The sequence below is a fragment of the Lissotriton vulgaris genome, chromosome 7 (assembly GCF_964263255.1).
Source record: "Lissotriton vulgaris chromosome 7, aLisVul1.2, whole genome shotgun sequence".
NCBI classification, from domain to species: Eukaryota; Metazoa; Chordata; class Amphibia; order Caudata; family Salamandridae; genus Lissotriton; species Lissotriton vulgaris.
In genome coordinates this window covers 1556279987-1556424165 of record NC_141695.1, presented here as the reverse complement: position 1 = coordinate 1556424165, position 144179 = coordinate 1556279987, and the positions used below count along the sequence as shown (strand labels likewise).

The 144179-nt window shown below is 43.2% G+C and overlaps 1 protein-coding gene across 1 annotated transcript; it reads right to left on the bottom strand.

Moving 5' to 3' along the window:
* Window positions 1–61518: 61518 nt before the first annotated feature.
* Window positions 61519–118001, bottom strand: ZFP64 (ZFP64 zinc finger protein). The gene is made up of 6 exons (XM_086932448.1): window positions 117511–118001; window positions 110250–110489; window positions 99197–99358; window positions 94910–94972; window positions 82157–82408; window positions 61519–63059 (listed from the first exon to the last, which is right to left on the bottom strand). Exons 1-6 carry the CDS (start codon window positions 117542–117544, stop codon window positions 61786–61788), a joined length of 2025 nt encoding a protein of 674 aa, XP_086788574.1. The 5' UTR covers window positions 117545–118001; the 3' UTR covers window positions 61519–61785.
* Window positions 118002–144179: the final 26178 nt, after the last annotated feature.

Sequence of the window (144179 nt, the reverse complement as noted above, 5' to 3'; positions counted from 1 at the left end):
GGATCATCTGACAAATCTCAGGTCTCAGTTCAGACACAAACCGGTACACAAAATGTCCCATACCTTTGTCACCAATATTCTTGAATCCACTATACTGTTTGAATACCTGTAATAAACATTCATAATAGGTTTGTACAGTCTCATTTATTTCTTGGGTGGTTCCATCTATCTTTATCCAATCTGTTTCTTTTGGGGGAATTTTCCCTTTCAAGAAAGGGATCACTTGGTGATATTTCTTCATCACTTCATCTGATGGGGCTCCTGTTTTCTCATCTCTCTGGTACTCATCACTAGGCCAATCAACTGTGATTTTACATTCTTTCCATAAATCTGCAGGTACTACTATGTCAAACAGACCATTCAAATCCTTCAACAAAACTTTAGAAACCTTCACAAACCTTTCAACCTGTCTATACCATTCAACTGGCTTCTCTCATAATTTTGGGAAATCAGTTGTAAATGATAAAATATCTTGCCTGGTCCATGGAATATGTACATAACCTCCTCCTGGTACCTCTCTCACCGGACACAATCTTTCTGCCCTTTTAGGTTCTTTTGATAAATATTCTGATGTGGTCCTGTTTGCCTGCGCTTCCTCCTTTTTCTTTGTCCACCTTGTTTTCCACCTGTCTAATTCTCTCAATTTCTGTAAAATGTTCAGTAATTCTTTCATCTGTAGTTTTCTTCCTGACATATTCATATTTTCTAAATCTTTGTCGGAAAATTCTGCTCTGTAGGGTTTCTGTAATACTTTTGATCTTTCTATTTCAATTCCCATTTCTGAAGCAAGTTCTGTCAATTTTTCATGACATATTTTTACATTTCTGGTTATGCTTCTACATATGAACAACAATTCTTCTTCACTGTATGTATTTAGCCTGTCTATTCCCACATTTTAAGCTATAATTTCTTCCAATTCTATCTTTAATTTATATATATCCAAAATCTTTGGCTGTGAGTTTGGTTTGTCCATTCCCTGTGCCCATCTTTCTAATTCTTCTGGCGACCCTATTGTGGCACTTTTAGTTCCAGTAGTGGTTTCCATTAGTATATCTTTTGAACAACTAGGGGTAACTCTTATTGGGGTTTCATTTATCTGCTCTCTTATTGGCAAATCCATTAGTGATATTACTGATTCAGATTCACTAGCTTGATCTTCAATTATTATGTTCTCCTTTCTAGGTACTGTATTAGGAATGGCCATAACTGGTGGATTTTGACAATTTCCTATATTCCCATACAACAGGACTACTGGACCTATAGTTACTGGTATAGACATTTGGGGTTTATGGGTATTGCTCAAATCGTTATTGTAGGGTGTGGCAAAACATTCACATTATAGTTTTTGACCTTTGATTGAGGAATTACCGCAATAAATCAAGTTTGCAACTCATTTCCACAGTTTTTCCCTTCAGTCTGGACACTTTTCCCCTATCCACGTTTTTCTTGGTGAAATAGGATAATCAAAATCACCTTAAATTAAGGCTTTTTCCACAAAACTTGTAATCATATTTGGACTGGAAATTTCCATTGGCATTGAATGAAAGGGACTTGGCAATATAGTTTTTTTTTCACGAATAGGTGTATATGGTTGTTTTGATTTAAGTATCTGTGATCTAAATTTGTTTGTTCTATAATAATTGTGTGTACACTGTGAACCTTTGTTTGGAGAAAATATATATATCAGTTACGCACACAGCACAGAAAAGTGTGCACACAGACACTGCATTGCAGCACAGCAATTAGAAATATTAGAGGGAATATTGCTTATGACGATCATGGAAATACCCCTGCGAGGGGTAAGAAACTATACCTTCTCTCATAGGGGATTTCCATGTATAGCCATAAGCATTGAATAGAGTAGCAAGCCCATCCCTTCTGAAGTAGTGGAGTCAACAGAAACCATAAGATAGAGAATTAGCAAGGCAAAAAGATTTCTGAGGGACGCTTGTCCTACATGACCATCTGCTCTAGCATATGTGTCAAAGGCAGTAGCGCCTAGTGAATGTGTGGATTGATCTCCATGTAGCCGCTTTGCAGATGTCTGCCAAGAGGATATTTCCCATCAAAGCTGTAGTGGCTGCCTTGCCTCTAGTAGAGTGTGCTTTGGATTTACCAATAAGAGATAAGTTAGCTAGCTGATAACAGCATAGCATGCAAGAGACAAACCACCTGGAGGCTGACTGCTTGAAGGTAGCCAGACCTGTGCGAACTGGACCATAATTGATAAACAGCTGTAGCAATTTGAAAATAGATTTGATTTTATCCAGGTAGAAGTTGAACACTCTCTTTACATCAAGCAAGTGGAGGACTCCCTCCACTGGAGAAGATGGGGTTTGAAAGAAAGTGGGTAAATAGATAGTCTGATTTACGTGAAAATCCAAGACCACCTTAGGTAGGAACCTGGGATGTGTACGCAACACTACTTTGAAACAGAGGAAAACTGGGTATGGATCAGGAACACAAAGGCCCTGTATCTCACTAACTCTACGTGCTGATGTTATAGCCACAGGGTAGGCAGTTTTCCAAGTGAGATGTTGAAGTGATGCCTTATGAATAGGCTCATAGACAGAAGCATGAGGCGAGAAAGCACTACATTCAGTTCCCTTGGTGGACAGGGATGTCTAAAGGGAGATAAAAACCTTCTTTAACCCTTCCAGGAAATCTTTAATAACTGGAATTCTAAAGAAATAGGTTTGTGAAGAACTTTTCCTATATTCTGTGAGAGCAGACAAGTGGACTTTGATGGAAGAGAACTGGAGGCCAGATTTAATAAGATGTAATGAATATATGGGAGAATGACATCATCCTGGCAAGATGAGGGATCGATCTGCCTGGAAGAGCACCAAATGCAAAATCTCCTCCATTTAAAAGCATATGCTCTACTTCCTTTAGGATGTCCAAATAATCCTGAGGTAGGTTCAGATGGCCATACTGCACTATCTTAGAAGCCATGCTGCCAAACTGAACGACACAAGGTTGGGGTGTAATAGTGGACCTCTGAACTTCCTAAGAAGGTTTGGATTGCATGGCAGGCTGAGATGTGGACAGAGCGACTGGAGAAACATGTCCGGAAACTACAGCTGCCTCGGCCACTCAGTCAGTCAGTCTAAGGCAACATTTATTTATACCATAGTCTTTAATCAGCAGTAAAACAATGATTATAAATACCCAAAATCATTACAATTCCATCAATAGTTCCATAAAAAAAGGTAACCTATAGGCAGAAAATAAACGATACAAATATCCTAACAATGAGTGACAAAAGAACATACTTTCTTACTGTAAACATTATCAGCACAGCCCCACTGAGCTAAGTAAAAGTTAAAAGTTATTTTAAAATGTTGTGTTAACAAGTGCATTTTAATAAAATTTACCCTTTAAAATCGCTAACAACAGTTAAATTTTTCCATAAAAAACTTTTTACGGCCTTCATATAACTTCCAATAGTGATTGCAACCTCACGATTAGACATATCTGTTAATAACTCTACAGCATGGGCCCGTAGCACAGTACTGTGCTTTAAAAAAAATCGGACGTAAAAATAATTTATGCTGGGCTAAAACTAGTACACAGTCTACTAATATGTGCAAAATGTCACATTTTGTTCCCAGCATACATTTACAATTTCCATCGGGCTGTATCATTTCTGCTTTTATTTTCTTGTTTGCCATCCAAAGATTTATGCCAATTCGCAGTCTTAAAATTTCACATCTGAGCCAATGATTGGGTAGTGTGTCCAGGTATGGGTACCAGGCATCATTCAACCAGGAATCTGTCATGAATTGTACCAATTTTTTCTTACTCAAGTACTCTACAACTACCCCCCTAGACAATTACTGCCCTTGGGATTTGAGTGTACTCTTAGTACATTCTACTTGCAGGGATTTTTGACAGATTCTCACATTTAAGTTCTCGTCAACCATGTGCAATTTCTTTCTAGTCTCCTTGGCCCATTTTAGACTACAAAGCTGGATCTCATTTCTGCACCATTGTGAGACCTTCTGTACCACCCCGGGATCCTGTTTTTTCCAGAACCTTAACAAAGTCACTTGAACCTATATACTCCATGATGTTGTTCCTAGCTCAATTCGAATAGCCTGGATCATTGCTTAGCCAGGTAACGACAGTAGAGGTTTTAAACACTTCCCTTCCTCCAGGTCCCAGTCACTTTCACCACTTAGGTAAAGGACCTCTGCACCATACAGTACTTGGGGGGGGGGGGGGGGGGGTATCATTGCACTATAAGCCTTTAACAGCGGCCTGTGGGACATGTCTCCGTAGTCCAGGTTACATTTTTTCAGCCCACATACTGATATAAAGGCCTTTGCTTTCTGGACTTCTAAGTGTGTGTGCCACTTTAGAGTACTATCAAACCAGACCCTAAGGTATCTGTACTCTCTCATAATTTCTAATTTTAAAGGACCGAAGACCCAGCTAAATCGGGGGTCTCTTTTCCCAAAGCATTAACTTTTGTTTTATCCAGATTTGCTGTTAAAAACTTTGCCACACAGTACTCTTTGAAGGCATTTAACTTCCTTTGGAGGTCTAGCTCGGTCTGATAAAAAAATTACCAGATTTTCTGCATACAATAGACACGACAATTGTTTACCATTCATTTTCGGGCTGGCACTTCTATCGACTTCTAAGGCCAAGGGCACATCTGCTAGAAATATGGCAAAAAGTAAGGGGGGACAACACACAGTCCTGTCAAAGACTGTTCTCAATAGCTATTTTTTGTGTCAAGGACCCTACCGTATCATTTATGAACTGCGCCCAGTTCCCTCAATGTAGTTCTTGAATTATAGCCAACAAGCCTTCCGAAATGTTATATTTTCTTAAAGTCTCCCAGAGGCATTTATGATCCACTAAATTGAACACTGCAAGGAAGACCACAAACCAGCAGTATAGCTTCCCTCTTTGCTCAATTGACTTCCGTGCCACTGCCCATAGGGTAAGCAATGGTAGACAGCAGTGGTAGACAGTGGAGTGGCCTTCCTTGAAGCCCCAGTTTTCTACCGGCACAATGGACTGCTGCTCCACCCAATCCTTTAGTCAGTCTAATATTATTTTTGCAAAGACTTTTTCCCCAATGTCCAGAAGTTTGATTAATCTATAATTGTTTGGGGCTTTCATGTCGCCTGTGTTGTGCACATTTTTAATTACTGCTCCCTTCCAGTTCCTAGGGATTCTTCTCAAATCTAAAATGGCTAAATACATGTGTGACAGAAATTCAGCTCACCAATCTAACTGAGACTTTAATATAATAGCTGGGAGGTTATCGGGTCCTGCTGCTTTGGTTAGCTTTAGCTTGTTTATGGTGTTCTTCTCATTTACTACTGAGAATACTATTTTTAAATCTTCCACTAGCCCACTCCTATGCAGCAATTCTCCTACTTCAGGTGCACTACATGTGCCATACAGTTCCTTCAAATATTCCTCCCATATGGACCTCTTCTACCACGCAGTTCATGGCCCCAACAGGTTGTTCTGCTGCTGCCTGTATCAGCTTCCAGAACTGCCGTATATATTTTGTTTCAATGGTTTCCAACAGGTTTTCCCAACACTTTTCTTTATAAACTCTTTTCAAACCTCTTATTAACATTTTGTATTCCCTTCTCAGTTTTTTGTTTTATAAATCTACCCAGGTCATATTTAACCCTGAGGATTCATGCTTCTCTCCTTATCTCCTTCTTCTTCTTTAAACATTCTTCAGAAAACCACTTTGCTTGCTTTGCCGGAATTTTATGATAGTTTTTAGCCCGAGTTTTCTTATTTTTTAATTCAACTCGAAGGCATTGCACTACCTGTTCTATTTTTCTCTCAGACCAGTCCAGATTCTGCCCTCTGACACTTCCCAAGTCTAACTTCTGTTGTAATTTTGGCAACTTTGCTATATATTCGTCGGTTAATCCAGCTGTCACCCGCCTGGAGTACTCAACTTGTTGTGGAATTACTGTGTCTCGTGGACTCGCATTCACCCTTAGGACCTCAATCTGCAAGGGATTATGATCGCTGCCTTCCCTTTGAAATACTCTGAAACCCTTTGTTAGTGCAAAGTTCCAAGCAAAAGTAAAAGCATAGTCTATTGGGCAATTTTGTGTACCTATTTTAAATGTTATCTTAGCCGGGCAATCATTTTTCTGTCCTTCCATTCAGACAGAATAGGCCCTTTGTCCCCAAATACTTTCCTAAGTTTATACCTTGCCTTGGGGGAACACAAACAGGGAAGTTAGCCATCCTTATATCATTAGCTTCCAATATTTCCATAAACCAAGGGTCTACCTTATTAGGATCTAATTTATGGTTGAAACCACCCATTTTTAAAAACATAACAGTGCAGTACTTTTCAATTAAGGTATCCATATCTTCTTTAAAATGCCCCCCCCCTATTCCCCAGGGCATCCCCATTGCATATAAACATTTATAAGGACCATGTTTTCATATTTTTTTTTCTGTGACCAGCAGGGATATCCTACATACAAGAAACCATTTCCATTGTGTGCTTTGGGGCATCACATCCTTGACAACTCTAGTAGATAAAAGGGTCTTAATCCCGCCTTCTGGGCATCCAAACCTTTTTTTCTTTGCGGGTCTGTGGAGTTGAACAAGCCATCAACTGATGGGGTTTTGTCGCATAGCCAAGTTTCCTGAAGACATATAATCTCAGCACTCTGAGCTAGTTATTTTATACTTTCTTATTTTACCGATCCTCCGAGCCCATTTATGTTCCAAGATACAATCTTAAGGCTATGTAATAACCCATTATCATATTCCACTCCATTTAGACAATCATCTTCCCCATTGTACCACTGGGAGGGGCGTGCAAGGATGCTTCCTTGGCTCCAATTCCCCCATAGTTTACAAAAATCTGAATCATTGACTACTATATTAATATCTCTATTATCCTCCCCTTCTTCCTCTAGCAGCCTCACCTGCCTCTTACCTAATCATGCATGACACTTCAGGAACCCTGCACCTGATTGACTACCCCGCTCTAATTCTCTATCTGGGATTATCCTTATCCCTTCCTTCAGTACCTTATGCTCAGATTTCCAAATTGCTGCCTTTACCAGATCAGAGTGAACTAACACCTTGGTAATTTCCTTCCCATCAGAGTTAAATCTAAAACCTACCTGACGCAGGTCTTTAGTTCCAATTCCTCTCAAACTTGGACATTTTGAGAATACATTGGAGTTAAGACCTGTTTAGGGGTAAGATCTTCCTTATTCCCCGCCCTTCTCTGATTAAACAGGTTCAAAGTGTAACCACTTATTTCCTACTACCTCCATTTCCACCTTGGAGAGGGGGGGGGATTCACACATACTTGCCATGTCTTCTTTCTGGTGGCTACCATTGGTTTACTCTTATCTTCTATTATTTCCCTAGCGTAAGTTTCTCTTCCAGAATTTTTCCCCTGGGTTAGTGCTTTTGAGCTCACTCTACTAGGTTTCGGAGGAGATTTTAATTGGGCCTCCCTTAATCCCTCTGCTACACCCTTCTTCCTCCCTTTTTTCGCTTCCTTCCTCTCCAGCTTCCCTAGGATTCTTAGTGGGCAGCATCTCTTGGGATACAATTTGTGGAGAGCCCGCTTCATCCGTCCCTCTTTTTATTACCTTTACCTTCCTCTTCTTTTGCATCTTCCTTCCTATTCGTTTCACGTAGTTAATAGGCCTATATCTGGAGTATTTACCCGATCTCTTTTTCAACATTGGACATTTTGAAATATATATATTCTTTGAGTCTTCTGGAATCACTGTGACCCCAGCAGAATCCAGACGCTGCTTGTCGGGGACTGGTCTTATTATAGGTGGCATGTGGCCCCTAATTCCTTGTAGCTCATCCACAATCTTCTGTAGTTGCATTTGTTTGGTTTTTAAAATATAATTATTTAACATTTTGACTTCTAATAACCCTTGTAATGTTCTTTGTAAAAACACCATTATGTCCAACATTGAGGCAGAGGGGCTTGCTGAAATGTCTAGGTCTAGTGTGGTGTTTTGTACAGATCCTTCTGTCATTTCAGTTCTCTGGATGCCGGGCTGCTCTAAGCTCTTATTCAAATTTGGCCTTGTGGCTGTATCTGAAACGTCCCCCCAGCCAATCCCTGGACCCTCAGTGATGTTCACCATCAGATCTGATGCCACCGCTTCTTGATCCTCCGACAAAAAAAAATCAGTGGAGACAAGGACAGCCGAGATTCCATAATAAGCTTGTTGTGGCTTAAGAATGATTGATCTGTCAAAAAAGATGAGCCCAGTGTTTAGGCACAATGTTCAGCTGTATCATTCTCTTTCTGCTGTTCAATCTCTACATCCAGGGGCTTTATTGGTGAACATATCCCTTTAAAGTGCTTGCCCACAAAGTCTTTTATTGACTTGGAGGCTAACGTATCCCTTTATGTTTCCTGTGCAGCTCCCTTAGCTGCGTCCTTATTTGCTCCTCTCGTAGGTACTTTTTTTACCCTTTCTCTAGGGTTTTCCATGCCTTCCACTGCAGCCCTATTTTCCATAGGGGGCTCATTAGGCACAAGCTCATGCTCAATATTCTCTTTACAAGCTTTATTCTTTTTTGGGGCCATCACTGGTAAGCACATGCTTGCAATGTCTTTCTGGGTCTGTTACTGAGCGACAAAGTCCTGTATAAGTCTGCCTAGACCTACCAATAAACGCTTATGATGCCACCACCGTCTTTCCAGGCAGCTTCCCAGTCTTTTTAAGCCCCTACTACTGAATTATTACTGCTAGAACCCTGCTATTCAATTAGCCATATCAGGAGGCGCCAAAACAGTAAGTACCAAACACGAACACTTACCTTTGTTGTGCCGTAAGCTGATTTACCTTGACCTGTGCCGTGCCATTACTGTGCCACCACAATTCCTTCTTTAGGGCTTATACACTGCCACATAAGGACCAGCAACTTCCTTCAATCACAGGTTACTTAATACTTTTACCATAACAGGAATCTAGCGTATGGCCAGGGCGGTGGGATGCTTGTGGCTAAATGGGCAATACCAAATGCCCAATGCCTGGATCCCAAGAGGGCGGAACCTGGGGTCAACACAAATCTGCTGCTCCTTGCTGTCACTCACTATCTCCCGGCCTTCTTCCTAGCTGGGAGCCGGGGGCTGGAGGGCGATACTCCCCCCCCCCCCTCATTCAAGCGTATTCTTCTGTGCTCCAACGGCAGCTGTGCCATGGCCCCCGCAATTCTGGGCTGCCCTTAGGCGTTCCGCAGTTTCTCCGGTATTTTCTTCGGCATCCCGCAGTTCTGCGGTTTCTCCTCCTGCTGGCGTTTCGCGCCAAGTTAGTCAGCTGACTAGCGTGCATGCGAGGCGTGGCAAGGCATGGCAAGCGGCAGCACGGCAACAACGGTCTCGTCAATACGCACAACAGAGACCGGACTCGGCCACTCTGGTTCTCTGTTCTGCATGTACACACATAGATTGTAAATATACATGTTCTTCAGGCAATACACTTATACTATTACTGCATTTGGATAATAGGTACTTCCAGCAATGTTATTTTCTTCCTGGGCATCACTTCTGTGGGTGATTCACAATTTTCTAATTTTTCGGCACCAGGTTCATTATTTTACACTTTGGGCTACAGATTAGATACACGGTAACATTTCAACAGGCATTCCGGTTGGACTTAATAATTTTATCACCATTCTTTTTGTTCTTGCATATGAAATCAGATTTGGAATAGGTCAAATTTACTGTTCAAGATGGCGCTTGAGTTCTGACAGCGTCAGTCCTGTTTCTATGAGCATGTTTGATCACGTGCATTGGGCGCTAGTGAGATTAGAAAGGGAACCGTAATGGAGTTATCTCCACCGCCTATTTTGAAATTGGAAAATGGGAGTGACTCGAGACTGCTTACAATTCTCAAACAGGTGAGCTAGCATACCAGCGGCAACACGCGTATTCGTAACTTTTATTTTAAGGTTTTAGAGATTGTCTAACTGGCTGCATTGGTAATTTTTCAGAATCAAAGGGAGTACACGGTATTGGTGATCTGGAGAAGTCCGCCGGTAACTTAATTCAAGCTCAAGTGATTCTGAATTCACTGAGTGTTTCCAGTTTTGAGGTAATAGCATAGCACGCTCAGTTTATGCCACAGCAGATAGTTCATGAGGGTACGAGGTGTTAATTTTGTGTTTGTTGTTCTGGAATGTTTAGAACGAATACAGCGAGCAGGTTACTGTTTTGAGGACGTGTCCCAGCGTTTCTGGTGCCACGCAAGTTATGTCAGATTCTTTTAACATCGACACTCGAGAGTTTTAGTACAGGGGCACAGGGTACAGGGGCAGTCAATACACCTCCACATTGTTGTTTTGTAGGAGTTTCTGGTCAGCAGTCAGCTGTAAATCACAGCCATTTCTAAACTTCCCTGCTCCAGAGTAAGTCTGATATATTTTTGCGATCACTGGTCTTATTAACTATGATTAAAGGTAATAGAATACCAGTTTTTTAGACTGAAAATTGGCATCATTAACATCTTATAATTGCTCTTTTTTCTTTTCTCTTTCCATGCACAACTAATAGTCAATAACCACAAGGGTGGCCACTATTTTTCACTGGGTAGCTATTTCCATTGCCTCTAGTAAGATGTATATAAGGATCTTCAGTAACACGGCTGTTCACAGACTGTATGCCATTTTGGCAGTTTGACAGTGTATTTACCTAGTATTTGCAATATTTCCAGCATTTTTTTGTTGATTTATGTCTTTTTTCTACAGTGGCCCCTGAAGAAGGGATTTGTTTATAATCCCGAAACGCATTGGGCATGGATATGAACATTTGATCCTCGTATCAACATTGGTTGATGTTTAGCAAAACATTTTTATTCTAAAAATCTTGTTTAATGTTTAAGCAATGATTTCGATTAATGTTTTGGCAATTTTTGAATATCTACAACAAAAATGTCTGCGACTTCAATGACTAATAATAGTTGAAATTCAAGTTCAATTTGAATGATTGAGTACTTTTTTTGAATTCTGAATAAGAAAGTTAATTGTTATACTTCAATTGTCGCTGTGCGCCCGGCACACTGGTGATTGTTTACCAGAAATATTTTCGATAATACAAGGTGTACCCTACCCGAGGAAGGGACCCATTGGTTCCAACCTTTTACTTAGCTGTAACTTCCCTAAATCTCGTATTTAGGGGCACCCCTGAACCTTGCCTCCTAAGACAAGCAACGACCAAGAATAAAAGAAGAAGGACCAAACAGCTGTGTCAAAGCTAAGAAGAGGAGGATGCCCACTGACTTGGCCCCAGCCCTACTTCGAGTCAGCAGAAGCAAAACTCTGGTGTGTCCTGCAGCCAGCAACATCAAAACCCCGAGGACCTGCCCGGCCTTCCAAAGAAAAGACTTTGTCTCCTCTGAACACCGGATTTGTTTACCCTCAGGCTCTAGCTCCAGCCAATTCCACGAGTCTGCACCACTCTGTACCCGACACCCAGCCCGAGTTCGAGTGGCCCAACACCACGAGGAGGTTTCTCCAGCGATTCTGACCCAAGATCTGGTGATCTCTGACCTGCCTCAAATCTTCCAGCAAAGCCTGCAGCCTCTTTCTGGAGGGTCCCACCAACAGGAGCTGGTAAGAGAAACCTGATGACTAAAGACACCCCTGCACCCAACGCCCCATAGCCTTGGGTGGCCCAACCAAAGGTGTCCCAGCACCCCCAGGCATCCCAACCTACCTCTCCAACTGGTGGTCACCTCCAGAAGATCTTCATCCCGAGCATGCAGTCTTTGTTAAAATCGGAGAATCCCCATTGAAATCAACAGGGCATCCGATGTCAAACCAGCACCCTGCACCCAGCCACCCCTGCGGGTGCACTTTTTGTGCTAAACAGGATCCCCTTGCCCTGAGTCTAACACCAGGAGCTTTGCTTCCACAACCCAGTGGCCTACTCGTAAGCAGCCACCAACTGGAGGTCCCCTATCCCCCATTGGATAACATTGGGCCACAGCACTCTGCACCCGGCCGCCCTAGTGCAACTGAGGGTGAATCCTTGACCCTGGGGGAATCCTTGTTCTATCCCTAGAAACTCAACCCCAAAGACAGAGTACTTACCTGGTAACCGTTAACTTTATATCTCTCCATAGGAACCTATTGACTGTTTTTCTCTGAAACATGTTCGAAGTGTGGAGTTGTTTTATATGGAAACCTGAAAAAGTACAACAATGCAGAACTGATTTTACTTACCTTTTCTCTAGGAAATGTCCCAGAGTGATGTCTAGGCCTATCACACTGAGTAGAAAAAGTAACTTAAAAAGTCATTTGTATAGCAATGTCAATACCTTGACTTACCTGTATTTCAAACAACTGCATTTGAACTTGTAAACACTGCATAATATTTTGCAAAGCCTTTTTTTCACTGACCTGTGCCAGGCTTGGCTTGGTTCTAGAAATAAAATACCAACAACATTTTTATACAACCAAAATTGTTCTGAGTTCAGTCTTTGAGTGTGTGACATCATTTGCTGATTGATTGTGTACAGTAAATGCTTAACACTAGCCTCTGATACAGCCTTACTGCTCGCCACACTACCACAAATAGAGAGTACGGTGCTATCTACTTTTACCTCTGCCTACCTTTGGGGTTCCACTAGACTCTGTGCACACTGTATCTCATTTTGGTATAGTATATACAGAGTCGGCTTCCTACAGTAGTGCAACGTCTGGACTGGACGTGGACTTTTGAAAATTGACATGAAGACCCAACCGAAGAAGAAAATCGCAAGTACATTGAAAATGCAACTGTGCTTTTGGGAAGGAGGATTCCTTGATCAACCAGGCGTCCAGATACGGACAGGCAAAGAACCTGCGTTTTCATAGATTCGCTGCCACCACAGCCATGCATTTGGAAAACCTCCTGGGTGCAGACTTTAAACCAAACGGTAAAACCGTGTATTGGTAGAGGATCTGCCACACGACGAATTTGAGGAATTTCCGACGAGATTTTGCGATTGGAATATGGAAATAAGCATTGTGCAGTTCTATAGAGCAAGACCAGTCTCCCTGTTGAATTTGAGGTTATATTTGATGTACCGCCTGCATCCTGAACTTTTCATTACAGATCCATTTGTTTGCGATTTGGAGGTCGAGAATGGGCCTGAGCTCTTGCTTGCACTTCTTCGGCACGAGGAAGTACCTGGAGTAAATACCCTGCCCTCATTGGTTTTGAGGGACAGATTTCACCGCTCTCTTGTGTTGACTTCCTCCTGTAAAAGATTGAGGTGAGACATGGATGACCTTGGTGGAATGGATGGTGGTGGGGCAGTGAATCTGAAACAATAGCCATTTATTACAATATTCAAGACCCAGGCATCTGTCATGCGTTGCCACTCTTCCAGGTAATTTGCAATGCTTCCCTCTACCAGAGAGGATAACGGAAGAGGGGGAAGAAAAGATTCAGGGTTTTGATGCCATAGGTTGTCGGCCCCCTTAGTTAGCTTGCTATGTAGCACGTCCCCTCTTCTGCTTGCACTGAGGCTGGTAGGACCTTTGGTATTGTTGTGATCTCCTACACTGCCATTGAGGGCTTTGAACCTTCCAGAAAGGGAAACAATGCTGGTATGGTCGGAACGAACGGGTGCGTTCCAATTTCTTTAGCCCTACTAATTTCTAAGTATCCATCTCCGTCTTCATCTTCGCCATCGGCATGCGAGCCGAACAGAGTGGAGCCCGAAAAGGTAAGTTCTGAAGACATAGCTGCACATCAGGCTTCAGTGATGTCAGTTGGAGCCATGCATGTCTGCGTAAGGAGACCCCGTGACAGTAACTGTGGGCGGCTAGAATCGAGGAGTCCACCTCCTCACTGATGATCTGATAAGAGATTATGGCTCCCTCCTGGAAGATATTCAGGAAATTCTCCTGGTGTTCTTTTGGAAGCTGATCCACGAAGTGGAGGATGTAATCCCACTAGGCTTGATCGTATCTCCCGACGAGGACTGTGGTGCAGGCCGCTTTCATGGACACATCTGCCGTGTTGCAGACCTTGCAGCCTGACGAGTCCAACCTTTTGCGCTCCTTATCCAGGGGAGAAGTAGCCGATGGAGACGTGGTGTGAGATTTACAAGCAACTAATATAACCAATGAGTCAGGTGGAGGGTCAGTGTGCAGAAAGAGCGGATTTTGCTTCAGAGGACGGCATTTCTTCTGGAGCCTAGAGGGTGCCGACGGTGCTAAGCTGGAGTGAGGAACAATTATATGGCAGGCTCAAGGACACCCGGCTTTAGTTGGAGCAAAGGTCTCGAGGCCGTGAGCTGGTGAAGTGTTACAAAGATTACAGACGTTGATGGAAAGGGAACCACCATATGTATATTCAATTAATCTGCGCCTCGAACCAGAACCTCCTGAAAGGTGTTGATGTCATCAATTGGTGAGGACCAAGGTTGAGGTGAGTCTGACAAGGTAAGAGAGTAGTCCTAAGGTTGAAGAGGATGTATCTCCACGGTGGTGGGAATGCGATCTTGATCTGTGATGAGATCTGTGTTAGGAACAAGAGTGTCGTAATCTAGTAGGAGAACATCCAGGTGAATGGTGACCATGACAAGAGCGATGGCGTGTTCTTGAGTGCGACATCCTAGGAACTGGTGTGATAGGAACCTGCGGCACTGCAGGAGGTGGAATGAATGGTGCCAGTAGAGCAGGTGGCGGCAAAACTAGAGTTTGAGGAACCAGAGGAGGAGTTAGTACTGCCGGAGACACAGGAACTGCCAGGGGGAAAAGATAACTGAAAGGGAAAACAGGGTACTTCTACCAGAAATGGAGACCTGGAGCGAGAATTGGATGAACAGATTATCCTTCCTTTTGTGGGTTTCTGCAGTCTCCTCGATGTTGACCTGTGTGGTCACCTCGTTTTAGACGATCTGTTTCTCGACATCGACCCCTGTTGACGTAGGCTTGCCATCGATTTGGACTGACTTCTCAACGTCAACCACTCTCGTCTACGTTTGGTTCTTGACGCCGACTGCCTACCTCTCGGTGACAGCGAGTCAGAATCCCTCAATGTAAATGCATCTCCAACTCGCTCAAGGTAAACCCTGACAAGAGAGAGGTTCTGGCCCTTACCACTGGATCTAATCCATGGTCTAGTCTCTTTTGGCCACAGGAGCTTGGTACCACTTTGATACCAGTGCCAGCTGTGAAAAGCTTGGTTATCAGGTTAGACACCAACTTAACCATGAACTGTCAGGTATCTGCAGTAGTGGGGATTTGTGTAGGTGAGATAAGACAACTCCAGAAACGTGCATCTCTGCTATCGTTTTCCACCATGTGCACTGTTGTGTCTGCACTAGTACTGTCACGCCTGGATTAGGGCAATGCAGTTTACATAGGGCTTCCTGACAAACTTTTAGGGAAACTTCAGATGGTCTTAAACAACGCAACAAGATTGATTTTCAAAGTACCTGGAAGGATACACGCCACACACTTGCTACAACTACTACATTGGCTCCGTATTAAGCAGAGGGTTAGGTTCAAAGGCCTGTGCATTGCACATAAAGCCCAGTTTGGAGCAGAGCCTCAATACATTGAAGACTGTTTGAAATCTTATGTGCCTGGTCGTCTCCGTTCATCTGAGTCACACGAGCTGGCCTGCCCGCTCTTTAATACAGCCACATTGGGAGGGCATGCCTTCTCAGTTGTGATCCCTCAGCTCTGGAACGAGCCACCAGAGAGTCTACGCGAGGAAGCTAGGCTACTCCCTTTTAGAAACAAAATTAAAACGATCCTGTTTTCCGAGTCATTCGGATAAGTCTCCTCTACTCTCGGTGACCAGTAATTAAGTAAGGAATTCCAGGGGTTAGGGTTAATAGCGCTTAGACACCATTGGTGATTTGGCGTTTTATAAATGCAAATTAATAATAACAATCTCTTGACATCAGTTGGTGGTATGAAACCGGTCTCGACATCGCTGAAGTATTTCTAGATGTCGCGTATTGACGTTTATATGGCGTTGAGCCAGTCAATGATGGCGAGCATGTCAGTGCCGTACATCATCTCGACATCGACTGTCTCGACGTCGACCGGGACCAATAGCGTTTTCTTCCTGAAAAACATCTCTCAGACCTTCTACGACCACTGGAGGCTGAGGCACTGACCTGTTGTGTTGTCTACAACATGCCTCTACACTCTAAAGAGATTTCCAGTGGAAATATTATAACAAATGATACTCTACCTAACAATTTTTTTTGTTTAAACCGCGATGGGAAATTACACAAGATTGTGTAAACTATTGTTGAGGTTCACCTAAACAATCAATGTGCCCAGGTTCTGCATAAGGACTCCCTATTAGTTACAATGTGGTTTTGCAACTAAAAGACCCAAAACCTTACCTTGAAGTGGCCAAGAAACCTTTTTCGCAGAGACACAGCGTGAGAGCAGCAGCTAAAGCAGGACTTTGGATTAGGGGCAGAATTCTAAAAAACCCCACTGGACACCACAAGCAGCTACTCCTCGCGTTTCCCGCTTCCCGGGAAACGCTCGCATTGGGACCAGCGAGTAGTCACTGCCTAATTGACTACATCTCCCATAAGGCAGTGGGGAACCTTGAACATCGCCGGCAATGCCCAGAGCCGACCAGGTGCTTCAAATTAGCACCGGAGGAAGAACTTTTGTGAAACCTTTTTCGCAGAGACACAGCGTGAGAGCCGCAGCTAAAGCAGGACTTTGGATTAGGGGCAGACTTCTAAAAACCCCACTGGACGCCACAAGCAGGTACTCCTCGTGTTCCCGCTTCGCGGGAAACGCTCGCATTGGGACCAGCGAGTAGTCACTGCCTAATTGACTACATCTCCCATAAGGCAGTGGGGGACCTTGAACATCGCCGGCAACGCCCAGAGCCAACCAGGTGCTTCAAATTAGCACCGGAAACGCGCATCGCGGGACGACCCGGGCAAAGGGCGGGCCCTCAGAGACTGAAGGAGACTGGGCTGGGCCCCCTCCATTTCATCGACCATACTGTGGTTAAGACGTTTCGGCCGTATGATGTAGTAAGCTGTGGGTGCTATTATTAATTTGCCAGGTTGTTTGAAAAGTTAGTGGCCTGTATCGTTTGGTGGGCCACAGTAGTGTGTTAGATTAAGCCCCACTAGTGACTGATGATGTAGTCTCCCACTAAGGACAAGCAGTTACCAATAGGAGGAGCCAATCGGAATAGGCTGGATAATTTTATATTTAGGGTTGCCACCGGTACAGATAAGGAAATCGCTCTTTCTGAGCGACGGGCGGAGAGACGATGCTCCATTGAATTCATTAAAATTAAGCAATCGTCTTTAGGTTCGCCAAAGTTAATGATCTCACCTATTCACAGTATCCCCTCTGTAAATGGGGACTGTGAGGCATCCCTAAACGAAATTATCCCATTACTCTTGCAAGAAAGAACTCTCACACTAGTTGCAGTCAGTGATCTGACTTTAAATGAATCAGTTTTTAACGGTAATATAACCCCAGAAGCAGAAGTTTTGCCCGACACTCCGCTGCCACGAGTGGATTTAACCAAAAAAGTAAAGGGATCATCTAAAACCCCCAGAGTCCAAGGTCCACCGCCTAAAAGAAGAAAAAAGAGGGAGGACTCTCCACATAAAAATAAGGCTACTGGCAAAAACGGTGGGCCCATCAAAAGACCCACACTCAGTGTATCCACACCATCTAAAATGGTTAACCCAACACCTACAACCCGACAAATGACCTATCTAGCATCAATTAATGGGCAATATAGAACATTTAATAAGATCGTTAACAATGCCATTGGTGGAGAGATTGAAAGGATTAATCCACCAACTCGAGAAGCTAGAAAAGGACATTGGGGAAATCAAAGTGGCAATTAAGGATTTATCCAAATCAGAATTAGAGCCCCAAACCCCCTGTCGTGCTTTCATTCCCTACTGACCAGAATGGAACAAAAACTACTAATTTGCCCAAACCAAAACCCCGCAAAATATTACCCATCAACACACCAGTGATAAATAGCAATAATAACGTTAAGAAGATACAGGAAGGATTACCATCAGACAAACTTGGAAATGCCACAAAATTGAATCCTGTCGGAAATGCCCTTAAATCTATAGACCAAGAAAAATCTTAGGACACTCCCAGCCAAAAGGCTTAGAGTAGAACTGCCCCGGAAGCGGCTCCGTATGTAGCTGTCCTCACTGGGGTGCCAGTCTTAGCGGATGGTTGTGGAGAAGATCAACGTGGGCTAAAAAACAAAGTCATACATTGGCTGAGGCAGAATTGCCCACTACCACCACAAATAAATGGGGCAATTCTTAACGTTAGGCGTCTCCCCTGGTTGGGTCAAAGAACTAAGGACTTAACGGGTGACATTGTTATAGTAAATTTTCAAGACGACAGAGTGGTCAGATACATTGTAAATGGGTTCCCACAATATGTTGGTAACTCAATTACGGTACGTGATCTGACCTACTTCTACCCCAGAGGAATAGTAGCTCCGGTACCTAATCGCAGGCCCTTGGTCTATCAACAGAGCAACTATACAGGTCCGTCACCTTGTTTTCAGAATTCTGGCTTTGGGCCTACATTTCAAATGCAGGAAGGTAATTCCAGACCCCTCTTTTACCATCAAGCTGATTACTCCTTGTCCACTTTTAATCCCTTTGCTGCATTAGCAGGCATGGATGGAGTCGATTGACTTTGCTTGGGGGGTATAGATGGTAATGAAGTCGTTGGACTACACAAAGTTCGCTCTCTACTTGTAGAGCCAACCAAGACTAGCTTTGCACAAGTCTCTTCCCCAAAGCATACTCGGTCCCAGGACAAATTGATTAAGAACGCGATTGAAGATGAGGGGCAACCAGTTCAAGCACAAGCTTCAAGCAGGGGAGGTAAAAGGGGGGAGGTAGCCGATGAGGTAGTCAGAATTGTGTCCTGGAATATAGCGGGTCTGGCTGCCAAAATTAATAACAAAGAATGGCGCCAGTACATAAGTACATAAGTACATAAGCAAATTCTCTATAATCTGCTTACAGGAAACTTGGGCAGTTGACAATAGCCTACTACATATCCAAGGGTACAAATGTTTTTTTGTCCCGGCAAGGAAATCTAGATCAGGTAGGGCTATGGGTGGGTTATCAGTTTATGTGGACCTGAACCTCCCTGGCACATGGTCGGCCTCAAATTGTACCTCACATGATATCCAACAGGTGCGGCTCAAGTGTAAAGGACTTAATCTGACAATGTTCAAGGTTTACAATAATGTGGCAGGGGGGGATGTAATGCACTGATAAAAGAACTGGAGCACAGACTGCGTCAGGATTCTACTTATGAAGCCAGGAACCTTGCCCAAAACAGTTTGGTCATGGGGGATGATTTTTTTTGTGTTCAAAGGTTTTTTATTAGGAGCTGCAAGAGATACAACAGTACAAGAAGACCAGTTCAAGAAACGTACGTACAGTGCTATAATGAAATCATAAAAAAGGAATTATAAAATTTGCTACTAGTATCGTAAATTGCATTCTGTAAAACAGGCAAGTCCAGATAAAACAAATAAGTCCAGAAAAAACAAAGGGTCCACACATATTGTCTAATAGGCAGATGTAGACGAGTTGCGTCCAAAGTTACACGATGACTTGTATAACATGACCATTATCACATGACCTGAGGAGAAAAGAACACCAACACAGAAGAGCAAAGGCATCATGAGCTATGCATTTGTGTAGATCTACCCTGTATACATAGGAAAGATGCACGTGACAGCTATGTAGAAAAACGCTCCGAGTACCATGTGCTCAAATTCATGGAGGTTTGAATGCGTCAAAGTGGTCATCTAGTGAGGACCAGAGTTTCCTGAGTGGCGGCCTCCATGAGGTAGAAGTTAAGGATATGTTGTCCGCACCTCTTAAGTGGGAGACCCAATTTAGCCAGTGGGGAAAGGAAGCTTTGTTCGTGCTTTTCCAGTTATTAAGTATGATTTTGACCCCAGCCGTCAGTAGCAGGTTCAGTAGGGCTTTGTCATCATCATTGAGTGTGACGGCTTTGGCAAAACCTAGAACAAGCGTTGAAAATTCCCTTGGTAAGGTGATATGGAGCACTGTGTTTATGAAACCAAAGATCCTGTCCCAATAGGAGGTAACACAGGGGCATTTCTCGATAGACAATCCAAGTGTGCCTTCCACCCCTCCCGCTCACACGAAGCCCTCCTTCATTTATGTGACAGGTATCACCTGAAAGACTCATGGCGCCTACAACACCCGGACGGTAGGGATTACACATTTTATTCTGCTCCACACAACTCCTATTCACGTATCGACTTAATTTTGATCTCAAGCCCCTTCACGCATCTTATAGAAGAGACGGATATAGCCCCCAAGTTAGTCTCTGATCACGCATGTATCCGCATCAAACTGGCTGGTTCCAGACCGATCATCCCACCGAAGAGATGGCGCTTTAATGAGGAGACACTCTCAGACCCCACAAACAAATTACTAATATCGAACGCTATTGAGGAATACCTTTCCCTAAACGACACCCCCGACACCTCACCTAGCACCCTGTGGGATGCGCTGAAAGCCACAATACGAGGGGTCATCCTCACCATTAGGGCCAAGACAAACAAGGCACTTAATAAGGAACTTGAGTCTCTGGAACGCCAGAATGGCACTCTAGAAGCTCAGCACAAATCCAACCCGCTTGACTCATGTGTTTTAGATACGCTAACCAAGAAAAAATACGAATACAACACCATCACCAGTAAACGGGCGGGGGTTTGGATTAATCGCTTTAAGGCCCTGAAACTATGCGAAGGCAACAGAGCCGGGAAACTGTTGGCCTCCTACCTCAAACACAAACAGAAATTGTCTACCATATCGTCCATTAAAAACTCATGCAACGTCACACACACTAAACAGTCAAACATCCTTGACACCTTCAAGACATTCTATGAAGATCTATACAAAAATGACAAGGTATTAGACGAACCCACCTGCAAGGACTACCTCAATTCACTCCGCCTTCCAAAACTTTCCGAAGCTGACAGTGCTCATCTGGGCTCCCAAATCTCTAGTTCAGAAATCAAAGCAGCAATCAACACCCTGAAGAATAATAAGGCCCCAGGCCCAGACGGCTTCACTGCACCCTTCTATAAGGCCTTTGCAGACCAAATTAACCCTCCGCTCCTTAAGCTTTATAACTCTACTGCAGCCTGTGGCGGAGTTTCCCCTTCAATGAGTGAGGCCACAATTATAGTATTACCCAAAGAAGGGAAGGACCCACTACTCACTAAAAATTATCGTCCAATATCCCTGATAAATATAGATTGTAAGATATATGCTAAAATATTGGCGACCAGACTAAATTCCATCCTTCACAAATTAATTAGCCCCTCGCAGGTTGGCTTCCTAAAAAACCGGATGTCTAACGACAACACTAGATTATTGTGTCATATTCTAGAAAAGGCAAAATCCACTTCTGTACCAATGGTGGTGATAACCTTAGATGCAGAAAAGGCCTTTGACAAGGTCTCGTGGTCTTTTCTACGCCAGTGCATGCACTCATTCAACCTTGGCGACCCCTTTATCAAGATGGTGATGGCCCTCTACTCTGCCCCTTCTGCCAGGATAGCTATAAACGGCACCCTCTCGGATCCCTTCCGTCTGTACCAGGGGACCAGACAGGGTTGCCCTCTATCACCAGCTCTCTTTCTATTAGCCCTTGAACCACTCCTTACAGATATAAAAAATAACAGGGACATTGAGGGTATCTCCTTTGGGAACTCACGCATCAAATTAGCAGCATATGCGGACGACATCCTGATAGCGACCGAAAACCCTGCCAACTCCATTGCCGCGCTAATGTCCTCAATAGATAAATACTCCTCCCTCTCCGGGTACAAATTAAACAGAGATAAGTCCGAAGTAAAACCTCTTAATATCCACACTTCGAGAGAAGTGCTGGGCAATTCGGGCCTATTCTGGCAAACAGGAGTGATTAAATATTTGGGGATTGAGTTCACTGAGGAGCTTTTGAGTACCCTTAAACATAACGAGAACAAAACCCTAGACAAAATCAAAAGTCTGTTGGACGGATGATCACCCCGCTTCATCACCTGGTGGGGCCGTGTTGAAACTATAAAAATGATGATATCCCCCCTGGTTAACTACCTTGTCACAATGCTCCCACTCTTCCTTTCCAATGTATTCCACACCAAATTGGACAAAGTCATCTTGGCTTTTCTCTGGCAGGGCAAAAAAGCCAGAATCAGTTTGAAAAAACTTCGACTAGATAAGAAATTAGGAGTGGTCATGGGGGATTTTAACTGTCACCTGTGCCCAGCCCTTTTCCCAATAGAGGAAACATGGTCACGATGCCCAGAGGATAATGGAGCCCACTTTGAGCACTCAGTAGAAGGTGATGCTTTAACAAAATTTTTGCAGAGCCAGGACTTGCTTCACACCATGCATATGGTGCATATACCGCAGGATGAGATCTTGCCACCCACTTTTAAGGGCAGAGGATGCTCATCATATATTGACTTTATTCTCGCCTCAAGGGCTTTTAAAAATAGAATTTCCAGGGTTGGGATTGATTGGAACCCGTTCAGCGATCACAACCCTTTGTACTAGATATATCCTATCGGGCCGTTCCCAATGGGAAAAAGCCCGTAGCAGTAATTGAGAGGGTGACTAATCAGGGCAGACGCCTTAGGTGGTCTAAGATTGATGGAGAAAGGTTTTATAGATCATTGATGGAAAAGGGGAAACCAGCTTTTGAGGTGTGTTTAGATGTGACAATAGAAGGGCAGCAGTTACTCATTGCATTCAAACATATTGCGGAATTAGTAGATGGTTTGTTAAAGACTAGCGCCCCGATAAAAGGGACTGATAGTCAGCCGCGGTGGTTTGACCGAGACTGCTCTAAAGCCCTGAGGGAGCTCAAAGATAGCATTAACAAAAGGCCAAGGGATGTCATACGAGTTGCCTCCTGTAGAAAAAAAATATAAGAGCGAGCTGAGCAGGAGGAAAAAGGCATTACAAGCAGAAGGGTGGGCGGACCTAAGGGAGGCGGGGGAAAAGAGGGACATGATAGAATTTTGGAGGATTATTAATAGACCCACCTTCCAGGATAACACTGCCCCCAAATTAGGTACAAACATCACGCCTGATATGTGGATCACTCATTACAGGGGTCTATATAACCACGAAACGGGCATACAGTATGAACGAGGGAATGTAGACCAAGGCCAGCCTGAGTGTTTTTTTATTAAAGGAAATCAAGGTCAGGATTGAGGGGCTGTCTAAAAACAAAGCCCCAGTCCTAGATGGAATCCCGCCTGATTTGTTCCTAAATTCTGTGGAATTATGGGCCCCTATAATGACAAGAGTCATCAATACTGCAATCCGCTGTGGCTTACCGCCCTCCTGGTCAACAGCTATTATTGTCCCTATTTTCAAAAAGGGTAGCAGGGACGACCCTCAATGCTATCGCCCCATCTCCCTGATAGATGTATCCGCTAAAATTTTGGGAAGGGGGATTCTAAACCGGTTGTCTGAGTGGACAGAAGCAAATAATATCATCTCAGGCACGCAGTACAGGTTTAGGACGGGTCACTCCACGAGTGACCAATGCTTGAACCTCTATATGTTAGCAGCCAAATATACTAAGGCCAGTGATGAATCCCTTTATATGGGGTTCATGGATCTGGCAGCTGCTTTCGATCATGTAAATAGGGGCAAGCTCTGGGATATGATGACCAGCATGGGGATAGAGGCTGGCCTCATTAACATCTTAAGAGAACTTCATAGCAATACCTCAGCGCAAGTCAGGTACAATACGGAGGGAGGATGCACTGACTCATTCCACTGCAGAAGCGGGGTACGCCAAGGCTGCATTTTGGTGCCTTTTTTGTCCTACCTCTACATTAACAATCTGGAGCAGCATCTCTTACAACTGGGATCCGATTGTCCACGAGTAGGGACGCGTCATGTTCCTGTGTTACTTTATGCAGATGACGCGGTCCTACTTGGACGCACACCAAGGAGTTTACAGATTTTAATTGATGTTTTTGTATCTTTTATGGGCTCACTAGATCTTTCTATTAATTTGGGTAAATCCTATATTTTATCCGCTGGCAATAAACCTTGCAACAAATGTACCTTCACGATAGGGAGGCACAAGCTAGAGAAGGTTAAATCATTCTCGTATCTGGGATTACTATTCGACGGGTTACTAAAATTTAACTACCTGGTGGAGGAACGTTGCCGTAAAATGAATGTTACCAACGGGGCAATTGCAGGTTATGGCCGAAGGCTGGGGAGGTGGTGCCCTGAACAAGTGATGAACTTGTATAACTCAATGTGTTGCTCTAAAGTCACGTATGGGGCAGAGGTGTGGGGCTTTGCAAATATTTACTAACTGCAGCGGGAGGAGAACAAATATCTACGGTCCATCCTGAAAGCCCCACAAAGTCTAGCTGCTTCAATTGCACACAGGGAGTTAGGGATACCCTACCTTGACGATTTGGTGAAGGTTAGGCCAATCCTAGCTTGGCTTAAAATCTGGGTAAACCCAGAGGCGAGCTTAAGCAGGGAAATAATGAAGGACTGCTTGGGCAGAGAAAAATGGTTGCGAATCCCGTGGCTCAGCTATGTTAAGTCTGTATTGGAAACTCTGGGCCTTGGGAATCTCTTTGCCGATCCAACAGTGATTATTCCTCAGCATAAGACGACTGTTAAAAAAGTGTTTGGCATACAAAACCACACAGAGAATAGAGATTGAAAGGGCTAAAACCACGGTGTGTGCATATAACCTTGTTAAGACCACAGAAGGAATGGAACCTTATCTATATTTGATACATAATGCTCAGGAAAGGTTTTTAATGAACCGTTTTAGGCTCAATTTTTTATCACATTTATAGGGATCACCATTAGGGTATTCACTTACATTATGGCAGAAGGGAACCTGCGGCTGCGACAATAGGTCTCCGCAGGATTCCCTTCATTTTGTACTGCTATGTCCATTTTATTCTGAACCTAGGCGTAGATTCTTGGTAGACATCCTAAAAAAATCTAATATAAAATGTGCTCAAGAGGCCCTGATCTTTTTACAACAGGCGACTGACCCCCTTACACTGTGCTGCATTATTAATTGTATTAAAGTAGCGGTTCAATTAAGGGCAACTAGAGGGGGGGGAATGTGAGATTTCTTTGACTGTTTTTAAAGGTTTATAATGTGTTTTTTAACCTATTGTGACTTTGATGTTCTTATATTGGGATTCATGTTAATTTAATGGCTTTTCTTTTAAAAATGAATTGAGTGTATATTGTATGTCTGTACTTTTATGGTGATTTTTAATCATCGAATAAAGAATCCTGACTAAGAAAAGTGGCCATCAAGTACATTTTACTGATGTTACTACTGTTGAAAACTCCATATTTATCTGTAACATATTATTATTAGATAGTGTTGACTTATAAGAAATGCGTTACTTACCTGTAACAGCAGTTATCCAGTATTGGTGTCTTTCATAGATTCACATGCCTGAATCATTCCCCGTCGTCGAGACGGGAGCCTCCGGTAAATAAAAAAGTAATGTCCATAGACATACATAGAGAAAAAGGGTCTAAGGGCCTCCCCTTAGTAGCCTTTCCTTGTCCTTATGTAAAAAGGACCAAACTCTCACAGTCAGCCAATCAGCTCCGACCTCCCTCTAGAACCTTCCTGGGAGGAGCCTCAGTCCCTCAGATTTTCGTACGCACCCAGCTAGGTTGGAGTAATATAGTCCGAGAGGGAAGTGAGTCCTTCCAGGGGAGGCGGGAGGGTTGCATGTGAATCTATGAAAGACACCAATACTGGATAACTGCTGTTACAGGTAAGTAACGCATTTCTTATCCAGTATTAGGGGTGTCTTTCATTGATTCACATGCCTGAATCAGAATAGCTAGCAATCATAGTAGCACATTTGTAAAGTAGAGTTGCTCTGCCGTCATGTTAGATAATGCATGTAATATCATACAACAAGGAGACAGCATAGATAGAACATCATCAGAGCAAGAATGTGCATACCTGGAAGGCGGGATGTAGGAAGGCTCACCACACTGAAAGAGATGGCGAAGCACCGCCTGGCCCACTGCCGCATCCTTCTGGAGTTCGATATCCAGGCAGTAGTGTCTTGAGAAAGTATGCGGTGACTTCCAGGTCGCCGCTCTGCAGATGTCCAGGATCGGCACTCCAGCAAACAGTGCCGCTGACGTGGACATTGCCCTGGTGGAATGAGCAGTAACATGATCATTCAAAGGCCGGCCGGCCTTGTCGTGGCAGAATGATATCGCAGAGGAGATCCATCTGGAGATGCTTTGCTTCGTGAGAGGCAGGCCCATTCGTGGTCTGCTGTATGCCACGAACAGTTGTGAAGATTTCCTGAGAGCCTTAGTCTTGTCCAGGTAGAACTTTAGGCATCTCATAAGGTCCAAAGAATGCAGCGACCTTTCCGCTGCTGTAGAAGGGTTGGCAAAGAAGGACTTAAGGACTATTGGTTCATTGAGATGAAAGTCCGAAGGTACTTTTGGAATGAACTTAGGGTTTGGTCGCAGTATCACCCTGTCATGTCTGAATTGCATATATGGTTCCTGAATGGACAAAGCTTGCAGCTCGCTCACCCTTCTGGCAGATGTTAGAGCGAGCAAGAGCGCCGTCTTCCATGAGATGTGTTTAAGAGATGCCCGATGAATGGGCTCAAACGGGTGACGCATGAGTTGGTTAAGTACCAGATTAAGCTGCCATGTAGGAGGTACTTTCCGAGGCCTCGGAAAGGATCTGTATAGCCCTTTGAGGAATTGCTTGACTAGCCGACTTGACCACAGAGAAGGACCTGTGACATTCCTGGTGAACCTCGATATAGCCACCAGGTGAACCTTGATGGACGCATGCGCCAGTCCCGACTGAGCAAGATGCAGGAGGTATGGTAATATCTGTTCAGGGGTGATGGTGAGGGGCCGTAGGCCCTGGTCGGAATACCAAATGCAGAACCTCTTCTATTTGAGAGTGTAGGTTTTGTTCGTACTGTCCGCCCTTGCTTTGGCTAATACATCCCTGCAGTCTTGTGGGATATTTAGGCCACCGAACTCTCTGTGCTCAGGAGCCAGGCTGATAATTTGAGCAATTGGAGGTTCGGGTGTTGCACTTGCCCGCTGGACATCGTCAGGAGGTTCGGGTGTTGTTTCAGGCAAATCGGTGATCTGATGGAGAGTCGAAGCAGATCCGAGAACCAGTGTTGCCTCGGCCAGAACGGGGCAATTAGGATCAGGGTACATAGCTCCACCTTCATCTTCCTGAGGAGCCGTGGGATCATCTGGAATGGAGGAAAGGCGTATGCAAAGGCGCTGAACGATCCGATGGAAAATGCATTTCCTAGTGACCCTTGTTGGGGATGCCAACTTGCGTAGCTTGGGCATTTGGCGTTCTCCTTGGTGGCAAAGAGGTCGATGTTCGGGACTCCCCATAGAGAAAAGATGTGAGTTAGGGTGCTGTCTGAAAGTTCCCACTCGTGGGAGAGGGAGTTTTGCCTGCTCAGGGCGTCCGCGATGGTATTGTCCTTTCCTGGGACATATTCCGCTTTGAGCGGGATTCCGTGCAGTACTAGCCAGTTCTAGATCTTTTGCGATTCGCGTGAGAGAGAGAGCGAACGCGTTCCCCCCCTGTTTGTCGAGATAGTGCATCGTCGTGGTGTTGTCTGTCCTGACGAGCACCGGGGAGTTCTGGATGCGTGGCAAGAAAGCTTGGAGAGCCAGATACACGGCGCGTAGCTCCAAAAGATTTATGTGGAGCGATGTTTTGTGGGTGTCCCATTTGCCGCTGATCTGAAGGTCCTGGAGAACAGCGCCCCATCCCTCTAGGGAGGCGTCTGTGGTTATCACTAGCGGTGATGCTGGAAGGAGAAACGGTAACCCTACAGTTAGATTCTGGCGACGTTTCCACCATTGCAGAGCTTTGGACATTTTTAGTGTGATCCGAATAATGTCTTCGAAGGAGCCAGTACTTTGAGTCCATTGGCTCGTGAGTGCCTCCTGCAAGGGCCGCATTCTGAGTCTGCAGTGCGGGATGAGGAGTATGCAGGAGGACATCATCCCGAGGAGGGAGGTGTAAGTCCGAACTTTGTGGTGCGTTTTTGCTGCCACGGCCGTGGCTAGGGATAAGATCTTGTCCGTCCTCTCCTTCGAGGGGAAGGCTCTTGCGCACTGTGTCCAATGTGGCCCCAAGGAAAGTAATTTTCGTTGCGGGGACCATGCAGGATTTTTTGAGATTGAGCGTCAATCCCAGTCTCTGAAAGAGATTGGTGCAGGGGTTGGAGGATGTGACTGCATCTCCAGGTGAGGGTGCTTTCACCAGCCAGTCGTCTAGGTAGGGGAAGACTTGGTGGCCCAGTTGACGCAGGAAGGCTGCTACTGGCGCAAGGCATTTCGTGAAAATCCGCGGCGCGGACTTGAGGCCGAATGGCAGGACTTTGAACTGATAGTGACGGCCTGCCACCTCGAATCTCAGGAATTTCCGGTGATTTCTGAGGATGGGGATGTGGTAGTAGGCATCCTGGAGATCTAATGATGTCATGAAATCTCCTTTCTCGAGAATGCCCAGAATTTCTTGAATCGTCACCATCCTGAACGATTGGCTCCGTAGGAAAATGTTCAGCGCCCGGAGATCCAGGATGGGCCTCCACTTGTTCTCTTTTTGCTGTACCAGAAAGAAGTGGGAGTAAAATCCTTTCCCCTTTGAGGATGCCGGTACCCTTTCGATTGCCCCTTTCTGTAGCATTGTCGAAAGTTCCTTGAGAAGCAGGCGCGGGTGTTTGTGCGTCCGTCTGCGTGGAGGGGTATTGGGAGGGATGGAGGTGAATTCGAGAGAATGGCCGAATCGAATAATTTGAAGAACCCACCGGTCCGTGGTGATGTACTGCCAATTGGTGAGGAAATGGGTCAGTTTTCCTCCAATTTGAAAGGATGGAGAGGGTGCGTGGACTGGCTGGAGTAATCGGTCACTGGCGGCCGCCAGCGCCCCTCTTGGTATTTTTTCCTCTGTAGCTAGATCTTCCGAACGAAGATTGGCTGCCTTGTTGCTGTTTGTTTTGGTATTGGCCTTTGTGATTGTATGAAAACGAGGACCTGTTCTGATAGGAGCCTCGATAAGAGGACTGTCCTCTGGACCTGTTGCCCCGAAAGGACTGGTTTCTGGACTGCAGAGTGCCCAGTGCCCTTGCCGTGTCCGTGTCCTTCTTAATGGCCTGCAGTGCCTCGTCGATTTTTTCTCCAAAGGGGTGTTGCCCGTCGAAGGGCATGTCCAGAGCCTTGGATTGTACCTCCTGGCGGAATGATGTCGCTCTCAGCCATCCCTGGCGTCGTAGGACTGCAGCCCCCGCAAGTTGACGGAAGCCTGTCATGGCTGCGTCGATAGCACAGTCAATGAGTTCCGCTGCCGAAGATTGACCTTCCACCAGGAGCAGGAAAACACAAGGAAAGTCCCTGGGCTATGTACTCACTTAGGAACCCTAGTATAGTACGCGTGTACCAAAACGCTATGCCCCAATACTTAAATATGCATTCGTGATTACACCATATTACACCATATTAGTACAAAATTCTAAAGCAGAAATGCGAAAATAAGAACCTTAAATGTTGTTGTTTTGTCATAAAAATGTACAGTTTATTACAATATTCTCAAGGTTAAAAACATTATTATGCACAGATAAAAATTAATAAAATATCACAATTAAATTAAAAACAATGAGTTTCAGGAGTCACAGTTTGTTTTCGTTGTCGACGCTGCGTTTCGGTGAATCTGTGATACCACCTTCATCAGGACAAACAAATTCTATAAAGAAACATTATAATTAAAAGACATCCTTTTTTGTGCATGTAGAGCAGCTAGGGCTCTTTTTATCTTTTCTTTAGACAAGCATTTATTAAGTCATGTTTTAACCTTCTATCTCCAATAAACAACAAACTAAACAACATGGTGCTCAATAGAAATATCATCTACATAGTTAGGTAAAAAAAGGTTCTAAAAAGGTGTATTCATGGGAGCATTTTGGCACAATGGACTATAACTATGGACTCCATAGTACTGTTGGCTAAGCAACACATATAGGGCAGCTTCTGAGTGGGTATGGATATGAAGCGTACCTGTGTTTAAATTCTTCAGATTCCTCTTCTGATCAATTTTGAGGAACTTCTCATGCGTGAATCAGGAGAAAATGGCTTCTTGTTTCTTAATTTACAAGTAACTATTCCTATAAAAGGATATGGTGAACATCAGTACTCAATATGTGTCCGCCAATTTTTATTTTAAGAAGAACTCTCTACAGGCTGGAGTTATTAAATTTCTCTTGTTACCTGTTCGGATTCAGAGCTCTATGATGTGGAGGTTGCCGGAGGGGGGCCACCGATTTTTGAATAAAGGGACCACTGTTGGAATTAAGAAAACAAATAGAATGGGCCTCATCATTCGTTATGTGACCATTTTTAATGTCCTATCTGTTCTGAAGGGGTTACTTTCAAGAGATATAACTCACCAATCATAAGGATTATGAATAGTCCTTCCTTCTTGGATTAAGAATGCGCCACTGGATGCCTTCAATTATATCCAAAGCGTTGGGTAAAATCAATCGCGGCTGTTTTAACATTCAACCTATTTGAGATATGTAATGTATATCATAATTAGCAATAGCATAGATTTCTATTATATGTTTAAAAAGGTTTGGTTGTTAATGCTTTAATGGTATCTAAACCGTGTTACGGGATGTTGGAGGGAGAACAAACTGACCGTAGTAAGTATGATTCCGAGTATTTTAAATCAAGGGGCCTCGAGTAAAAATGCCGCAGTTCGAGTTACAGTTGTCGGCATTCGGAGATTAGATCGGCTGGGTTCGTAGTAAGTATGACTCCGAGTGTTTTAAATCAAGGGGCCTCGAGTAAAGATGCCGCAGTTCGAGTTACAGTTGTCGGCATTCGGAGATTAGATCGGCTGGGTTCGCGCTTACCTTTTGTATTATTGCCGGCCTCCTTGCTCCCCTCACGGTCCTATCAACATCTGCTCGATCGGCCAAAGATAAACAGGGTCGTTCGACTCCTGTTTAAGTAGGATTCAGTTTCCCGGGAAAGCGTCAATTGAATGACGTCACGGATCGTTAACCAATCAAGCCGTGTTTAGACAAGGAACTACAATTGTAGTTTCGCTTATCTGTTGCCGCGTGATGGAAGGTCCTATTGTTACTGTTTTTAATTTCTATTGGTCGGCGGTCACCAAGGACGCTATGGGTTTACTTAGTTACAGTTACGATCCGGGTGATTGACTAGCAGAGTAGCGTCCTAGTCCGCGTTTGTATGTTATTGCAAAATATAATTGCACTAATATCGGAGCGTTGTTATTTAGAATTTGCAGCCGTGATTGAGGTCTGTGGAATGGATTTACTGCAGGATCCTTTCCCAGTCCTCTTTTGAGTTTAGTCCATTATTTACGGAATTAAAACGGGACATGTAAAATTGTTCCCGTTTTTTCCGTTTTAAGGTAATGTCTCCTCCTCTAGTATTTTGGGTGATGGTTTCAAGGCCACACCATTTTAGTTCCTCAATTTTATGATTGGCTGACTGCCAATGTTCAGTCAGCGGGGCTCCTTGTTTTTTACATCGAATAGCAGACTTATGTTCATTTAGTCTAAGTCTAATTTCTCGCGATGTTTCGCCTACATATACTAGTTCACATGGGCATTTGATTAAGTATATTATATTTTTAGATCTACAATTGATGAACGATTTAGTCAGATGTTTGGTTTTGTTGTGCTCAATACAATTGCCTTTGATCACGTGATTGCAGTTGGAGCATTTACTGCAGGGAAATGTACCCACCGGCAGGGGGTTGTTATCTATGGTTCTTTGTAGTTGGGTAGTTTCCCTATATGTCTGGACTAAACTGTTTCTGATAGTTTTATTCCTTCTGAAGGCAATGATGGGTTTGGGTATTGGTGGTTTACTGGGGTTTGTGGTTATTAAATTCCAGTTTCGATTGATAATGTTTTTAATTTTATTGCTGACACCACTGTAGTTAGTTACGAAGACCAGTCTTTTGTCTGTTTCTGAATTGTTGGTCTTCTTCTGGAATAGGTTTTCCCTGTTGAAGTATTTTGCTCTTTTTAATGCTTGGTTTACCATCTTTTTTGGATATCCCCTATCTGTAAGTTTTTTGGATAGAATTCCTGCATGGTATAAGAAATCTTTGTTGTTGGTACAGTTCCGTTTCAATCTCAGGAATTGTCCAAAGGGGATGTTATTTTTCTGACAAGGAGGGTGATTGCTATGATAGTGCAACATTGTGTTTCTATCTGTCTTTTTGGTGAATAACTCTACCTGCAAAGTGCCACTCACGTGTTTGATTAATATGTCCAGGAACTCACATTGTTCTTGGTCCACATGACTAGTGAACTTCAGGTTGCTATCTCCTAGGTTCAGCCAGGTTATAAATTCTTGCAGTAGTTCCGAGGTCCCTGTCCATACAAAGAAAATATCGTCAATGTACCTCGACCACATCGAGATATTCTCAAAAAATGGAGCAGCTACATTGAAAATGTGTTTTTCTTCAAATTGTGATACGTACAAGCAGGCCAGGCTGGGAGCACAGGTGGCTCCCATGCTGGTCCCCTTAGTCTGCCTGTAGAAATCTTTTTCAAAAAGAAAAATGTTGTTTTTTAGGACTATAGTCACACAATCTATGATGAAGGTTTCGTGTGCTGTGGGGTCAAGATGGTCTTGACTTAGTATGGTACTGATAGTCTTTATGGTGTTGTCCTGGGGTATATTAGTATATAGTGCTTCTATATCAAGTGTCACAAGGTACTGAGAGTCAGGATTAAATGGGACATTCTCTATTTTTTTAATGATTGCTGCCGTGTCTCTGATGTATGCCTTTTGTTTGATGACATATGGTTGGAGAAAAATGTCGGCATATTTACTTAATGGTTCAGTGAGCGAACCGATGCTCGACACTATGGGTCCCATGGGTGGGTCTTCAGGGTTCTTATTAACTTTCGGAAGTCCATAAATTGGTCGGTATTGTAGGGTTATCATTGCGTAGGAATCTGTGCTCCTCTTCGCAGACGATGTCTTCTTCTTTTGCAAAATCTAAAAGGTGTCTGATGTGTGTTGCTAGATCCTGCCACTCTTGTCTATTAGATTTGCAATAGTGCTCTGGATTGTTCAGGAGCAATTGCATTTTATCTTTGTAATAAGAAGAGGACATAACCACAATGCCTCCGCCTTTATCGGCCGGTTTAATCATCAGCATATGGTTGTTTTCCAGTTCCTTCAAAGCTTCTTTCTCTTTTTTGTTGAGGTTGTGTTGTACCCAATTTTTTTGGTCTAGTACATCTGAGACACTTTTTGTTACCGCTATTTCGAAGGCTTCTATTTGTTTGTTAACTTGACCTAAATGAGGGGTCCAGGTGGACTTAGGTTTTAGCCCTGACTTATTAGGGTGATTTATCTTTTCTTTACCCTCGAAAAATGACATAAGCCTAATTTTTCTGAAAAATGTTTGGAGGTCCCTTTCTAGATTGTATTTATTAACTGGGGATGAGATCGCAAATCCTAGACCTTTTTCTAGTACCTGGATTTGGATGGGGGAAAGTATAGTGTCAGAGAGGTTGATTATGGGCGCTTTGTCTATATGTCCCATGTTTTCTGACTCCTTGTATAGGGTCTCTGCTGATGTTGAGGCACGTACTTGCCCCTGCCTCTCCCTCTCCCTTTCTGTTGAGTAAAGTTCTGGCGTTGATCTAAAAAAGGAAGTGATGGTTTGGTTGGGCCTTTAAAGGTATCCTGTTCTTTATTGCTATTTCGGGTCTCATTTTGTGCTTCATTCTCACTGTCTGTGCTGGTATAGGAGGTGTCAAAGAATCTAACTTTCTTTTTCTGTTGGAAATTTTGGCCTTGGTTTTGTTGCCAAGGTCTTCGATAGTGAGATGTTTCTCGCGGTCTATCGTAAAAATCCTTTTGTAAATAAGGGTAAGTGATCTCAGGATTGTATTTAGCTACATCATTTTTAAACTTGTTGCTTTTCTTGTTAAAAAGGTAGTCTCTATATCCGTCAACGTCTTTTTGAATTTCTTCCAGTTTTTTGATTGCATCGTCTAGGGCTGAGCTTTCTTTAAGTTTTTTCTCCATTTCTTTGATCTCTTCCCTCTTATTAAAATATCCGCCGCTGTTTCTATAATTAAAAGCATCCAGTCACGGCTGCATCTATTGGCGACGAATGTCCATTTTTCTATAAATTTAGGGTTCCCTATAAATATGCCAGGTTCATTGGTTACCTGTAAACCTTTCGGTATAATTCCGTGTTTACAGTAATCTATCAGGAAGTCGGAATGTAGTTCCGTCCGTATTATTTTTTTCTTACTATTCCATAACTTTCGCCACTCTTCCTCATCTGTGTTGTTGATTTGGACAGATGATATATTTTTTGTAGCTCCATTAATTATTTTATTGAATTGATCTTCGTCATAACTCAAGATTTTCATGCCTTCCATTGTGGCCATTAGTTAGGGTGAGAGAACACACCTCCCCGGTTTACAAACCGTAAGTACAAATGTAAAAAAAGGAAAGGGAGGCCTCCTTTGTGTGGTGATAAAGGACAAGGAGGACTGAGTAGGAAAACACAAGGAAAGTCCCTGGGCTATGTACTCACTTAGGAACCCTAGTATAGTACGCGTGTACCAAAACGCTATGCCCCAATACTTAAATATGCATTCGTGATTACACCATATTACACCATATTAGTACAAAATTCTAAAGCAGAAATGCGAAAATAAGAACCTTAAATGTTGTTGTTTTGTCATAAAAATGTACAGTTTATTACAATATTCTCAAGGTTAAAAACATTATTATGCACAGATAAAAATTAATAAAATATCACAATTAAATTAAAAACAATGAGTTTCAGGAGTCACAGTTTGTTTTCGTTGTCGACGCTGCGTTTCGGTGAATCTGTGATACCACCTTCATCAGGACAAACAAATTCTATAAAGAAACATTATAATTAAAAGACATCCTTTTTGTGCATGTAGAGCAGCTAGGGCTCTTTTTATCTTTTCTTTAGACAAGCATTTATTAAGTCATGTTTTAACCTTCTATCTCCAATAAACAACAAACTAAACAACATGGTGCTCAATAGAAATATCATCTACATAGTTAGGTAAAAAAAGGTTCTAAAAAGGTGTATTCATGGGAGCATTTTGGCACAATGGACTATAACTATGGACTCCATAGTACTGTTGGCTAAGCAACACATATAGGGCAGCTTCTGAGTGGGTATGGATATGAAGCGTACCTGTGTTTAAATTCTTCAGATTCCTCTTCTGATCAATTTTGAGGAACTTCTCATGCGTGAATCAGGAGAAAATGGCTTCTTGTTTCTTAATTTACAAGTAACTATTCCTATAAAAGGATATGGTGAACATCAGTACTCAATATGTGTCCGCCAATTTTTATTTTAAGAAGAACTCTCTACAGGCTGGAGTTATTAAATTTCTCCCCTTGATTTAAAACACTCGGAGTCATACTTACTACGAACCCAGCCGATCTAATCTCCGAATGCCGACAACTGTATCCATACCCACTCAGAAGCTGCCCTATATGTGTTGCTTAGCCAACAGTACTATGGAGTCCATAGTTATAGTTATAGTCCATTGTGCCAAAATGCTCCCATGAATACACCTTTTTAGAACCTTTTTTTACCTAACTATGTAGATGATATTTCTATTGAGCACCATGTTGTTTAGTTTGTTGTTTATTGGAGATAGAAGGTTAAAACATGACTTAATAAATGCTTGTCTAAAGAAAAGATAAAAAGAGCCCTAGCTGCTCTACATGCACAAAAAAGGATGTCTTTTAATTATAATGTTTCTTTATAGAATTTGTTTGTCCTGATGAAGGTGGTATCACAGATTCACCGAAACGCAGCGTCGACAACGAAAACAAACTGTGACTCCTGAAACTCATTGTTTTTAATTTAATTGTGATATTTTATTAATTTTTATCTGTGCATAATAATGTTTTTAACCTTGAGAATATTGTAATAAACTGTACATTTTTATGACAAAACAACAACATTTAAGGTTCTTATTTTCGCATTTCTGCTTTAGAATTTTGTACTAATATGGTGTAATATGGTGTAATCACGAATGCATATTTAAGTATTGGGGCATAGCGTTTTGGTACACGCGTACTATACTAGGGTTCCTAAGTGAGTACATAGCCCAGGGACTTTCCTTGTGTTTTCCTACTCAGTCCTCCTTGTCCCTTATCACCACACAAAGGAGGCCTCCCTTTCCTTTTTTTACTTCCACCAGGAGCGCCTTCACCTCACCCTGGACTGCGTCAGGTAGTTCCTTCACGTAAGGGGCTATGTCCTCCCAGAGTTGGCGATTGTAACGCCCCAGCAAGGCAATGGAGTTGGCCACCTTGATGGACATGGCCGATGTGGATGTGAAACGTTTTCCAATCGTGTCAAGTTTCCTGCCCTCCTTGTCCGGGGGAGCGGACAGTGGTGAGGAAGGGTTGCGGGAGTGTTTCTGGGCCGCCTGCGTCACCACCGAGTCCGGTTTGGGGTGACCATTGAGGCAAGCCGCCGCAGTAAGTGGTGCTCTGTATTTCTTGTCTAGGCGTGGAACCACCGCCGGTACAGAAGCAGGTGTCAGCATTAACTTCTTTCCTTGTTCCCACAAGAATTCTATAATTGGAATAGCCTTTGCGGACTTTTGAGTCTGTTCCTTAAAATCGTGCAAGAAACAGTCCGTTTCTGTTGATTCCACAGCCATATGGAATCTCTTCGCTGCTCTCTCCACAAGCTTATGGAAGCCGGCAATGTCTACAGGCGGGGAGTCCGCTTGACGTGGTTGTGGTGAAGCTGGGGATGATGCTACATATTCATCCTCCTCATCCTGGTCTGAGTGGTCTGAGTGGTCCGAGTGTACCTCCTGGACCTCTCCTTCCTCTAGTTCTTCCTCCTCCTCATCATCGTCCGAAGAGACCACCACCTGAGGCTGGATGTCATGGTGGGTTTGAGGGTGATGCTGAGCTTGTTTTGGTGCGGAGACTGGTACTTGGACTGTAGGTGTCCGATTCCCCTTGTCCTCAGGCGCTTGACCGCCTCTGTCCGCCTCTGTCCGCCTCTGGAAAGCGTTGCTTGTAGTCTTGTACAAGGAATCGTAAGTCATCAACAAGTGTCGCCGGTAAGCATATCATGGGGGTGACTTCCGTGCGGACACTAGTATGGACAGAGTGTTCCTGATAGGTGAAGTCTTCCTGCTCTTCATCAGTGCTTTGGCATTTTATGTTAAGGTCCGAGACCGAAGTAGCGGGGTCCAGATGGTCATCCTCTTCGGATTCTTCACTTTGGAAGATTTCCTGAGGTGGTTGCTTTTCCACCTTGCTCGGAGACGTCGTTTCCGGGGTAATTTGCGGTTTGTTAGGCTTGCCAGACTGCACGGCAGAGCCTGTCGTCGTCGAGGGAACTGTCGACGGCGGCAGCATCAGGGTCGATACCTCTACCAGTTTCGATTTTTTCCATGGTTCCGGCAGCGCCTCCTTCGACGACAAGCTCTCCGTCGACGGTGTCGTCGTCGAGTCGTTCGTCGACGGAGTCTTTGGTGTCGTCGACGAGTCCTTCGTCGACGGGGTCATCGACGACGAGGCTTTCGTCGGCGGAGTCGTCGACGAGGTCCTCGTCGACGGTGGAGTGGGCGAAGGGATCTTGGTCGTCGACGACTGCGGAGTCGTCGTCGACGTCTTCGTCGACGGTGCTTTCGTAGACGACGTCCTCGTCGTCGAGTCTCTCGTCGACACCTTCGTCGTCGATGGTGGGATCCTTTGAAGCGCCTTCGACGACGATGGGCTCGTCAATGAATACGGCGTCGTCGACGGTGTAGTCTTCGTTGTCGACATGGTCTTTGTCGTCGACAACGATTTTAGAAGAATAATAGAAGAAACAGGTCTACCTGAAGATGAGGAGGACGTAGTCGTTGTCGTCGACGCTGAAGGCGACGACGCTGACGTGGTAGACACTGTGGTCGTGACTGAGGTAGTCCTCTGGGCTTGTCTAGAGGACGGAGCAGGCTTCTTAAAGGTTTTATCCTCCTTAGCAGACACTGAAGATGTCGCAGATCTCGCCTCTGAAGACTTTTTGTGGGTCTTGGTAGGAGGAGTGTCTAAGGGCCCAGGGGAAGACTCCCTAGGCCTCTTTTTAGAGACAGCTGAGGTCCTGGAAGCACTGCTCACAGAGGAGTCCAGATGGTCTCTGTCCTTAAGCCTGTCCAGCCAAATAAGAAGGCGGCCTTCTCTATCTCTCACGGTCTTCTTTGGAAAAGACCTACAAATCTTGCATTTGTCTGAGACATGGTCCGGGTAAAGGCAATACAAGCACAGGTCGTGCTGATCATCCACATGGATTCTTTTCTTGCTACAGGAAGAGCAGGCCCTGAACAGGGCTTTCTTCTTCGAGTCAGACATGGAAGAAGCAGTGGAAAAGACACACTTACTGTCCAGACAGTGTAGTGCAGTAGTCCTTGAAGAGTTGAGGGTTTAGAGAACACTTTCCAAGAAAGTTTGATGAATTTTGAGTAATCCTGAGGAGAGCTCAGGCTGGAGACTCCCTAGCACAACGTGCGGTAGAAAATCTGAGGGACTGAGGCTCCTCCCAGGAAGGTTCTAGAGGGAGGTCGGAGCTGATTGGCTGACTGTGAGAGTTTGGTCCTTTTTACATAAGGACAAGGAAAGGCTACTAAGGGGAGGCCCTTAGACCCCTTTTCTCTATGTATGTCTATGGACATTACTTTTTTATTTACCGGAGGCTCCCGTCTCGACGACGGGGAATGATTCAGGCATGTGAATCTATGAAAGACACCCCTAATACTGGATAATATTACTATATTGTTTCCAACACTGTCTGTGCCTCACTGCCTTTACTGATGCTACAACACATGGATGGGTGAGACTGATACATGACACACTATTTACTCAGATACTTCAGTAGGTGTTTTTTTAATCCAATTTTATACATGGTGTATAAACTTCATATTACATAGGTAGTGCACCGAATATAACTGGAAAAGAGACTTTTGCAATACATAACAGAGGGACCGTAGCAAAGGATGGAGGATTCAATGGAGTAGCTAAAACTGTCCCCTTACATCTAATTATTATTACAACCTTACAACAAATGCAAATTTTACGCAGATACTTCAGTAGGTGTTTTTTTATCCAATTTCATACATGGTGTATAAACTTCCTATTACATAGGTAGTGCACCACATATAACTGGAAAAGAGACTTTTGTAATACATAACAGATGGGCACGTAGCAAATGATGGAGGATTCAGTGGAGTAGCTAAAACTGGCCCCTTTCACCTAATTAATATTACAACCTTTCAACAAATGAAAATTCATGTTACAGATTTATAAAATGTGAATTTGCAGATGTAAATGGATTTACTCAAACTTGAAAATATACCTGCGTTGAAAAAATGTAAGGAGACCACACTAAAAGGGCCTTAATGTCCGAAAATCAGGGAGGAGTTTAAAGTGTGTATGAATCAAGAATGAAAGCTCTTATGTTTTAGATGTTTAAAGAACTGCTGCTGAACACAGTTATCCTAACAGGATTTCTTTCTTTTTTCTTCTCTTTCCTTCTAATCTTACTTTGATATTGAGAAATATACAAATTAACGTTGCTAGTCCTCAGAGGGAGTTTGGCAGATAATGAGCACTTGAACATGGTTCTTTAACACTTGAGAAATGATCATAGGCTATACTCGGATCTCAACAGGCACCTTTCACTAGTTCTACTCTTTCTAAATTCTACAGGCCTTCTGTTCGACCCTTGCCAAGGATTACTGTGGTGAAGAATGTTATTTTACTGGGGTGGGAAGAGATGGAGGAAACCACTGCACCGTCAATTTCTACCTAAACTGTATCCTGTGGAGGATGTTGACATGCATCCATCAGTATCTTTCGATTCAATGTCACTGAACTTGAAAGGCAAATGGATGGTGATCACAAAAGACTCTCCCTCGGATGCAGTAGATTTGATGGTGGATGGTTAGCTATGTAAAGTCTACTAGGAACTTACACTGGGAATACGGGAATTATACCTGTTCTGCCTATGCCTCCCAGCGTTTGGTTAGTGACTTGCAGTTCCTGTTGACTGCCTCTTTGGGGGCAGCTATTGTGCAGATCTTCCGGCCAGAATCCATCAGAGTTTCTGGAAAATGCTCATTTGACACTCAGGTAGCCATTGCAATCCCTTCTGGGGTAGTAATTGCTGCCTGACACTTTGTGTGGCCCTACAATTGCAAGGCAGGTCATCAAAAAGCTATAGTTTTAACTCTTCCTTATTTGGCCTTTCTCAGTTTGTCTGAAACTTGACAAGTCATTCAAGTAGAGGATAAACAGCCTTACTACTAAGTTTTTACCATGTTGTACCTTTACCACACATTTTTTCAGCATGAATATTTTCACAAAGTGTATGTTTTTACAACACATGCCTTTAGCACACATTTAAGGCAAGTTGTGGGGGGGGTCTACCTCCACAAATACATTGTGTATTTATATATACTAGCAGCCCGCCCCAGCGTTGCCTCGGGCAGAAAGGGGCTGGGGGCAGTACACCCGCTCCTGCCCCGACCCCCTCCCGCCCCCACTCCTCCAGCCTGTCCCTCTGTGCACACCCGCACCCGCCCCCCTCCCGGCCCGACTCCCTCCCGCCCTGATTTCAATGAGCATTTACTTTACCTGAGCTGCGCTCCTTCCCGCGATCTTCACTTCACCACCGCTCCTCTTCGCCATGACGCGCCCGCGCTCCTCACTTCACTGCAGCTCCATGCTCACTTCACCGCAGCTCTATGTCTCTCCTCCTCGTCATCACGCATGTCGCGGCCATCGCTACGTCACGGCACTACTTTAAGGGCACTACTTTTTTTTTAAAGTTATATTTTTAAATGTATGTTTTTTTTTTCTTTTTTATAGCCTATGTCCATCTGCACACCCTGACAATTTCTACAATGTATCGGGTGTGTGGATTGGCGCTGTGGTTCCAGAGTTTGCCAAAAGGTTTGTGTTCTCTCTTTATAATAGTAGTATAGCTGTGTATATATATATATATATATATATATATATATATATATATATATTCACTGAAAAAACCATAGGTTTGACACATGTTATAGTTAGCTGGAAATTTTACTGATATAAAACCAATGAAATTCCACGTTATAGTTAGTTGGACTCACTATAACTTGCGCGTGCAATGCACTGCTGATGACGTCACATATTACATCACTCATGACATGGTCAGTGACATCACTCATGACATCACTGATGACACCATCCAGTGAATATGTGTCTTTCTGAAAAATAAATATTAGCGAGTAATGTTTAAATATTTAAATATATATATTAGTGTTTCACTTTGTGTATAAGTGGCTACATGTGTTGGTAAGTAGCTACATGCGTATGTATATGGGTTATTAGATGTTTCTCTTAGTATCAGTATGAGTGTCTATATGGTTTGGTGGGGGTATTACTTAGCACATAGATGCATGAGTGACTGACTCTCTGTTTGTATGTGTTTTGAAGACAGCATATGTGCAGGACTGTATGGGTGGATGAGTGTGTATATGTGTTTGTTAGTGAGTGAATGACTGTCTCACTAGTGTCTTTATCAGTAACTACATATGTTTTAATCTAGTATATGTGAATATTGATGTATATAAGTCAGTATATGTGAGAGTAAGAGATTGTAAGAGTTCCTGTTTAAATAAGTATGTGTTTCTATAAGTGATTGTTTAAGAGAATAAATATGTGTAATTTTCAATAGAAGTAAGGTGGAAGTGTGTGTATAACTCTATATTCAAATAAATGGATGTTTAATAGTTTATTTGCACGTGTGAGTATGTGTGTGAGTACCTTTTGGATGACTGTCGGTGTGTAACAGGATATATAGGTGTATCACTTCATTTGATGACTGAGTATATGTATGAGTGACTATATAGAACTGTTGGTGAATGAGTGGATGTGTATATAGATGGTGGAATTACTGAATTGCTTGTTGTAACTGATATGGGTATCTCCATTTTTTTTAAATTTCAGTTTCTATTTTTGAATATGTGTTTCAAGGGTTACATTACAGTGAAAGGAGGTCTGTCACTATGTCACAAGGATGGTGTCATCAGTGATGTCATGAGTGATGTCACTGACCATGTCATGAGTGATGTAATATGTGACGTCATCAGCAGTGCATTGCACGCGCAAGTTATAGTGAGTCCAACTAACTATAACGTGGAATTTCATTGGTTTTATATCAGTAAAATTTCCAGCTAACTATAACATGTGTCAAACCTATGGTTTTTTCAGTGAATTTCATAGGTTTTTTAAATGCTACTTCCTAACTATAACGTGTGTAAAACCTATGGTTTTTTCTGTGAATTTCATTGGTTTTTAAAATGCTAATTCAGAAATATGTCGTGTATGCAACCTATACTTTTGTCAATAAAGTTCTGGCAATATTTTTTTCGAAAACAAGCCGTTTTCTTCACTGTTCAAGTTGCATAGAGACTCCTTGTAAAGCGATACAGAATTCGAAAGTCTGTACCTTGCCTTTTTTTAAACACATTAAAATTTGTCTGTAAATAAAAATAGCCTTACTAAACTTTCGTGCGCGACCCGGTGTGCGCACTTTCGGCAACAGTTGTCAATAAAATGGATATCGCATTTCCAGGCTTTCGTGCGCGACCGAATGCGCGCACCTGCCTATATATTTTGTGAAAACTTTGCAATTTGAACTTATTGAATTTCTTCATACACCCCTCAAAGAACTCATAGTACGTCAAAGAGACTGTACCTAGACTTCTTTTTTATTCTTATGAAACTTTTCAGTAAATGGAGCCGAATGTCTTTTTAAACTTTCGTGCGTTACCGGATGTACACACCTTGGTATTTTTTTTAGAAATATAAAACGTTTCATACTTTAACAATTGTGTGCTTAAATCAAGCTCAGAAGATATACAAAATCAGGATGGTAGTTGGTTCAACCCGGACCGTTTATTAGAGGTAGATCGTCCGACTCCACCGGAGGACACTCCTAATAAAAAGGACATATATATAAAATGCGGACTAGCCGCTGTATCGTGCTAGCAAACTATAACATATAAATCGTTAGAAAAAACAAAAGGAATCGAGCAAAATCAGTAGGCCACTGATGGGATCTCTTTTTGACCTCGCTAAAATAGAAAAATTAGGAACAACCCCTCATGAGAAATATGAAACTAGTGAGAGGAACCGAGCTCGACGCCATGATGGCTGCAAGACAGCTCGGCTCCGCCGCCCACCCCACCCAAAATAACGACAAATATTATACAGATATACAACACACCAGCAAAGTAACAGGGTAAAACGTTTTATTAAATAACTATTTACATGGCAGCCTGCTGTAACATGAAAACAACACTTTCAATTGGTTCTTAATAGTTTCAATTCTGGAATTTACACGCAGCACTCCACCCACTTCCCTCACTATCTTTTCTACTCTCAAGAGAGAACAACGTCCTACATCTTTCGGAAGACTTTGGTGAAATGGCTACCGTATCTCATTCATCTTCCGAATCTGACCAAAATGATCAACTACCTTTAATGAGAAAAAATAAATCTTTCATCTGGCAATTTTTCACTTATCCTGAAGATCAAAAGAAAGTGAATGCACCAAAAGTAACCTGCACGATATGTGACTTGGTTCTCTCAAGAAGAAATCCAGCAAAAAAATATTCCTTTTCCATACATACCATGGTGCGGCATGTCAAACAAGTGCACCCTGTGCAATTTGCAGAGGCAACGACAAGAGCCCTGGCCACGCTATTACCATTAGAGGTGGCCAGCACATCTTCTGATCGACGACCTGTATCTCCATCGAGTGCAGAGATGGACTTCAGATATTTAACTATATATGGTCTATAACCTATGGTTTTTTCAGTGATTTTCTTTGGTTTTTTAATAGCAAATATCAAAAGCTTTTTTCTGGAAAATGACTAAAATTAGGTATACATAAGCGGCGTTCATTTATGTTCACCACAGCCACTGTTAAAAGTAAAGTGAAAGTCGCGAAACAGTGGCCACGCCATCTAGTCCCTTTTAGGCCCCATCATGCACGTAAGTAACAGCCATTTTCTGTGTCATGGCCTCTCTGCCCACTGCCAATAGCCTATGATTGTTCGAAATTGGTTCTCTTTGGGTCATTCTCTGTTCACAAATAAGCACAGAGTCGCAATACTCTGTTTAGTTTTTGCAGATAGTGAAGGATAGGTAGTGCACACTTTTGTCCCCTTTGTAACCCGTCATGCCTATCTCTGCCCCGTTTGTTGGTAGTTGGTTCAACCCGGACCGTTTATTAGAGGTAGATCGTCCGACTCCACCGGAGGACCCCCCTAATAAAAAGGACATATATATAAAATGCGGACTATCCGCTGTATCGTGCTAGCAAACTATAACATATAAATCGTTAGAAAAAACATGAAACTAGTGAGAGGAACCGAGCTCGACGCCATGATGGCTGCAAGACAGCTCGGCTCCGCCGCCCACCCCGCCCAAAATAACGACAAACACTATGCAAATATTATAAATATATACAACACACCAGCAAAGTAACAGGGTAAAACGTTTAATTAAATAACTATTTACATGGCAGCCTGCTGCAACATGAAAACAACACTTCTAATTGCTTCTTAGTAGTTTCAATTCTGAAATTGAACACCCAGTACATCCAGAGGTGATGTCCGACAAGTTGTGTGGGGGGATGCCTTGCTAATGCCGCCACCCCCACCACCTTCTGTAGGAAGGACTCTGGATATGCTTGGTCCCTGAGAGGCTTCGATCTCCCTGCCTTGCACAAATGTCATAAGTTCTGGATGTTGAGTGCCATACTTCAGGGTCCTACAAGTTGTGTGGGGGGATGCCTTGCTAATGCCGCCACCCCCACCACCTTCTGTAGGAAGGACTCTGGATATGCTTGGTCCATGAGAGGCTTCGATGTCCCGGCCTTGCACAAATGTCATAAGTTCTGGATGTTGAGTGCCATACTTCAGGGTCCAAGAAACGCGGACTCGGAGGGTGTGCTTGGCTCCTGCCCCCTCCCCAAGTCTTGTTCCCCTGGTATGGCCTGAGATCGCCCACGACATAGGCGGCCGGCTCCCGGGGTCAGGCGGAACTTGTTGCCTTTTGATGCCTCTTCCATTCTGGACCTTGTCCCACAATCCGTTTGACCTGAAGACACTTCCTGCGGTGCCCTGGTCCGACCATCACATATACCTGCGCCAGGAGAAAGCGTGGGGTGCACTGGAAGGGAGAGGCGGCGCGACGAGCCTCTCCCACCTCACCAGGTGGAGGTTTCTTAGCTACACCCCAGCGCTTCACTCGGCCAGCTGAGTTGCGCCTGCTCCTGCGGCACAGTGCCTCGCTCGGCCAGCTGAATTACGCCTGCTCTTGCTATTACAGCGTCTCACCCGCCATCCGGCTGAATTGCACCCACTCTTCCGATACAGCGACAGGCGGCTGCCACGGAGCTCAGGAAATGGCGGGCGGCTCCACAGACTTGGGCCTGGCCTGCAAGGATGGCTCTGGGCAACCCTGGAACTCGGACGCTTGACTGCTAGGGCATGAGCCCCATTCCCAAAAGCGTCCCCTCAGCCTTGAAGATTCTACAAGAGTCACCGAGGCCCCCGACTCCTGCAGACTTCCGGTGGGGAGCGACTGCCATGATTGCTCGCGGAATGGCCACGACGTAGCCACGAGGTGCTCTCATGCTGACGCCAGCTTCAGTCTGAAACATCCAGAAACACTGTATACTACCAATTCGATCAGTTCCGGTGGAGCCCCAACGACGTATCGCATTGTTGCGTAATCCGTCATATGATGCGCCGCGTTAGCGCACCCGGATGTGCTCCGGTGCGCGAGGCGCGAAGCGCAGCTTCCCGGAAGCAATCCGGGGCGCGGCGCGGAGCGCGTAACGTAAGCATTTACATTTCAGTTGGTTCTCCCTCACAATATTTTCAATGTCACATAAAAGTCACCCATCACCCACTGCCATCTCTGGCTGTTTCCATGGCAACACCTCATTCTGCACCTGGCTGAAGGCACAGGTCAAAAGTTCATATCTCAACGTTCTACAGCAAAGTAACAACACTGTTTTCCCTCCAGAAATACCTGCCTATCCACAGCTCTGTTACATGCCATTTTTTTTCACACCCAATAGTACTTTTAGTTTTACATAACATTAACATGCAACGTAGTCTTCAATCTTCACGTATTAGAATCAACCAATCATTTTTTGTTTTTCAACCACACCAAACCTCATCCATTTTTTTATCCTGACTTTCAGCTTCTAACTGCCATTCCACTTCCAGAACCCATCGGAGTACGAGTGCATCTGCCTTGAAAATGAAGCTTTGGCTTTTAGGACACAGCTATATTCACTGGACTGGAAAATATGCAGCAAGCAGACGAATTTCCAACCTTCATTTACCAAATGTGCAAATAACGTGGATTGGCCAAAGAGGATTGAGATGTCACCAATTAATCCCATTGGTGAAAACTTTTATGCATCTCCCAGAACCACACCTTATAATTGTGCACTGTGGTGGGAACGATCTAGGCACATTGACTGAGGTAGGTCTGGAAATGCTTCTAAAACAATTGATGACACTTTTTCCTCGAACTGCCTTGGTATATTCCAATATATGCTAAAGACAGAAATGGAATTGGTCCAATCAACATTGTGCACAAATTGAGAAAGCAAGGAGACATGTAAATAAATCTGTTTCTGCATTCCTCAGAGATTATAGCATGGGTTCTATTTACCACAACGACTTGCGTTACCACATGCAAGACATCTATAGGAGAGATGGTGTTCATTTCACGGATGAGGGGAACAGAATCTTCCTCTGCAACATCAGGCTCTGCATCGGTACTTACTTATAAATGCAGAAAAAACTCAATTAACACAAGGGCTCTTTTCAGAGCCACCTTATATCAAAGCACTCAAACTTCTGATTTATCTCCATTTTCACACTCTTGTAAATAGGTGTGCGCGACCGAGTGCGCGCACCACGCAACTTTAAAAAAAAAAAATATATATATATATATTTTCGCCTTTAAGGGCCTTACTGCACACCCTGAGAAAACCTACGCAGCAAAACAATCTCTACCTTCTCCCCTTTCCATGTTCCAACGCTTTGAAATCAACAATATATTTACTCGCAATTACAAAATGGCAGTCAACACTTCCTGATTTCCTTCGAATCGAACGTTAACAGACGTCACGCAGCAAAATTCCGCTCGCGCGCGCAGCCGCTTGAGTGCGCGCACCCGTCCGCGCGTATAGATATATAATTGACTTTAACTTTAATTTCCTCAGCAACTACTGAACGGATTTACACCATTCCAAAAAAAGCGTAATCTGCGAGCCGGACTGTAGTTTTGCCAAATTTCTTATAAATCCATTCAGCCGTTCGACCTGTAGCCGAGTCTAAAGGTCCTATGGAAAATAACATGGAGAAAACACGTTTTGGGACCCCCCTTTTATCTCAGCCCCCACTTGACCAATCCCCTCCAAACTTTTAGGAAAGGAGCACAGCGGACCGAGCCATCTTCTTTGAGAAATTCGCTAAGATTCTTCAACCAGGGCCAAAGTTATTCCAAATAGAATGTTGAGGACTTCCTATGGAAACTAGGTCCTAACTATAACTACCTACTGGCGACCGCCAGTAGGTAATATATATATATATATATATATATATATATATATATATATATATATGTGCAAAAAATAAGGAGAGAACTCTGGTTGTTCTCGAGTTTAGGTGGAAAGCAGCTCCGGTTAGAGCACTCTCAACACCAGAGACACTCTAGATCTGCTCACCTCAAATGTCTGTTTTTTATTCAAAGTCTTTAAGCATAGGATTAGCACAGTGTCATTCATGCCGAGATAGAAAAGGAATTAACAGACAGGTTAGGTAACAGGGAAAAGGGGCGCCCAGCTAAGAGTATGGCTAAAAAGTAAAGTTCCAATATGTCTCAAACAATTGCTACTAGGCTGGAAAGGGAGGTTACCTAACTCCCTTAATTATCCTGGACTAAGTCCAAGATATAAACTGTATAAGTATTCCTGCCGAGCAATATAACATCAGTTGCGGTATTTATTAACATCAAATACGATATTTCTCAAAACTCATATAACAAGTGTAAGAGCAAGAGTCCAAAGTCTCATCCAATAGGTAGTCAGACACCCGGGTCTTGTAATGCGATGGTCCGTATTTTTATTCCAAATCTCAAAATTCAATCCAGATTCATAGATTCAATGTTCAAATCAAGGTTCAATCCAGAGTCATAGGTTCAATGTTCAAATCAAATCCAAACTTCCAAGTTAAAAAAACAATCACTGCAGCCGTACCCTCAATCAAGTGACAAATTATAAATAAAAGCAATTTTGTGAAAGTCCCGGTGTCAGATATACAAAAACAACAAAACATTCTGAAATATCGCCAAATTCAAATAGTGATAGTGTATTACCTAAATCACAATAGGGTTTCCATCAGTATCAAATTCCTTCCAGGGGATGTATAACAAGAAAATTAACAGTATCTGGAATGATATAAGGAGGCTCTTAGCTCTGTCACCACAAGCCATCATGTGAAAGTTCTCTCTATTATAAAAACACTACATTTGATAGCCCACCGATACTACTAAGTCTAACTAAAGCATGCTTAGGTTTATGCTATTCTTTCATATATTGAAAGAGCATCAATTACAGAAAGCGCGAGCCGTCATCGCGACACATCATAATTCTCTTACACATCCGTCTTTTAATAAAAAGATATCCAGACATACCAGTGGGTCATTATTATTGTATTCTCTAGGTCAGACTCTATTACCTTTCCACTTCCTTGCTCCCCGCGTTTTTTAAATATTGCAACAACGATTGATGTGTTGCTTGCAGAATCTATAATAGAGAGCCATATGGTTAAACTCTTACTTGCTTGAAAGTGTATTAGCAAGTATCATTCAATGCTAAATTTCCCTTACCTATATCTCAGCACATTAGTGTCATACGATTCACTTCCGTTTTCGTTAATGCCGATTTCTACTCCATATCTTCATTACAGGGTCTAAGATAGAAGAACCAAAGATTCAAGGTCCTTCTATTGAATTATATAACATAAGTTCTGTATATCAAAACGTAAAACCCCCTTACCTGTATCCCGCTTCTAAGGTTCCATGTATCTCGTGTCTGGCTCTCTCGAATATCGGCGTGTACTATGGCCGCCATTTTACTTAAGTACTGTGTCTTTCAGTAAAGTACTTAAACTACTGGTGCTGCGGCATGTAATTTCGCCGCCATCTATGAATGGCTAGTTAATATATAAAGGGGGGGAGGCTAAGGATATTATTATTTACTAAAGAGTCTGTTCTCTGACACGAAATCACAGTCGTGTTAGCGATTGTACGCTTCAAGCTTGTCATTCGTAATTGTAATAATGAAGTAATCCATATAAATGAAGACGGTCGTCTTCTCTCGAATATCGCCGCCATTTTACTTAAGTACTGTGTCTATTCAGTAAAGTACTTAAACCGCTGGTGCTGCGGCAAAAAATTTTGCCGCCATCTTAGAATAGCTAGTTAATGTATGAAAAAGGAGGTAAAGGATATTATTATATAGCGATTGTACGCTTCAAACTTATAATTCGTAATGGTAAAAAAAGGGGGATCCATATAAATAAAGAAGGACGTGTATAAATTATATTCCGTGAATAATCCACACGTAATAGGTTTATCTAATCATCAAAGAAACGAGCATGTGTAAGCTCCAACATATCTATGCAGGGAAAAGCGCCAACTATTAGTGGACTTACTGGAACGTATCCAAATTCATATATGCTTGTCAATTCTACTAAATAGACGGTCATGAAACTATTTCATTAACATGCGGTGACAATGCATCGAGCGTCCCGTATCACTCCTGTGTACTTAACCACTTCACATAATGAGAGAGAGTTGTGGCATTGGCATTCGAATTACCCAAGTATCATCTTGAAGATTATCCAACAATTATAACACAATAATCACATTTTAAAAGGAAAAGCCAAATCACATACAGTTAACTACATCATTAACATGTAAATTTGCGGTGTAACTAATCTCCCAGAAAATACTGTAATTCTGTATCAATGTTGAGCCCATCTTCCACAGCCCGAAGAACCATGATCCATCGTGCCTCTCTTCTTCTCAATTTCAGTAATCTATCTCCTCCACGTCTATCCCCAACCACTTGTTCAATGCCATGGTAAGAAAATTTATGATTCTCAGAATCATGTCTGTTTTGAATAGCAGGTGAGGCTATGGGGTACCTTGTGTCACCATTCTTAAGTGCCCGATAGTGTTCCACCATCCGGTCCTTAAGTCTTCTAACTGTACTCCCAGGATAAATCTTTCCACATAGGCAGGCAATAACATAAATTACCAAGGTGGTTTCACAGTTAATAAAAGAATCAATGTAAAAAGTGCCTGTATCATTGTATTCAAATTTCAAAACCTTTCTTTTTGCCCACCAACATGAACTGCAATTTCCACAGTGGTGGAAGCCTTTGGGGCGGGTTCGCAACCAGTCACTTTGACCCGGATAAGAAATTGGTTTTGGGTAACTTGGGCTTACGATATTGGCAATAGACAATCCCTTCCTAAAAGTAATACTCGGTCTTTCCGTTAAGAAAGATTTCAAATCTTTGTCAGAATATAACATATGCCAGTATTTCTTCATAATACTGTAAAGTTTGTTACTACCAGTACCAAAGTTCGTAATCATTCTGATCTTCTGATTGTTACCCCTTGTATCATTCTTATTCTTAGGCCTAAGTGTAACATCTTGCTTAAGTTTCTGTACTCTGTTAACAGCCTTGTTAACAGTTCTGTTTTCATAGCCTCTGTTCTTAAATCTCATCATGTCCTTAATATTTGCATCAAAGTCAGTGTCTTTAGAGCAGTTTCTTCTTGCTCTGATCATTTCCCCATAGGGGATAGAATTGATTTGGCTTTTGGGATGGCAACTGTCAGCTCGTAGTAGTGCATTACAGCTAGTCTCTTTCCGAAACATAAGGCTGTATAACTTGTTTCCCTCAACAAATAATTCAATATCAAGAAAAGTCAATTTTTCTTTATCATAATGTGTTGTAAATGACATATTCAGATCATTGGTATTAAGAAAATTAAAAAAAGACTCCAATTCTTCTGTAGTACCTCTCCAAAATAGCAAGCAGTTGTCAATGAATCTACCCCAATAATATATGTGGTCTATCCATTGGCTGCCCCTGGGACCCCAAATCCACTCCGCCTCCAGTCTCCCCATAAAGAGGTTTGCGAAGGACGGAGCAAATTTGGATCCCATCGCAGTCCCAGTCCTTTGTTTATACCAGGTAGATTAAAAAAGAAAGTAATTGTTCTCCAAGACCATTCTTGTCATCTCCAGTAACATAGATGTGTGGTCCAAATATTCAGCTGATCTGTTGTTCAGAAAACTCTCTATAGCTGAGATACCTTTTTCATGATCAATATTTGAATATAATGATACTACATCTAGGGTAGCCAAAATCATATCATTGTCCCACACTACATCATTCATTATATTGAGGACATGTTTAGTGTCCTCAATATGTGAGGGTAGGTTTTGTACAAACGGTCTCAGATATGAGTCCACAAATTGAGACAACCTTTCTGTAGGCCCTCCAATGCCCGAAATTATCGGTCTACCCGGTGGTCTATCTCTATCCTTATGTACTTTAGGTAAACAGTACATGCATGGGGCCTTAGGTGATTGGATTTTAAGAAACAGAAACTCGTCATAGTCCAATAGACACTTGTCATACCACTCTTTTAGTCTCGTGTTGATTTTACCTTTAACCATCTCTAAGGGATTAACAGTTACCTTCTCATAATATTTGCTATTCCCCAGTTGAGATAAAACCTCATTATTATAATCAGTACGATTCATAACAACAATGTTGCCACCCTTATCAGCACTGCGTATTATTAGATCTGGGTGGTCGGTCAATTGTCGGAGTGCCTCCCTTTCTTCTATTCTTAAATTGTCTGGGAAGGTTTTCTTGTGATGTCGTTCTTTCTTGATCATATTGTCTATCTCTAAGGTGACAGATTTATAAAAAGCATCAATAACATTGCCAGTGGACAACTGTGGTGTCCATTTTGATTTATCTTTAAACCCACTTCCAGGTGCTGCACCAGGATTAATCTCAAGATCTCTTAATAAAGAATTCATAGTCACTGGATCATCTTCCGATTCAGTAAGGGATAACAACAGTCTTGTATCATGCAAATCTTGGATAGTAATATCAGTGAGTCTAGGTTTATTCGTGATATCCACCCTGACATTGTCTCTAAGAGAAAAAAACTTCTTCAACTTCAACAAACGTACAAACTTATACAAATCAATTTTTGTAACATACCAATCAATATTTTTGGTAGGACAATATCCAAGTCCTTTCTTAAGCACATTACTCATACTCACAGACAATTCAATAGAAGATAGGTTGATCACTTCAATCTCATTAGTTCCTGTATTTATTTCCTCCACGACCTGAGTCTCTCTCTCATCCCTGGGACCACTTCTCCTGCGTCTGCCACGGCTCCCTCTCCTTGTCTTATCGTTTGTGTGTTGCCAAATCTCCCTCCTGTGTCTCGATTTCCTCTTTTGAACCTCTGTACTTCTACTAAAAAATTATTATTATTTGTGGCATCTCCACTCGGGGCATTGGAAGCATCTGTAGTACCTCCATCTGTAGATATGCTACTCGATGAAGTATTGACAACTGAACTAAGGGGTGTCACATTTCTCCTGTTTCCTTGCCCTTTCTGAAAGAGGTAATCAAATTTACGCGCAAAAGTAAACACCCTACCGGCTGTATAATCCTGTTCATCCCTTTTCAGTTTGCGCGCTTTTCTTCTTTTGATATCTGCCTGTAAATTAGTCAGAATCTCGTCTAACATGTTATCATTTTTCATAGTTGCCTCAGGTAGATTCAATTGTTTAATTTCGTCTTCACATGTTTTAATCTCTATTAGGAGTTTCTCAATCTTACGCTCAGCATTATCAATGAGTATCCTTATCAGGTTACATGAACTAGTGGTTAATTCATGCTCCCATTTGTCCAATAAATCAGGCTCTAGATCTTCATATGTTGGTATAATAGTTGATCTCAAACCTCTCGGGATGCGGTTCAAAGTAAGATATTGTTTAAGTGTTACCGCATCCCACCACTTATTAAGTTCTGCTTTCTTCAGCTTTTCTAGTTTAATGAATTTGGCTCTAAGACCTTCCTGTTTTGCTGGTGTAGTTGAGGCTACTGCTACATTAACAGATGAGCCAGTGCTTACATTTTTGAATAAATCCAATGCTTCTTGTTCCCTATTCATTATTATTACTATAGCCACTGGCGGCAGCCCAACCCAAATTACAAATTAACAGACAGGTTAGGTAACAGGGAAAAGGGGCGCACAGCTAAGAGTATGGCTAAAAAGTAAAGTTCCAATATGTCTCAAACAATTGCTACTAGGCTGGAAAGGGAGGTTACCTAACTCCCTTAATTATCCTGGACTAAGTCCAAGATATAAACTGTATAAGTATTCCTGCCGAGCAATCTAACATCAGTTGCGGTATTTATTAACATCAAATACGATATTTCTCAAAACTCATATAACAAGTGTAAGAGCAAGAGTCCAAAGTCTCATCCAATAGGTAGTCAGACACCCGGGTCTTGTAATGCGATGGTCCGTATTTTTATTCCAAATCTCAAAGTTCAATCCAGATTCATAGATTCAATGTTCAAATCAAGGTTCAATCCAGAGTCATAGGTTCAATGTTCAAATCAAATCCAAACTTCCAAGTTCAAAAAACAATCACTGCAGCCGTACCCTCAATCAAGTGACAAATTATAAATAAAAGCAATTTTGTGAAAGTCCCGGTGTCAGATATACAAAAACAACAAAACATTCTGAAATATCGCCAAATTCAAATAGTGATAGTGTATTACCTAAATCACAATAGGGTTTCCATCAGTATCAAATTCCTTTCAGGGGATGTATAACAAGAACATTAACAGTATCTGGAATGATATAAGGAGGCTCTTAGCTCTGTCACCACAAGCCATCATGTGAAAGTTCTCTCTATTATAAAAACACTACATTTGATAGCCCACCAATACTACTAAGTCTAACTAAAGCATGCTTAGGTTTATGCTATTCTTTCATATATTGAAAGAGCATCAATTACAGAAAGCGTGAGCCGTCATCGCGACACATCATAATTCTCTTACACATCCGTCTTTTAATAAAAAGATATCCAGACATACCAGTGGGTCATTATTATTGTATTCTCTAGGTCAGACTCTATTACCTTTCCACTTCCTTGCTCCCCGCGTTTTTTTAAATATTGCAACAACGATTGATGTGTTGCTTGCAGAATCTATAATAGAGAGCCATATGGTTAAACTCTTACTTGCTTGAAAGTGTATTAGCAAGTATCATTCAATGCTAAATTTCCCTTACCTATATCTCAGCACATTAGTGTCATACGATTCACTTCCGTTTTCGTTAATGCCAATTTCTACTCCATATCTTCATTACAGGGTCTAAGATAGAAGAACCAAAGATTCAAGGTCCTTCTATTGAATTATATAACATAAGTTCTGTATATCAAAACGTAAAACCCCCTTACCTGTATCCCGCTTCTAAGGTTCCATGTATCTCGTGTCTGGCTCTCTCGAATATCGGCGTGTACTATGGCCGCCATTTTACTTAAGTACTGTGTCTTTCAGTAAAGTACTTAAACTACTGGTGCTGCGGCATGTAATTTCCCCGCCATCTATGAATGGCTAGTTAATATATAAAGGGGGGGAGGCTAAGGATATTATTATTTACTAAAGAGTCTGTTCTCTGACACGAAATCACAGTCGTGTTAGCGATTGTACGCTTCAAGCTTGTCATTCGTAATTGTAATAATGAAGTAATCCATATAAATGAAGACGGACGTCTTCTCTCGAATATCGCCGCCATTTTACTCAAGTACTGTGTCTATTCAGTAAAGTACTTAAACCGCTGGTGCTGCGGCAAAAAATGTTGCCGCCATCTTAGAATAGCTAGTTAATGTATAAAAAAGGAGGTAAAGGATATTATTATATAGCGATTGTACGCTTCAAACTTCTAATTCGTAATGGTAAAAAAAGGGGGATCCATATAAATAAAGACAGACGTGTATAAATTATATTCCGCGAATAATCCACACGTAATAGGTTTGTGTTCTCTCTTTATAATAGTAGTATAGCTGTGTATATATATATATATATATATATATTATAACAAATTATCCCCGTCAGGGGATCAACGAGTCGCAACACGAACTTGCCTTGCAGATTTTTATTTCGAGCAGAAGCGGCATTTAGACCAACATGTTTCGTTTCCTCTTGAAACTTCTTCTTAGGTATGCCCCTCCAATTCAAGACGCCAGGTCTGCCACAGGTGATTTTCAATGTTTTTACCCGCCTCACTCCGGAGGCTCCGCCCAGTTTGGAATCTTTCCCAGTTCGAAGTGCCTGATATATATATATATATATATATATATATGTGCAAAAAAATAAGGAGAGAACTCTGGGTAGTTCTCGAGTTTAGGTGGAAAGCAGCTCCGGTTAGAGCACTCTCAACACCAGAGACACTCTAGATCTGCTCACCTCAAATGTCTGTTTTTTATTCAAAGTCTTTAAGCATAGGATTAGCACAGTGTCATTCATGCCGAGATAGAAAAGGACAAAGTCTTTTGCCATTTCGACAGCAAAGTCTTTAAGCATAGGACTAGCACAGTGCTGTCCTTGCCGAGCTGTAAAATGACAAAAGCCATTTATCACTCCAAGCACAGTATTACAGCTTTGAATCGGTAAAATACCAACTCAAGCCAACCTGAAATGAGTAAAAGCAACCCCTGACACAGTGTTTCACTCTAATTAGAGCTCTTCAGAGAGGTATAGCTTTGTCCAGACACAAGGCGAGCACCCAGTATAAGTCAAAACAAAACCCTTACAGGCATAGAGTGACGCATAAATTATGCAAAAAAGGAGAGAACTCTGGGTAGTTCTCGAGTTTAGGTGGAAGGCAGCTCCTGTTATATACACACAATGCGTGGTGATGGCATACCATGGCAGGAGAGTGGAGTTCAAGGCCCTTGCCACATGTCACCGTATCTTGAGCGGCAAAGCATCTCTCCCGCTCCAGAGCCTAGTATCCCACTATGAGCCCACACGCAGTCTTCGGACTTCCCAGACTGGGCTGTTAAAAGTCCCTAGAGTATCTAAAGTTCGCATGGGAGGCAGATCTTTTAGATACCTCGCTCCCAAGCGCTGGAATGATCTCCCGTTGGAATTGCGACTTGAACCCTCCGAAATCCTGTTCAGAAAAAAAACTTAAAACTCATCTTTTCAGCAGATAGCCTTTTGCGGGAGGTGGGGGGACAGCCATTCACTTATCACAGCGCGGGGACACGCCAGTGGCGTAACCAGGCGCTTAATAAATGTCCAAATAAATACATTGCAAAAGCATAAGCTTTGAAAAAAGAAATAGCGGGATAAACAAAAGGTGTGTTAAGGCATGCAATGCATTTCCCTGCGTTGCTCCGTCATACAACCAATAATAGGAATCATGCTTTGCCTTTAATTCATGCAAAACAACAATTGATTGTCAGAATGCAGAATAATGTCATACATTCACCCCAGTACAGAGATCTGGATCTGAATCCATTGTTTTTATGCTCACCATGCCATTCCAATTTGAACCTCGCCATATGCAAATCAGTCTTGACCCTGTGCCCAATGGGAACAGTCCAGCCCGAACTGCCAGGCCAGGTCCTCCCTGGACTAGAAACAAGCATCCTCGGACCGGTTTCATGGTTTCACTCAATATCAGCCAGGATAGCTTGACTCCAGTGAAATGGAGAGCACGGGACCCACGTCTGGGCATACCGATCCCACTCAGAGTGACAAATGCAAAAACAACAATTGATGGACAGAATGCACAACAATGTCATACATTCACCCGAGTACAGATATTGGGGTCTAAAACCATAGTTTTTTTGCCCACCTTCGGATCCTTCTGCCAAAATCCATCTTTCTTGATAACCACAGTCTTCATTCATCAGATCTTGTTCCTCAAGTAGAGGGAAGTCTCAGATTATTTCTCGACAATTGGATACCAGGTTTCAACCATCTGTGCCTCAGATGTTCAAGAAGGCTACAAGAATGAGTTCTATGGTTACCTCCAAATGTAGGTCTTGTGTTAACCCCTTGGTCCCGCTCACCATAGAAGCAAGAAACTCTAATGTCAGGAATTCAACCCCTTCCAAATAAGTCATCCCTCCTGTTCTCTGTGGAGTGAGCAAAGGAGTACACAAGATTTTCTGGTTTAAAAAGATGAGGGTTTCTATTTTATTATAGACTTTCCTCTGATCATGAATCCTCCTATCGTACTAAAGAGTCTCGGTCGGCTCTGGGTCAAGAGCATGCCTATCTTTAAGTTCCGTTATGGCCTCCTTATCACAAGTATCTGTGATTCGCTATCCAATCTCTCCACTTGATATTTGAGGTCATTTGGGTGTGTTGAAAGAAGCCCCAGGTGTGTTTTCGAACTTTTGGCTCCAGTGGTGTCTTACTACAAAACAAACGTTGCCAAACATTCATATTTGGACGACTGGCTAAGTGTTGCAATATCAAGACAGCAGTCTTTATGAACATGGAGTCGTTTTGCAAAAAATCCAAAATGCCACCAACACAGGACCTCAAGTTTATCAGTTCTCAATTCCAGACAGAAGTAGGAGTTCTTTCAACCCAGTATTGGACTGGGAAGAAAAGAAAGGGCAGGGCACCAAAATAAAATTGGACCCAGTAGCAAATCGGGAAGCCAAAAATGTGACCCACATTTTCAAATCGGGGCGGATTTGAACTTGTAAAAGCAAGCACAATGTACAGCTGTTTTGCAAACTATAGGGGGGTGCATGCATTTGTGCTAGCTTGAGGCAGTGTTTTTGATATTAGGAAAATAAACATTAAAACCAGCCCATAAAACCACAAAACAGACTAAACAGTAAAAAAAAATGGCCCACACACAGACGTCTCAGACCCTTCCTTCAGGCACTGCCAGATTGTCTTAAGGCCAGTCTGACTCTGTTGCTGCCCCATCATGAACTGAGAATGTAGATTCCATTCATACTCGATAACCTTGTCGGCTCTCTTATCAGCTCCAGCTCGGATTTGGATGAGGATCAAAGTGAAGATGGTAAATGTTTCTACCGTCTTCATAGGCTATGAAATTATTCCACATGCCTGTTTTTGACTTTCCCTCCCTTTCTAGTCATCTCAATGCTTCTTCCTCGTCTCTTGATGTGCCTTCAAGGGCCATCTGGAAGTGATTCCCAATCCACCACCAAATTTGATCAGCCCTAGGGTGGATGCTTCTGTTGTGCCCATACCCTCTTCAGTTTTCTCCACTGGTATCTCCTACAAATGTGTTTGCATGTGTAGAAATTGAACAATTAAGCTTACGGAATCTTGGATTCCTTGAAGTTGTGGCTACTACTGTTCAGATTTCTAGAAGGCAGTCTACCTGTAAGGCCTATATTAGCCAATGAGCCTCTTTCCAGAAATGGCGTATAAGGAAAGGATTAGTCTTCTGGGAATGTGACCCGGTCTTAATGCTTCAGGAAGGGATTGTTTTGGGTTTGTCCTCAACCACTCTAAAGACTGTGAGCAGTCATTAGAGCCTTTGGGAAGTCATGGGATGGGTTACACTCAGTTAAAGCCTTTCTGTCCAATCTTCTTAAGGATTTTCTGCTCGCTCAGTGTCAAGAGAGTTCGGCTCCCTTGGACCTTCCCTCTAATTCTTTCTGGGTTTTAGAGAGCTCCTTTTAAACCACTCTCTGTATACATTTCCCCTTACATTTACAGCTATTAAGACCTTTTTATCTGCTCAATATCACTTCAGCCGGATGGTTAGAAGATGTGGGATCTTTAGACTGTCAGGTTCGCTACCTTTGTATCTTCCCAAAAGGATCATTCTTCGTTTGACTCCCCATTTCCTCCATATGTCACAGGGATGCTTGAATTATTCTTCTGTCGTCTTCTGGTGTTCTATATTAATCCGTCCTCTGAAAGAGATAACCTCTCTCACTGGACGTTTGCAGAGCTGTGCCCATTTACTTGAACAGGTTTTCTTCTTTCTGCCAGTGTAGCAATCCATCAGTGAACTTTGGTCCTGCAAGTAAGGGTGTGGCTCATCCATCCTCAACCGAGACCCTGGATATGTTGCACCAGTTCATGTGCTCACGAATACTCAAGTTACACAAACACATTCAAAGACTTCAAAGACGTTCCACCAGAGGTATAGCAATACTGAGGGTCGCAAGAGAGAGACACACACACACACACACGTCTCATTGCAGGAGAGATGTTCATTTACATAATCTTCCATTGTTTGACGGGGGTGTTCTGTTGAAGTTTCAGAATGATCATTTACTTCTTTACATTCACATAGGGTGTCACACAGTTTGAGTTATCTGCACTTCTGTAATGGACTTTAGTGGGGGCTGTGTCTTAGCTGGAGTATGTCCTCCAATGTAGGGTTAGGGATGAGGAAGAGAAATGAGGAAGTAATATTCTGATTGATTACCAGTAATCCCATTAGTCAGAATATCTCTTCCTTGTCAGTGGGCTTCCTCCCTCTTGGATGCATCTTTCTCATTAGGCTTAGGCAGTTGTAACAAGATGCGAGTTGGGGCATGTGCCTATTTGTGGAGTAGCGTGAGAGGCCATTGTGTGGGGTAGTCGGAGCGGGGGTAGGTCTCTTTTCTTGCTCTTTACATGGGTATTGCTTTAATGATGCCTGTATGGAGTCAAAGCCTCCTCTATGTAAAGCCCGAGACAAGGAAGACAAAATCAAAATAATGAAATTCCAAGTGATAAGTATGAACAGTTCTTAGTCTGGATCAAGCTTGCACAATATAAACTTCAGTAAGGGCATAGCCTACGTGGTCTGACTCTCTCGATTAGAAAGAATAGTAACACGAGTAATGAAAGTTGATTGTTAATTCATATAAATAAAGAAGAGACCATTTTAATAGACCAGGCTCAAATCTTTTTTCTCCAGTGTTAAAGACCACAACTTTTAAAGTCCTATATACTTGTAAACATCGTTCTGCAGTATTTTCTTCAATATGAAAAATCAGTTTTCATAACACATTGGAGCAAATAAAATGCAACTGTTCCAAATGCATCCACAGATTATGATTAAATATAAATATTGTTAGATATTTTTGACACTATCTCCATAGTGACACTAAAATATCTTGTAGTTACTCATTAAGAAGTCCCAGTGGTCGAGTAACGTGCAGATATAACAAAAAGTACACCAAAAGTAAAATCAATAATTTTCAGTAGGTAGAACAGGTTATATTTCAGAACAAAAGACCATGTTTCTTCTCATGCTACAAAGAAGTCAGGTTATCGTGGTTTAGCAATTGAAAGCACAAATGTTCAGGTGCAATATCAATCTACCACCTACAAAAGCCCTACATTAAAAAATGTTGATCAATGAGTGCAACATCCATATTCCGACAATGCCTCAATTTGCTCTTAAAGGTGCTAAATGTGTAACAACGAAAATAAAAATCAGTCTTATCATGGTTCTCACTCATGTCCCGAAATTTTGCCAAATTAAAAAAATATTGTCATAAAATCTAAAAATACATTTACTATTTGTCACACATTTATCCAAGTTTATTTAACTTTACATGGGAAACAGAACATCAGAGCAGTTATTCATAAGGATCTCTAGACAGTTTATTATACAACATATGTACAGGATCATCATCAATATGAAACAGACATTTGAAAAATGTTTTTCTCAGTATTAAAAAAAAACATTATTGCACTTTAATCCTTAATGACTTGTTAATGTATGCACACACTGCCGTATTAAATGCAACACAATCCTATAGAAATGCACCTGGAAATATCAGTAAGTCACATTATTACAGACGACAAGAGATTAAAAAAATGAAATGCATGGAAGAAAAAAAAATGATCACTGGAAAAGTTTCTCAAAACCAGCCAGTTAGGAGTAGCAATTAGCGAGGTTACATTTACATCTTTCGAACACACAATTTACATTAGGAGTATAACACAGCGGTGATTGGGAAACATTTAAAGAAAGGTAAGTTAAGAATGCAGCTTTACAGTCATCCTGTAGGTTGAGCAAGGGTCAGTAAAATTGCTGGAAGCATCGCTGTCTTCCGTGTTTCACCCTATTCTCATGTCTTCCTTTTTGTGGGGGTTATATGTAATCTTGTTTTTAACATGACAGTTGCTTGTTTTTTTCTTTTTTTTTTTTAAAGATAGGCATTTGAGATTTTGTTACTTTAGTATCAGTAGTATAAATATGAACGTTTGTGAATGAGTGTCATGTTTGATATTGTCTTCTTTCCTAGATTAATACTTGACTTCTGGCTCTTCCTGTATTTTAAAATAAAAAATACAAACGCGAAAAAATATACATGAAAAAAATTAAGCCACTTTGGTTTTGTCCGTTTATATTTCATTTGTTTATCTAAAAAAAACACAAGAGACGTTTTAGACTAATCGGGAATGGCGTCTGCTGGATACAGTAAAGCGGAATGTGCCCCAGCAGACTGAACAATAGAATAGGCTTGCTTAGGAACTTCTGAATGAGTAGACGTAGAAAACATTGGTGTGGGTTGCTCTGATGTCGACACAGTAATATGTTCAGCCCCCTCGGTAACAACTGTGACCTCAGTTGTGCCCTTCTGAATAAAAGCATTGAGACCTTCAAAGTCTGAGCTGGTGATGTATGCCTGGCTGGCTGATGGCAGATGGCTGCAGATGGTAGTGCTTGGAATTAGATCCTGATGGACACTGTTGACATCACATTGATCGTGCCTTGTAAGGAGAACAGTCTGCTGACCAAGTGAACTGATTTCGTTGTTGGTTATTACGGAATCAGATGGTGCCATCAAACTGATTTGGCGCAAAACATTGCTCGCCAGGTCTTCATGATCTGGGTTAGTCAAAGTAGGAGAACAATCATTCACTGACATAGTCTGTACGACAGTATTAGTCTGTGGAACCTGATGCCCCACAATAATCATGACTCTACTCTCACTGTAGGAAGCGGGTTGATGAGGTGAGTGCGCAACCTGAAGGTGCTTGACAGCAACAGGAACACTGCTTTGCCCATTATCCATTTGAAGTTGTAAAACTGCCAATTCGTATGTTTTAGGGTCATTATATTCTGTGTGCTGTTTTTTATGGCTGCGCAGCGAATCCTCTCTGACAAAGGATGCCTCGCAGATATCACACCGGAAGGCCTTCTTGGCATCAAGTTTAGCCACTTGCCGGGAGCCACCCTGCTTTGGAACCTCGCCATCTTTTTTTTCCATAGAGGGCTTCTTGGATTTTACTTTGTCGCCGTGGATCTTCTTCATGTGTGTGGTCAGGTTGCTTTGCTGCTTGGTATCAAAGCTGCAAAACTCGCATCTGAAGGGGCGGTCCTTGGAGTGGATTCGCTCATGGACCTTAAGAGCAGCTTTGTTGGAACACGAATAATTGCAGTCCATGCATTTTACAGGCTGTTCAGGCTGGTGTGTTCGCCCATGCTGGCGGAGGCTTGTTTTGTTTCCACACTGGAAATCGCATTCTGGGCACCTGAATGTGTTTGAGGAGTTGTGCATGATCCTTATGTGAGATTTCAGATTTCCCTTCATGGCACAGACAAAATCGCAGAATTCACATTTGAAGGGTTTCTCCCCTGAGTGAACACGCATGTGTCTCTTCAAATCAGAGTTTATTTTGAATTTAGAGCTGCACAATTTACACTGAAAGGGTGCATCACCTGTGAAAACAATATCAATTTATATTAGAGACGCATTAAATCAATATTCATTTCTACATAAGATGAATAAAATACAGCCTTATTAAAACCACTTGAACTACTATCATTATATTCCTATGTGAAACCACTTTAATGTTTATATACAACAAGCATTTGAGAGACTTGCTGAACACTTCCTTCTAAGGCTTATTATTAGGTGTTACAGAAACAAGTGTTGTATTAGGCAACAGGCAAAACAATGTGATGAAGTTACCGTAAGAAAAAGCCAAAATACATATTTATAATAGGAAATTTTGACAAGTCTGACCTAAGGTGAGAAACAAAAGTTTAAATGATGTATTGTAATAGAACTATCAAAGGCAATGGTAATGCTGTAATTACTTACAAGTAATCTTCCAAGCCGCAAGCCTTACATGTATACGACTCAAACTACTCTATACACATAGAACCGAGCTGCCCCCCCCCCCCGACACCAGTAGACCACTTTCTGCATCCAGTATATAAAGGTAAAAGTGCATGCACTGATCCACAAATAGCATAAGGAGCCAGAGTGAGTGGGAATCCTTGTGACTGGTGCTGTATGAAGAGTCGGGCTTATGTGGGGATGTGCTGGCGAGTCAATGCTAGGGAGCTGAGACACCTTTTCTGAAGCCATCACTGCTTTTGCTGTTTCTGCCCCTGTATCCACCTCTTGTGAATCCCCTTGCCTGTCTGGAAATCGTAAAAGGCCTGGTATTGGAGCTGGAAAGTTGGCATTTGACCGGAGATTGAGGAGACCCTCGGAGTGGCCGTTGGTTTGCACCCATGGACTTTGCTGGTCTATTTCCTCCAACAACAGAAATTGCATGTGCTGCTAATAACTTAACTCTCTTATTTTCAGTTTAAACATCTGACAATGAAACAAATGTTACTAATGACCACATGTGTCATATATTCATTTTATTTTGAAGGAGAATTGTTTTGTTTAGATCTCTACAGAAATTAAGATTTTTCAATGCAAAATTTAAGACCTTATGTACAACACCAAAACGATAATTATTCAAAAAATAGACACTTTTTTTTCAAAGTAAAAAATTTTCTACTTTGAAAAAAAAGTGTCTATTTTTTGAATAATTATCGTTTTGGTGTTGTACATAAGGTCTTAAATTTTGCATTGAAAAATCTTAATTTCTGTAGAGATCTAAACATAAAACAATTCTCCTTCAAAATAAAATGAATATATGACACATGTGGTCATTAGTAACATTTGTTTCATTGTCAGATGTTTAAACTGAAAATAAAGAGAGTTAAGTTATTAGCAGCACATGCAATTTCTGTTGTTGGTTAGTAGCTTGTGGCAAGCGGTGCTGTTGGGAGCCCAAACCCAGTAGTCTTTTGTTGAAGGGTCTATTTCCTCCAACATCTCTCCCACTTTGGGTACAAAGAGGTAATCACCATTGAATGGAATGTTGAGGAGGTGTTGTTGGACCACTGGTTTGAACCCAAAGACGTGCATGGCAACGGAGCAGCATGCTAGAGTTTGCCTTATGGGAGGCAGTATCAGCATTGTCAAGCGTACAGCGGGTGATTGAATTGGAGATCATTTGAGTAACTCCTTACCCTCTCTTGTATGCGTCAAGTAGATGATGCTCCACTGCCTCCATCTATTCCACAGCAAACCAACAGAATTTACAATGCATATCCGGCTGGTTTCACTAAACGCCACATGCTTGCTGGTGGCATTGAATCATTTGCTCTCCTTGGCTGGGTGGGGAGTGGCTCCACTTCCATGAACTGAGGCCCACTTGCAGGCTATATGTAACACATAGAATCTGGAGGTGGGGGCACTGCAGTTCTACTCATAGCGTGATCACAATAGCCTGGACAGGGTCATTAAAGTGATCAGGTGCAGGAATGAGCATGTCTTTGAGCATGGGCAGGAATCGGACAGCATGATCTACCTTCGAGAGGAACTCCACCGAAACGTTGTCCTTGCCCTGGAAGAAGAGCATGTCCACTTTATGGTGGCAAGGCCTTTCCTTGATGAAGGAACAATATAATCTGGGGAGATAGCTCCAGATCATCTGTGTGGAGGACATAGTAGTCGTTCCATGGATCGTCTGTCCAGAAGGCTGCTCATAAGAATCTCCCAACCTACATAGGATTCCAGGGTCAGAGAAGGAATGGACTGAACTAACAGAAGACTTAGGTGGAGGTGGGGGGAGGAGTATAGTTGTGGTGGTCGAGGAGGTGGTGGTAAGTAACTGGGTATCACAGGATGGCATGGAGCACTTGTTGCCTTGTACTTGCGTCGCTTCTACACCAGGTGTCCTGGTGCATCAAAGTCAAGCTACAGCTTGGTCGTCAGCCTCCGTTTCTTGGGAAATAGAGGCAGCGTGGTTGATGGCTTACCTGGGGGCAGCTTGGCATGATGAGCTGGTCTCTGGATAGATAAAGCGACACTTTTGACTGCCTTATGTTCTTCAGCCAGTCTCTTTAAGATGGGCACCTTGGCGACCTCTGATCTAGGCAAAAAAAGGCCTGCAGTGGGGGCTTAGCGCTTTTTTTCGTAGGTGCTCTTCACATCGATTTTGGTTTATAATGGGGATGTTTGAGCCCTTTGGGTGCAAAGGATCAATGAATATCAAGGTTCAACAGCCTTTTGTGAGAGCTTGCTTAGCTTCAAAGCAGTTTCTCCCTTCCAACGAGAGCCAGAGAGCAGAGGTGGACTGGAGACTGCTTTTTCTTCCTTTCCAGCTCAGGGCTCGACGTCCAACTTAATTGGGACTGGTCTCGAAAAAAGTGGAGCAGTAGGGCCCAAAAGGCCATGTGAATCATGCCAACTTTGAAGCCTTTGTTGAAAACGTCCAAAATAGATGACAGGAAAAAAACAATCTATGGTGACGTTGATGCGCAACCCATTGAAAACTAAGGGAAGAGTCGCATCACATCCTAGGACCCAAATCTTTGACCAATTGTGAAGGCAGCGCCCAACCAAAGATAATAGGAGCATGCAGAACATGTGCATCTGCAGACATGCTTGAAGCCAACATTAACTTCCATGAAAACTCAGATCCTAGATTTCTAATGCATACTATACTTTAGCTATGCAATTTCTTTCAAATTACCACAGCCATATCTGCCAGTCACAAAGTCTTAAACATTCGTAATCTCAGACGGAAAGTCTTAGGAAATTAGACTGCAGCACCACTGACACATTCTTGCCTCCGGACAAGGGTATTTAACTTCACCATGAGGTCTCATAACCAAGGCCACTGGAATTATGCGATGCTACGGCATTTTTTGCATAATTATGGAGTTGCTGCATTTTCCACATAATCCATCCTCTGCTGCATAATCTGAAAATGTGTGGGTGTTAAACTGGTACCAATACAGTGAAATCCTTTCCCGGACAGTATTACCATGTGTAAAGATGACAAAATAATGAAATACTATCACACAATGTGCTGCATAATTTGCCTATTCTTGACGCATAATCTAGTCAACGCTGCAGTATAATTTAGTGCTCTTCTGCCACATAATCCCAGTTGCCCGTCTATAACCTTCCAAGTCACACTGTACCTTGTAGAACCTTCACTACGCCAGGTAGCAGTAACCTCAAACGTGCGCTCTGTACAAGTTATTAATCATTGTTTTGAAGGCTATCAACTGTTTATCTGACAACTACTTATTTGCAATCCTGGTCAAATATACATTGTTCTTAGTTTGCACTCAACATCTCCCTCAAACTTTGCACAGCAGAATAAAACCCTCTGGCCACAAAAAGACCTCTGGAAGTGGTCTTTGAAGTACAATAATTTAAATTGCTGGGAATCCTCACTGCCAAGACTGCACAACACACACATTCTCTAACAACAAGAAATAAAGTTTAACCTCCAAATTTTCCCTTATGAAGCATGACTCTCCCCTATCTCCTCACTGACTCCTTCTGTAAATACAACATAAGTAAAGGTATCGCATTGTTACGCATAATTTTTGATATCCACACTCATTTCTACATATTAAACCCAAACTGCTTTTAACCGATGACTCGCAAACCCAGTTGCTATGTCCAGTCTCTCTTCTTGAAACACTCCTGCCGCTGTTTTATTAAAAAAAAATTAAAAAGCAAGGACACGGCCTCACCCCTAAAAATCGTGCCTAGCAAGTAGAAACGAAATCGCTATTTCTTTCAAGGAGTCAGTACACAGGACTGTTCGAGAACAGCAATAACTTGTAGAACAATAAGCACTTGTTAGACAATTAACTAGGGCGCCCACTCCACTAAGGTAGCTGGGTAGGAAACAGGACTCTGGTCAGGACGCGTACTGGGATTACTTAAGAATACTTGGGTAATCCAAGCACAGCCCTTCGCCCAGCTTCCTTGTCGCTGTGTTTACATAATAGTTTGCAGTCAACATATGAATCGTTTATTGTAAGATCAACACCTACAAACAAGAAACGTACCAAATCACAGAACAGCAGAATGAAGAAAGGCCACACCAAAGCCATCTGCCCAAAAGGAGACAAAAACATGGTGTGAACCAGAGTGTTCAATGAGAGTACTGGATGATATATAAATAGGACCCTAAATTTAGCACCACCTGCCAGGTCACACTAGACCCCACTAAGACTGGATGTTCAGCCCGCGGTGGAGAGAAGGGTAAAACCCAAAACTGTAAGGAGGAAAAGGCAGAAAGGACCCATGCAGAGAAATGCAGCCAGTGCATTAACACCATGCGCGCTAGCGGAATTCCGCTCGCACGCTGGGATTTGCGAAAACGCACTTTACGTGACGAGCTGGGCTCATCATCAGCGTGCGAGGAGGCTACGCCATGACGAGCCCAGCTCGTCATCAGCGTGGAAGGGGTTAAAGCACCCCACAGATCCAAAAAGCATCTAGGCCGTGCCGCTTAAAATCTTGAAAAGTTCTTGTTATGTGATGGTTTGCATGATTTCACACTGTACTACAGAAAGGAGATAGTAGTGCCACACATCAGCTTCAGGGAAATGGTATATACAGTTGCCCTCAAGGCGACTGACAGCAATGATTTATACCCGTCATGTTTGGCCACAGAACAAATCTGCCGAAACACATAACGTACATGGAGAATGAGTTGCTTCTACTGAGAATCCTCCCTGCAAACACCAGAAGCTCCAACAGAATGAGAAACCGCAGGAAGCAGAAAGAAAACGCTGGAAGTGGAAGCCCCCTTATGCAGTGCTTGAAATGGAGAAATAAAAGTGCAGGTACTCTGTACCAGAGTACCTGCTAGTTTTCTGAGAAGTGCCGGCCCTCTCCCTCTCCGGCCCATCTAAAGCATATAAGGACCTTATGCCATGTTTAGGCCACCCTGGCTGTTGCCAGTACAGTGTGAGGGATTGTGGTGGAGAAGATGTGGGCGGAGAACTAAAATCTGCATCCGAACATTAAAGAGTTCTGCGCGAGCGCCTCTGGCATCTAGAACCCAGGGCAAAATCCTATGTAAAACAGCAGATACCACCAGCATTGCGGAGGCCGCTGATGAAGGGATCCGAGCCTGAGAGCTCGGATGAAAAGCTCACGTGGCAGAAGAACAACCCTTTTAACAACACGTATTCTGACGTCAAAGACAAGGGACAGAATAGACACCTACTATTAGTAGGCTACTAATCAACTAATGTCACTTCCTGCTTCTCTCCCCCTTCATTATCCCTGCAATGCAGGTGTTTGAGCAAAACCAAGCAACCAGATGGTACAATTTATTCAATCCAGGTGTAAATGTAATGTGAACAATTATAAATGGACAAGAGTTGACATACGGCAGCACGAACACGTTTGTGAAGTAGTCTGCATAAGTCCAGCGGAAAAGGGGTAATTCTAAAGGTTAAAATGCAAACAAAAAAAACTAAAAAAGAAACATAAGCAATTGTAAGACCACTTCATAACGCCTATAAAAATCAAAGTAACTTCCTCCGCTGAAATTCAATGGATGCACAAAACCTGCAGGCTAGAACTTGAAACCCTGTAGAAACCCTTTTGTAAATGGTCAACTTTAAGTTCCAACACACAAAAATCCTCGGTTTAAATTCATACATAATTGTATACATTTAATTTTGTACAAAACAATTAAGGATGATAGGATGTAAACGTTTTAATAAGTGCACTGGTATATGCTGTCGCCGCTAGATGTCACTGGCAGACCAGGGAGGAGTTAAAAAGCCAAATAACACGAACAGTTAGCTGCTTCTACAAGGGTATTAAATGATTTCCATGAAACTTCGAGCTAGATCAGGGAATTCAACAATGGTGGGAGGTGAACTTGATATGTAGATGGGATAAAGTAACTTCTTCACAAAAGAGGCGAACATTTACATATTAATGGGAGATTTGGTGTTAGAAGGTGTTCTCGGGCGTTTTAGCAGAGTATCTTCGTTTAAAACATAAAAGTCTGAAGTGGGCTGATGCCGTCAGGTGTTGGGCATTTTAATCTGTACAGACTGCAGTTTAAACCGTCCTGGGCACTCAACGGTGCTGTGCGCTGATAGGTGCTGCTTTTTGTAACACGAAAATAAAACATTCGACAACCCGGCAGTGTTCGCAACAAAACAAAACGTTATATGACCCAGTGGCTCCAACAACATTCATAGATAACTTACTAGTAATCTTAATATTACGAGTCATCCAGGCATCAGCTCTTCCCAGCCAGAACGATGCGAGGAGTCCCAAAGCAAAACCCCGGCCCTCTAACCAATTAAAACATAAAACGCAGGGCACATGTCCTAAACAAGCATTTACAATGCAATGGTTTCGCCTTTGGAAAAGTTAGAGCTATTGGCATTGTAAATGACAAAATTTGTATTTGTGTTGGTTTTGAAAACAGATAAATAAATGGCATTGTCATTTACATTGCCATTAGCTTAATCTCTGCAGTCACTCTGCAGTCCCTCGCACTCCCTCGCACTCCCTAGTCACTCTGCACTCCCTAGCCCTCCCTAGTCACTCTACACTCCCTAGCACTCTGCACTCCCTAGCACTCTGCACTCCCTAGCACTCTGCACTCCCTAGCACTCTGCACTCCCTAGCACTCTACACTCCCTAGCACTCTACACTCCCTAGCACTCTACACTCCCTAGCACTCTACACTCCCTAGCACTCTACACTCCCTAGCACTCTACACTCCCTAGCACTCTACACTCCCTAGCACTCTACACTCCCTAGCACTCCCTAGTCACTCTGCACTCCCTAGTCACTCTGCACTCCCTAGTCACTCTGCACTCCCTAGCCACTCCAACAGGGAATATGAACCTGCAAAGAGGCAACAATCCTGGTTTTTAACACAGTGGAGCCGTGTGACTTGGTGAAATTTGGCAAATACTTAAGCCTGCTACAAGTATAATTTAAGGACATTAATAATACTGATCACTGCTCCAATTAAAATCACCAAAACAGTGAATTTTAACGTTTTATATGGCAGGTTTAATCCACTTGGATAGATCTTTAAAATGTTTTCATTAGCCGCTCTCTGAGCCCATGATTTGAGAACTATCTGCTATATAATTCCCAGTCCGTATGCACTGTTGTGCACACGTAAATTAATTTGCACAGTAATTAGCTGATATTAAGCCACAGGTATTATTCATGATTCCCAAATTCTCATGACATTGATTTAAAATCTGTCCAAAACTGCTATATATTACTTACATTACCTATGCTTGCGATTAAAACAATATGCACATGTACTGTTTGCACAGCTAAGGTATTTTGCATAGCAATTATCTGGTTTCTAGCCATAGGTATGTTCACGATTTTGACATTTTTATGACATTACTTAAATTTGGCATATAAAAGGTAGTTTTGTCTGGTTAACTTAGAATCTATCTGCCCTCGGAGTTATATCTACTTGGCTGAGCTGCAGTGATCTACCCTGACCAGCGCACTGGCCAACTGAGAGAAGCCATTCAACAGTGAAACGCTGCTCGTCAGCCAGACCCTGAAAGTCGCATAACAATGAAGAACTAGGTTACCAGTTGTCTCCACACCAAACCCTGGGAGAGAGGGACCACCTCTATAATTGATGCCTGATGGGGAGAAGAGAGAGCTCAAGAAGCCGCGTGGAGGGAACGGCTCCCAAACACCAGTGGGCCCGGGATGCTCTTCTTTCTCTAGTCACGTGACTAACGTGTGTTTCAACACTTTGCAATGTTATTTTCCTTCTCACGCGTACCTAATATCTACCCAATGATCCATCACATGACGGAGTGATAGCCACAATCACAAGCCGCCGCGTTCTCCCATCTTAGGTGACATCATTCACTCCCCACTGAACTGAAGTGTAGGCATGAGATTTTAAACAGCTGTTCAACTGCACACCACTCAGCTACTGCACATACAAAATAAAGATCATTCTCTGTTACTAAAGACATAAAACTGGGCTCGTTTTCGGTCGTGTTGGACAGGCCACTAGCTATCTTCTACCCGTGGGATAGTGATGTCATACTGTGAGCCTCTCAGGACTCAATAAACAAATGTGGGCACGGTGGAGTCCCCCCTCCTGGGGACTCAGGAAGACCAATGGCAGGAAGAGCCTCTCTGGCTCGGGTTGGAGTCCCCCTCCTGGGGACTCGAAATGCACAGAAATGCCCCCTTTCGCTGGAGTCCCTCTCGGGGGACTCGAGATGCCGCCAATGCCCCTTGAGCCTCCTGGCTCGAAAAGAAGATGCCACCCGACGCGTTGGAGCGGCCCTCTGCCAACTGGGGCCGCTCGGCGAACAAATAGGAACTGCCCCCAGAGCCTTGCACCAGTGGCGTCACTAGGGTTGGTGTCACCCAGTGCGGGTAACTCATGGTGTCACCCCCTCATGACTTACATCATGAATCCATGATGCCCCCCAGATACCCTTACACAGCTTTACAAAGGGACTAAAATGCACATGGCACCCGCGTGTCATGTGCAGCTACACACATGTCCTGGACAGTACAGGACACACACACTACGCATGGCACCAGTCTACCCATGCCCAGTTAGACACAGGTTTACTGGCAGCACAAGAACCCTACATGCCCGTTCAGGGCCACACTGTTTCCGGGCATAGCATGTTACATCTGCACAGACTCAGAAAGATGCGCACAGTAACTTATGGAAACATGACACCCATGTGCAACTCATAGCCAGTGGGCAGTACGTTACACTTGCACACAATAGCGCAACTACAGACCAAAGCAGATTACTGGGTATATTGCACGCTCAGACACAAGGAGCACAGGTTGTAATCCTCAAAGGGCATACTTTCAAACACAGCGAAGGGAAGAATTGGGGTGCCACTTACCAGCTGCAGAGGAAGACAAGCGTGCACCTGGCGCTGCAAAACCCTGGTTCACTTCCCTGGGTCGGTTAGCTAGAGTTCAGCCTGCAGGGACTTCTTTTTCCTTTGGTTTTCCTGAAATGATTCCTCTTGCCCGCATCGCAAGAATCTCAGGGGCGGAATCCATCCTCCCCTTTCTTGGTGTTGGGTCGGGTAAGATTTTTGAGGCCTTGGAGTGTTTAGCACGGCACTTTTCTCTTGTAGCACACTGTTTGCTACCTCTCACATTTTGTTTGCAAAAGATAATTGCACAAGTGCCACCATTGCCTACGTAACGTTTGTTCTTGTGCTTTAGTGTCTGCCAGATTATGCAGTATTATACCTCTAATTGTACTGTTTTCTCTTGTAACCTGTACACATGTCACTTTTTCCTCCTGTATTGCACCGTTTGCTACCAACCTCATGTATTTTGTTTGCTCACAATTGTCACTTTTGCAACTTAACGTTTGCTTTTGTAATTTGTTCACTTGTTATTTTCTAATCATCATGGTACAGAGTTCCTATTGTGAAGCGCTCTGACGCCTTCGGGTAAAGTCCGCGCTATACAAAAAATAATAAATAAACTTTTTGGGGCTCGAGGATCGCTACTGGAGGAAGGGTTGGGAGAGGGGCCCTCTGAATGTCTCACCCTGGAGCGTTAAGAGAGGCAGGCAGGACTCGGAGAAAGCCATCCGTCACTGCAGACAGGCATGGGCAGCGCTGCCTCTGCTTCAGCATTCCGCCTCCCAGCTTAATATGCTGCTCTGTGCTCCGACTGCCAAGGACAGGAAACAGGAGCCCTCGTTGCCTGGCACGATGAGCAAGGAGGCCGGGCTTCTGGAGAGCATTAGCAGCCCGCGCTGTTACTTGTAGCATTTGGATTTTTAAAACGTCAGGTCCGGGTCCACGTCACGACGTGAGTGACGTTTCGAACGTCATTGACGCCCGGATGCTAATTAGGACAATAATTTTGTCCGGCGGCCGGGTAAGGTTCAACAGACAGAAATATTATTTTGCATTTTGGTGTCACAGACTCCGTGAAACCAAAATGCAAAATAATATTACTGTCTGTCAAACCTTACCCGGCCGCCGGCCAAGATTATTGTTGGCACGGACCGAATATATGACCTTACAACGAATTCCGTTGCAACGAATGCCTTTACCACGCATGCGTTACAACGGAATTCGTTCACCACGCATAACATTTTCCACAATTACTAGCGTGGTGACGTCATAGTCGTTAAGAGAAAGCGGAAGTTTATTTTCGTTTTCTCTTAAACGACGCTGATACCCGACGTGACTCCAGGTGAGTTTCTTTTTGGGGGGGGCAGACCCTCCCCCCAAGCCCCCCCCCCCTTTTTTTTTACCTTTACCAGATATACCTTTACTACAAACCTCGTAGTACAGGTATGCGTGGTAAAGGCTTTCGTGTTAACCACGCATGCGTTGTACTGCATGCGTGGTTAACGATTTCGTTGTAAAGGCGTCGTTGAAATGGCCGTTTCCCGCACGGACCATGGTCATAGCTGCCAAGGTTTCAGATAGCTATGTGTGACATTGTCATAATTTCAGAGTGAGTGACATTACGAGGACTATGAGTGACATTTTCTTGCGAGCAAAATCTAACAATGAAGACAAGGAAAACATATAAATATCAGAAATTATCCCCATTTGAACATCGATAAACTCTAAGATCATCTTAAAACTTCTGTAAAACACCAGCAAAGGGCACTAACAAGACACAGACTGTGTGACTATAGTTCTCATTATCAGAGAGCAGTCAGGCACAGCAGTTGTTAAGAAGATGATATAATTGATCTGCTCATTCATGACCTGCGCTAGCCTAAAAAAAACACAAAATAATAGCATAGCAAGTGCAACTAGGTTGGTTACACCATCACTCAGTCTCAGGCATTATTGGTTGCTAGGGCAATAGGGTAAAAAAAAGAATGCTGGGAAGTGCCAGCGCAAAACCCGGAGGTGTTTTCCTCTTAACATGCAACAGTGCAAATAAATGAGAAAATACAAATTGCACATTCACAAAGGTGTAAAACGAAGACCTAAAAAAAGTTGGACATTATATTATACTGGTTTTGCACAAATAAACAATGTTTAGATTTATGACACATTGTGGTCACCTAAGTACTGGTCCCTTTCAAAAGAGAAAACAATTCCTTTTTTTGAAAATAAAGATCTTTTTAAGATCGGATATGTAAATCTGTCACTGTAAATGGACTAGCTGCTACTTTGATTCCTTTAACAATATATAGATGCAGAATATAATTCAAACCATGTTCCTGGGTGGTGAAAGAGAAATTATGCTTGTGTGGTGAAAACTTCGTACCAGTGTTGCCAGGAAAAAGTAACAATTCCGGAGGCCAGGGCTGGGGCACAAGCTGAGGCAGGAAAAACACCTGTTTTGCCAGGCAGCCGAAAGAAAAACAATTAACAACTCATCGTGCCTCTGCCAGCTTACACCGACTCCCCCCCACCACCCCACCCCCATGCCCCTTGGTTCTGGCAATCAATTAGCATTATGCGGAGCATTAGTTTCGACTCCAGTCCGCTCTCTGTCCCATGTGGGGCCCAAGACCGGCGGACTCGAGCCTCCCAAACCAGAATGTAATAGGCCCCAAACATGGATCCTTTCTCAACCGCAATGCAATTGATCAAATTAATAAAGTTAACAAAAACATGAGTATGACTCAGCTGACTCGACCCGCCGCCGCAGTCGACTACAGGACCGGGCATTTATTTTCAGGGCACTCCTCAGGAGACTGAGGCACACATTAATTCACAGCCAGGCCTGCCTGTATATTTTCAAAACCACTAGCCTAGTGTAAGCTTTCGTTTCAACTTTTTAACTAACCTGAATTGATTTCAATGTTAATGAGCTGAGCCCTTACCTGCGATCACACCAGGCCAGCATCATGTTGCCTCGTGTTGGCTGGCCCGAGCTGCCGGCGGTCTGAGTGATCATTTAGCTCCTGAGCCTGCCTCCCCTACATCGCGGGCGGCCCAGCAGGGCAGGTCAGTCTGGTGCGAACAGCAGGGTGCTGTGGGGCCGAGCAACACCATGATTCCCCCCGTCGCCCACAAACAAGTGAGTAACACTCGAGAGATGGGCCAGTCCGCAGCAGAGGGAGTTCTCACAACATGTAATACCTCCCTTCTGCACTTTTTGGAAGCAGGACGTGACGTCCTTATGCGACGCTACACTGAACGGTGGGCCGGGCTATGGCGCCTCTCAGGCTATCTAGTGACTCAGAGCCCCGCTGCGCGCCCCGCAGGAATAAAAAAAAGATACAGTGTAGCAGCACTACCTGCCACTCTCGGAGGATGAGCCTGAGTTGCTAGGAGGACTCCCAAGCCTACAGGAGCAGCCCGTGCAAGAACCGATGTGTGCCGCCAGCTGCAACACACTTTTTAAAGCGCACTGATGGTGTCACCCCTTTGGGATGGTGTCACCCAGTGCGGTCCGCACCCCCCGCACCCCCCTAGTGACGCCACTGCCTTGCACAGTCACGGAGCCCCCACCAGCCCTCCTTCACTTACCGGGCGGTTCGTGGGGGACTCCGGTCCTTTCTCCTGTGTGGCGGTAGCGCTTTGCGGGGCTCTCTCAGCACATGAGAGCCCCGCCTTCACAATGCTCCCGGCCCGCTACCTGTTCCCCATCTCGGGACCGGGCCGTCAATGGCTCGCGCTGTTTGTTTCTTTTTCCCGGCGGCAGCGAGCAGCCAATCGGTGCGCGGCGGCAGGCGGGACTTCCCTCCAAATGCGGAAGTCCCGCCCCGCGTCAGGCACCGTAGTGCCTGGCTTCCTGTTTTGCGGCGCTCGGGCCGCGGCGGTGATTCTCGGGCATTTAAGAGGGGTGGACACCCTCGAGACCAAAAGTAAACAGTGAAGCGAGGTGGGCACTCGCAAAGGGCGCCATAATCGGGGTGGCACCCGTCAATTAAGAATAAAGTGCAACGAAGCACTCGGGGGTACCAAATTACTGCAAACCCCGGAATCCAATCACCACACGGCAACAGTGGTGACGCTGCGCCGCACGGGCCAATCCCGTCGCGGCGTTTGGTGAGGGGGCTCGGCTCTCCCGTCCAATCGGAGAGCAGCGGGCTCGTTTTCGGTCGCGTTGGTACCGGCAAGGTACGGGGCCCTTCGTCGGGGGTTTACTGATCCCGGGTTGCGGTGGTGAAGCTGCACACAGGTTATTTTAGTGCGCTCTGCTCGGGGAAGGCTCACAAACCTTCAGTCTGCACCAAACACGTGTCGATGGATTCGGGGGCGTTCCCGGCGTCGCGTGACGTCGGCAAAAGCCAAAGAATCTCGGGAACGCCCCCGTGTCTGGTCCGGCATTGATGGACAGGCCCCTCGTCCAATGGCTAGGCTCCATTTATGGAGCTAGCCAATGGGACGGGGGGGCGTGTTCCAGAGAGCTTACTGTACTCAATAGATTTCTCTGGAGGAGGAGCCTAACGGCTCCGCCCCCCAGCGAAACCTAAAAAATAAGTGGGGGGACTAACCTAGTTAATCAGTAAGCAAGTGGCATCACAGCGCTTGACATCACACTGCGTGACATCACAGGGCGTGACATCACAGGGCGTGGCATCACAGGGCGTGGCATCACAGGGCGTGGCATCACAGGAAGTGACATCAGATCTTAAGCACTCACATACTTGTTTAGCAGGTGTATCATGAATACATTTGAACACATTTTGGGTATACTTGCAAATACTCCTGATTTAGGCAGAAGATTCTCACTTTTGTACGCTACACATACAACAAAGTTGCGTTTTGTCAGCGTAAAGCTTCCTCTAGCCATAGTGCTTTATAAGAAAAAATAGTGATATTTAACATTATTACAACGCCTCCTCAGGGGTAGTAAGCACTATATAAATGCTATTTATTTTTTGCAAATACTGGGAAAGATCAACACATCTGACGTTCTTACAGTGCATGCATATCTCACAAACAGGGACTGATCAAAGTGAAAAGTTCCCTCTCTTAACTATGTCTGAAGTGCTAACAAGATGTGAGCATGTGTTTCCTCTCTTCTTCATTTGACTGTAGGTGTGAGGCTCCTGACTGCTGCCAGCCAGGAGACTCGAACAAAAGGAGGCCTGATGACCTCTCAGTCTCTGCCTTTGTTAAGGGCCAGCAGGAGTTAGAAATGAGAGAGCCCCGTCCCGCCTGCACGTTGTTGCCGATCGAAAGCAGATAACAACGTGCAGGCGCTTCTGAAAGTGTCCCGTTTTTTGGAAATTACACCGGGACGAATTCAGCATCTTTATTAGTGGGGTCCAACTTCTTGGCAGGGTGGACAGAGCCCACCCTGTGAAAAAAGTGGGTGGACGCCGTCCACCTGTGTGTACCCAGAATCGTGCCCTGATTAAACGTGACAGCAACAACCCTGATGGGTTGCATGAATGTATGCAGAGAAGCCCAAAAATCAGCTCTGAAATGGAAAGACCAGGGCTTTAAGTGAGCTGGGTCTCAACGATGCGGAGCACCGACAGTTTTTTAAAAGGGGCCTCGAAACGGGTCTCTATAGGGCTTTGTTTTGTGCCCTGGCACAGGCGGTCCGTTTTTTTACGGACTGCAGTGACAGCAGGCACATCGATGTGCGCATGCTCACACTTCTCACTAGTGGAGAAGTTACGGCATGAGGTCATGCCAGGTGAGTGTTGTAGGGGAACAGAAATCCTTTAAAGAGAGTAATTATCTCTCTGGATCTCTCTTCTCGAAACTCAGAAGCAGCAACTTTGTCATGGTGTCACCAGCTTTTTCAATATATACAAGCTATAGTTGCTGCTTATTTATCTAATGCAACTAACAACCAATGACAAAGCAATTAGTCCTGACTTGTTGTAGGTATGATATTACTTGTTGTATCATAGCTGGATGCAATGACAGAAACAGCAAAATACAAGTCGGGCGGCACACTATGCTAAGCACAGATTTTTAGATTAAGTGTTTTTAAGCCACTCCCTTAAGTACATCAGCCACGCCCTTTCGCGAGGCACCTCAGTTTTTTCATCCCACTTAAAGCCCTGGGGAGACCTTTAACTTCTGCCCAGGAGGCTGCAATACTTCTAGTGGAATTACCCTGTATGGCAAAAGGGAGTGGACTATCTGCAAAAAAAAGCATGTTATGAGAGTGGCAGAGCTGATTTACTTGCTAACAGAGGCAAAAAGCCCTGTCTCGATACATATATATGAAAAGTTTTTCATATTTCCGGAAGGGTTCGGATAATTCTAGGTAGATCAGAAGTGCAATTGCATCTAGGAAATTATCAAGGCATTACTTGCTCTCAGCAGGAAGGCAAAACATAGGAAACACTGCCTCAGACAAGTGAAACAAAGAAGATATTTTAAGCAGGAAAGAAGGACAAAGGACAAAGAACAACTTTGTATAGGAAAAGCCACAAGAGTTCTTTACACTTAAGAGCACCAAAGCCCACCAATATATGTGCCAGAGGTTTCATATCCACAAAAAACACTTTCATAGTGAGGGTCGTTAGGTCCACCAAGGCAAAAGGTATAAAGGGATGGTCGAGACGACTCTTAGAACCAAAGAAGGACCCAAAGATGGAGTTTAAGGACAGGAAACACGTCAAGAAAGAGGCAAGATTTTCAAGTAATCGGGCTCTAGAATTTCTCAAGACTCTATATCTAACTTCTTCGCCTCCTCCCATATAAACCCCAAGCTACAGAAACATATATAAATGTCACAGGACAAAGAGGAAACTCTTGCAACACTCCACCATGAATTGAACATGTTTTGAGAGTAGCTGGGCATATAGAATGTGAATAGCCTATGCTAGGCGAATGTGACTCCATTGCTTTGGAGTCCCACCCACCAAGGGAGTTATAGGCTGAAGAGTCTCCTTCTTGAATGGTCGATAAACAACACACTTCACATTCTTCAGGTCTACCACAAGTCGAAATCCATCAAAGCTCTTACACTAGGAAAACAACTGAGCTCACTTCTTGACCTCTCTAATGCCTAGAAATAGGCATGATGGCCTTCTTGTTCTGCAGGCGCTGTAGAGTAAGCAGACTATGATTCTAAACCTCCTCTAGTCTGAAATAGATGCCTTCATGGTTTGATGAAACTGTTAAATTCTTCAGACTTGGAGATTCATGTGGTTTCTTTAATCTTAGATTTTCTCGTCCCCTGCCACAAAATCTGAGAGCCTGAGAAGGGTGGCGTTCGCTATACGATTTACTAAAAGGAGGCCAGCTACAAAATGAAATCTTTTTGGTTCTTTCCTGAAGGGAAAATTAGGTTTGCTTTCCTTGAAAATTCCATTTACAAGGTCCTCCCATTCTGCTCCAAAAAGGCAGGTTTCTGTGAAGAGCTATTGCCTTTTTAGGTTCATCTGTGTTCCATCAGAAAGATGATTCCTAATAGTTGCAATGGAGGACCCTCCCCTTCAAGAGAGGTAAAATGTCATACTTTCATCTAATTTGATGACATCTACATCTGAGGAGATGTGAGCCAACCATTTTTCCATAGGTATTAGTTTGAGCCTGGGGTGTGGATTTTTACTCCTTTAAAAAAACATGTCTCTTTTTAATCAAAGAGCTGACGGTTGAAAGAAAGTTGAATAGAATGCTATATATGCTTATGCACTGATGCCAAAAGAGAACAAGAGCACAACATGTTTCTTTAGAGAACCGTTTTGACTCATTTGAAGCATCAAAGCCAAGGGCCTGGGGCAATGAGAAGCATACGAAGGGCCTGGAATGACAACCCTAAGAAACTCATACTTGTGGTTACCAATGCATGCAAAGAGATTGTGTATTGGTGGCTCTGTTGCTTGCTGCCTTAGGTTGTTACTTAACCCCTTCGCTGCTGATGACGAGCTCAGCTCGTCATCAGCCACGGGTGGCGTGTGCTGATGACGAGCTGAGCTAGTCATGTAACGCGGTAAAATGAAAAAAGCCGTACAGCGCAAAAATCGCCGCAGCAGCGATGCGGTTAAAAACACTTATATATCAATAGCATCTTATTAATAACTAGGATAGAGACTAGTTAGTGTGGAACTACAGATTCTGGATCTAAAACCAATTAGGTTTTTCAATTTAAATGAAAATGCCATCATTCGTAATTTGTATTCTATGTATTCATTTGTATCAGGTCTTTTGTTATGATGATAAATAAAATTATACTACAAATACTTTCTAGAACTCAGATGAGGCATGGGAAGTGACTAAATATATATAGAAATGAATATCGTCTTGTGCCTAGTTCTAGAGTATAGTGACCAGGGTTCCTCACGGAGAAACCTGTGAGTCCGACAGGTAAGATGTCTTGATCAAATGTGCTTACATTGTAATACACACACGCATCAGTTTTTCTTTCCTCATAGCTAGGATAAAAGTAAATTACTTATTTTCTTTGTTTAAGAAACCTAGTCAGATTACCACTGTTCAAATTGTGTTTAAATTTATTTAGTACTCGGACTGACAGATACACGCCACGGGCCCACACACACAGGCACACACACACACACAGGCAGGCAGGCACACACACACACACACACACACACAAACACAGGCACACACAAACACAGGCACACGCTCACTCCAAGTTTCTCTCCCAAGGCTATCGGCAGAGTGCAACATGAGCAGCCAGGTCTTTGTCAGCTACAAAGCAGGAAGGATACCATGTAGAGGTCAGATAAGATAACGTCCTGGACATTGGCGGAAAGACATTTAGCGCCCTCGCTGATGTTAGTACATTAAAGAGGTAGCAGGGGTCCCTTTTGTGTTCACTAGTCGGTACCTGGATGAACAGGGACTGGCCCCTCAACACAAAAATCCCTGGACCTCCCCCAGCTCACCTAAATCACCAACAGCTTAGCTGCCTCACGCAGATGATGGTTTTGTTGAGGTGTACCAGCAGGGGTCAGAGGGTGAAGGAAGGGGGTTAAAGAGGTGTTAAAACATCACCAGCCATATGATAATAAAGGACTAAAACCACTTTAAACTGGCAAATCAGACAGAAGTGAACAGGAAGAGACAAGGCTGGAGCAAGATGAGAAGGGCGCAGCTGTTGGCATAACTTTAATGTACACAGCTCCATGCCCCCGGCGAAGGCCGGCCCTGGTAGAGGTAGATGGTAACTAGGTACAGAGCACAGCACGAGGCCACACGTCCCTTCATTCCCAAAAACCTTCAATTTTTGAAAATTGGATGAAGTATCCTTGATTGGCACACATTCTGACATTCGAAACATACCAGAGAATAGACACCATTCAATAGTGAAGATGGCATTCATTGTAATGCATATATCCATTCTACCTCCATTTTCTGCTGCCTTAAACATGCTTATTTGGTAACATGTACAAGCCTACCGCATTTGTTTTCGTTTTTTGATATTTAGATGTGTAATTCTTCCTAGCAATTTAGATAAAATTGCGAACACGGACATGTGCAAAAAACGTATGAAACTAGTGTCACAAATCGAAGCCTGTTCTATTTGCTGCATCCTTTATTTAAAACTTGATTTTAAGTGTGTCTATTTAAAACTGGTGGCAATGACGTTCCATGTGGTTGGAATCCACAGGCTTGATTACGTTTAATGAGTTTTGAGCGTCTCTGAATATCTAAACATGTGTTGGATAAAATATAGGAGAGCAGATCATGTTCAAAAGATATATTCCATTTTTGCATACAGGCAACGGCAAAAAATAAAGTTAATCTTGGGCAAGGGTATATGGAGTCAATATTCTGTACAACAAGTAGAAGAACATTATCTAACTGCAACTTTCCAATGCACTTACCAGTATGGGACCGCAGGTGTACAGTAAGCTGGCTGGAGTTGCGACTGGCATATGGACAAATCTGGCATTTAAAAGGGCGCTCGTTCGAGTGAATCCGTAGGTGCTTGTTGAGACTGCTGCTGTCTGCAGCCGAGTAGTCACAGCTCTGACATTTGTAAGGTTTTTCTCCAGTGTGACATCTCATGTGCATCTTTAATTTGTCTTTACGGCTGAAACATTTACTGCAAACTTTGCACTTATGAGGTTTATCTCCTGAAAGAAAGTGATTAAAAACTATAAACATCTAAAATAGGAATTAAAACAATTTATAAAAATATTCGAAGGCGATCTGGGGTCAGAAAGGAACTGCTGAATACTATTTTAATACTGATTGGCTGAATCTCTTTCAATATTTATAAAGGATGGTCATGGGGTTCTGACATACTGCCACAATTTCATACTTTGACAACTGCAGTGTGAAGGAAAAATCTATATAACAGAAATATCCAAACCAATCGCACTCAGCTGCTATAATAATGTAGTAGTTCAATTTAATAGCATTATGAACTGGTACATTTTACCTTTCAGTCATACTGACCCACCTAAATTTGATGGTTTTAGATATTTGATATTTCTCGTGATCCACACAAATGCCCGCATCTGAGGACATCTATGGTGTGAAGATGATTCTACTCTTTAAAAGTACTGACAATGGCAGCCCATAGTCAGCAATTCTGACCAATATACACTTTTTCTTTATTTCAACATTAAGCTTCAATTTCAGTGTATGCAAGTCTACATTGGGATTGAGATAAAGTCTTCAATTCAGGGGGGGGGGTCCTCCTCTTAAAAATAAAGACGATCTTGAATGCTAACCATCAAATTAGGTCAATGGACATTACAGGTCTCTAAAAGGTTTAAAAATGGAGCTCTGATGTGAAACTGCAAATTAGACGTAATCCTTTGCATTGGTCGGAATAGTAAAGACGGAACTACTATGAAAAAAAAGTTGAACAAGATGGTAAAATGCTCAGTTCTCACACAATGAAAAGTATGTTTAATCCAAAACATTTGAACACTGGAGATGAATCTAACAGAAAAGCTAATAGTTTTTCACAATTTCACGAAATGCAGCAGCTCATGAACTATAAATGGGAAAACGGTCGAGGGGTTGTGGCACAATAGATTTGCTTTATCAATCTGTTTAATTAGCTCTGAGAAACAGTATCAGGCAGGCTCTAGCATACTTTTACAAAATGGAAACTGCCCCAACCTTTAGAGAGTATTCAAGCGGAGAATAGAGAGAACATACTGAAATTCGCATAATTCAAAATTATACATAGGGCCAGTGAATAATACAACAATGGAGGACGAACTCATGTAGCACGGTTGACTAATTTATGCCGCAATAATTTAAAAAACTGTGTGGCATTCGGTGGTAGAGACTGTAGCAGGATTGCTTTGCTATTTTGCTAGTTTAATACACATTACTACTGTCTGGGACTAGATATAAAATAACATGACAAAAAGTAAAGAGCAAGTTCACCCAAGGGAATCTTGGTGCAAAATAACAGATGTTTATTGTTACCCAACCCAAAAGTACTCATGTTAATCGACCTCAGAAGGATGAATGGCTGAGTCGACTTACCGGGATTTAAACCTGTAACCAGGAGGTCGAACACAGGCCCTCATAGTGGACACATTAGTCCACTAAGCCACCAGACCTGGTTATCACTTCACTAAGAAAAGATTAACTTCTGAACACAGTAACCAACAACTGGACCTGCCAAAGTATCTGCCATTACATGACACCTAGTGTGTTTTTTTATTTGAAATACATTTTGAAGTTCTGTAGTAGATGAATTATGTGGCAAGTCTGGGTCATTCATAAGTATGTGAAAAATGCCACAGCTGAAGAGTCAAAATTAAGAGTGGGCTTAATTAAACATACTTGGCATTAGACTCCTCGTGAATTATATAAGACTGCCCTGCATAGTAGTGGAAGTTGCTGGAGATGTAAACTAGAAAATAGGCTTACTGTAAATACCCCATGTAGAGGCATTATACTAGGAGGATTACAAAACTTGAAACTCAGGAGGACGGCTTGAAAAACGAGTGTGAAAGTAGGGAATTCACCCCAAAAATCAATAAACTCACACAAGCACACACGGTTAATAGCAGCTTTAATCAGTAAGTAGGACTTTTTTCCTCAAAATATCCATCAAAGACAACATGTTTTGTATCAAAAATGAAACAAAGAAGGCAAAGGTAGCATCCTAAGAACATATCATTTACAAACTAATGATATTGAATCATTTCCCTATCACCACATGAGGAGTTTTCTTAGATGTTTAAGTGGCAAAATAGCTAAGTGGACTACATAACATTTTGTAAACAAAGAGAACATTGCCTAGCCATGCACACAAGTTTGAGTTTGAATGTATAATACAGCCTACACTTAGAAGCACAAAGTCATGGTTTTGGTTTGCTGTCATACAACAGTGTTGTCTTCCAATAATGCAGTCTTTTTCCCCATAGGTTTATGGTCATTGACCCTTATCAACTGGGGCCCAGAGCAGAGAGAGGCTAGTGGGCCCAATTGTGGTGGGTACGGTAGTTGGCCAGTGGAGTCCTAGGGCATATCTTACTATGGTCCTTTAAGTTGGGCCTATCACAATATGCTCCACACTTGACTCTGAAGATAGTGAGGCGAGAAGGATGGAGGGCAAGAGCTCAGAACTATGTCAAACAGACACAATAAGCCAAAGCCCAGCCCAGTGCTGATCCTTCAGGAGAATGAAGCACTTTCAATCTTAGAGAAAATCTAAACCTTGCACATTTCAATATATGCTCTATCCGGGCTGACGCAGGCTGTGCTGAAAATCACGAGGTACTCCCTTCTGTGGTATCCATCTTCCCTCCTGCCTACATCACCACCCCGTTATTATCATCCGCACAATACTAGGAATAGACAATGCTCAGGTGCAGACTGCTCACTGTTTTCATAAATTCAGTAACTAGCCAAGTTCAAAGACTTAGGATTGCTTTTGTACCAGTCTCAAGCGAGCACAGTAGCTCCAACAGCATGTGTCTCAGTAGCTTTCACACCCAGGCGCTGCGATTACCTGTCACTATTGGGCAGAGGTCCTGCCTGTGCGGTTAAAGTGTGGATTGTCCGACCTGTATCAGCGCCGGACCAACTGCGAACTGGCCCTTCATCTAGCGGTATCTGTGGATTTCAGGCAGAGTAGCTCTTAAAGGGTCAGTGCAGTTCAGCCATCAGGCCAGTATGAGGCTTACCGCTTTGGTGGTGCTTTGATTTTTATAACTGGTGCCGACAGCACCAGTCAATACTTCGTGGAAGGCTGCAGGCACACCCAAGATGACAAGCTCTGGCACAGCCTTAGTGGCCGTTTCTCAAACACTGCACAGAGAGAGCAAAGCACCATTCTCAGCACGGGTCACTCCGGAAATGCTCTCATATTAGAAAGCCTCCTCCCAGATGGTCTCCACCCCAGAACGAGCTGTGATTCTCCTTCCTGGACAATGTCTCTTCCTGTAGGGCCAGGTACACCACTACCTCCCTCTCTCAGCAGGCAAAGAGGCTTCTAGGTTGACTGTACATATGGAAGATTGAATGTCAGGCAGATATCAGCCTTGGCTACAGCAGATCTTCAAGTACTCAGTGAAGGGCTCCCTTTCTTGGTCAAGAAGAACGCATGGCTGGAACAACGTAGTAAGTTTTAGATCCACTTTTATACACTTTTTTTTAAAGTGCATCAAGTGTCTCAACCTTTAAAACTGGTTTGGGGGTGATCCCCTATAAGGGTTCTTCTCAGGCTGCTCTTTGTGTAAAGTTATGCTGCTCACAAAAGGGAGCGCTGGGTCTGTCTCCAAGCAGGAACATCCATAAAATGGGTACAATCAAGTGTGAGTTTTTTGCACAGGATTGTCTTCAGCTGCTCAAATGCAGTAATCTTGGGGCAGATTAAAGTGCAGGCTTGGATTAGAACCTGCCTCACCATAAACCACAGATACTGCATTCCTTCTTTCACTCCTACCACCTACCAAATGGCTATGCTCAGATTAACTACCCAACAGACCCTTGCTATCAGACTCTTCGTAGGATTTCTAAAGGTAGACTGTTCTTGATCCTCTTCATCTCAGTGCCTGGGTTTCCACTCTCGACCATAGGAATGCAAACAATACACTTCCATTGTCTGGGGAGCTATCCTCGCCCTCCTATCTTGGTCTCAACAATCAACCAACAGACATCCAGATAATGCTTGTCCTTTCAAAAACAAAGTCCTTTTAATCGCATAAAACTACTAACTGCCACACAATGCAATTTATTACACAGGGTCATGACCCTGGGTATCATTACTCCTGTTGTACAACAGTAGCTGATTTTCCTTGCAAGCCCCTCCAGCGCGACCACTCTTATGGTGGTCCCGCCTACAGTAGTCAAGTAAAAGCATGAATCAGGCACAGGTGCAGTTGTTAAGTCAAAAGTGGTCTCAGTTCACAAAGTTGTCATTATTTTCAGTCTACATTCTTTTCTTCATTCCTTCCGAGCGGATTTGGCAGCCCGTCAATAGTCATGTAGACAGAGGCCACGGCGAGCAAAGCTAGTCCAAGGCCGCCAGGTAGGCCAAGCGTGGGCCGCGTTTTGATTTACATGCCTGCGTAGTTTAGTACTGCTGTGCAGCTATCCCAGCTGCTGCAGGTGGGTTGTGCCCCCGCCTGGATCTATGTTGGTACTTACAGCCCAGATCAGGTTCACACAAGGAGCACAACAAATGCAGCTGTGAGAGGCCTAACGGCAGTTGCAATCCCCATCAAGCCAAAGCAATTAGCACAGTAGATGCAGCCCTGGCTGGGCCGGTGGAAGTTACAGCCCTGACCAGGGACAATTGCACAGGTACATGAAGCAGTTTCCTCCACAGCCTGTTTAAAGTGATGCTTCTCACAGCAGGTATTACTGGAGTAGGTGCACCCACAACATGGGCATAATTAAGTGTACATTTTCCGGCTGTCATCAGTCTCTCTGAAGCAGTAATCTGGGACAGACAAAAGGGCAGACCAGGCCTAGAGACTGCCTCATCTTGCGCAAAAGATACTGCATTCCACCATTCATCCCAATTGACCAAAGGGCAGAGTTCAGGAAGAACTAGTTAGAAGGCCCTTGCTAACAACTCTTCGTGGAATTTCTAAAGGTAGTCCTGTCCCCCTCTGACTCACTTTAGTGTCTCCACACTCCAGGCACAGGAATAAAGACAATGCTCTTCAACTGTCTGAGGAGGCTATTCTCACCATCCATTTGTGCCATGGTAAACCAGGGGTATCCAAACTGAATCCCACCAGCTTCTGTAAACAGACACACAGAATCTTCCTACTATACATGTTTCACAGTTTCAACTTTACAGGCACACAACATTCACATTGCCAGTGCACGGTTCTGAGTCTCACATAATGATGGAACTTTACACGACAGAGGTCCGTGAGTCAATCTCTCCTTGACACAGATAGCATTGGCAAGGCCAATAAGTCTCGACTTTGAGACCTATTGACTTTGCCAATGCGTTTTAGTGACGCGATGCCTAATGCAGGGCAGCATGGCTTTATTAAAAAATAAAAAAACTGCTACAATGCGCCCGCCCGCCTCATTTTGCATGCGCACAATACACATGCATGCGCCTAGAACATGATGTAGGAATGTTATATTTACAGATAAAAGCTGGATCTGTAATGAAAAAAAAAAAATCAAAAAAGAGTTCTGTGGCATCCTGGTCATGCAGCCTGTTGCCAGGTTGCCACATGCATTGGAATGCTCTGTACAGATTCTGTATCTGTGATGTTTAGAGTATCTAGACAGTTGATCTTGGACCTGACTACTGGTGACTGCTTATCCTGTGGATGGGATCCTTTACTATAATAAATACTTATTCAACCCATAATCTACCTTTGGACTTCTTTACATTGGCGACGGGATGGGATTTCTGAAGAATTGAAGAAAGGATCTCAACAAGGATATAAAGATTTCTCCTTAACCTCATTTTGAAACTTTAAAAAGGTACTTTTTTTTTTTAACCTATATTATCTCCAATTTCTTGGACATACTTTCATAGAAAAAGCTGCCTTGTGCTGTTTGTATACTTTGAGAAACTTCTGGCTTCTTTTCACAAATTTTTGACAGTGTTTGAGTGTTGTCTGGCAGTCTCCACAGCGCTGATTGAAGACTTTTATCTTGGAAGGAAGCGCTGTTTTCCCTGCTTTGCTGTGATTGTTTGAAGCGCTTCTGTCATCACACCTGACATTGTAGATAATAATATTTCTCTACAAGCACATTGTGAGCGCAGCGCATTTTCTAGCGCACTTCAACCTGCCAGCGTCATGTAAATGGTGTTTCTCTGCCAGCACATTGTGAGCGCAGCGCATTTTCTAGCGCACTTTAATCTGCCAGCGTCAACCTGTTTTTAAATAAACAGCCTCAGCCCAGCATCGGCAGCATCGGCAGCCGCCCGGCAGCTGCATCTTTTAAAGCACTCACCGCATTTTCTTCTCGAGCGCAGCGTTCGCTCGCTCTGCCGCAGCAAGAAGGAACGTCATTAATAACACGTTCGTCAACAAGGAGCGTCATGACGTGGTTGCCATAACAACACGGCAGCTTCACGTTCACCAACAAGGAGCGACGTGGTTGCCATAACACAGCAGCTTCGTCTTCCAAGATACGGATTCATCGTAAACAATCTTTCCTTATTTTAAGAAACAGCAGATTCGTCATTTTTGTGATCTAGCTCGTTTTCAAGCGTTTTTCAAGCGTTTCAACTGTTGTTCCTTCAGGAGAATTTGCAGGTATTGAACTGGATATTTTATTAGACACTGAGACTGTGATTAATTTTTTTTTTAAAGGAAAAAGAGGAAAAGGAAGTGAGACATTTCTTTTTGTTTGTTTATAACTCTCAAATATATTCTTAATCCTACATTTTATTTTCAGGTTTAAAATTGCTATAGCAATTCATTGTTTTGCTCTAAGAAAACATTTCTTTATGTCAGTTTAATCTGCTTACATTCCTTTTCTTGTATATTCTCTGTACCATTGTTTCTGTACCATAATGCAGAATGTCACGGCTCCACCCTTCTTTTTACAAAATCCAGGAGATCCTCCAATAAGGTGGAAAAAGTGGTGTAAGGTATTTGAAAGATATGCAAAGGTTTGTGGGGCCAACTTAAGTGCAGAAAGGAAAACAGCTTTGTTATTACACTGTTTAGGCACAGAGGGCCAGGAAGTATTCGATCACCTCCCAGAGATACAAGATAGAAATCTCAATGAATATGAAATTTGCATAGCTATGCTAGACAAACATTACCTTCCGAAAGTTTCTACTATCCTAGAGAGGTATCATTTTGGTCGCAGATTACAACTTGAGGAGGAAAGCATAGAGAATTACATAACTGCGCTAAGGAAATTAGCGTCATCTTGCAAGTTTGCTGCCTCTACTGATGAAAGAATAAGAGATCAGTTCATGCTAGGTTGTAGCATTGAACGTGTTAGAGAGGAATTATGGCAAAAGGATGAACCTGATTTAGATGATGTGATTACCATAGCAAAAAGGATAGAGCATTCTATTAAATGTGTAGAAGTCATAAAGAAAAATGGTGAAAACAAGAACAGTAGTACTGTTAATCTTGTCAAGACTCCGAATACAACTAGAGAAAATGCTGGCCAGAGAAGTACTACGAGAGATTTAATCACTAGCAAAACTCTCAATGCTAAACCAGATAAGAAATTTGATTTCATGCAAGTAAAATGTTTTAGATGTGGCAAAATGGGACATTTTGCAAATGATAGACAATGCCCTGGATGGAAAGCTACCTGTGGCAAGTGCAAAAGAAAGGGACATTTTACTATTGTTTGCAAAGGGAGGGAGTACAAAGGCAAAGTTAATGAGATTTATTATGATTTTGATGATACAAATGATTATGATGATAATGTTGATTGTGGCCAAGTTTTGGTTCAAGTAGTTTTCGGTCCACAACCAAAGAATTGTCCCATTGATGAGATTTTAGTCGATGGTCATCCTGTTAAAGTATTGTTTGATTCAGGTGCCAAAATCACCATTGTTGCAAAAGAATTTTATCTCAAATATTTACAAGGTAAAATTAAGATGTTTCGCCCAGATATAAAACCACTTGCATATGGTAGAAAACCTATAGAAATTTTAGGATACTTCCTGGGAAACATCAATTATAAAGAAAGACTTGCCAACTCAAAAATTTATATTTCACAAAAGGGAGACAACATTTTGAGTTGGTTTGTTCAAAAAGATTTAGGAGTAATGTTAGATCCAAATTCCTCTCCTCCCATCATCTTAAAGGATTTTCCCTTTATTAACACTGATTCAATCAACATAAACCAGAATTGTGATGAGTCCTTTTCAGATGACTTAAAAAAGAATTTTCCGACTGTCTTTACTGAAAAGTTGGGTTGCTTGAAGAACTATGATCATCACATTAAGTTGAAGAAAGATGCTATACCTGTTTGTTGCAAAGTACGTAGTGTTCCCATTACTGTTAGGGATCAAGTTAAAATGGAGTTAGAGAAATTGGTTAAGGAGGGCATCATAGAAGAAGTTGAAGCTACCCAATGGGTCGCTCCCATTGTAGCCGCCAAGAAATCGGATGGCTCTCTTCGTTTATGCATAGACCTTAGGGAGTTGAACAAAAATGTAGTGGTAGATCACTACCCTTTGCCTAAAATTGCAGACATGTTAATGTTATTAAAAGGAGCGAAGGTCTTTAGCACGGTGGATTTGAGATCCGCCTACCACCAGATAAGACTCGATGAAGACTCCAAAGATCTAACTGCATTTGTAACACCATTTGGTACTTTTCGCTTTGTGAGGCTTCCATTTGGGTTGGTATCAGCTGCCTCCGTTTTTCAAAGAGCTTTGGAGGGTGTTTTGAAGGGTTTGGAAGGTGTGAGAGTGTATCAGGATGATATCCTGATCTTTGGAAGTTGTGATAAGGAGCACGATCTGAGACTGATTGGTGTTTTGCAACGTTTGTGTGAAGCTGGTCTAACAGTAAAATTGGAAAAGTGCAAATTCAAGAAAGACTCCATAGATTATCTGGGGCACACAATTTCAGAGGGTGGTATTTCACCGAAAGCTGGTCTGATTAATACTATGATGAAGATGTCTTCCCCTAAAAACAAAGAGGAATTGATTAGCTTTCTAGGTATGGCGGAGTACTATAATAAGTTTATATGTGGTTTTGCTTCACTGTGTGTTAGCATGAGATCGTTATTGAAAAAAGGATCTGACTTTGTATGGAGTGATGAATGTGAAAAAGAATTCATTGCGCTTAAAGGAAAATTGAACAATGCCCCAAAGTTGAATAGTTTTGACCCCGAGAGGAAATCCGTTCTAATAACAGATGCAAGTCTAAAAGGATTAGGGGCTGTCTTAACACAGAAGATTGAAGGGAGCGAGGTAGTCATTTTGTTTTTGTCAAGAAGTTTAAGGGGTCCAGAGCTAAGATATTCTGTGGTAGAGCGTGAAGCGCTAGCGGTCTTTTGGGCCGTAAAGAAATTGAAAAACTTTTTGTGGGGAAGTACTTTTGAGGTGAGGACTGATCACAAACCGTTATGTGAAATCTTAAAAACTAAAGGGATAGATGGTGTTTCCAGTAGAATCACAAGATGGGTTGTAGGTTTACAGGATTATAACTTTGAGGTTAAATATCTACCAGGTGTTGAAAATAAAGTAGCTGATGCCTTATCTCGTCTTGTCTCTCAGGAAGATTTGGATCTGGAGGATGATTTGGAAGGTGAAGATGAAATGGTTTGTTCAGTTGGTGAGGGTGTCATTGATAAGTGCAAATGGTTGGAGGCTTTACAGGAAGATTTGGCTCTTGTGGAAATTTTGAAATTGATCAAGGTTGGATGGAAGGTTAAGCCAAAAGATGGTGACATATTGGAAAAATTTTGGCATGTTAAGGATCAATTATCTGAACATGACGGTTTACTTGTAAGAGGTACTAGGTTGGTCCCTCCGGCTTCTATTAGGAGTGAACTGATTTCACTGGCTCATAGTGGGCATATGGGCATTTCAAAGACAAAGGAGAATCTAAGGATGTCGTACTGGTGGCCCAGCATGGATTTGGAAATCGAGAGAAAAGTTAGGGATTGCATGGAGTGTGCTTTGAGTGAGAAGGTAGCGAAACCCAAAACCCAGCCCATGATTATTAGAACACTTCCAAACAACCCTTGGGAAGAAGTTGGGTTGGACATCCTTGGGCCTATATACTCTGCAGGGTCTGAATGGTATGTTCTAGTTTTAGTAGATTTCTTTTCTAGGTGGCCAGAAATTGCCATCACTCGTGGCATAGAATCCAAGCATGTGATACTCTTTTTGGAGAAACTTTTTGCTAGGGAGGGTATTCCCAGCATAATTTTGACGGACAATGGAAGTCAACTTGTCTCTAGGGAGATGGAGTTATTCTTGTCTAAACATGGTGTTAAACATAAAAAATCTTCTCTGTACCACCCAGAGACGAACGGCACCGTGGAGAGATTTAACCGTGTGCTCAAGGAGACAATTAGAATGTCTAAATCTGCAGGTTCAGATTGGAAATCAGATGTTTTTGAAAAGGTTAAGCTTTACAGGTTATCACCACATGCCACTACGGGAAAAACACCCTTTGAGCTTTTCAGATGTAGGTGTCCCAACACCTTGGTTATCCCGCCTTGGGTTAATGATTTACATCTGAAAGGCTCAACTGATAATGAGGAGTGGAAAGCAGCTCAGGAGAGAAAACTACAAGATAGGAAAAGGATTCATGATTTGAGAAATTCTGTGAAACACACGGTGGTGCATGTGGGTGATTGGGTTCTCATAAAAAATCCTTGTAAAAAGAACAAGATGCTATCTGCTTCATTTTTGAAGCCTATTCAAGTCATCAAGGTTTTAGGCAATGCTGTCAAAACAACTGATCATCGCATTTGGAACTTGAACAGGGTTGTAGTGATCAGGAAAGACTTTGTTGACGATTCCAAATCTCCTGTGTCAAGTTCTTCACCTACAGGTATATCATCTCATCACCCCGTGGTTGGTCCTCTCATCACAAGGAAACCTTCAACAGCTGCTTCATCTCATCGGGCTGTGGTTGGTCCTGTCATTGCGAGGAAATCTTCAAGAGTTACACGTATACCTACTCGTTTTAATGACTTTGTAAGATAATATTTTCTGTTTATTCTTATCTGTTATAAGGAGGGAGATGTGTGGCATCCTGGTCATGCAGCCTGTTGCCAGGTTGCCACATGCATTGGAATGCTCTGTACAGATTCTGTATCTGTGATGTTTAGAGTATCTAGACAGTTGATCTTGGACCTGACTACTGGTGACTGCTTATCCTGTGGATGGGATCCTTTACTATAATAAATACTTATTCAACCCATAATCTACCTTTGGACTTCTTTACAAGTTCTTTTTTTGAAGCGCAGGCAGGAGGAAGCAAATCGGATGGAGCTTATGGGCAGGGAAGCAATTAGGGTGCGAAGCAACACACGGCGTAGGTGGTGGAAACAAAACTGGGAAAGAGACAGGAATATTGAGAGCAAGGGAGAAGCACACTGACTAGAGAAAGGAATGCAAAGCTGTTGGTGGTGAAGTTCACAAGCGAGAAAGCAATTTGGGGGAGAAGCACAAGAGGGTGAGCATAACACAGAAGGAAGCGGGGAAGAAGTACATGGGTGAGAGAGAGTAATACTGAGCATGGCAGACCAGTACACAACGGAGAAAGTTGGAAAACATATACACTCTAATGGAGTGCTTAACCCACAAAAAAGGTAGTAGACATTTAACTGGAGTATAGGGACATAGGCCAGATGTAGGTAAATGTCATTTACCGATTTTTAAATACCGAATTTTACCGATTCGGTATTCAAAAATCGGTAAATGACATGTAGGGAAAAATTCGGTATTTTTTACCGAATCGGTAAGATTCGGTATTTACCGATTCGGTAAATACCAAATCGGTATTTGCTATTGAATCCTATGGGCCTTGAAGCCCATAGGATTCAATAGCAAATACCGATTCGGTATTTACCGAATCGGTAAAAATACCGAATTGCTAGGGGGACAGGGTGTCACTTTGACACCCTGTTGCACCCCTGTAACTGGCTTTAGCGCCATGTGGCACACAGACATGCCCTTAGGGCATGTCTGTGTGCCACATGGCACAGGTGTACATGCACAGATGTGCATGTACACATGAATTCGTAATTTACCATGCAATTGTATTGCATGGTAAATACCAAATTCTTAATGCCCTGTAGCACTGTTAGACATGCTACCTACATCTCAAATTACATATTCGGTATTTTTACTGAATGGTAAATTTACCGAATCGGTAAATTTACCGATTCTGTAATTTTACCGATTCGGTAAAAATACCGATTCGGTAAAATAACCGAATATGTCCATTTTTGGTGCCCCTACATCTCCATAGCCCTTTACCGGTCGGAAACGGCCGAAAATCGGTATTTTCGGCCGATTCCGATCGGTAAAGGGCTACCTACATCTGGCCCATAATGTCTAGTGAGATGATAAACATATGTGAGAGAAACAACTAAGGCCAAAAGCAAAGATCATGAAGTTGTGCCAGAATGTAGATGGATGGCTGACGGGCAAACACATACACAATCATACACCCCTCACCTCAAGAAGATAGTCTGGAACAGCTTTTAAGAAGGTATATAAGCACATTTACCTGTGTGAGTTCTTAAATGGCGTTCCATATCTTTCATGCCGTATGCAGTCCTGAACTGACAACCTGGAAGACGAATCAAAAGATGCATTGGAAGGATGGCAAAATGCACCAAGGAACAATGTGATACGAGAAGACAAAGTACGCTGTGAACATACATTCCTATATTATTAATCAAACTCTGCCCTCTATGTTGATAAACAAGACAGCATTACATGAAGCTAGGTTAAAAGAAATACGGAAACTACAGTGAGCAATAAGTAGTAGAGCTAAAGGTTTTGAAAACAAAAAAGTAAGCAATAGTTGTTTGCATGCACAAACACTTCAGAGAATACAGGCTAAAAGGCATCACTGTTAAAAATACGTTTCTGAAAGAACTCGTATGAAGAAGGAAAGGCATAAACATGTTGCAAGTCAGTGATTGAATGAAACTAGGGAGGAATCAAAGGCAACTTGGAGAAAGTCGTCCACGATAGTATGGCGGCGAGAGGAAGTAACAGCAAAGAGGAGTCAAGATGTGCTGGCTGAATGAAGTTATGGTGTGGAGAGGTAACACAGTGTTCTATAAGCATAGATGTTTAAAGGATGAAGAGTAGAGAGCAAGCCAAAAATGCTGGTTTGTGATGAAGAAAAAAATGAATGCAGAGGACCGAGAGGGCGATGGAGAGAAACGGAAATGTGCAATGGAGGGAACACATGGAATGAGGTCTTGAGAAATGGTGTGATGCAGTGTTGGAATGCATGCTGATTGTGGGTTCCGAACATTAATTTGGAGGCTTGTCGATCAGTAGTTTGCATCCCAATCCTCGACTACTCAACTATATAAAGTGCAGAGAAAGAGGGAAGAGTTCATGTTGGGGGTGGATATGGAACTGAGGGTATGTTACAACGGTGGGAAGCATGGATGGGTCGAGTGCCTATTGATCTGGGTTTTAAGGGAGCACAGTATTGAGAAGCCGAGAGAAGAGAGGCAAAGCCATGAAAGAGGAGGCATTTGAGTTGAGGTGTAAGAGAAGGAACATTAAATGAGAGAGACAGTGGGAGTCTATGCGGAGAAGTGTTAAAGTGATTTGAAAGATACATGGAGAAAGTGAGTGGGAAGGCAAAGCATGAGTGAGAGTTAAAGGAGATGGAAATGGGGACCGGAGGAAGGCATACTACAATGCTGGTATTCATGCCAGATCAGGTGTTCAAAATGATATGTTGTTTGAGAGCCGGGGATAGATTTAGGTTGTATGTGTGAGGGGGCATTTGAGCATGGTAGTTTACTTTTCTGTAGTAGGATTGTGGTTGGGGTATTTGGGTAGATGGTATCAGATGAGGCTTCTTGTATGAATGTCAATGATGATGAGGACTGGTGTATTGTAGGGGTGGTCCCGAAGTAAGGGTTTTCTGGAAAGGCTTCGATTTATAGTGTTGCTATGACTTAGAAGTACATTGAATAGGTTAAAATGACATGGTGATGCACCGAATAGTGTGGTATAGAGGACCTTGATAATGAAGAGCGACTGTGCCACGAACCCCAATGTGCTCTGTCAAAGGGGGATAATACAGCCCACATGGAAGCATGGGTGGTAGAATACATGGGATTCTTGTATGGCATGATAAGTTGTGGGTTGACCTGATATGGTGTATTGTGAAAACCGTATGATTTGTGGGGAAAGATGGTAGCCGGTGGGATAACAGAGGTGAACAGTAGTATTTAGACAGGATCATGACAGCACCATGAACCCCAGATGGTGATTGATGAGTGCGACACGGCAGAGAAAAGACATTGGGCCAGATGAATCAAAGGGTTTTGCCCATTCTGTGTCTATGGGAAAATGTGTTAATGCATATGGCCCATTGTTATTTAAAAATTCGGTAAAAAATAATTTGGTGGGTTGTGAGACCCACTAAGCTGCCACTGCCAAAACTGATGATAGTAACAAACTGTAACTGCCGTAGCAATGAATTCACCCGTGAAAAAGTTTCAAGTTTTGCAACTGAAATGCGAATGTAATCGACTATGTTTTAGTATGGGTAAAACAATTATACAGAATAATAGTTCAATATACTGCATTATACAAACCATATATTGTGACAAAAATCAAAATCGTCCAATTTTTTTCCAGAAAGTGATGTCTGCACATGCATGTTAGCACTTCAGTTTCAGGAACACTTTTTAAGGGAATTTCAAGAAAACCAGCAAAGTAGGTATCAAAAGCCTATTGGGTTACAAACCCCCGTGACAGCTTTGTGGGACTTTACCTCCATTAGGCTTCAATTGTTCTATGAAAACAGGCTCAATAAAGATGTAAAGAAAAAAAAAACTATATGTGCGGTTTTGTAAATGTAACGGATGTTGAAACAGACAACATGAATTCGTAGATACTTGCGGTCCTAACATCACAATGACAATGTTCAATAAAGTCAAACATTGAAGAGTCCTGCCCTCGTGTAAAAGTTCTTTTCCTAGAGAAACTAGTTTCTCCGTAGTTCTTCTTTGCTGGCTAAATTCACCGAATATCATTTACTTTTTTCCATTTAAAAAAGGTGGTCGTCACAAATATGCACTTTAACTTTGTGACGCTACAGAATCTTCAGCCTTATGTTATAATCATAAACAGAAAACTGAGCCCGACCAAGACAGCAAAAGGTTTCAATAAATATCAAAAACAAAAGCAAAGCTAATTCGAAGCGATTAAATTAATCAGTGCAAGAATATGCAATTCTTTCGGAGAGCCAAAAGATGGACAGCAGGATCACAAGCAGAAAAGAGGAAAAAGGGTAGAGCAATTCAGTCAACTAACGTGGATGTGGCCAGCATTTCCAGCAAGCGGACATGATGCGTTTATACAGAATCCGGCAAATTAATAAAAATTAAAAACTAGGAAACCATATATGAAATAGGGTATTCAAGGACCCAAAATAATTCCTTAATAACCCTTGACCGTAGTGCAATAAATGGGAAAAAACATGAAAGTGGGTGTTATGACTTCCGCTACCCATTTTGATATTTTAACATATCGATAAAAAACTGAGATTTCTTAAATAAAATTGCGCTGAGAAGAGCATCTATCAAATAAACATTAATGTGATTGAAAAGTGCCACCAAACAATTTCGTAACAATTAAGAAATAATTTTTGCCCTGTATTAATTACATTTAGGCATTTATCATTTTCATGTCCAGCTAAAGATTAACAGCCAGATTCATCAATGTCCCGATTTGCGAGTCCTTAATAGCGATTATTAAGGAATCGCTATTAATGACTCACAAAATGGGATTTATGTAGAAATCGCAATATTATTTGCGATTTCTACAGCTTCCTTATTTGCGATTAGCAATTTGCTAATCGCAAATAAAAATGCGATTTCAAGGGTGCCAGGGGTGTCCAAAGGACACCCTGTAGCACCCCTGAAATGTAAATGTAGACTGATGTTGCGCACACACATGTCCAAAGGACATGTGTGTGTGTAACATACAACTTAGAAAAATGCACTAAAGTGCATTTTTATAAGTTTTCGCTATTTACCACGAAGTCAGACTTCGCGGTAAATAGCGGCCAAAAATAGCGATTTCGCAATTCAAAAATGGTTCATGAATTGCATTTAAGGAATCTCAAATAGAGATTTCTTAAATGTAATTCCTCGCAATTTAGCGATTTCGCAATTTGCAATTTTTGCATTTGGGGTGATGAATCCCAAATGCAAAAATTGCGCCCGCAAAGGGCCAGATTCTCAGAATCTGGCCCTTTGCGAGCCGATTTTACAATGATGAATCTGGCTGATACTCCTTTCCTCCAGCTCATCAACTGGAAATCTTTTCACAATCTGGAATAGACTGCACTGCCTATACTGCCTTAACACCTCAACCAGGGGATACCACTTAATATATGAAAAGTATGTGTGGCGCATGTAATGCGTTTTTAACGATACTGTATGTGTTTCAACTAGAAATGCCTTGGGGTTTGAATGTGAAAATGTTGATGTACAGGATGGGTTATGTAGAAAGCAGGTCAAATACTTACACGGAAAAAGCAACATTGGTTTAACTGCACAAATAATGTCCTTGCTGAGCACTATTTTCTTCTATGCATGACACTTCAACAAAAAAACAAGCTGGAATGGGGAAAAAAATAACTTAAGAAGAACACAACATTTCATTATATGGACCTTGCTAATACATTCATTTTTAGCTTAAATACAGATATACCCACTATTTTCTGACACAAAAATAAACACCTCACAAATCAAGACTAAACAATGTTTGCTTAAAAGAAACCTATTCCAAGTAGAATGCAACTTACCTTCATAGTAACATTTAACTTTCTTTTCTGCATCTGAAGTTGTTGGTTTTCTGGTGCGAGATTTTGTAGGCACAGGAACAGTTGGGATAGCCTGTGATTCGACATTTTCGCTTGGAAGATATGCTTGATACCCATGTTTGAACACAAACTCTGGAGCAGAAACTAACAAACAAAAGGACGTTAGTGTTTGGATATCTTGGAAACATTACACTACAGCTTTCCTGATCTCTAAGCGAATGCCATTCAAATAATGTTACAAAATCTGTAATTTGATGCAGACCATTATGCTAAATCTGGAAACAGTCTGCAATGCAAAACCGGTATCCAGAAGGGACAAAGAATGCCTCAGCCAAAGTTATAGAAAGGAAAACACGTCTAAGAGGCGGGTGTTTCCCAATTTTGATTCCTATTGTGTGGTACGTTCTTTCCCAGTTGTCGATGTAGGAGGAGTGAGCGTTAGAACCTTGGAGCTCCTGTGGTAGCCCAAGAAGGGAAGCGCCAGGCTCATCCAGAACTGGGAATGCGTGCTCCACTATTTACACATCGCAAGGGGCACGTTGCTGGCTAGCAAGCTGCTTGGGATCTGCTCTGGGCTACCGTCTCCCCTCCAGTGGTATATCTCAATGGGCCAGCTGGTGATAATGTTTGGGGAATTTGGTTGCCGTAAGTGATCAAAAGGTATCAAACTTATGTCTGAAAAGTCTTAATGATACAGCTCCAGATTACCCTTCCTTTGTGAATGACTGCTCCAAAAAATGTCTCATTAGAGAGGGACATTTTACCGGCCTTCCATCTGACTGCTATTCTTAGCACGACCATCAGTCTGACATCACTCTCCTTCGAGAATGAAGATCAATGGCATGGGGTGAGCAGGGGCTTCTTTTCCTGCTTATGCCCAAGAAATAAGTACTACCTATGTGATTGATCTTTCCCAGTAGGTTACATCTGACCGTCTGGTGTCTTCCCCTCTGCACTTCTCCACTACCTCTGCGAAATCCCACTAATTTGACTCAAAAGAAAGAGTGGGTAGACTTGTATACAGTGCATGCTGACCAAGAGGAAAGGAAAAACCTTATCTACGTACTCAAGGTCAGAGTAATCCAAAGACGAAAAATAGCTTAAGCTATTGGCCCTTTTATGCACACTCGGCCGCAACATTTAGGAAGAATTCCTTCAGTGACTTTGCTGTGTACCCAATGGTGGTGGAGAAGGCAATGCTACTGTACTACTTCTATCTACTGTTTGTGACCCGATTTTGCCACTATTAAATGTTGGTTTTCACTATGATGTGCAAATATTGTGGGGTTTCCAACACATATAGGTTTTTGCACAGCTTGTTGTATTTGCTTATCCTGAGTAGGATCATGGAAATGAGAAACCCTGTGACAAATTTGGTGGCTAGGAACTCGGGCAGTCGTTTACAAGTTCCGGCATGTAGGATTGGGGTTACCTGCATTACTACTATTGGAAGTGACATAACTTTGGCTGGCCAGATACTTGTTTTAATCTTTCAAAGGCTTACAACAACTAACCACAAGCCGAGTCATCGAGCAACAAAGGGAAGGACCTACATCAAACATGCAAAAAGAGAGTGCAGCAAACAAGTAAGCCGTTTGCTTGGCTTCAAGCGAAGTAGAATTCTTGGGAGGAGAGTGGAAGGTGAAACGTTTTTAGAGAATCACAAATGTATTTATTTATTTGAAAAGTTTTATATAGCGCTGGCTAGACCCGAAGGTATCAGAGCTCTTTACATGAGGATCCGCAGGTTACGAAATTAACATTAGTTACACTTATGCAAACATTCAAGTCAAAGATTTATATAGCGCGCTACATACCCGGAGGGTCTCAAGGCGCTTGAAGAAGGGTGGGGAATTACTTGTCGAATATCCAAGTTTTAAGTTGCTTTCTGAATGCCAGGTGGTTCTGAATGAGACGGAGGCGAGTGGGGAGTGAGTTCCAGGTTTTAGCTGCGAGGTAGGAGAAGGATCTACCTCCCATGGTGGTTTTATTGATGCGAGGTACGGTAGCAAGCGCTTGGTTGGAGGATCGTAGTTGGCGGGAGGGGGTGTAGAAGGAAAGTCGTGTGTTGAGGCATTCGGGTCCAAGTTCGTAGAGTGCTTTGTGTGCGTGGGTTAGGAGGCGGAAAGTAATCCTCTTGTTGACGGGGAGCCAGTGGAGGTTTTTCAGGTGACTAGAGATGTGGTCTTTACGTGGGATGTCTAGTATGAGTCTGGCTGATGCGTTCTGGATGCGTTGGAGTTTTTTCTGGAGTTTTGCAGTGATACCGGCGTATAGGGTGTTTCCGTAGTCCAGGCGGCTGGTGACCAGTGCATGGGTGACGGTTTTTCTGGTTTCGGTGGGGATCCAGCGAAATGTTTTTTTGAGCATGCGAAGAATGTTGAAGCAAGATGATGACACGGCGTTGACTTGTCTGTTCATAGAGAGTGAGGAGTCCAGAATGACGCCCAGGTTCCGTGCGTGGTCCGTCGGGATGGGTGCTTTACCAAGGGCTTCTGGCCACCAAGAGTCATCCCAGGCGGAGGGGGAGGTACCTAAGATAAGGACTTCTGTTTTGTCTGAGTTAAGTTTCAGACGGCTGTGCTTCATCCACTCGGCTACATCTTTCATTCCTTCATGTAGGTTGGTTTTGGCGGTGTTAGGGTCTTTGGTGAGTGAAAGGATCAGTTGAGTGTCATCCGCGTAGGAGATGATGTTGAGGTTGTGTTGGCGTGCGATGGTCGCGAGGGGGCTCATGTATACATTGAAGAGGGTGGGACTGAGTGAGGACCCTTGTGGTACGCCGCAGATGACTTCAGTGGCCTCTGAGTGGAATGGTGGGAGGCGGACTCTCTGGGTTCTTCCGGTGAGGAACGAGGTGATCCATTCCAGTGCTTTTCCTTGGATTCCGATGTTTCTGAGGCGCTGTAGAAGGGTGCTATGGCAGACTGTGTCGAAGGCTGCGGAGAGGTCGAGGAAGATGAGGACGACTGTAACTCCATTGTCCAGTAGAGTTCGAATGTCGTCTGTTGCTGCGATGAGGGCGGTCTCTGTGCTGTGTTTGGCTCGGAAGCTGGACTGTGAGGAGTCGAGGGATTTGTTGGTTTCGAGGAAGGCGGCGAGCTGGTTGTTGACAGCTTTCTCGATGACTTTGGCCGGGAATGGGAGGAGCGCGATGGGGCGGTAGTTTTTGAGTTCGGTGGGGTCAGCTGTGGGTTTTTTCAGAAGGGCGCTGAGTTCGGCGGGTTTCCAGCTTTCTGGGAAGGTGCCGGATTTGAGGGAGCAGTTGATGACGTCTCGGAGGTGTGGTGCTATGATGGAGTCTGCTTTGTTGAAGATGTGGTGAGGGCAAGGGTCTGAGGGGGATCCTGAATGGATGGAGTTCATCAGGCGAATGGTGTCCTCAGTGGAGATTGGGTTCCAGTCATTAAGGATGTTCGAGGGGGGTGAAGGTCCTGCAGAAGGTTGGGTGGGTTGGTCTCCGGGTCGGTTGTCGAAGCTGTTGTGGATGTCTGCGATTTTGTTGTGGAAGAATGAGGCTAGGGAGTCGCAGAGGGCTTGAGAGGGGGTGATGTCATTGGAGTTGGCTGAGGGGTTGGTAAATTCTTTGACGATGTTGAATAATTCCTTGCTGTTGTGGGCGATGTTGTCTAGTCGGTCTTTGAATGCGGCTTTCTTGGCAGATCGGATTAGTTGGTGGTGTATGCGGGTGGCGTTTTTGAAGGCGTCCCTGGTGCTGGTGTTTGGGTCTTTTTTCCAGGTCTTCTCGAGGGAGCGACAGAGTTTCTTAGATTTCTTAAGATCATCGTTGAACCAGGGGGCGTTTTTGCTGCCTAGTTTGATTTGACGTTTTTTCAGAGGTGCTATGATGTCGGCGCTGTTGGATAGCCATTGGGTGAGGTTAATGGCTGCTTGGTCGGGGTTTGAGGAGTGGGCAGGGGGGTTTTGAAGAAGTGATGAGGAGATCTGGTCGATGGTGATTTTGTTCCAGTTTCTTCGCAGAGTGGGTTGAGGATGGTTGTGAGTTGTGGTCTTATTGTAGGTAAAGTGTACGCAGCTGTGGTCCGTCCAATGGAGAATAGTGGTGTGACTGAAGGAGACATGTTTGCTGGAGGTGAAGATAGGGTTGAGTGTGTGACCTGCGATGTGGGTGGGCGTAGTGACAAGTTGTTTGAGTCCGAGGTTGGCGAGATTGTCCAAAAGGGAGGTGGCGTTGCTGTCATTGCTCTTTTCCAGGTAAAAGTTGAGGTCTCCCAGTAGAATGTATTCCTCTGAGGGGAGGGCGTGTGGGGTGATAAAGTCAGTGATAACGTCGCTGAATTGTGCACGGGGTCCTGGAAGTCGGTAGAGGAGTGTGCCTCTGAGTGTGGTCTTGGGGTCGGTGTGGATCTGGAAGTGAAGGTGTTCGGCGCTGGCAAGGTTGACGTCTGAGCTGGTTGAGATGCGGATGGAGTTCTTATGGACGATAGCGATGCCTCCTCCTGTTTGGTCGGTGCGGTCCTTACGGATGATCTTGTAGCCTTCCGGGATGGCAATGGTGATGTCTGGAGCTGATGAGGCGTTCATCCATGTTTCTGTTAGGAAGGAGACGTCGGGAGAAATGGAGTCTAGTAGGTTCCAGAGGTCGATGGCGTGTCTGTGGACTGAGTGGGTGTTGAGCAGGATGCATTTTAGGTGGTTGGAGTCAGATATCTGTTGTGCGTTCGTGGATGAGGAGTTTATCTTGGTGTCGTCGAACTTGCAGGAGTAGCATGTGAAGGGTCCATGGGTGTGTCCGGGAGCGGCTTGGGCGCAGTTGGGGAGTCGGCCGGGGTTAAGGGCTAGGAGGGTGGAGGCGTCGTATGTAATGCGGGAGGGCCGGGCATTGCATGGACCAGGGGGTCTGGCGCTGGGCGCGGCCTGGGCGTAGACGGGCTTACCTTTGGCGCATCTTCGGCACGCAAGGGGCGCGATCGCTGCGTGGACGACACTCAACTTTATTTGAAAATCTCCTCACCAGATGACTTTATCTCCCTCAACACCAATCTTCATACTACCCAAAGTTGGCTCAATGGCAACCACCTCATGCTTAAAACCAAAAAAACGGAGTTCCTCCTCATCTCCCCTCCCAATCATGCACCCAAGATAGACTTATGGCTGAAGCATCTAACTTCCTTTGATTGCGCCCCTCACATCATTGACTCCGCAAAATCCCTGGGAGTCACCATTGACAAACATTTAAATATGCAGGATCAAATTTACAATACTACCAAAGGATCCAACTTCCAGCTCAGTATCTTAAGGAAACTTAAACCCTTCCTCCAACAGTCTGATCTAAAAATGGCGGTCCAAGCCCTAGTACTACCAAGACTGGACTACGGAAGCACCACTCTTAGCGGTCTTCCAAAATACAAACTATCACCGCTCAGGGCATCGCTTAATGCTGCGGTCAGGCTGGTCTCCGGAATAAAAAGAAATACCCACATCAACCCGGCCCTGAAGGCTTTGAACTTGCTACCATACGAGTCGAGAATACAACTAAAGATCGCCTGCATGACACAAAGCCCTACATAGCAACACCCCCAGCTATTTAGCACAAAAGCTAGAGTGGTCGGGAGGTGGTAGACATCTGCGAAGCGCAAGCTCACTACTAATAAAACCTCAATCCTTCCACAAAAAGAGAAGTGGGTGCAGAGCTTTCTCAGGTATCGCACCAAAGATTTGGAACAACCTTCCCCCAGACTTACGCAGAATCCCTTCTTATACCACCTTCAACAAGCATTGGAAATGCAATAGGTCTCGCACCATTAGAGTTAGTGCTTTTAGAATGGTTTATGGGTTTTTTTTTGTAAATGTTTAGCATTTTTGTTTCCTGTAGCCAATGCTAAAGAATTACAAAAAAAAAGCCATAAACATTTCTTAAAGCTCTAACTGAAATGGTCTGAGACCTATTGCACTGTGTGAGGGTGAGGGGTTGAGGGTGAGTGAGGGTGAGGGTGGGTGAGGGTGGGTGAGGGTGAGGGGTTGAGGGTGAGTGAGGGTGAGTGGTTGAGGGTGGGTGAGTGAGGGTGAGGGGTTGAGGGGGAGTGAGAGTGAGGGTGAGTGAGGGTGAGGGTGGGTGAGGGTGAGTGAGGGTGAGGGGTTGAGGTTGAGGGTGAGGTGTTGAGGGTGAGTGAGGGTGAGGGTGAGTTAGGGTGAGGGGTTGAGGGTGAGTGAGAGTAGTTGAGGCTGAGTGAGGCCCATTTCTATTTCACCAACATTGCTAAGCAACCAGATTCTGCAGCTGCAGGGAGGGAGCGTTTCCGCAATCCCAGAGCTGAGCACAGTCCTGGTGGGGGTGCGCCCCCCCTTAGGAGTACCGTACCCTCAAACCAGAGTTGAGTTTTCCTCTTGAAAATTAATTTTAACACATACAGATCTATTTGTGTACGAGATAGAGCTGTTTTCATGTATTTGACGTCATTGTTCACTTCAGGTGAAAGTGGCACAGCAGGCATGTTTTCTTTGCTGAGTGTGCAGTTGCATGCAGACTGTGCATCAAACGTACCAGTCGAGTGCGCAGAGAGATATTACACACAAAATACTCAAAGTTCTCAAATTAACTCCAAACTCGAGAAAAATACATGCTCTCAAAAGAGTAATTGAAATGCCAGTGCGCCGAGAAGAGCAGAGAGAGTTTAAGCGTTTGCTTGCAAGGTCAGGTGCCCTTGGTGAGCCCGCACTGCGGCCGCCCCGTGAACTGCATCCTACGTTAAAATCAGCCACGGCCCCGTTCAGCAGATATAAATGTTAACTGGGATTTAAAGGACATTAAAGTCGTCGTGACTGTGCACGGAGGCAGGAGCCTGGTAGCATAGTTTTGATGGTACTTCGCGTGCAGGAATTTCTTGCACGCTGCGTACGTTAGCAGACGCTTCCGGTGGCGGCTGATGGAACTGCACTGACATTTTACATTTAAACAACGTGGCTGGCATTGCAATTTTGACACGATTCGTAGGAAATACTGAGTGTTGCCCTGTTGGGCTTCTCAAGATAGCATCTCTCTTATAAAGCAGACACACCACCTTTTGTGCGTGTGGGAAACGGAAGTTAATGGATCTGAAAACCACAGGCGGAGTCGGAAACTTACAACTAAAACTACAGGTGGTGATTTATATATTTGCCTGAAAGTAACTTTTTTCTTTAATTCACAAACATTCTCATACTTGCTTCTGGAAACCTCGTGGCTATCCACAGAGTCTGCTATTTCCCTGCCGTGGAGGAGTTTTCCATGGCGGCTTGAGGAGGTGAGGGAAGGGCTAAAGGCAACAATGTCACCGGGTGAAAAAAAAGCGAAAGAGAAAGCAGGGTAACCTGACCCAGGAGGGGGGAGGAGGGAGGAGAAATGCGTCTCGGCCGGAGCAGGGGGCGGAGCAGGGAGAGCGGGCTTTGAAATGTAATTCACACGGCCGGCCGGTCGTGAAACTGAAAGCATGGCCGGCCGGCCGTGAAAGCCTTTGATGCGGCAGGGGGTGGAGCGGCACCAGCTGGGAGAGTAGGCAAGGCAGGCGGCTGGGGGCATGTGCACGCGCTTTTAAGCTCAATGCGCATGCGCATTGAGCTTAAATTTCTCGTGCACTGCAAGGAATCGCCACGATTCCTTGCAAGTTGGATAAAGAGTGGATAAGCCACCATAGTCTCGCTTGCTCGATGCGCATGCGCATCGACAGGCGAGACCTAAAAAGGAAGCAAAAATGTTTCTCATGAACAAATTATCATCTTAAACCTTTAACTCCTAGAAGCCTATTTGCCACCGCTTTTACTCAAACAGCAATGTCTACCTCATTTGTATTATATGCGATTCACAATTTTATGTATAATTTGTGATAATTATGTACTGTAAAGCGCTCTGATACCCCCGTGGGTCATGTCCGCGCTATATAAAACTTTATAAATAAGTATCATCAGAGGAGAAAAACATGAGATTACACGATAAAATGAGTTATTAGTGTGTAGCCTAAACCAAGACTTGTGTCATATGGGGAAGGAAAATAGGAGGTGGGGGTAAGAAAACAGGGGAGAGGAATGGAGATAGTGACTGGAAGACTGGAGAGGGGAAAGTACTTCAGGGGAAGTAGCGCAATGAAAGCAGTCCAAGAGGAAGACAGATAAAACAGAGAAAAACTGTGAGAAACAATGTCTGATGTACGGCTGGGTAGGGGACGGTTGAGGGGGTGAACCCTAGGCAGACTCCTCTATAGCTGCATGGGACAGCTCCACCGGTCATCGACCAAGGGTTGTCGGGTTCAGTGGTATGTAAAGATATTTTCTGTTTCCCTCCATGAGGCAACGTCATAGTTCCTTAGAAGGCAACCGCCCAGGTGTTACTAGGAAACGCCATCCTCCTCATCCTGCTCCAGCTCGCCCCATGAGAGGAGAGGTTGAAGAGACAATTTAGATGTCTGCAGATCATCCCCATGCTTCTGAAGCAGTAGTGGATGCTGGTCAATTGTCATGGAACACAGTTCGTAAATGGCGAGGGACCTCATACAGACGCCTCCCCCGAGAAGGGGGACTCCTGTTCCGGCCAGGCAGAATTCCAACATTGGATGGAGGCCCGCAGGTTGTGCAGTCCCCGGAGAAAACCAGGGGAGGACGCCAGGCTTCGGGACTCAACTTTGTATGGGGAGGTCATGATGCCTTTTCTCTCTCAATTTTTCCTTTAAAACATTAAGTGTGCCTTCCCTCCAGTGTACAGTCCTCCCCTAGTCACAACCTCTGTAGCTTGTTTTCCTATGGGCATCCTCAATTACTGTCTTGCTGGCCGCCATTTTAAGGTCAGGCGGGCCTCGATGGAGCCTAGTTGTGTGTTTGGGCACTGCGGGGGGGGCCCCGTCCTACATCATCATTCCCTCCCGGTGCGGGTGCTTACGTTTGCGCCCTGACTCACCGGAAAATACTGGTGGGTAAGGATTCTTTCCACCGCGGCTTCGCCCTGTCCCCAGGGTCCGATCACTGCGGCACTCCGATTGCCGTTTACAGCCATTCACTTCCCTGCAGCCACACCGGGTCACTTCTGTGCGTACCGGGGATGCAGAAGGGGTAGGGGGTAGCTCTGGGTCTCACCACTCATCCAATGTCGTATTCCAGGGACCCGATCCTGATTACTTGCCCCCAATGAATGTCCAAACCTTGGTAAAGGACCTCTGGAAGGTGAGACCAGAGGATGTTCAGCATGATGAATTGGAGTGAATGTAGGAAAAAAGCCCAGAAACTCTTACTAAATTAAAGAGGGTAGCCCCTGAGAAGTGCCAATATTGCAATGTTTGGTCTGGAGTCATCCTGAGCTCTTTCCTGGTGGAAGGTTATGTGGTCAGACCTCTAACCATGCAGATCCTGAACCCAACCAAGAAATATACATTGGAAGTGCCTCTGCTCCACCTGTGAGATCTAATCCATAGTTCCATTATGCAGAGGGGCTGCAAAAGATCCTGTGAGGAACTGGTGTATGGCGCACCTCAGTGATCTAGGCCCATGTAGCTTGTAGAGGATGCCAAACTGTATATGTCCTGTTTACTCAGCTCCCCCCTCTAAATTGATCCTCGCTAAAAAATCTAGGTGCAAGAGCTATCAGAGAAGGTGAAGTACTTTTAAGGCCCCGGGCATTTTTTCATCCCTTTTGTCCCAATTTTTCACTAAACAGAGGACAGAAGATGTAGCAACATGACCCAGAGCTTCCAGATGCTGTGTTAAAGGCCATATTAGTGAGACTCTTGCTTATGTAAGGGTGTACAAATATGCCTGGTATCAAAGAACAATCATTATTGATGTAAAACAAACAAAAACACACCATAGGAAGAATTATTCCTTGTCCCTGCTCATAGAGTAAGCAGAAGATGGAATATTCACTCGGTTTTGGGAGGAACACCATTTGGATTTTTTTGCAAACCCTTCAGTTATGGAGAGCCTAAAATGAGAGGAGTGCGTTTGCTACCCATTTACAGAAGGCTTATCATGCAACGACTGCTTAAAATTTAAAACTAGATAAATTAAAATGAGAGAATTATCTAACCGTAACCAAGGTATTAATACACTACAATCACAAAACAGAGTGAAGCACTAGTCAGTGCTGTAAAAGGTTACACGTTCCCTACTACCGAAAGCTAGACATCAAGGGTGTGCTCTGCTTTTGTAGGCACCCTGGTTGGAGGGAGGCCATGCCTGGTAAGTATCACATTTTGGAGCAACACCAACACTGAAACTGCCAACAGCCTGAAGCATCAGTTTCTTCACTATGGGAAAGTTCCCTTTCACATGGGAAGATCCGAAAATGAAACTTCCAAGGCCAGTGAAAGAGGATCCAGCATCTGGGTAAAAGTGTGAACAATGTAAGGACCAATGACAGTTCCAACAGGTCTTAAGTGCTACATAAGAAAACAAGTTAACCTTTAGGTGTCTCCAAACAAGGCAATCACAGTTGGGTTTTGACACAGTGATTGGAACTTCTGTTGCTATTGTTGTAAGATTTAGTTATTCTTTTTCAAAACAGTCCAGAATGAACACGTTTGCAACCGCTCTGCCCACAGCTCTACTACCTCAGTTAGAAAAGCAGACGGACCTACTCACAAACTGCATCTGCAATCTCCAGACACGTACATATATATTATTGTAGTTAATGTGGGAAGGAAATAGGAGTGGATGGAAAATGGGTAATACCTATGACTAAATAGGTGGGATTTAGAGGGCAGTAGGCAGTAAGAAGGGGTTTAGAGAGAGACACACACACCCTCACACAACAGTAAGCCCATTTCAATTCACAAATTGCATTTCTACAATTAGCACAGCGAAATGACCAGTTTCTAGAGCAGGTGCCATGGGCCAGATGTGTGTGCAGCTAGGATGCACATCTGTCCGGGCTTCTAATACTTCAACTATTTACGATGTGTTAAAGATAATCTCGGTCTGTCCTCTATGGACCTATGATTTGGTTGTTAAGTAATTATTAAGCAGCAAAAGCTGGTGGAAAAAAATGTTCAACCAAAAGTTTTGCCAATATATTAAGCTAATACTTGTGGTACCCTCGCGAAAGGTGTGCTACCTGTGATGGTCTGGGTCTCCGACGTTATCGTTCTGGTTGTAGTCTGATCCTGTGGAGCAGGTAGTGCTTCTTCGGACACATAATGTACAGTGCTAGTAGTTCCATTTGTAGGACTGTGCAACTGGCAACCATTTTGCTTGTGAGCAAGAAAAGCATCAAGATTATTGAACTGCTCCTTACAAATGCCACATATGTGGATGTCTGGAGCAAGCTCCACAAGGACCGTGGCACCTCCTTGCACTAAAAATGAAAAAACAAAAAATAACAAATTAGGTACCGTAATAGAAAACAATGTGGAAAAGAATTCCATTTGACAATGTGCAAGATGACCGACTTCTCCAATGCTGGAGTATCCATTTAACATCTTAAATAAGCAATAACAATGTCAATAGATATGGCTTATAACTAAAAGTGCCTCTTCAATCACTGGTGAGTTTAGGCATTTAAAAAAATAATCATACATGAACTCTGTCATTCATTCTTGCACTCATGCATCCATACATACACGCACTTGCCCATCCACAATTAAACACAAATTCAACAAGTATGCATAACGTTAAATAAAAGATTAAAAGTAGAGACAATTAAAATACGGTGCTAAATGCGGCAGGCATGTGCTTGCAATAAACAATAAATGTAAACAGAGCAGCAGGCATACGTCTTGCAAAGGCACTGAGCATTGTGTAGTTTTTTATATTGCGTTTGGCCATCTCAGAAATTTAAAATGACCAATTATGCAATATACTATTCCATACAGAAAAAGGCGAGTGGCAAGTGAAGAGTCCAGCAGGAATATCTGGGGGAGATGGATGAATGGATATATATAGATATAGATATATATTTATTTAAAAAAAACAAAAGGTTACAGGTCAGATGTCACTCGTACGTAACCATAGAAATGTGGCAGTTCTAATTACCAAAGTATAACTTAAGACCCCGCAATGCACTGCTTATGACCTCACATGTTAAATCACTAATAACATTGTCAGTGGCATCACTGATGACATCTCAAATGACATAGCAGTTTACATCCTCCAGTGAGTGTAAGTATTTTGAATGAGCTTATGATAGTTAAATACATATAGGAAGGTATTACAAAATTTAAATTAATACAATTTAAATAAATTAAATTTAAATCAAAAATGCCTGACAAGGATCAACAGTCAGTGCTGGGAGCCCCCAACTCTGTGGCTTCTGATGGTGACTCCACTGTTACATCAGTAAGATCCCCTCGAAGAGAGATCCAGAATTTGTCTCTTCTCACTGGCGAGTGAACCAGATTGTGTTTGTGCTGGGAGAATATGAAGGGAGGGGTTGTGGAGCTGTGGCTGTCCTTTGATGTTTATGTTTATTTCAATGGGGAATCTTGGTTATTCAGGATCCGTATTTGGAACCAAGAAGACCAGCATATTCAAATTAGTTTTTTCTTTTATTTCTTAAAAACTACTGAATTGATTTACACCATATCACAAAAAGCATTCTTTTTTGACAAAGTTCTCGCTTTCTGACATATTTGGTGTAATTCCGTTCAGCAGTTCAGGCTGTAGTCGTGTCTAAAATCTCTATGGGAATTAAAATGGGAAAACTTTTTTCTTTACCCCTTTTCTCTGCCCCCGCTTGACGGATCACCCCAAAACTTTCCATGCACAACTAGACACAGGAGCACTTTTTTGGAAACTTTTGTAAAGATTCATCAAACAGCACCAAAGGTATAAGCAAACCAAAAAACTTTATCCGATGGAAACCAAGTCCTAACTATAAATATCTACTTCACTTTGACCTTTTTGTTTTAACCAGTACATTTCTCTTTTTTTGAAGCTGTTAGGGAATATCATATTAGCATTCCTCAATATAAATGTCTATTTAGCATTTGTTTTATTCAGTTAATTTCTAGATTTAAAACAAAAAATAATGTTTCAGAAAACACCTCCACTCTGCACAGCCTTCAGCCATTTGCAGCAGGGGGTTATCCTAACCATCCCGGCCTGCCCTCCGCGGTCAGTTTACAGTCCGTGCCCCTCTTCATCCCTGCCCAGTATTCTCCATCTAGGTGCCCCTGGTGCCACCTGCTGCCTTCTGGGGTCAGCTTGCTGCCTGCCCCTCTGGTCTGCCCTCTGTTCTCCATCTGCGTGTCCCTGGGCCTTCTCGTCTGCCCTCCATGGTCTTCTTACTGTCCCTTTCATTCTCTTGATTCTATATGTGAATGCCCTAGCCCCAGCCCTCCATAGTCTACTGTGCTGACTTTGCTCATGTCAGCCTGCTTGCCTTGGTCAGATTGCCTCTGCCCTTCATCTGCCTGCCCTCTGTTCACCATCTGCATGCCCCTCTCCCTTCTGGTCAGACCTCGGAGTACAACTTATTGTCCCTACCTACCTACCTCCCTCCCCTTTGTTTTCTGTGTGTGTGCCTCTGCTCCCCTCCCCCTCCCCCTCATGGTCCCCTGAGCTGCCTCCGCCTGAGCAGGCCTTTCCTCCAAGGTCAGATTGTCCCTACCACCACCTACCTACCGTCTGTTTTCCAAGTCCATGCCTCTGCTCTGCCTTCCTCTCCTGCATGGTACAATGTTTTGCTACTACCCTTCCGCTTGCGCTCTGTGGTTAGCTTACTATCCCTGCCCTCCATTGTCCGTGTCTATGCCCCTGCCCTCCAGCTGGGCCTCCATTCTTAGATTTCTGCTCCCTACCCTGCTTGCCCCACTCTCCGATGTCCGTGCCCATGCCCCTTCCCTTTCACCCTTAATGAACCACTGAGCTGCCACTGTCCCTCCTGCCTGGCCAGCGTTGTTAGCTTGCTACCCCGGCCCTTATCCCCTCCACCCTACCTTCAATATTCCAACTCCATGCACCCATCTCTTCCCTCCTGCCCCCCTGCCCTCCTTGGTTCATTGTGCTGCCCCTCCCTCCTGACCTTCATGGTCTGTTGTGCTGATTAAACCCAGATCTTTTGACTCGGTGTGAGTGTTTGATTGATTCAGATGCTCCGTCCATCACCACCCCCTTTTGTACCGCTTTTGGCCGCCATAAGTGTGGCAGGGTATGCTCAGACGCGAGTCCCTTGCTCACTTTGCCACTGGATTCAAGCAAGCCGGGCTGAAGACGGCTGGAATGCCAGAAACCGGTCCTCGGAAGCTTGTTTCCGGTCCAGGGAAGACATGACTTGGCAGTTCGGGCTGGACTGTTCCCATGAGGCACAGGGTCAGACTGATTTGCATATGGCCATGTCTGAACTGGGGTGGCAGAGTGGGCTAAAGAACGGTGATGGATTAAACCCAGATCTTTTGACTTGGTGTGAGTGTTTGATTGATTCAGATGCTCCGTCCATCACCACCCCCTTTTGTACCGCTTTTGGCCGCCATAAGTGTGGCAGGGTATGCTCAGAATTTCTATGACATCAAATCACTCATTTTGTTCCTTTCTAAAGAAAATGTTGTACCTTTTAAAGCTGTCATTCAATCAAGTAGGATTCAGGCATGCCACACTTATCTCACAAGTAAAAATGTTAGTTCTTTAATTGTTCAGAACACTCTTGGAGGCTGCAATAGAACAATGGGGAATTAACTGACAGGCTGCTGTTTCCATTGGAAGTATGTGTGTTACTTAGTATGTCAGACTTTACTCTCACATGGCTGAGGAAATAGTGTGAATTTACAGAAAATATGCTTTCAGTTTAGATTCTGTATCACTTTCCATAACCTCTATGAGAAAATCATGAAAGAAAACAGTTTTCTCGCAAACATGGTACACCAAATCCCAGGAGAGGATCAGAAGAGTAAAATCCCCTTAGAATACACCACATATCCTAAAATTAGTATGGTACCAATAATAATTGATTTATAAAGTGGTTATCCCACTTTGAAAGTACTACTGTTGTGACCCTCAAAACCTGCCATTCGCAACAATGCATTTCAGTGGGGACCATATACCAGAGTCTAGTAACAGCTGTCACAACATGTTGTGGGCAGTCACGAAGTGGGGGTCCTTGGAACCTCCTTCCATTACACACACACACGTACCTTGGTGTAAGGGTGTGCTCACCCAGTCCCTTTCATTTCTTTAATTCATTTTCAGGACACGGAGACCCTGAAAAGCTTTGTTTTATGGAAAGTCTTGTGAAGATTTCCTACGATATTATGGTCCTAACTATAACTATACAAAAGTGAGAGAATGTGTGTAAGCGTGTCAAATTATTAAACCGTCTTGCCCAAATTATGCAGCAAGAAAAAACAAATGATGCTGCATCATACGGCACATTTTGTGATAGTATTGTGTTATTGAGTCATTTGTACACTTACCCATGTTTGGGCATAGGTTGCACCTCATTGGTACCCGTTTGACACCTAAATAAGTCAGTAAGCAACATAAAGTTGACCAGTCAACCTTTGCAAAGAGCCTTCCGCTGCGCCGCAACCCCTTGCTGCATTTTTAATAGCTTTTTAATCATTTGAGCAAGAACCAATTTTTTGGGGGGCTAAAATCTGCAGATTATACAGCAGATGATGGATTATGCCACAAACGCTGCAAATCCAAGATTATGCAAAATAAATGCTGCAGTCGCATATCACATAATTCCAGTAGCCATGATATATTATATATTTTGCACATGGTGTTTTATCAAATAAAATAATTTACTTGCAATTACTGCTGCGGTGCCGTGACCTCTGTTAAGTGAAGAAACGAGAGGAATCCGAGAAATATAAATATTTATATACCCACACACGTATATAAAGAACATGAACACTTTAACGGATAAAATACGCATAAACAGGCCCGGAAGGTTAAAAATTCTGGCATAAAAAAAGCTTTTTTAACATTTCTTATTAGATCTTGGTTAATTGTTGCTTTGGATATCTCTCAATTAGGAGGGTATTTCAAAGCATATTTAAAAATCAAGATAATCATAAACCTGTAAGGGGAAGGAAAATAGTGTGCAATAAATCCATAACACTCATTCTCACTGTATGACAAACGCGTCCATGTGATTTGTCATTGAAAGGCAGGATATGAGTAAATAACTTACTAAAGCAATACTTGACTACCTGAATTGGAGTACTACTGCACTTAAATACTATTTAATGTTTAGCAGTGCTGGAAAGGGGAATCGTGCCAAAACCCCATCCAGCCCCTATTTCTGGTCCAGATCTAGCAATCCGGCCAACCAGTGGAAACATTCATTTATCCTGGCGTCATTTTCCTACACAGGGGCATAATTCAAAAGCGTATTAACATTGTCTGCATTTTGTATCGGAGTAGCAACCTACCAAGGGGACTTTCTTATTTTATTTTCACTGAGTTCGAAATAAAAGGCTACTGAAATGGTCATCAGCCTTTCTTTTGTTCATGCATCATACTGACAGATCATACTGGCAGGAGGATATCTGGATCTTATTCCCTAGATGCTAAAGCTAAGGAAGGAACTAAAGGCACACAGCTTATCACTTCACAGGTTCTTTAGATAAACTAGGACTTGGAGGTAGGATTTTAACTTTGTTCAACACCCCTATGTAACAGGGGTGCATGCACTGTTAGAATTGCAAGATCGGTTTGAATGAGCAATTACACAAATAATGAATAACAGTACCTATGATTTTTTATTTAATTAATTTACATTGCTACTCATCACTATGTGGAGTGTCCGGGCGCTTTTACATCACACACAAAGGTAGAATAAATCACAAAGTGTATGAATCCATGTACAGGAAATATTACACGTGACAATGATGGATATGGGGGGGTTGAAATCACATGTTCATACTTGTAGACATTATGAGGACTATTATGATCGCGGGTGGACAAAGTCCTCCCGCCACCGTACCAGCAAAAGGGACCGCCTGCCATATGTACGGCGGTCCCGTGGGGAAAATTAGGATGCACCCACGGACTGGCGGGTGCATCCCGCATTCTTTTCATTGTGGTGGGCGATGCTTTCAGCAGCACCCGCTGCAACGGAAAAAAAGGCATGTTGTGCATTTGCATGCACAACGTGGCAGGCAGGGGACGGTGCCTGCCACATTGTGCATGCAAATGCAGGTGGGTACCATAGTGTGCAAGACCCACCCCCCAACACCCTGGGGGTCTGCAACGGGCCCCCACATGCAGACACTGCATGCCTTTCTTTGGCTGCAACACCGTCTGCTTCTTAATATGGATGGCGGTATCTTGCAGACACCACCACCATATCAAGCCCCTTTTCCGCCCGGTCGACTCGCCGACGGGCGGAAAACCGACAGACGGTCTGTCCTTCCACTGGGGTCCCCCCGCCATCATAATATGGTGGGGGGGAAATGGGATGCGGGCGGTGGTATATGGCGGGAGGATCACCACCGCTATGCGTGTGGTGGCGATCTGCCAGATATACTAATAGATCCCTTAATTTTAAGAGGGAATAGTAAGGAGAAACACAAAGTCAGGATATAAATCTTAATACAGGGATTGTGGTTGTCTGCCCTAACAAGAGTTTATTACTTCCCAAAGGACCCTTTTCTTTGCAATCTTCCAATAACAACTGACAGAGAGAAAAAAACAATAAGGATCTAAAAGCATGACTTAAAGTTTGCATGCATCTGCTTGGTGGTGGTAAGTAGATCCCTGTGCTGTAGTAGAAGGATTGCAATTTATGAAATGGAAGAGACAAAATAATTGTTTCAAAAGCAGTAACCCACCTACCTACAATACACATATATGATCTGCATGTTACACAATCTGCTTTGCAACAGGCACATTAACCCTCTATGCTACTTTGAGACAAGAATGGAACTGGACAAAAACAGAACTGTCTTAACCCCTGTTATATTACTGCTATGTTAATACCCTCAAAACTGCTATTCACACAAGTGTATTGACCGTGTAAGATATTTTACAATACATCTTATTTGTAGCCAATTAAGTAAGCTATGACAGATTTACTGTCAAGCGTTTATGTGATCAATTTCTTAGCAGCAGTTTTTTTTAAAACAAATGTATAAATTTACTTTCAGATTATGTTTTGCAAGCTTTGTCCCTTGTGAAGGGAGGGGGAGGCTTTTCTCTGCCAGCCCGTGCCCTCCGATTTATGGATTCCGGGAGTACAATTTTCCAGTTCCATCCCCGATGTTCATCAGTGTGTTTATTATCTTGTAAACGTAGGCATATCGTTTTATTCACTGCACTTGTACGATAAATGTGATTTGATGGGCACATAATCGACATTGCTGTTTAAACGCACATATTTTTACATGTATATATACACAGTACATACATATAACACAGTAGAGTGTAGCGTGTACCTCGGCCTTGACTGGAATATAGACTCATTCCCATTAAGGTGGTAGGGCTGTGACTTCACGTCCCGTGACATTACTTCCGACGATAAGGTGACATCTTTGCACATTTTCTATGCTAACTGAAATGCAACCAGCCGGGAGCACAGATGCTGCCTTGTGTAAACTGCGAGGGAAGGCACGCTGCGAGAATAGCATGGGACCGGGAGATGCTAGGCTGCACCCTCATGCTGCGCGCGCACAGCGTGTCACTGACGCAAGTGTCGGCACAGGAAACACCTTCTTCCCTGAGTACACCACCACCATTCCCGCAACTGTTGCCCGAACTCTTCACTGAATGTGTTTTACCTCTGCCGCGAACCAAAAGGGGAACGACCAGAAGCAGCTAAAATACCTCTTTTCACGATGTTGTAAAACTCATATCCGCTGACGGGAGCCTCCCGGCCTGTTCTAAACTATTCCAGGGATACGTCACTTCCTGTAGTAACCTCTACTTCTTCGTCTCCTGCTTTGAAGCTCATTTTCTTAAGTCTTCTTATGACGAGAGCCACCCGGGCTGTACGCTTCGTCACGCTTTCGTTTCTCGTTACACTTTCACCAGCACGCTTAAAATACTCGGTGTTTTTTAACAGTCTCATGCTCCTTTTGTTGCTTGCCGCGGTTTTCGAGTGTAACGTTTGTGTACAGCAGCAATGCCAATTCGTGCCAGGCACAACAAACCATCCGATTTTGTATTTTTGCCAAAATGAGATACTCGAAGGTTTTGAGGCTCTTTGTTTCAGCGCTAATTACTTTACCCAACATGCTTATTCAAGTTTTGTTGTTGTACGAACTAGGAAATGAAGCGCCAGATGTACGAACACATTGTCCCATAGACATAGAATGGGTAAAACTGTTGGTTTGATACATGTGGTCCTAAGTGATTAGCTCAGAATCGCAGGAGGTTGAGGAGACACCGGGAGTCGAAGCTATTTCCTCGGCAGCTTCTGGCCAACAACGCCACCTACTGCAAGATTCCCGAACTACACTTTGTTGTACATTCAATAGTATTACAGTAGTGGTACAAAACTTACTACCAAGTGCTATTTACAGACTGCACTTATGTGGTACCTTAAAGTTTAGCAGTAAGTCCACTCCATTCTCTATGGGAGGTAGAATGACCACCTGGCATGATGGCAAATTCTGGATAGGATTGTAAAAAAATCAGAACAAAAGGTCAGTTTTACGAACATATCCAAGGAGAGTCCATACCTGCTACTATCAGTGCATTTTTTTACTATTTTCTACCTAACAGTAAGTATGCACTATGATCTTTATTTAGGGATTGCCGTTAGATATCGCACATTCAGATGCCATATTACGTCCTTATTCCAAAGTAATGAACCTTGAGGAGGTGTCAAGGCCATCACCCTTACCCAAATGTACCCAATCTTTTTTGGAGAGAAAGCAACAGCAACATTTTGCTTATGTTTCTAAAAATGTTAAACCCCAAGGCAAACAGTTTGGGAAACATTAAGGTAAGTGACCTGCTAGCTTAAATAAGTTGAAAAAATACCTCTGGCTTACCTCAACCTCCAGTGGACTTTAAACCTAAAAAAATATTTGAGGCAGAGCAGATTGGGTGGGTGACAATCCCATATCTAATATCAGGATATGAGGTGCCCGCAACTTGTCTGTAGTCTCACAGCACTAGAGTGTGTTTCTGGGACTCTACATTTATCTCAGAAGTGGGAACCCACACTTAACAATCAAAGAGAGTTAAAAAGGAGGATAAAATAGAGATCAGATGGGAGATCCATAGAAACTGATCCAAAGGGTTGCCAAGAACTGGATGAATAAGGAAGAGAAGAACAAGATGAGACAGTTTCTAAAGTCAGCCAAAATAGGTCTGATCTGAGTATGGGGAAGTATTCCGTCCCTGGAGAGTTGTCTCAGCATAGAGGAGAAAAACAGAAGTGGCACTGTCAAGTGGTTGAATAAGCAGCACCCACTCACCCTGGCAAACTCTTCTGGTGCAGTGGTCTGCTGGTCGTGCTTGTGAACAGTGAGCAGGGACCTGACCCCTTGGAAGATGTGCTGGGCAATTGCCCACTCTGTCCATATCTTAAAATGGTTTTGTAATTGAGCAAAGGCAAAACAAGTGACCAGGCTTATCCTTGAGTTCCAAACTGCACGTAGAATCTTCAAAATGTTTGGGATATAAATTACACAAACAGAATGTACGAACAGGATAACAAATTAAAAATTTAAGAAATGTTTCTTTAACATATGGTAGTTTTTTCCTCTTGTATACAATTAGACCCCAGATGGACCTCGAAAATTAGTTACCTTTCAATATCTAGAGATTGTAATCTATCCATTCCCCCACTGAAGTGCACAATGGAAATCTGGGTGGGAGTGACACGGTCGCTCTGAGCCCAGTTTGCTTTATGGTCTTCTCTTACAGTAAATTGCCACATGGCACTAGTGAAGATGGTGATGCTATCCCAGGTATTCTATTGTTTTTCAAACCTTCCCCAGTTCATTGCTCGCTCTTGTTTCAGACATGTCCCACGTCTGATTTAGGGGATGGGGCATCACCAGGTAGCTCCTTCCTCTCTAAAGCTATGTGTGACTGCGGGTAGATTAGCCCTTCCAGATTTAGCACGCTATTATTTAGTTGTGCAGCTCCAATGGGTGGTTCGCTTGCTATCTGGCTGCCACCTGCTTGAGATGGGGTTTACCCCTAAAGAGTTTAAGGATGGCTTACCACACTACTCATTGTTTCTTTCTGACCATTCTACCAAACTCCACCCAGTTTATGCCATATTCAGTAGCAAAAAGAAAACCTGCGCTCCTGCACTACCATTGCTAGACCTTCCCATTCAAACAGGACGGCTATTTTCAGAGCAAATTCATCAGTGACATGCTGTAGGTATCTCAAAATTGGGGGATATGTTTTTTGACAGTGAGTTGCTATATTTCCAACCCTTTATGGCAGACTACAATGTTCACTATGGTCAACTTCTTACTTATGAACACCTTAAACAATCATTAAAAGCCCTATTTCATGACCGCCATCTAGCACCAACCCCACATAAATGTGCCAGACGCTCTGCACCATAGGAACTGACGTAAAACTGATAAGATGGGTGTACAGAGCTTTCCTGCAACATGGTGACCACACCAAGTCTTCCCTCCTTACTACCTGGAAGACTGAAATGGCCAAACCTCTGTACAATACGGATCTGGCTAAAATATTGGACTATCCTCACAAAGTATTTAGCGGCTGCAATTTTAAATATATTCCATTCTTATGCTGAACTGAGCCTACCTTACAACTGCATGTTCTCGCTGTATGCAATTTGCTTTATGTGCTTTGGTTTTGCCCCACACTCCTTTCATACTGGCAAAGAGTTCTTGAGGTGCTGTAGACCACGATAGGCCTTACGAATTCCCTGGAGTTAGACCTATTGAGCATATTTCATATACCCTAAGTTCGAGAAACCCTCCAACAAGTTCCTCGACCTTGCTTTTCTAACAAAATGCAATATGACACTGCACTGGAAGAATTCACTTCCGGCAACTATCGAAAGTTGGACCTAGGTCTTGCTCGCTTGGTTTTGATCTGAGAGTCCCCTGTTACACAAAAGAATGAGCAGGCCTGAGAAAATATTTTATTGCTCATACGTGGGATATTTGGATAGAGAGCTTTAAAGACTGCACCAAGGATGATACTGCTCTCCCGCACCACCTAAACCACCCCTGACAAATACACTTTCGGTTTCTATGTACTAGTTCTTGCCACATGTAGGCAACTACACATGTCAGTGGTCAAAGGGCAACTATCTCTGACACACTGTCATTGGTTCCCCACTAGAACACTTTCTTCTAAACACCAGAGGGTTTATTGCTCTGCTTCTCTATGCTGATAGGTAAGGCAGCAGCAACTGAGCAGTGGGTTGTGGCGGGGCAGTTTATTATGGGTCAGTTTCTTACACAGAAAAGTTAAACATTTGTGTGCTAACTCCTCAATGTATGTAGCCTGGCACTGTTCTTCTGTAAATTTACGATGGAATCTGTTGCTACATACCTGGCTACTATCCTGCTATGTAACTTCTTTTGGCATACAACAATAAAAACTTTTTTAAAAACATAGGGTCCACCGACAACAATCTTATCTTTAGAAAACTACTCAAGATTTGTCTCTTCCCCACATAAGCACCATACGCAAACAAAAATGTACAGCATATCCCTCTGTATACAAGCATCTTTTTCACTATAGATATGTACCTATTTTTGTGTATAACTTTGTTTAAACATGTAAAATAATTATGTTGTTGAGAGAAAAAATAATAATAATAAATAAATCAAAATCATCTTTGGTCTACATGTACATACTTCCATTGAGCATCTAGGTACCTTCCATGTAATTGGATCTGTGTGTCTGTTACTTTTCTCCTGAAAAAGCATATCCAATGCACTACCCTATTTCTCATCCTGTGCCTCTATCAATATCTTTAATCTACATATACTTACCTCCTTTATGTATCTATATACTTGCAATGTAATTATGGATCTATATATTTATCACTTTCTTCTAATTTAGCATTTCCAATGCACTACCCTATTTCTCAGCCTATACTTCGCTCAATATATCTTGTAGCCCAACTTTCTGACTCATCTCAAACTTCTTCTACTACTCCTTCCAATGCACTACCATATCTCTCATCCTATACATCTATCGATATATCTTCTACATCCACTCTCTCATTTATCCCAAACCCCATACCACTACTATGATTGCCAAAATAACCCTTTCTAGCCTCTCTCATACTCTACCCCTCCTTGCATCATCTGACACCTCTTTTACTATACCGATCCCCTAAAACAAACCTTTCTAAACTCTTTCCACTGAGTCCTCCCCTCCAAAACTCCTTTTTACTCACCCAAAAGCCTCCTTCTATTGCTAAAACCTAAAAAAAAGAATCTTTCACTCTTTTATCCCTCCACTATCCTTTTCAATTGAAATTAACAGACTAACATGTTCACTTCTCAAATTCCATATTAAACTATACTAATATACTACCCAAATAACTGAATAACATATCCACTACTCAAATTACTTCATATTTTTTTTTACTATACTAATTTTCAACAGTAATCCTTTATGGGTTCCGGAGTAGCATGCTACTCGTCAGAAAAGCGATTCAACACCCATCAGGGGTAACAAGTGCTATATGAATGCAAATCTTTCTTCCCCTTTTATCCCTCCGCTATCCTTCTCACTCCAAGTAACTGACTAATATCCACCACTGAAATTACTTCATATTTCTCCATATTAATTCACCACTAATCCTTTGTAGGCTTCCGGAATAGGGTGCGTCAACAAGCGCTATATAAATACAAACCTTTGTCCTCCTGTATCCTTCTGATAACATTCCAAATCCAAATAACTGACTAACCTATCCACCACTTAAAATGTACTTGCATGTTTCACTATACTAATTCAACACTAATCCTCTATGGGTCCTGGAATAGCGTGCTACTCGCCGAAAAAGTGCTTTGACGCCTCGTCAGGGGTAGTAAGCGCTATATAAATGCAATTACAATACAGTACAATAAAGTGAAAGTGAGTAGGAATCGAGAGGAGGAAGATGGCGGCCGACTAAGACGTCCGGTCGCGAGCTCCTGAGACGCCAGCAGAGCGAACCGATGCCAGCGCTTCCCCAGAGGAATGGGTGACCAGCTTTATACTCAGTAATGACCTAATTAAGGTGAGGGCTACGTAACCCGCTATTTCCCGCTACCCGATAACTCATAGATCTAAACACAACTGAAGTAGCCTCCTGAAAGAAGCACTCTCCCGGAGTAATCGCCTCGGCAGCATTATAGGAAAAAAAAAAGAGTCTTACTGAAGAGAGCTGAGTAAGAAATATTGACTCACCGAGGCGCGGTGGTTCGGGGAAGGCGATTGCAGCAGTGTACAGCTCGACGGTCGCCTGTCAGGGCGCTGGGGGTTGTAGTCAGAGGATAACCGCATGCTGGAGCGAGGAGAGCAGGGAGAGCACGGCGCCCAAGCAGCGGTGACGGAGCTCTGGGTGAGAGCGAGAAACGCCGCTCGGTGCTGCAGAAGGGCGCTTGGAGGAATCACTTTCCTCTTCCGGGGGAAAGGAAACAGAGTTAGCGAGGTCAGCAGCGTTGCTCTCGGAGGCTGCGTGAAAACACTCTGCCACGGAGAAGCAGAGACCAACAATACTACACAAAGCAACGAAAGTGACATTACAAACCATCATAATTATAATAAAACTAAAAAAGCAAATTTCCAGTGCTTCCTAAACGTGAAAATAAGTGTGAAACCAAACAAAAATCAGGAACACCATAAAGACTCACAAATATTAAATGACCGTTACTGGATGATTAGAAAAGGAAATTTGGCTGTTCCTGAGGACAAAAATTTAACTGAACTTAAACTACCGTATTCTATCTCACAAGGGGAGGAAAAAAACAAAGGGCATTACCAGAACGCCAAAGAACATAGTTCAGTGGGGGAAGGCGGTGCTGTCTTCATACAAGACTTGGAGACAAAAAATACCAGAGTAGAGTTTACCCCTGCATTTACTTATACCACTAGGTCAAAAAAGCCACTGGTAGAAAAAACAATATTCCCAGATTCGCCGGACAAAAATGAAGAGGTAACCGGAAGATCAGTCTACTCGCTAAGAAGTCGTAATCTACCTAAACAAAATATTCCGCTAATCCAGAAGAAAAAGAATATCACTCCAAGAAGTACAAAGAAAAGAAATCTACCGCGACTGGACGTACTATCAGAAAGTATTAAAGGTAGAGTCTCAAAAACGAAAACCAGGGGGCAAATAGTTAAAATCACTCCATCTTTAAGATCATATTTTAAAGTGCAACAAGTACTGCAGATACGAGGTGGACAGCCCGCGGCGGGGACTATAGCGAAGAATACTGTAACACTTATATCTACGTCAGCCACAGGTAAAGGTGGAAGCAAGGGCAAAAAACTTATTGGTGAGGAAGAGGAAGAAGAGATACCTGCTTTAGAGTACTTGGAGGTAAGCACGGAAGGAGAAGAGGAGGAGGAAGTCATACAGCAAAAAGTCTCCCTAACCTCAGTTGAATCACTACAGACACTATATCAACCACTATACCAACCAATGCTAAAAACAACAATGAGTAATTCAGTGACACAACTCACAGGCAAAGAGACTGAATCTGATATAACCCCACAAGAACAACAAGGGGGAGCAACTGGCCTACAAGTTGAAAAAGAGAAGGATGTTGACCAACATGAATTACGGTTAGGGGAGCGAGACACGGAACAGGATACGGATCATACGGGTGCAAGTAAGATGGAAGAAATAATGGGAGCATGCTTGGACAAAATGATGGACAAAATCCTGGGGGAAATGAGAGAGAAATTCTCAATATCGTAAGGGAATCAATCTAAAATTCAAGAAGTAGTCGAAAACCTTGACCAGAAATTAAACGATTTAGGAGTACGAGTAACGGCGGTGGAAAACGAGATTGGCTCCTTAATCACAAAAAAGAAGATGCAAACCAAAGAGAGATACGACAGATAAAAGACAGTGAGAGGGTCATCAAAGAAAAACTTGAATCCCTGGAAAATCAAGGAAGACGCAATAACCTCAGACTACTGAACATTCCTGAAAATTTGGAAGGGTCAGATATAAAATCATATGTTATATCTCTGCTAGAGGAGTTCTTTCCCTGGGCAAAGGACTGTGAGCTATCAACAGATATTCAGCGAGTACATAGGGATCCTTTCAGAAAAAGAAAAGATCGAAAAGTCCCAAGGAAAATACTAATACATTTCAGGACTTATTCTTTGAAGGAAAGACTACTCAATGAGGGACTAAAAAGCGGATCTTTAACAAAGACAACTGGTCATTTCTTGTCATGTCTGATATATGTAAAGCCACGCAAGACAGACAATGGGAGCTGGGGCAATATATGCAAGAATTAAAAAGTCTGGGAGCAAATGTTCAACTGAAATTGCCAGCTGCCTTAAGAATAATGCGGAGAAACAAGATGCACAATCTAAGAGAGCCGAAAGAGGTAGAAAACCTCATCCAGTTGATAAAAGACCAAATTGAAATCGACAAGATGAATCAAGTCTAATGAAATAGTAGGAGAAATTTAAATAACTCTTTGGTTTGCAAAACATGAAACTGATTTAAAAGCCAAAAAATTTAAATGAAATGGGAAAGTGAAGGCATAACAATCACTTATTATGCAATAAAAAGGCTGGCGTAGCGGAGCGCTAAAAGGGTGGAAAATACCACCTGAAAAAAGAAGAAGGGAGGCTTCCTCAGGGTGGGACGACTCGATTACACTGTACAGTAAACATGTAAGATATAACTATAAGTGGGTGGGGAGCAAAATAGGGAAAAAAAACAAAAAAATAACCTCAAATTTGGTAAACAAAGGTTTTCGACGGGGACAAGATGGTCCTTTTCTCTCTTTAATTTTTCAACCAAATTTTCTTTCTAAAACGGAATGGCGAAAGAAAAGATGATAAAAATACTCTCATGGAATGTTAACGGTTTGAGAACTCCCAAGAGAAGAAGAAGAATTTTGTAGTATCTGAAAGAGGCAGAAAGTGAGATAATTATCCTTCAAGAAACTCACTTAATAAAATCAGAGTGGTCTCAAATTGTGAAAAACTTACATTGGATTGGCTCAAGCATTCATACATCACAAGACTGCAATATAAAAGGAGTGGCAATTATCATAAAAAAATCTTTGAATGCTAAACTGGAATCAGAAGAGGTTGATAGAAAGGGAAGATGGGCAATGGCCAAAATTAGAATATTAGGCTCCACACTTATGATAGCAGGATATTATGGCCCAAATATTGATGACCCGGCGACAATCAAGAAATTATATTCAGAATTAATAACATCTACTGTCCCAGTAATCTTAGGAGGAGACTATAATATAATATTAGACCCGACCGTAGATAGGCAACCTCCGTCTAAACAAAGGAATTCACCAAAGATGAGGGAATGGTTGGGGATATTTAAAAGAGATCTAAACATGGACGACATGTGGAAACAAAAAGGGGAAAAAACATACCCGTTTACTTTCCGCAATTAAAAATTAGGACATAAATCTAGGATAGATTTTTTTTTAATAAGCAACTCACTTCGAGATAAGGTTAAAAGCATCGAACATCAACCAGCTCACTTATCGGATCATTCGGCTGTCCAACTAAAACTCTCATTAACACAATGTCTAACCCCGACTAGATGGACCCTGGATCGATCAATTCTAACAACGGATGAAAGTGTGGATCAACTGCTAAGATCGACAACTAATTACTTTGCAGACAATGGTGAAGAATCCTCCGAAAGAATTAAATGGGATACGTACAAAGCAGTGATGAGAGGACACTTACTTAGTTTGGGCGCACATAAAAATAAGCGAAGGAAAACCGACATAAAAAAATTGGAGTCAGAAATTAAGGAAACAGAATCACAACTGGGAGCCAGTTCATCACCGATTTCTAAAGAAAAACTAACTGAGAGGATATGTAAGTTAAAAGAGACCTTAACAGATTACTTGGAGAATATAGTACAAGAGAAATGGGAGAACAGTAAATGGCTAAACACGAATATGGGGAAGGCTGCGGGAAAATGTTAGCGTGGAAGTTGAAAACAGACCAGACAAGGAATACTATACTATCCGTGTATACCAAAGATCAATCAGCCATATGTGAAGACGACTCCACAATAAGACAAGAATTTGCAGATTTTTTTTCAACAATATATAAAGAGGATATAAATCCAACAACTGAGACAATTAAGGAATATCTAGAAGGAATAATAATGCCAAAACTAACAGAAGAGTAAGTCGTTTTCTTAAATAGTGATATAACATCTGAAGAAGTTAGATCTGCAATAGGAAGCCTAAAGAAGGGTAAAGCGGCAGGTCCTGACGCCCTACCCAATGAATTTTACATTGCTTTAAAAGAGCCTTTAATTGAGCATTTGACAAAAGTCATGAATAAGATATATATGGAGCATGAAAAAATCCCTGATTCATGGAACAACGCCACAATAAGTCTTATATTAAAACCGGGGAAAAATCCAAAAACCTGTGAGTCTTACAGACCAATATCTTTACTTAATTGCGACTATAAACTATTTATGAACATAATAGCGAAAAGACTATCAAAGCTAATGCCGAATCTGATCGATCAGGATCAGAAGGGTTTCATAAAAGGCAGACAAATTCAAGAAATAACACATGAATTAATAGCGACAATCGACGTAGCTATATCAGAACAGCTACCCCTCACGATCATCACCTATGACGCGGCAAAAGCCTTTGATCGCGTAAACTGGCAATTCTTAAATAATATCATAGAAAAAAATAATTTGGGAAGTAATTTTAGTTACATGGTGAAGGAAATTTACACAAACCCTAGAGCAAATATAATAGTGAACGGGAGTTTGACAAGTAACATCACTATTCAGAGGGGTACGAGGCAAGGCTGCCCCCTGTCGCCATTACTTTTCAATTTATATATTGAACCTTTAGCTTGCTCAATTAGAAATCATATCCAAATAACACCTTTTAAATACAAAAATTGGGAAAAGAAAGTGGCCTTATATGCAGATGACCTCATGGTGTTCACAGATAACTACAACAACTCAGAATTACCAATTAAGGAAATAATGAATGACTTTGGCAGGGTCTCAGGCTACTCGATAAATATTAATAAGACAGAGGCAATGAGTTGGAACTGTACGACAAAACCTGCTTTCTCAAAGGATAAAATAAGATACTTAGGGATCACGCTAACTGAAGACCTGAATAAAATTCCCCAATTAAATTTAAATTTAGTAGCAAAAGAAATGAGAAGTCTTCTTAAAACATGGTCTGGTCTACCACTAAACTTTTTGGGCAAATCAAACGCAGTCAAAATGACCATCATCCCCAAATTTACATATCTTTTTAATACGATTCCGTTGGAGTTTAATAAAGCTGCCCTAAAGAAAATACAAGGAGAGTTATCCAGTTTTATTTGGTTGAAAAAAAGCACAAGAATTGCGTGGAACAAACTCAGGAGAAGGAAGAATCAAGGGGGCATTGCAAGTCCGGACATTATCGAATATTGCAGGGCTTTTCAGTTTAAAAACTTCAGAACGTTGTTAATGAAGCACGGTAATAAGCATGGGCGAATTTTGCGAATCTCGCGTTCGCGAATTTTGCGGATTTGCGAACTCGCAATCCGCAAAATCCGCGAATTCCCGCGAATTTGCGGAGTTTTTTTTTTTGTGTTCGCGCGTGTTTCTGCCAGTTTGCGAGGGTTTTTACAATTTCGCAATTTGCGAACTTACCTGTCGGGTCGCAAGTTTTGCGAACTTGTTGTTTCTACGTGTCCAGCCTGTTTGGGACACTCTTCTTCATCACTGCCACTCTCTGTCACCACTGCCACTCTCTGACTACTCATGCCACCCTCTGGCCCACCCATGCCACCCTCTGTTTCATCACCACACCCTCTGGTTGTCCAGTGTACATTATTTTCGGCAAAGCAAAGCACACCTTCCCTGCCTCAAGTGACCTGAATTAATTTGGGGCTGATTAATGTGTCACAGAATATTTTTTTAGCTGGCACCTGCTTCCTTAGTGCTTCCTGATTAGTGATCTTTTGCACTTGCTAAGTGCTTTCATTGTTGCAAAATTAGTTACAACACCTGCCCTGCCCCAACTGACAATAATGAATTAGGGGCTGATTAATGGATTTTAACTTCCAGCCTGGCTCCTGCTTGTCTCCCTTAGCTGTAATTCAGGACCTTTGTGGCATATGTGTAACTATTCTGAGGTTCAGAGCAGGGTCACATAATAGTTGCAACTGGCAACTGAACTCTGGAGGGGCCCCTCAGGAAGCACTACAGGAAATGGCTACTAATGATGAGCCTGAACTTTTGAACCTGGTAAGTAGTTTCAGTTTTGCTAAGATCGTATTTCTGCAATTTAGCACTTACTCGCGGGGTGCGAAGTTTTACTGGCAAGCCGCGAACTCACGCGAACAGTGCGAGCAAGCCATAAAATCCGCTGCTCGCGGATTTGCGGATTTTGCGGGAGATTCGCGGATCTCGCGGATTGCGAATTTACCGAAAATCCGCAAAATCCGCGAGCGAAACGGATTTTCCGCCCATGCTTACACGGTAATTTCCCAAGTTTCCTTCAACATATCACAAATGGAGAAGACTATTTCCTTTTCAAATTTGGCCATCCAAAATTTTTTAAGAAAGTAAAATTGAAGCTATTAACTAATGCGGTCAAACTATGGACGCAATTTAGAAGTATTTTGAGGATCCCATATTATAGTAATATGGCCCCAATTTGGGACTCACCTGGAACATCAGAATGTCTCAAAGATGCATTATCCAGTGTAATTAGACAACTAGGTTTCGGAAAATGGGGACAACTTCTATGTGAAAATTAATTAATATCATGGGAACATCTACACACAATAACGGAAGGGAAAGTGTTGAAGTTTAAATATTACCAACTGAAGAGTTGGGCTAATACCATTCCGAGAGAAACAACAGATCAAGGAAACTTTGAAAAGGAAATGATAAAGGAAGCCATAATAACAAAAGAAATATCAAAATGGTATTGGGCGTTAATTGAAGTTGGAGAAGAAGATCAATCAATATCGGAAAAAATATGGAGAAGAGAGTTTACCAACGAAGAAATCGATTTAAATATGATGTGGAAAAAATCCTCGGAACTATGCTGGAAGTGTGTAAAACCCGCTGCTCTAAAAAGAAATCATCTGTTCTCAATACATAGAGCGTATTGGACTCCAAAGAGATTATCAAGATTCAAAGGCGCATCAATAAAAGCCTGCAGTAAATGTGGCGAAGAAAAGGCAGATGATACCCATATATTTCAACACTGCCCGGCACTTGCGCATATTTGGCAAGAGATTGGTAAGATACTCTCGGCTCTAATGAGAACCCCAATAACTGTAAGTACCTCTTTAATTATTTTTGGGATCGTCTCAAACACCATTAGATTAAGTAAACCTCAGGAAAAGCTAATGTTTACACTGATATTATTGGCACGTAGAGAGATCTGTATAAACTGGATAAAACCGACACCTCCGTCATATGAGGACTGGTTAAACTCTGTAATTAGGGTATGTATGCTGGATAGGAAAGGGAATAGTACAAAAAGAATGCAGTACTGGGAGATATGGGTAAATTTTTTTTCTCCTGAGTGATTATCAAGACCCTTATTCTTGTGCCTTGGTCAGTTTTTCTTTTCTTTTCCTTTTTCCTTTTTTTTTTCTTTTTTCTTTTTTGTTTACCAATGATTAAAAATGATTAAAGCGGAGACAATCATTTCCTGGCAGGACTGGATTTCTGCCGAGTAGCTCTAGGGCTAGCTCATCACAGATCGTTGGAATTATTGTGTTGGATAAAGGTAAAGAGGAGAATTTTGACAGGTCTTGTGAAAAAAGTTGGGAAACTCCCTTCAGGATATTCAGCAGAATTCCGGGGCAGTGAAGGTATACAACCTGAACAGACCGTCAATTTCCCCCCGAACACCTTATTATTCACAATCTGATCGCAATATGAGGTAAAAAAAAATAAAAATAAAGTGAAAGTTTCTAAACATGAACTTTGGAACATTCATAAACCTTCCCTCCTGACAACACCATGAGTGAACAAAGTGAGCAATTTGTCTGGTGTCCCTTGCGTTATGGCCAATATCCTTGTTATAGATGGTGAAACATTACTGGCTACTGAAACATACAAGTGAGTTTTATCTGCACAGGTCATCTTAAACTGAATTAGACACATGAAGTAAATTGATTTGACTTATATTCACACAATTTAGTCATACAGGAAATCCGGGATTTGAACCCAGGCTTTCCAGTAACACTTAGTGCACTAAAGCCATTGACTAGGTTGTTAATTTCTTTTTCTCAGTCCCCTTTAAAATCAGAATACAGTTTTTGTGCAATTTTGTAGGATGAATAGTACACAGTGTTAAACAAATACAGATCACAGGATAATCTGACACAATATCTAAAAATAAAGTACATAATGAAGGTGAGGGAAGGCAGGACACTATATGCTAATATCACTGGCTTTTTCAGACATTACCTAGCTATTCTATGCAGCGATTTAAGTGCATCAAAAATCGTATGGATACTGCAGTGGGGACAGGGCTAGGGAGTGCAGAGGCGAAATCCAGAGGCGAGGCTAAAAAGAACAAATTCTGGAACCATTTTGTTGATCCTTCACAATCAAGTAACTACATATAAAATAACACACAGCTTAAATAGAAAATTAATGAAAGTTAAACTAATCAGTGGGAAATGCACAATTTTATCTTATGAAACCGCTATTTGGTAATGTGATCACTACAGTTGTCTATGTATACAATCATTGAATCCTGGTGCAGCTGGGAAAGTGACGTGTATTTTTAGTGCTACAAGGTCCCTGAAAGCACTGTGAATGTGTAAGTCATTACTTTAAAAGCGCATTACACACAGTATAATATAGGCTATGACAGAATGTGCATATACATTTAGGTTAAAGATAAAACGTGCTTCTAAAGTATAGATTTTAATAATAGCGGGATTATACCTGGTACAACATTTTTATAATTGTCCATTTAAAGCACACACTCCACAGCTTGGCATGGAACAATTTTACAGCACCTCTAATAAAGAAAGTAACTCTGCCATCAGGAAGCTTCAAGTGATTCCATCAATTAATGCCTATATCGGCTCCTAAGCAACCTTTACATTCGCAAATTTAAAAGTTGTGCACATTTGCATTTCTTTCAGGAAGCAGGCACCCTAGCAAGAAGGCTTGTTTTTTTATCTGTCCGCCATTCCTTCGGTATCACAGCCCAGGAGACTCCCTCCCTTCTACTCTAGCTGGGGAATTTGAATTGCTAGAATTAACTTTTGTCCTTTAGCTGAAAGGTTAAAATTACTGACAAATCCTGTCTGTTAAGCCATCTGTAGGAAGCAGGCTCTCTATATAGTGTACTAAAACGAAATACACTGAGCAGACAGTCCAGTGGGTCCCCAAGTGGTTTACAGAGGATAACGTAGATAATACTAGCACTCTCTTTTGTGGTAATGTGGATGAGCAGTTAGTCTTATCAGAAGCTAGTGCTAAGCATTTGTTGTACTCACAGAAGCAATACATGAGTCACACACTCAAAGAATAAATCTGAGACCAATAAAAAAAGAAGTATTTTTATATATATTTTTTAACCAAGAACTTTGTGAAAGGTAAGTACTTTTGCAAAAATAAAACCGTACAAGAAAATCAAGCTTTTACAGTTGTGCGCTATTACACACAATGCATTCTTACGGAAGGAATATCGAAAATGCAATATAGGTTAGTACAGTTGAATTCAGGGGTTCACCTTCAGAGATTGAAATGGTAACGGGCCATGGTTCAAAGCACTACCAGAAGTTTGTCAGGATTCTGCCAGGAGAAGGGTGCTGGTGAGGCTGGTAGCTAGCGTGCTACAGGGAAGGGAGGCACCTAGAAATAGGCTGCACAAGGGGATTTGTGGGCAAGTCAGGGCTCCCAAATGGGGGCTGAGGTCTCAAGGCCCATAGGGACTTGGGAGAGCAGCCGGATTGTCATTACCTAGGCCAGGCGGGCTGGGTGCAGAGCAGGTAGTTCAGCTGGGCTTGATGCGTAAAGATGTTCCTCACTTTCAGGGGCAAACAACTTGAAGAAACAGTTGGAGTCTTGTCTGGACTCTTATGGTCAGCCTTTGTTGCAGGGCATCCGGTACCCCGGGGATTAGTCCTTCACAGCTCCGGTTGAGCCTGGTGCCTCCACACTAGGTGGGTGGGGAGACATCTTATCTTCCAGAGCATGAATACCTCTTTCTGGTCTTTTGCTGTGCTGGTTGGGCTGCGAAGCGGCAAGTCGGTGGACCAGAGTCTATGGTTCAGTGCCTGCGGGCTTCTGGGGACTAGCTCCTCTACTCCAAGGGAGTTCTTAAGCGATTAACAAAGGGCTGGTGGTCCTCTGGAGTTGTTTGAGGCAAGACAAGATAGTTCACCTCGATTGTCGAGTCTTGAAGCGGCAGGCATAGTTTCACACCAGAAATCCACAGAAGGCATTCAGTCCGCAGGCTCAGCAGCTTTCTATGTCCTTTTCACCTTTAGGTCATTCGAATCTGAAGTTCAGGGTCAAGGGGTACCACCTAAATGCTCAATTTAGGGGCTTTAAGGAAAGTACCTGGTAGAAGCCAATGGACTGACGAATTGTAGGGTGACTACACCCTCTATATGACCACTTCCTGGGAAAGATGAGCATAAACCTGACCCTAATAGGCTAATTCTCTCCAACACAAGATGGAGGATTCTGAAAATTGGGGTCCACATCAGGTGGCCTGCCCTAGAAGGGGTGCTGGTGAATGTGGGCACACTTCCTAATCTAGATAATTTTCCTGTCTGTCTTGCCACCAAAAAGTGGGGTCAGGACAGTGGGGTGGGCACGTCCACTTTCTGGGGAAGCCCAGGGTTGCAAATAAAAGGTGGCAGGGTCTTTGAAGCTTCCCACTTTGGAATGTTCATCCAGCTTGAAGTAGGTGTGAACACCTACGCCCAGAGCAGGCTTTGTTGCTGTCCTCCGAGAGCAAAGGATCTCACCTCAGGAGGTCAGAAACCTGTCTATGGTGGCTGGCTGGTCGAGACCAGTCAGTCAACACGCTTGTAGTCGGTAGGTTTTCAGGGGGCACCTCAAAGGGGCCCTCTGTGTGCATTCATTATTAAATCTGGCATCAGTTTGGGTTTATTAAGACAAGGTGTTTGGAACCAAGCAACTTTGGGTACAGTTAAGCCATCATGTCGCAGGGGAACTCATAATGACGATTTCTTCAGCCAATGTGTTTGTGATGGCTTTCCTATGCACTGGTATTATCTAAGAGTGAACTTAGATATCACTGGGGTGTATCCTCTCTCTCAGATATACCCTCACATGGGTATAGTGCACTCTGCCTTAGGGGTGAATTACCTGTACCACATGAAGTGCTGGCAGGCATGGTACACAAGGATGTGTGCTATGTCGACTCTTAGTTTTTCTCTGCACCAAGACACACATGCTACATTGACAGTATGCATGAGCTTGGTGAGGCATCATTTAGAATGGTACAATTTGTGCTGCACCCCTTAGGGCCCCTCTTTAGGTCCAATGCCCTAGTTACCAGGGGTACCATTTACTATAGACCTACAAAGGATCCCAAAGGGTTTCTCCATTGTGGAACAATCATACAGGGTAGGGAAAGAACACTGGTGCTGGGGACCTGGTAGGCAGAAACCCAGCACACTTTCAGTCAAAATTGCACCAGATACCAGACAAAATTGTGGGGAGCGGTTGGTACTGCAACAAAAACCCAGTTTCCTACACCATCCATTACAGAAAACGGACATTAGGGCTACATTATGGGCAGTCTGTGAAAATTGCGGACTAGTGGTCATCCTAATGAGAGGGTACTGCAATGCCAGTGGTTGGCTACTTGTAGTGCACGTCTTGCTACAAAAGTGTAAGTTACTACAAAAGTGCAGTTTATGAATACTGAAAGGTAGTAAACTTACTTAAAGGTGTAAACGTCAAAAGTATAAGATACCCATGTGAATCTGACCCTGCATCTATCTATATTTCACTTTTTAAGAGTCTGCAAAGGCTCGAATATAATACTTAAGTGGAACGTCATATGAACTCTGTTTTCATTGTTAACATGGCCTTTCTGTCTCTGTTTACTTAAATTATCAGTAAGAGGTCTTTAAGGCAACTGTAGCACATTTTGAAGTGCACTCTTCTACAATTTATAGTTTAAAATATGTGCTGATAAGGGTAGAAAAAACTGGCTTTTGGTGATTTTCTAATTTTTGTACCAGCAAGACATTAAAACACTGGTCATGCTTGTATAAAATTGGGCATGTCGCAACCCTAAATGAAGGCTGCTTTTTTTTTGCCACCTGCGCCTACTTTCTGTTAAGTCCGATCCTAAATGCCAACAGACCCGATTCAGGCAGGCGATGCCCAATTTCTGAAGCCAAAAATATATTTATTTTGGCTGTCTCCTGGCTAAAATTGCCTCTGCTTCAGTATATGTAAATGAGGAAAATTACCTCCCCCCTCATTTTTAAAAAATCCCCCACTTTCCAGTTTTAAAATGTTGACATGTATTGTTATGTTAAGTGCAGACTTGGTCCAAAGGCATTATTGTGCTTAACAGGAGATCAAGCAGTGCATTTTGGATCGCAAACGTCATAAAACCAACTATAAACAACGAAGTATTAGAAGGAACAAAAAATGAGTCACTGAATAGATAGTCTAAGGGATACTTCGATGACAGTTATAATAGAACAACAACCACAAAGTTCCAAGAAAAAAGGTAGGGCAACGAGATTGATTCAATGTAGATAGGTCAGTCAACAGAGGAGCTGTGGAGGAACAGTTCTCCCTTTAAACAAAGTGCCTCTCTAAAGGATTGCTGTTTACCTTGTAATAGTGCTCAGAGAGTGATCAAAGGGCTGTGTGAGGGCATTCCAGAGCCTTGTTGCACAACCTAAGAATACGTACTTTACGTATGTAGAGTTCTTGCCTGAAAGGTGAGTTTTGAGTAGGAGAGATTCAGCATTCTTGATCCTCGTTGTGCGTCAGAGATGTTCAGCTTTCCAACCAGTTAAGAGGGCAAGGAGTTGTGATGGCCGTAATGTGTGATGCCTGCAGGTTTTAAGTGAGCTAAAAAACGGTGATGGATCAAGCCCTGATCTTTGGACTGGGTAAGAGTGGTCTGCTTAATTCAGACACTCTGTTCATCACCACCCCCTTTTCTGAATCGTTTTTGTCCACCATAAGTGTGGAAGGGTATACTCAGATGTGAGTCCCTTGCTCATTGCACCATCAGGATTCAAGCAAGCCGGGCCGAAGACGGCTGAAATGCCAGAAACCGGTCCCCGGTAGCTTGTTTCCTTCCCAGTATAAGAATTGGCTTGGTAGTTTGGTCTGCCCTGTTCCCATGATGCACTGGGCCAGGGACAGACTAATTTGCATATAGCCAGGTTCTGAGCTGGGATGGTGCAGTGAGCTAAAAAACGGTGATGGATCAAGCCCTGATCTTTGGACTGGGTAAGAGTGGTCTGCTTAATTCAGACACTCTGTTCATCACCACCCCTTTTTCTGAATCGTTTTTGTCCACCATAAGCGTGGAAGGGTATACTCAGATGTGAGTCCCTTGCTCATTGCACCATCAGGATTCAAGCAAGCCGGGCCGAAGACGGCTGAAATGCCAGAAACCGGTCCCCGGTAGCTTGTTTCCTTCCCAGTATAAGAATTTGCTTGGTAGTTTGGTCTGCCCTGTTCCCATGATGCACTGGGCCAGGGACAGACTAATTTGCATATAGCCAGGTTCTGAGCTGGGATGGTGCAGTGAGCTAAAAAACGGTGATGGATCAAGCCCTGATCTTTGGACTGGGTAAGAGTGGTCTGCTTAATTCAGACACTCTGTTCATCACCACCCTCTTTTCTGAATCGTTTTTGTCCACCATAAGCGTGGAAGGGTATACTCAGATGTGAGTCCCTTGCTCATTGCACCATCAGGATTCAAGCAAGCCGGGCCGAAGACGGCTGAAATGCCAGAAACCGGTCCCCGGTAGCTTGTTTCCTTTCCAGTATAAGAATTGGCTTGGTAGTTTGGTCTGCCCTGTTCCCATGATGCACTGGGCCAGGGACAGACTAATTTGCATATAGCCAGGTTCTGAGCTGGGATGGTGCAGTGAGCTAAAAAACGGTGATGGATCAAGCCCTGATCTTTGGACTGGGTAAGAGTGGTCTGCTTAATTCAGACACTTTGTTCATCACCACCCCCTTTTCTGAATCGTTTTTGTCCACCATAAGCGTGGACGGGTATACTCAGATGTGAGTCCCTTGCTCATTGCACCATCAGGATTCAAGCAAGCCGGGCCGAAGACGGCTGAAATGCCAGAAACCGGTCCCCGGTAGCTTGTTTCCTTCCCAGTATAAGAATTGGCTTGGTAGTTTGGTCTGCCCTGTTCCCATGATGCACTGGGCCAGGGACAGACTAATTTGCATATAGCCAGGTTCTGAGCTGGGATGGTACAGTGAGCTAAAAAACGGTGATGGATCAAGCCCTGATCTTTGGACTGGGTAAGAGTGGTCTGCTTAATTCAGACACTCTGTTCATCACCACCCCCTTTTCTGAATCGTGCAGTTTTTAATTGGGCTCTTATATTGATGGGGAGCCATTGCAGAGAACTTAGAATTTGGGAGAAGTGGTCAGATTTCTTGTGTTTTGTCACAAAATGGGCAGCAGAAAGGATCACTGTTGTGTGAGGTGCTAGATGTGCCTTAGGATGAACGCAGAAGTAAATTCCCATGATCCAATCTGGAACAAACCAATGCCTGAACCAAATATTTAAACTCCCTCTCCAGAATGAACACCTGATACCCCACAACAGACTTGGCTGTAGTCATGCCCTTTTGGCTATTGCCCTAATTTGCCTTTGAGGATATAGATGGTTGTCGAGGATAAAGCCTAGTGATTTGTCCTTGGAAACAATGGCCAGATTACAGACTAGGAAAGAGAAGGATTGGAGACACTCACAAATAGGGAGGTTTGATGCCCACTGTTCTGCACTTGGTCCCTGGTTTGTTCCTGTTTCCTGTCACGGGTGCTAGATGCAACCACACGGGTGGGGTTAATATTTTGCTGGGAGATGTGTGGAAATGCTGGGTGGTAGGTATTTTGTGAATCCCCACAGCTTCTGGGACTTTCTGTCACATAAATGTGAGGACAATGAGTGTAAGTCGGTGTGTATATCATAAAAACAATCTTAACAAACAGAAGGGAAGGGTGATTGCAGAAAGGAAACTACAAATTTATTTAGGTACAAAAACTCTATTCTTTTTAATAAGTATTCATGTTAAAACCATACATCATATACATCCAAATTACATAAAAATTGACAAAAGGAAAATGCAAATTATACAATACTAATAAAATATAATCACGCAATATTTAAAAAAGAGAAAAGTGGCAATCAATACTCTCAGAGTATATTTGTAGTTTCCTTTCTGCAATCACCCTTCCCTTCTGTTTGTTAAGATTGTTTTTATGATATACACACAGTCTATTTCCCTGTCCGAGGAGTTATTAATTCCGATCAGGGGGTCCTTGTTGTTCACATTACAATGAGTGTAAGTCACCATGCCATTGATGGGGTAGTGTTTGACAAAACATTAATATGAACTGTTAGTAGGGACTGTACCATTGACTATAATAGTGGGACTAAAACAAGTAGCAATCGTACATCGATTTTATAGATTAGTTTTTATGTCTCGTGGCGATTACAGCGCAAAGCGCTGTCTCGCCAGAGACCTATTGTGAGCGACGCAGCTTTCGAGGAGACAGCACCTGGCCGCGCGCATTTCCTCTCTGAGGAAGCGATCGGAGCGGGCCACACACACGAGAACGTGCTCGCTGTGGCCAGTTGCTGTCTCCTGGGAAGCTCCAACACGGCACACGCATGCACATACACAGAGACACACACACAAGAGCCCATGCACTCACGCACACATACATACAGAGAACCCCCCCACCCCTGCCGGCGCACACATACACACACGCGCACACACAGACACACACACACAAGTGCACCGAGACCCCCCCGCCGTCGCACACATACACACACATGCGCACACACACACACACACACGAGTGCACCTAGACCCCCCCACTACAACTAAGGCCGACTTACCGCTACTCCGGACTTCAGCTACCACCGCAGGGCTCTCCCTCCGGCATGGGAGCCCCGCGTCACCACTGCTCCTCTCCTAGCCAGCCACTCCGTGGGCGCGAGCTTCCAGCAGGAAACGGAAGTCCCGCCCCACAGTAGTTTTCCTCAAGGCCAACTTCGCTTTCTAACAGATACTCACAATTAATGGAAATCAGTTAATTGCAAATAAAAAAGCGTATGTGTTAGTTTATTAATTTAATAGATCTGTAAAAAAATGTTGGACTTTATTGTTTCGTTTCCCCCTTAATGTTTGATATTCAAATTAAACATCAACGGTATCAATGAGCGAAGTTGACAAGTACCTTTTAGCCGTTTATTTTGCATGTTTGTAGACTGTTAACCACTACGAACTACAGCTCTAAGATGGCGACCAACCTTACACTTGTCGGGTAAGCCTGTCTTTTGTTTCTAAAGGGCCACCGAAACCAGTTAGCTGGGAGGAACGGGAGGCCGTGGGTTCAGCCGCCTGGTGCGAGCCTGCCGCTAGGAAGCTGCCTTGTCCTTCGCTTACCTCACGCACCAGCAGAAGGTGCTCCGTCTCTACAAGAAAGCTCTCCGCCACCTGGAGTCATGCGTGGTGTTCAGGTACCAGAGAACAAACTAACGCTGCAGCATGACGATATCCTATAGTCCCCGTCCGTGGTGTCACCTTGAGTGGCTCGTATGTCAGCCAGAGTGCGAGGTGCATTGCCTCAGCGTAGGCAAGAGCACGCTTGCGCTTAGGGACTCCTGGGCAGGAGCAAAAGGTTGTGCAAAGTTCATTCATGTGCCCCTATTAAGTCGATCATCTCCCCGAATTGATATTTGCTGCAGCACTTCCGGAGTGACTTTTATGCTGTGCTGCAGACAGACGCACATTAAACCAGTGTTTTTCCACGCAGCCCCGCGATGTGGGAAGGGGTGCTTACAGAGGTTTTGGTAAGAGGCAGATAGAGGACAGTGGCCTAGATGGGTTGGGGTTGAGCCCCTGAAAAACTCTGTGCACTTGATGGGGCAAATACTTTTTTGGGGAGGGCGGGGTGGGGGGATCATGAATAGGTACCTGCCTGCATGTCTGGCATCACTGAACAGCTTTTGTTTTGTCACCATTGATGAGTGTGTTATTTTTTTTTGGGTGAGGGTCTGGAGGCTTTGCAAAAAGCCAGAAAGCTAGAGGCAGATAGAGGACAGTGGCCTAGATGGGTTGGGGTCGAGCCCCTGAAAAGCTCTGTGCACTTGAGGAGCAAATACTTTTTTGGGGAGGGCGGGGTGGGGGGATTATGAATAGGTACCTGCCTGCATGTCTGGCATCACTGAACAGCTTTTGTTTTGTCACCACTGATGAGCGTGTTATTTTTTTTGGGTGCGGGTCTGGAGGCTTTGTAAAAGCTAGAATGCTGTCTTCTCTGAAGAGCCCGAGTTCCTTTCCCAGCACATCTGATCCCATCGCTTTCGACCCCCTGATCAGCACTTTGCAATCTGTTCCCTTGCAGCCCTGGCAGGAGAGGGTCTGTCTCATCGCTTTTTCTCTGGGGTGGGAGGTGGTGGTGAGAACAGGGTAGAGGCTAGTTCTGAGCCCTCTTCTCCAGCACATGTGCATCAGATTTTTCTTAAGAAAGGAAGCGATAAATCAGAGCAGCGGAGGTGCTGCCCTCTTAGGAATTGGTACAACAGGGGGTGGTGATGGACGGAGCATATGAATCAATCAAACACTCACACCCAGTCAAAAGATCTGGGTTTATTCCATCACCGTTCTTTAGCTCACTCTGCCACCCCAGTTCAGACATGGCTATATGCAAATCAGTCTGACCCTGTGCCTCATGGGAACAGTGCAGCCCGAACTGCCAAGCCATGTCTTCCCTTGACCGGAAACAAGCTTCCGAGGACCGGTTTCTGGCATTCCAGCCATCTTCAGCCCGGCTTGCTTGAATCCAGTGGCAAAGTGAGCAAGGGACTCACGTCTGAGTATACCCTGCCACACTTAGGGTGGCCAAAAGTGGTACAAAAGGGGGTGGTGATGGACAGAGCATCTGAATCAATCAAACGCTCACACCCAGTCAAAAGATCTGGGTTTAATCCATCACCGTTCTTTAGCTCACTCTGCCACCCCAGTTCAGACATGGCTATATGCAAATCAGTCTGACCCTGTGCCTCATGGGAACAGTGCAGCCCGTAAATTATTTCATATAATCTCTGGAAAACTTTTGTAACATTTTTATTTATTTATTTATTTATTTATTTGCTGGTTTTTATAGCGCTCAAATCAACTCCAGATGGAGTATCTCTGCGCTTATGGTGCCGACTAAACAGAAGATGTAGATTGGAGCAGATGCTAGATCTCATTTTTAAATAGGACAGTTTTCAATTGCCTTCTGAATTTTAAGTGCTCAGTACACTGTCTTAGGGACAGAGGGAGTTTGTTCCATAATGTAGGTCCTGCAATTGACAACGCTTTATTCCCATGCCTCGCTTTCTTAGCGCGGGGCACCACTAGGAGCAGATTGTTGCTTGATCTTAGTGTTCGAGATGGAATGTAGGGAATAAATTTGTTTTCCAGATATGCAGGCCCTTGTCCATGGAGACATTTGTGTATCAGGCAGGCTATTTTAAATTTTGTTCTTTGCCGGATCGAGAGCCAATGTAATTGCTCAAGAAGGGGTTTAGATGGAGTTCTTGGCGGAGCATTCAGAACCAAGCGGGCCGCTGTGTTTTGAATGACCTGGAGCTTAGCCAACACGCCTTCATTGGCAGAAAGCAGCAGGCCATTACAGTAATCGATCCGACTTAGCACGAGTGCCTGTACTAGCGTCCTCCTAAAGGAATCTGGCAGTAAAGGAAAGACTTTACGCAGCAGGCTGATGGTATGGAAACAAGAACCCGAAATGAAGTTGGCATGCTGTTTTAGTGATAGTTCTTGGTCCAGACGGACCCCCAGGTTTTTCACTATCTGCTTGGGTTCTGGGGCTGCTCCCAAGTCCTGTGGCCACCAATCCGGGGCCCATAGCATCCTGGCTTCTCCAAACAGCATGACTTCCGTCTTGCTGACGTTGCACTGAAGGCAGTTTGAGGACATCCAGTGCGCCACTGCTTTCATGCCTAATGAGAAGGAGTTTCTTACTTCAGCGGAGAGGGTTTTGAAGGGGAAGAGGAGCTGGGTGTCATCAGCGTAGGATACTGGAATAAACCCGTACCTACGCATCACTCTTGCCAGGGGTGCCACATAAATGTTGAAGAGGGTCGGGCTTAGACACGAACCCTGGGGCACCCCTTTTGATATCTCCATCTCCGCTGAACGATATGCACCCATGGTGACAGTCTGGGTGCGATCGGATAGAAAACTCCTTAGCCAGGCAAGGGCTTTGTTCTTAATGCCAGCGTTCGACAACCGCTCAGTCAAGATGGAATGTGACACGGTGTCGAACGCTGCAGACAGATCTAAAAGAACCAAGATTACTGAGATGCCCTTGTCCTGGTACATGTGCAAGTCATCAGTGACTGACAGAAGGGTGGATTCAGTGCTATGTTTCGGTCTGAAACCTGACTGAGAGTAGTCCAGAGCTCCAGCAAGTTCGATGTAGCTGGAGAGATGGTGGTTGACATGCTTCTCAGTCAGTTTCCCTAGGAAAGGTAGTAAGGAGATGGGCCTCAGATTGGCCAATTCAGTCCACGGAGTCGCAGTGTTTTTCCTGATTGGTCTAACAATGGCTCGTTTCCATTCTCTAGGGACATTGCCTGTGCTTAGCGAGAGGTTTACCAAATCTCCAATCATGGAAAAGGAGAATGCCAGTTCTTTCGATATTGTATGGTTTTTAGGGCTCGCCTGCTATGCGCATGTGCACAGCTGGAAGCTCTATAGGGGCTTTAACAGCGTTTAAACAAGCACGATTCCACTGGCGATTTCTTCAAGTGCATGTGCGCTTTTTAGGGCATTGCGCAAGCGCAAGCCGTAAAAAGCGTGTGCACAATGCTACCAGCCGCCTGCCTGCCTGCCTCTCATTACCACATCAAAGGCAGCTTCTCAGCGTGCTCTCACCCCTAATTATTCACGGCCGGCCGGCCGTACTTTCAGTTTCACGGCCGCCGGCCGTGTCTCCTTTCATGCATCTACTTTAGTTTGCATTTCTCTTCTCATGACTTCTGGTGACTTGTTTTAGTATGCACGTGTTACTTTTTGTTTACTGTTGGTAGTGGATTTAATAGTCTCTGCAGGAGAGAGCTGGATCATCAACAGAAGCAACAGGTTTTACGTTTTTCAGTGCGACCCCCCCATGCACTCCCGTTAACAGCAAAATCAAGCACAACTCACATTTAAAACATGAATGCAAAATGTGACACACAACACAAGCCCTTTCATGCGCTCTTGACAGTCACACTCCTACATTAACTGGGAGGGCACTGGCAAAGACTATGAAAAACTATCAGGTTAGTGAACAATCTGGCATACGTAGACCGTGATTAGCATAATTTCAACCTTGCTCATCCCCTAATTATTCACGGCCGGCCGGCCGTACTTTCAGTTTCACGGCCACCGGCCGTGTCTCCTTTTATGCATCTCCTTTTATGCATCTACTTTAGTTTGCTTTTTTTTATTTTATATTTTTATTGATATTTGAGTTGCAAGTTTAAACAGACTATAACATAATTCCTTCCTGAGATCATACCAAGATACATGTTATACATCTAATTCAAAAGAAGATAAAGCAAAACAATTCAGAATATCAAAAAGCAGATAATACATGACTAACCAGTATAGAAAGTTCATTATATCGTTACTTCATCAGTCCATTTCTGAATTGGTGACCAAATTTTTAACCAAAGCTGTTTCTTTTTTTTCCCC

Bases quoted from the DNA above. Each gene is read 5' to 3' on its own strand.
- ZFP64 (XM_086932448.1), bottom strand. From the start codon at position 117,544: ATGGGAATGAGTCTATATTCCAGTCAAGGCCGAG. The intron at 99,359-110,249 runs GTAGCACACCTT...TTTGTTTGTTAG, and splicing joins GGAGACCCAGACCATCACAG to TTTCTGCTCCAGAGTTTGTG. The intron at 82,409-94,909 runs GTAAATGTGCTT...ACTTTCTTTCAG, and splicing joins CCATTTAAGAACTCACACAG to GAGATAAACCTCATAAGTGC.